Raw genomic sequence first — 126,952 nt, 5'->3', positions numbered from 1 at the left:
ATTGGATTATTAAATATCTTGTGTCTGTTTTGTATTTGGTTGAATATATTTTTAAAGGTACCTAATGGCAAATCGTTGTATTTAGTTTGTATTTACATTTTACACAATGCTCCTAGAATTGAAGTTTATATGATGGACAAGAAACCCAGCACCGAAGGAAAAACAACCAATCAGCGACAGAAGGCATGCATTACGAGGAGTGAATTATTTGTCGCGCATTCGCAGCAAGACCCAGTGGTCCTATACTGACCTAATTTTTTACCATAGAAAACCACCTTAATTGTAATTGGGTGTTACTACAACACTAAATGTTAAAGTTGTATTTTTTTTTGTAGGACTGTTTGGGTCTGCCTGACGCAGGAGTGCCCACGAGTCCATGACAAAGGGGTTGACATATCCTTCGTCATGCCTTCTCTTCCTGACTGGTTGTTAGTCCTCGGGCGCCGTGATTTCTTGTGTATTTAAGTCAGAAGCTCAAGGTGGGAGCAAGAAAGCAATTTTTTTCACTTACACATCCAGACTCATTTGGCATTTTGTAAATACAGATGATTTTGTTTTGTTTTCTTAGCCGCTTATCCTCACAAGGGTCGCGGGAGTGCCGGAGCCTATCCCAACTGTCAACAGGCAGGAGGCAGGGTACACCCTGAGCTGGTTGACAGCCAATTGCAGGGCACATGTAGATATTTATTATGTGCACTCCTTAAACTCTAATGACTGTTTTAACAACTATGACAAAACCCCCTACCAAATATTCAGTCAGATTATTAATATTACTCAGGTAATAAAAGAGAGAACCTATCCACTGTGGAGAGAGTTTTAGTTTGTTGTTGTGCCGGGTTAACAAACTGGGGATTGTATACAATTGTCAGTAAAAAAATAAAAATAAAAAATTGTAGCTAAATTCATTTCAAAGGCTTTGCAGAGCTCATGTTTTTGTACTAATTTAAGCGTTAAACGGATCGCCTAAAATTAGGAATCATCAGACCACAGATGACTTAACTCGAGATCCGCAGTGTGCTTTTTCTGTACTATTTTTGATTTCCTGGGGAAAAAGATGAACTCGGGGCTTTGGATGTGATTGTATAACCCATCATGGGGCTTTTTAAGTGGACAAGCAACACAGAGAGGGTAGTAATTATGAATTTCTAAGGTTGCCTACTTACGAGAAACAGTAGGCATGAAATATTAAAGCATCTTTAAAATGTTATGCATTTCATTGAGTGAAATAATGATCTGATATGCAGGAATAATAGAATTTAAATCGTACTTCATTGGGCCACACCGTGTTCGCACACTACTCAGGACGAATTTTGGTCCACTTCTCATTCTTGAAACTGACACCCTCATTCCACGAGGGAAGACCTTGCATGGAGCTCCAGCCCAAGGACTGGGGATTTTGTGACCCAGAACACAGGTCCATGTTTGTGTGTTCTCCCCGTGCCTGTGTGGGTTTTCTCCGGGCACTCTGATTCCCTCCCACATCCCCAAAACATGCATTCATTGGACACTGTAAATTGCTCATAGGTGTGATTGTGAGTGCAACTCTTGTCTGTCTCCTTGTGCCCTGCGATTGGCTGGCAACCTGTCCAGGGTGGACCCCGTCTCCTGCCCGGATTGGCTCCAGTACTCCCGTAACCCTCATGAGGATAGGCGGCTCAGAAAACAGATGGATGGGTGTGCCCTGCTATTGGTAAGGTGTAACCTGCTTCTTGCCCAAAGTCAAAGTCGCCCCCCTCCCCCCGAAAAAAAAATCTCAAGACTCCCCAAAGGGATTTGGTTTTATGTGGTTAGCCCCAAGTTTTAGTGTCTTGGCCAACCTAGAACCAATCTTAAGTCCCCTAAACGATTTTGTGTTTCCCTCAAAATACTATGTCGCCCCCCCCCCCTCACCCCCAACTTATTTGTCAATTGTTTTCCCTGCGCGTCCACCTCGCCAAAAAATAAAATGCGTTCTTTCAAAGCTAGTAACCCCCCCCCCCCCCGAGGATCAAGTAATTGTTTCACAGTGACACACACCCCCACGCACACACGCGCGCACACACTGTCGACGAGACAGCATCATCAATATAAATAAAGTCGCTTCACAGGTACTTTCATAATGTTTTATTTTTCTTTCGTTTGCTGCCCTCCCAACCTAGACGTCCACTTTTTCCCCCCGGAGCCACATGAGTCAGGGGATGGGAAGAGGAAGAGGAAGAGGAAGAGGAAAAGGAGGAGGGGAGGGCAAAGCAGGATCAACATCACCGCGTCGGAGGAGGGGAAAAACGTTGGGAAAGGCGCAGCGTCGGGTCCAGCCTCTCCACCCAGCAGCGAACCCCGCACAAAGGTAAGGAATAAACCACAAGCGCATGCAAATGAGGCTGCGATGTCAGTCAAGTGATTAAGCGGGGAACAAATAGGAAGGGGAAGGGAGGATGAGTTGTTTTTATTGAGGAAGGGAAAGAGAGCAAGAGGCGAGCGAGCACTGAGATGGGGTGAGTGTTACATAACGCGTGAGACAAGACGCATTCAGATACGTTTTCGTCAGTTCAGAGCGACTATACGCGAAATATTCTTGAATTCTTCAATTTGAATAGCACCACTTTTCATCAAATATGAAGCCCACGGGCGCCATTAGTCGTCGTTTCTCTGCTTTCTATAACCAATTGACCAAATCTCCGGACCCCCTGTTCGAAAAACGGAAGGCCCATCCTGCATCGACTCTATTTGGGTATCCTTACTATTATTTGTTTGTATCAATTGGGTTGATTTTGTGTGTTTTATTTATATATTTATTTTTCGATCCGCGCGTGCTCAGAGCTGAGCTGTCCTTCAGCACCGCGTGAACGCGCATGCACACAAGGGGGAGGGGGTGGTTGACAGCAGCCCCAAGTCAGGATTAAAGAAATTTCCATTCTGGGGTGACATGTAAATTTGTGATCCTAATAGAAGTGGAGTGCAGCACAGTCGCCTGTAGTTACTATAAACAAGAAAGTCTTTTTTTGTTTTTTTGTGGGTGACCCACGAAGGGTGATTTAGGGGTGAGGGAGTTTTATGGGGGTCGTTTGGTCATAGACAATGCAGGTAACAGATAATTGTTGAATTATTATTGGCTGTGACCTTTTATGAATGCCAATTGCCACCCACACAAAGTGTTATTGCCTGATAATTATTATTGAAACTCGTACACAACTGTGCTTGTGTGTGTAGATAGATAGATAGATAGATAGATAGATAGATAGATAGATAGACAGATAGACAGATAGACAGATAGATAGATAGACAGATAGCTAGATAGATAGATAGATAGATAGATAGATAGATAGATAGATAGATAGATAGATAGATAGATAGATAGATAGATAGATAGATAGATAGATAGATAGATAGATAGATAGATAGATAGATAGATAGATAGATAGATAGATAGATAGATAGATAGATAGATAGACATCAGGCAGAATCAAAAACCATCATTTTTGAGGGAATATGAAGAAACTTTGAGACATTAACATTGGTTCGTCAATGAGATTTTCATTCTTATGATTGATCAGTAATTTGTAAAACTAACACACCCTTGGACGGACTGACAGAAAGTCTAGAATAGTGCAAACATGGGAAATTAACCAAATTTGGTCATGATTTTTAATCTAATTGATGATATGTATATTATATTGCATAAAATTTCAAATAAATGCAGGGTAGAGTATGTTCACCTTGGGGATTTTTGGTACTACTGTATCAAGAATGATATGAAAGATGCCTTAAAATGTTGGTAATGGCAGCGATTTCTAACCAGTGTGCAATCATCAGGTGTGCTGATAATATCAGAGTTTACAATTTCATAACTGGTCTAAAAATATTATATTACATAGGAATATATTTATTCATTATGAAACATGCACCTTTGTTCAGGTGTCTATGCTAGTGACATATAGTGATATGCAGAACAATTAATTGCTCTTCCACCAGATGGCAGCATAATTAATTGAGGGGTGGCGTGAGATTTTTGTTTTCCAATGAAATATATGCATCCCGCCTCAATAAAGAATTAGAAACACTGCAATACAGTCTAACGTGAACATTTATTTATTCCGCTCATCTTGTGTCATGACAGTGAGAATCAGTCCAGACCAGGAATGCTTCATCAGGACCAACCTCTGGCCTATAGAGGTCAAGACCCCAATAATCGCACCTCTTCCTCAGTGGCAAGCAGGAAGTATGATCAAGATGGCAACTATAACTTCCTGACAAGCAGTGGAAGAGGAAGAGAAGATGAAAATCAAAACCGACAGCGCCCTTGTAAACTGGGTCCTCTGAGTGCTGACCTGAAAAACCCGTCCTCCCACAGCACCTCCGGGGTCCTGTCACCTCGTTCCCGCCTGCCCTGCTGGAGCACACTGGAGCCCCTTCCTGAAATTGAATACGGCGATGACGGTTATGGCCGAGTGCCTCCAGAAGGAGCTGAGGAAAGGAGGATGGAAGAAGAGGAGGGACAGATGACGGCCAAGCACCAGGACAAGATGGAGGTTCAGAGGATGAAAAGCAGCAACAGGGACAGGGATGATATCGAGGAGATGATGAAGCTCGAAAATGACGATGAGTGGGGAGACAGCGGCTCCGAATCTGACTCTGGCGGGAGCATGTCCTCTGTCCGGTTGGAGAGCGGGGGCAACTGGTTGTCTACGGGAGGCTGGGAACGTATGGCAGCTGGACAACAAAAGATGAGCCAACAAGACTTTGACCCCACCAGAACCAACTGTAGAGAATCGCCAGGAAAACGGAGAAGTTTCAGCCGCAGCTCCATGTCGGGAAGTCACCTAGGAGATCTGATGGAGGAAAGGGCGGAGGAGAAACCCAACCAGTCATCAGATTCCGACGGCGAACTTCCCGAGCTGATGGACACCGTGTGGACGCTGCGGGACCGCGAGAGGTTCAAAGCCCAGGAGATGGAGAAGCACCAGGTGCAGCTGACCATGTACCGGCGTCTGGCTCTGATCCGCTGGCTCCGCACCCTGCAGGGCCGCGTGGAGGAGCAGCAGAACCGCTTGCAGTCCAGTTTTGATGTCATCCTCACGCACAGGAAGGAACTGCTTCGCATGGGGGCCGCGGTGGTCAACGCTTCGCCCCCTACTGCTGTGGGACAGTCGTAGGAACAGTAACAGGAAGAACGGAAGCTGTATTTATTTCTTCTAAGATAAAAACGACATATCTGTTAACATAAAAACATATTTACATAGCTAACCAATAGGAAGTGCTGCTAACTCTAAACCTAACGTCATTTATCCAATCAGAGCAGAGAAGAAAGTCCATCCATTTTCTATTGTGCTTGTCCTCATCGGTTGCAGTGACTTTTGACAAAAGGTGTGAGACTTGTCAGTCAATCACAGGCCACATACAGAGTAACGACAGTTCGCCCTCACACCAGTGGACAATTTCAAGTCTTCAGTTAAACCTGACATTAATGCTCTTCGAATACAGAAGAATGGCGGAGAAAATCCCACTCGCCGCTCCACACGCACCTTTACCGAGATTTAAAACCGGTACCGCTCCACTGTGATCCAGATGTGCAACTCCAGCCTGTGGCCCTAGAAGTAAGTCATTTGCAGAAAAGCCCCCCAAAAATTAGTTATCATGTGGACTAATGTTGGAAAGAACGTTTTTTTTTAATGCCAATTCTGATATTTTTCAGAATCACATTTGTGTAACTGACTAATTGGATTATTAACTCCCTTAATCTTTAAAACAATAAATATATTATTTATAGGCTGAATAATTGACTCTTTGTCGCTTTGACTCTTTACAACAGGGCGGGGGGGGGGTGGATAAAATCAGATTTTTGTGCCAGTTTTTGCTGGCAATGTTTGTGTGAATGTATTTATCTTTGTCTTATGTTTCTAATGTGATAATGTATTTTTTTAAAAAAGATGAAAAGGGCTAATATCGTCAAATTAATTGGTCAGGCCCTATTTAAACAAAGTGTAAAATCGGCTCAGAGAAGTTACTAATTTTGCACGCTGTGATGTCATATCAAGGTGGAAAGCCCCCCAAAATATGTTTTCCCTTTGTCCTTGCACTTTGAAAAGGAAGTTGTAGTTCATATAATCTGTAGGAAAGTATGTTTAAAAAAAATAAAAACCACATTTGTGTGTATACGACATTCAGTTCGCTTCACTGGACCCAGAAATCGAGGCGATATCAATTCTTTCTCTTTCGTGTTTTGTGACAAACTTGTTGTCTCTTTGACTGACTGGAGTCTAGTCTACCCTAATAGTAGTAAAAGAAATGTCAAAAAATGTAAACACCTTATTGTGGGATTCATATTGTCAGTCAATGTGTTATCCTTGATTGTCAAAAATTGTTCAATAATAAGAATGTCTTGACTCGGTCTATAGAGATGATTCTCAAAAATATCAATAAATACAGAATGAAATTAAAATAGTTGCAGTGTTTTTAAGATTCTTTGCAGTATCAATAATGAAGTTGTTTGTTTGTCGTTATATTTCCACTGAATGTCTGTTGTGGAGGGGAGTAAATTTAGCACACAGCCTTCATTTTGTTCCTAATCAGCATGTTTATCGATGTTCTGCTCTATCTGCTATGCACACTGTAATCCACCCCCGGGCCAAATGTCCTTTTCGCTAACAATTGGCTCTTTGTCCCATGAATAAAAGTTGGTTTGTATGGGCCCATCACACGGCTCGGCCAGTGTATGTTCTGCAGAGTGTGATTGCCGTGTGAGGCTGTTGCCCCCCGGCACTGAGATCATCTCACCTCTGTGTGTGTGTGAGAGAGAGTGTGTGTTTTCACATAGATACCAGCATCTTTGCCACCTTTTAATCTTTTGGTGAATTTGTAGGGGCCCAAGCAGAAAGTCCTTAGGGGATCATGTCAGTCTGTACCCTGGGGGGCCTTGCACCCTCAAAGAAGGGTCCCCCCAGGTAAAGGAGAGAGGCCAAAGCCTGGGGCAACCGATGAGAAAATCCCTGGCTATAAGCCCTCTAGCCCTCTCCTATGTCTTCTTCTTCTCTTATCGCCTCTTTGTGGTGCAATCATTGCAGTTAGTGGAGCGAATTTCCATATTGAGCCGCAGTTTGCTGGCTGGGTGTTTGCCAGACATCAAGGCAAGAAGGGATAACGTGTTTACAGCAGTTAAAATGGTTTTTCTACTATCTGCACGCAGCTACCTCAGACACAGGACACCGTGAGAACAAACGTTGCTATTGTTGGGGATTCGTCAAACACGAAACAATTTCAAGGTGGGCACACTGGAGACAAGGAACCGAAGACAAAGGCAACCAATGTCTTTATGATTATATAACACGCAGTGAAGACTGCAATTATATTAGGTGTACATTGAATTCCAGTTTCAGGATGAATAAATTGCATTTGTATTCATAGTTTGTAGCCACATCAATAGGCACGTTGAGAAATGTCCTGCAACTCACAAGTGTGCTTTGTGTATATTGGCCTCATTTTTCCATTGCAGGAAGAAGGCCAGAAGGACGTTCCTTTTTAAAAAAAATTTTTTTTACACAATCAGCATTGAAAATACTCTGATTAAAAAATTTTCTGATGTTTTTTGTTCCATAACTGCTTACTATAACTCATTTCGGCATGAGGTTTTTTTTGTTGTTGTTGTTGTCTTTTGGTGTGGGGGGTGTGGGCACACAAAGCAGTATATATATTGCATTATAAATGACTTGATAGATTAGATACAATAGCTGGAGTGAAGTAAAAAAAAAAAAATTCATTTCATTCTGTCCATCTTTCTGAGAGATCCTGCACCCAGCAAATGTTTTTTTTCCCCCACGTTTGAAGCAACATCATCCACTAGGGGGCGAACCTAGATCACAGTCCTACTGGTATGAGGCTGTCATTGACTGCAGTTAATAAGATTGGACGCTAAGGGGAAGCGTTGTGAATTCAATGCACTGTACGCATAACTCCAAGCAGTAATTACAGATGGCAGTTATTTTGTTAAAAAATTTAGAGGTAACTTTTAATGGGTTTTAAGAAAAAACAAATGAGAGAGAAAAAATATATCCATGTAATACAATAGTTCTATATTTGTGGAGGATTTTGTATAGAAAACACCTCAGAATAAAAACTAATGTCCGACAGTGAGTTCAAGTTTCCTAACTACACCTTTTTCCTCCCACAGCACCTTCTAATTATATTCAAATTTTCTCAACACTAACATGGCATGTTTAGCAGATCTTGGATTATGTCGTCCGGAATATTCAAATTTGGGAGCTCATTATATTTGAATTATCCCAAACCCTTGAACGGTTCTTCTTCCTGCCATTTTATTTTTGCTATTTTGCATTACGGAAGTCCACATTGATATGGGGGGGGGGGGAGGATAAACGTGTTTAAAATGGGATTGGGCTCTTTTCTTTTGGACAATATTCATCATATTACACTCCCGCTGCGGCCAAGTCTTCAATTGGTGTGTATTGGTCTTTTTGAACATAGACATGCATATAGAAGCTATCATAGTCTCCCTTGCCCCTTCTTTCCTCTGCCTGATGTAGTGTGACAGTGTGTTAGCCCGCAGCACTCTGCTGGCTTGGAAACAATCAGCTTTGACAGAAAGGGGGTGGAGGAGGTGGTGCTGGTGGTGGTGGAGGGGGATACGGTGGGGTGGGGGAGCTCGGAGGAGCTCGGAGGGGTGAGCGAGGGTGCAGGGAAGTTGCGGCCGGAGGCCTGGGTATGATGAACTGGATGAAAAGAATTGTCGACTGAGGCAAAGGGCTGGATGGACGGATGCGTGGAAGGATGGATGGACAAAGTGTGTTTGACAGAAAGGAGAATTGCAATACTTTGCTTCACAGTTGGGTACCAGCGAGGAAACATGTTAACCCCACAGGAACGTAAAAATAACTCGGATCACGTTCCTGTCCTGACTGCTCAGTACAACTCAGCTAAAGTGACAACTACAATAAAACGAGAGAAGAACAGAAGGCACATGCCCTACCGCAAACAGAGTTAAGGAAGATTACACAATAATACAGGAAGGCTTTCATCTGAAGTCTTTTTGGATGATATATTTGAGTGCTTGAATATTGCATCAAACAGATTACTTGTATTTCCATTATTTTCGATGGGATGAACTGTTATGCATCAAAATGCACTCAAACTAAATCATACCAGAGCATTTTGGATGGAGGGACGCACTTGACAAAGGGCATGACAACTGATTAAGTTTTCTTTCACTTGAGCCAATTATTCTTGTTTTAGTCTCAATTCAAGCCCCTGGAAAGACATCAAAATTCTAAATCTATTATGAAGATTTCCATCACCCTTCTCATGCGACGGACTCTTCCATTTTCCTATTGCACATTTGCAAACTTGATTCAGGAAGACGGCGGCAAAAGCAAAGTTATAAACTTGTTGGAACGTCGAGAGGAAAATTTTGATGAGATATGGCCTTCGAGAGAACAAGACAACGTGAAAGGAAAAGAAAATCAGTGTTGATCAAAAGCAGTAAATGTTTGGACTTTACTCACAGGGCATAATTACCAACTCCCAAAATGACAACTTCCTCAGAAATAATTATTTTTTCTTGAGTTTCGTGGCTCACGCTTCAATCAAGTTGGTATTGTACCAAATATTACTATCATATGCATACGCTTGCACACTCACATCACAATAGTTCCCTCACCGATGATCAATCCTTAATTAAATATCCAATACCTAATTAAATACGTTGGATAAATCAACAATTCATTAGGTTGTCACTGACTGAAATGGGTGGCACGGTGGATCAGCTGGTAAAGCGATGGCCTCACAGTTCTGAGGACCTGGGTTCAATCCCGGACCTGCCTGTGTGGAGTTTGCATGTTCTCCCTGTGCCTGCGTTGATTTCCTCCAGGCACTCTGGTTTCCTCCCACATTCCAAAAACATGCAACATTAATTGGACACTCTAAATTGCCCCTAGGCGTTATTGTGAGTGCGGCTCTTTGTCTCGATGTGCCCTGCGATTGGCTGGCAACCAGTTCAGGGTGTACCCCGCCTCCTGCCCGTTGACAGCTGGGATAGGCTCCAGCACTCCCCGTGACCCTCGTGAGAATAAGCAGCAAAAGAAAATGGATGGATGGATGATTGAAATGGTATGAGCACAGCACCAGCCAGTTGTGCCCACAAAAATCCGGCAATTACACGATGCCACCAATCGTACTAAATGCATTTAACTTTACAAAAGCAAATGCCTGTGTTACATCTTCCTCCAAAACTTTCTCAAAAATGAGTGAGACAATCAACACAATAACGAGGCAACTAAACCCCTTTATGTGCACATGGATTTGCACTCAATTACCTCATGCTCCTGCCTTCCTTTTGCAACAAAACATTACAGTGATCAATTTTAGCAAAACAAACCTACTCAAAGTTTTCAGAGTTTATTGTCTAAAAAAAAAACATCCAGACGTTTGACATATGTGATAAACATACCATAGAATACGTACCATTTTAATAAGTAAATGTCTTCAATGGCCAGAGTCTACACGCGCATGACTTTGGTGCGGGCAGCGTGGGATCAGTTCACGCTCAGTGATGGTGTCGATATCTGCCGTGCGACTGACTGGCGACCAGTTCAGGGTGTAGTCTCTCTTTCGCACGAAGCAAACTGGGATAGGCTCCAGCTATCCCGTGACCCTTGTGAGGATGCGCGGCTTGGATAATGGATGGATGGATGTCTTCAATGTTCATCATGCAGAGTTTCAACCTAAATGTGGGTGGGACAAAATCTGTCTGAGAATCAAATGTCATCAGAAAACAAGCCTAAAATTACAACTGAGACTATTTTAGGAGGTTTTTTTTTCCTCTGCAGACATAATTTTTAAGTCTAGAACTATGAGACATGTGCAAATGGTCAGGATTATAAAAGTCCTATAAAGCAGTCGAAATAGTTAACGAAATTAAGTTGATTATTGTTCTTATCCATTAAAGTAAAAACATTGAGATGATTCACTTCTTCAATAATATGCATCTAAAATGACTTTAATTACATTATCTACCTCAGGAGAATATGAACATTTTCTCTAAATTACACTTTTTAGTTGATGGCAAACATTAATATTAAAAATCTTTCCAGTACACCGATGAGGAAGGCCCAATACTTAGTTACAATATTTTCTTATTTATGCCATGTTTCAATAGTCCTTTACCCAAATTATATTTGCCAAAATGAGATTAACTTTGATCCCACAAGGAATAAGCATAATAGTTTTGAATCTTGCAAAACAAACAAAACCTGTTGAGCAGAGCAGGACCAACCTTTGTCACCTCGTTGTCACTTAACCACTTGACTCTCTCCATTAATTTAGTTACTAAAGTAACTGAGTCAATTATAAAAGCCCCTCTCAAAGTGCACTCACATGTCACTCTCTGATTCACTATGTGTGTGTGTGTGTGTGTGTGTGTGTGTGTGTGTGTGTGTGTGCGTGTGTGTGCGTGAGTGTGTCGTTAACGGCTCAGCTGCCTCGCCTGCTTTAACCAGCTAATAAATATGAAAACAGCAGGTTAAAGTTTTATGCCTGAAAGGATTATAGCCCTCAATAGAGTCCTATGAAAAATCCCCCAAACCTCATAATGGTCAATGTTGTCCCATAAAACCGTGTTGGACAAAAGAGAGAGAAGGGGAGCTTTTTCACGCATAAGGGGTTTTCTCAAGAGCACATTGAGTGGAGTCGGGCCCTGGACCCGCCCATAGATTGTGTGGCTGACAAGTGAAAGCACGGCTGGGAGCGGCAGGTGCGTGTGCCAGGCACCAGGGGAGGGGGTCACAGGGGTCTGGTGACCACGCAGGGTGGAGGTGTGTGTATGTATGTCTGTGTGTCTACAGAGAATGCGACGCAGCTGCCGGCAGGAATGTTTGCACATTGTCACTTCCATTTAACTTGCTCTTTTTATTTTGTCTCCTCACCCCTCCCGCATCCACGTAGACCCCTGTGGCTGACCGGGGGTCTGCCATGCCTCTTCCTCGGCGCAGAGATGGAGCTAAACGCTGACACTTTGTCCATAAAGACTGCATGGGGAGCAGGTCATGCCCACCTCAGTGCTGTGAAGAAGAGGATTAAACCAACAGATAGCACATTGGGAGGAGAATTTTACACAAGCAAGCAAGCTCAGCTTGAACACGCACTATGACTTGTCACACTTTAATCCCCGTGGGCCTTTTATGCTCCTGAATTCATCTTTTTTTTTGGGAAGCAACCATGTCAACATATGGTGGCCCGTAGATGAAGCCGTTTAATTAAGCATCTCATGAATTTATCTGCCCAACTTTGCCAAAATAAATCAATCAAATAACACACACACTGAAAATCAGGCTCAACACTCAACTCACAAACTAATCTCGTGTCATGTGGCTTTTCATGGACTCTTATCTTTTATTCTCATGCATTTGCAATAAGGTTAGTGCATTGTTATCAGACGCCAGTTAGCACTTGAAGAAGGTCGTTTTCTGTGCTGACCCACACGTGCTGCATCTTGGTCCCCCGAAACGGACCGTTCGCACCATACCTCGGTGTCTAATCTCTGTCGTCCCATTCCAAACTGTGGCCTAAGGCTATGCGTGGGTCCTCGCTTAATCTCTCCCCCCACAACGAAGTCTCCACATATTCCTCTGGGATTTGGCAAAACTGTTACATGTCGCAACGCCGCTTTTTCACACCATCTTCCTGCAAAAAGGGATTAATGGCTTCACTATTATGTGCAGTGAGAATGAATAACAAACAGCCGTCTGTTTATCCTACAGAAGAAAGTGCGTCCTTGTGCTCTTTTATCAAATCGTCTTTGAGGAGGGGTGTCGCAGAGGTGACACGCCAGCAAAAGCATGGTCTGAAATCAGTGTGTTAAGTTAGCATCTGATGCTTTTATTCTCCCCACAGCGGATTACAGTTTGTGTATGCATACTATAAATTGTATATGCAAAGGATGATGAAAGAAGAGTTAATGAACGGGTGTCCACTTTAGTGAGACCAACGCCACGACGATCAGAATCTGAATTTTACATGACCAAATTTCTGTGACTACTGTGAAATTAAAAGTGTTAACCCTTTGTACGGCACTCATTTAAATAGCCTACTATTTTAATCCAAGAAAGTTGTAGTAAGACGTTTTACTGCAACAACTACAACTTGAAATTAACTTATTTAATCGACATGCGCCGTGGCTGCGGTTTGCCATGGTTACTTGCCCCTCAACGTTTTCACAAGCCACAATTTTGGTTTTGACGCATAGGGACGGAAAACCAATCATCTGGTCTTCCTTCATCTGTTCAGGGTTCCTCTTTTTTTGTTTTCTTTCAAAATACACCTGCCCCTGTGGCCAATGGGTGTGGTGGCTGTGTTACCCAAAAATCCTGAAATTCATCTGGCGAGTGGGCGGATGTTAATGTCAAGCCTTGAAAGCAATCTTGCAAAAACGTAACCATAATTGTTAAATAAATTATGGTTATACATTTGATAAATTAATACACCAATATACATTTTTCAATTGTACAATTTTCATTACTGTCATGGCTTTTTTTCATTGTTTTCATGATGTTTCTGACATTTTGTAGTGAGGCGTGTAAGGTTCCATAACTTTAAACTACCAAATATGGTTTCAAAACGATCCAGTCATTATTAGACTTTCACTGAATTACATCATGTCTTTTCTTTCTTTTTTTTAATTTTGCCAATGTTTTTATTTTGAGCAACAGGGCCACTTCACATGGTACACAGTACTTAGACAAAGGGTTTAGGACCTATTAAAGGTCATATTTCAAGATCAGTGGATGATCTCACATTAATAATCCAGTTGACAAAAATTTCCCACCTCTGCGTTATTTCTCCTCATTGCACTATATTTTCCACCCTTTTCCCCCCAGCATAAACGCCATCCCCGCAACTGCCAAGACAGACTATGCGGCTGGCACGGAACATACGAAAATGAAATATGAAATAGTGTGTGTGATAAACTGGTAGATAATCATCTTTTCATTAAAACTTTCATCCCGAGTGACTTAAATATTCAAGGGGCCAATTACGGCGCTTTGTATCTCTTTCTCTCATACTCTGGCTATCCTTAACAAGAGCAGTCAGCGCGCGAGGGAAGGATGTGTGGCTGGAGGGGTTGGGTGAGAGCATCATTATGGAGTGGTCCGGTGGAGGAGGGATGGAGGGAGGGATGGAGCTGTAGAGGGGGTGACCAAACGTTCCCCAACAGGGGGAGGGGGGGAGGAGAGGCGGAGCGGCAGGCCTAATGTGAGGCTGTCCAAAAAGTGGGATAAGGAGAGGAGCAATATGAGGTGTAAAGACATGTAGTGCAGGTGCAATGGGTGGATGGTGGATGGAGGGATGCTGGGGAAAAAAAGAGCAGACAGACGAGTAGAGACGAGTATAGATTTTCCATGCAGATAGCGGAAAGATGTGCGCATCCTGATGAGTGCCACAAATAGGGTGCACAATTCTCTTGGATGCCTTGCGTGGTGTGGGTGTGCGTGCATGTGTGCGAGTGTATTAGCAGTCGGCGCACTGAAGCCCACGGGCGATTCCTGTGTGAGCTTGCGATAAAGGGGGGAAAAGGGAGAGGAAGTACAATGGGGGGGTGCGGAGGAGGACTATGGGGGAGTCAGAGGAGGAAGTTAGTTGGTTGAGTGGGAAGCAGGAGGGGGTGGAGGAAAGTGGAGAGCTTCCTCTGTGCTTTTAAAAGCCTCTGGATCATGTCCCCGTTGGTCCTGCACTTTCCACGCACACACTCACAGAATTCCTCACCCAATTGTGCTCGTCTCCCCCAAACGTCCCACCCTCCCGCTCTCAAAAAGAGTGTCTTGGCAGGGTAATTAAGAATGGCCTCTAAACACGGGCGTAAGGCAGCCACGCTCCAGATGAAAGTAAATGATTAAAATAATTACAGGCTGTGAGATGACGAGCCCGAGTGTGGGGTGGCCGCCGGACATTTGTCAGTAATTAGATAATTAATCTGAATGCAAATGATGAGCCCTAACGAAGCAGTCAAGCTAAACCAGCGACAACTGCCGTGAGTGAAACGGGAAGGAGGGGGAGAGATGAAAAGGCATGGGAAGGAAAGGGGGAAAAACACATCTATATTGAGAGTGTAAAATATCCACCCCGCTCAAAAATCAGCATGAAGACACTCCCGAGCAAAAAGGCAGCATTTTTTGATTTGGTTTCAGCTAGTTGACAGCTTCTGTCTCACTCTGTTTGTAGCTTTCAGTGACAGTGACAAGCACACTTGTTAAAAATATGCAAAAAGGCCTCGCACGGAACTCTCCATGCTCCTCTCCCAGGCAGCTGAAATGTCAAATGAAGGGTACCAACACAATGTGGCACCCGAGGATGCAAACATAGCGCATCCTTAAACGTAAAAGCAAATTGTGGATTTACTCCCTGACAGCAAACACTCATTATTTTTCTGTCTTCCACACCTGCTGTCAACTGGTAGGAACATCTTACGTGATCTTCAGATTTTTTGTTTGAAGTGAAGAGGAGGTGATCCATCACAAATGAGACATGCGTTGTGTTATTGTGGCTACTTAGCATTGATGATAATATTACAGCTACAAGCGTGGAATGTCAGTGACATAATGGTGTTTGTCAATTAGAATTCCTCTCAGTAAGCCTTAGAGAGGGTGATTAAGTGTTCATAAATTGTAAGTAACGCGTGAATGGTAATTTGCTTACCTGTATGTGCACTCTGATTGGCTGGCAACCGGGCCTGGATGGAGCACACCTCTGAGCCAAAGACATTTGAGATTTTGGTTCCATTCAACTTACACTCTGCTGTATATCCTTTTTTGTTGCTGCACACACCAAAAAAGACCACGTCACATATGTACAGTGTAGAAAATAAGTATTTGAACATCCTGCTATATTGCAAGTTCTACCACTTAGAAATTATGGAGGGGTCTGAAATGTTCATCCTAGGTGCATGTCCACTGTGAGAGAGATAATCTCAAAAGAAAAATCCAGAAATCACAATGTATGATTTTTTTAACAATTTATTTGTCTGATACAACTGCAAATAAGTATTTGAACACCTGAGAAAACCAACGTTAATATTTGGTACAGTAGCCTTTGATTGCAATTACAACATTGTCATGTTGAAAAACCCAGTCACGACCCATCTTCAATTCTCTGACTGAGGGAAAGAGGTTGTTCCCCAAAATCTAAAATACCGCAGTCATCCTCTCCTTAATACAGTGCAGTCGTCCTTTCCCATGTGCAGAAAAACACGCCCAAAGCATGATGCTACCACCCCCATGCTTCACAGTAGGGATTGTGTTCTTGGGATGGAACTCATCATTCATCTTCCTCCAAACACGGTGAGTAGAATTATGACCAAAATGTTCCATTTTGTCTCATCTGACCTCAAAACTTTCTCCCATGAATTCTCTGTATCATCCAAATGGTCATTGGCAAACTTAAGACAGGCCTTGACATGTACTGATTTAATCAGGTCATCCTTCCGTGCCATGCATGATTTCAAATTGTGACGTCTTAGTGTATTACCAACCGTCACCTTGGAAACGGTGGTCCCAGCTCTTTTCAGGTCATTGACAAAGTCCTGTAGTGTAGTCCTGGGCTGATTCCTCATCTTTCTAAGGATCATTGAGACCCCACGAGGTGATATCTTGCATGAGGCTCCACTCCAATTGAGATTGACCGTCATGTTTAGCTTCTTCCATTTTCTAATGATTGCTCCAACAGTGGACCTCTTTTCAACAAGCTGATTGGCAATTTCTCCGTAGCCCTTTCCAGCGGTGTGGAGTTGTACAATTTTGTTTCTGATGTCTTTGGACAGCTCTTTGGTCTTGGCCATGTTACAAGTTTGAGTCTTCCTGATTGTATGGGGTGGACAGGTGTCTTTATGCAGCTAACGACCTCACACAGCAGCATCTGATTCAGGATATAACTTGGAGTGGAGGTGGACTTTTAAAGGCGGACTAACAGGTCTTTGAGGGTCACAATTCTAACTGATAGACAGGTGTTCAAATACTTATTTGTAGCTATATCACACAAACAAATTAAAAAAACATACATTGTGATTTCTGGATTTTTCTTTTTAGATTATCTCTCTCACGGTGGACATGCACCTACGATGAAAATTTCGGACCCCTCCATAATTTCAAAGTGCGAGGACTTGCAATATAGCAGGGTGTTCAAATACTTATTTTCTTCACTGTATGAATGCAAGGAGAGATTTCAGACACAATATGCATACATTCACCACCAGTGAGCTAACTGACTGATCAACTGACAATCATCGTGTTGACTGAAAAGCAATGAAGCTTGCTCATAACACATCTCCACATACCAGCTTGGATAAAAAGACATCTGTGACAACGGACCACTCCCCCCGTTCGAGCAAATTAAACAACACGTCCATTTAGCTGTTGAGAGCCTCTAGTGGCAGCGTTTTACCTGCCCACTCGTCGTTAAATGAGGACTGATGGCTCACTCATTCAGCCTGACATAATCACTGGAGAGCACCGCTGCGTGAAGGAATATGGTGTATTTGGCGAACATGTTGCGGCTGTGCACACTGAGCAACAGCGAGACTCTAATTTGTCCACAAGGGACATATATGCGCATCCATTTTATTGAAGTATTGAAAGATGGAACTCCAAAATTGACCACAAGCTGATTTGTGCCGGCGGTAATTCTAATTCCAAAACATGATGAATCGGCTGAAATAATCAGTAATAGTTCCGAAATGTTGCCAGCATAAAATCTTCATTAACTGGACATTCATGCAATGCTTTTAGCAGTGGTTCTGTACTGTTGTTTGGCTGATTCCTCTATTTTCCATGATGTGACCCATCTTTATCTAAATGAAGAGCAAGAACACCACACATCCTATTTCTTGTCTCATTGTAGTGAAACACTTGGTACTTCGCTATATAGATCTTGTGCACATGACGTCACCATTTTCACGGTGCCATATTGCCGGTCAAAAATAGCTGCTCGACAGTGTGGGGGATATTGAACCGGAGCAGAATATTCACAATGCCCGAGACTTGTTGTGCTGTTGGTTGTTACAACAGACAAGACAGATACTCAAAGAGATCATTCTATGGAATACCATCTGTAAAGGTCGATGGATTTCGGCAATTAAACATGATGGATGGTGCCCAACCAAATACACAAGACTGTGGAGCAATCATTTCATTTCAGGTAGGATTTATTCCTCTCAATCTCAAATTACCAAGAAGTATTTAGTATGCGTTTAAAAAAAAAAACACAACAGGGAGTTATCTCCAACGTACACGGAAGCGTGTTGCGGCCACACGTTAAACTTCGGTAAAACTCTCCCCGACAGATGTTTTTTTTTTTTTTTTTTTTTTTTGTTCTCAAATGAGTCCAATGCGTATTTTAAAAAACGAAAATAAACCGTCGGTCACACAGAGGTTTACGTAGGTTAACGTGTGGCCGGAACACGCTTCTATTTTTGGGGGCTGAATCCTATCCCAGCGGTTTATTTTCTTTTTTTAAATACGCATTGGACTCATTTGAGAACAATGCATATTTTAAAAAAAAACATCTGTCACGGAGAGGTTTCCTAAAGTTTAACATGCGGCCGCAACATGCTTTGTGTACGGAGGAGCCGACTCCGTCTTTTTTTTTTTTAATGTGTTGTTCTCAAATGACCCAACTTGGCATGATAAATACTTCTTTGGGAAACGTTACCGAGGAGCCGACTGGCTTGTCCTCTTTTTGTCCCAATCATAGTTAATGAATGAGAGTTTGTGTAAAACCAGGGTCATTTATTTAAATATTGGTATTTGTATTGAATACTAGCTGAAAAGATCGATGGATTTTGGCAAAGGTTAACGTGTAGCCGAACACACTTCCGCATTCACAAGCCGTCTCCCCGTTGAGAACAGATCCAGTAATGAAGTATTTGTATGCATCCAGACTTTTATACGCTTTCGAACGCTTCCATGTATATCTCGACAACTTACTCACCAGATACATGTGTAGATCCAGTTGTCCAAGACAAGCGGAAGCAGGTTAACAGTCCAATTTCTTATCAGCGAAAATATCTACTTCGGCATAAAATACTGGTTCTCTATACCAAGTGTCTCTCTTTTTTCCACGTACCTTCCTTTATTATCACCTTCTAAATGTTTAACGGTATCGGACAAAACTCTGGGCGTTGTGTTATAAAACGTATGTTGGTGTTGTCTCCAACTGACTTAGCATTGAGCAATGCTTTGCTTGCCCGGCAGTATCACGTGACTTTGGTAACGTAGGTGCACGAGCTCTATATACCGGTGGCCAAATTGTGAGTCCGACTTTCGCTATCAAAACACCTTCTGACAAGGTTGGCTTCTACATAAGGGGTAAGAGCCCAGAGAATCTTTTGACGTGGCAGGGCTTCCCCACTTGCAGGGTAGAATATGCATGTTACAAAATACACAAAGCTCACTACATTTAACAACGGCATCATGAATGAAACATTTCTTTTCAGCGCAGCATGTCATGTTTTAGTTGCTATTTTGTGCCAAGACTCTTTTGTGTTTCTCAACGATTTTACACAGTCACAATATTTATAAAATACAGGTATTGTATTCCACTCAGATGTGTTATCGCTTATCAAGTCTGTTAGATGCTATGAAAGAAGCCCAAATAACATGAAACAGAAATATTTATTTAAGAATTGAACATGAATACAACAAATACATTGAGATAATGGCCATATTACATTATGAACAGGTGCTTAAAACCTGTCTAAAGAATTTAACTCTCCAGTAAAACAGTTGACGTGAGTTTCAACAGATATGATTCAACGTGAACACTCTACTGAGCAATATTACACATGGGAACTAAAAGTCAAAAAGACTTTAAAAAAATGAAACTAACCATTTACAGAAAAATAATTCTGGAATAACATATTTAACCCTGAGTCACAAATCATAATATAACAAACCCTTATGACCAGGAACAGAAAAAAGGTAGAAAATTATGAAAAAAAGAGAGTCAGTAGCCTGTCTTTGAACACTACTACCCAAGAGATTTAATCTGTTCAGTGTTTGTCGGTCTGCACATTTATTTTACTCGACGACCAACTCAAACTGTTCAGCCTCCTGGAACTCGGCGTTCATCTTGGCCGAAAGCATCTCCAGCTCCGTGACGTCAATCTGCTGCACCTTCCTGCGGCTCTTCTTCTTCTCCTTCAACAACGACACCCCGGGGATGTTGAGATCTGGAACGCAGTCTTCGGTGTCCAAAATGAATGAGCTGGGGCCAGATGAGATACTTGAAACCTCCAGACTCGCCTTGCCTTGCTCGACTCTTTGTCCCACCTAGCAGCATCAAAATTGGTAAATAAATCAACCACTATTTTGACAACCAATAGGCTGGTATTTAGTATTTTCAGCCTTCACAACTACTGAATAAATGGAAATAAGAATGATAACCCAATAACTGCTATTGGTAATTGTCTACCTCCTAGACAAAAAAACAAACAATAAATCAGTTTAATCTCTGATGAAAAAAAGTAATTACAGTCGTTGTAAAAACAACCTGTAATTGACATGTGCAGAAGCTCTCCCTCATATGTTATATTAGTTAATTATTACATATTTGTTGTTCTTGAATTGACCAAAAGCAAATAAATAGTAATGGGAAAATACAGTCTTTTGCATAATATCATATTGAAAAATGATTTTCCTATTACTCAATGGAGTTATTCAATGGAGTAATCGATAATTGATTCCAAAATATTCTATATTCCAAACCAAAGCCTTGCCTCGGGGGTCTGCAGCATCTCAAAGCCGAAAAGAGTTTCTCGGGATTCGGGGCTATTGAAGGATTTGTCGCCGATTCTGGTGTAGGATCGACGCACTTTCTGCGACCACACCGCGTAGCTCGTGTCCTCGGCTGGCTGCTGGGGACGAGTCTGGACCGGCGTAGATGGTGGGAGGATCGGGGAGGGCACAACGACCTTCTTCTTGGCGCTTAAGGACCGGGGTCTCGTCCGGACAGGCCCTGGAGTGGAAATCTTTTGTCTTTTCTGTTGGTCTTCTGGTCGCCTCGGCGTGTTTTCTTTATTGTGCTCAGAGACAGGAGCTGTTTTCCTGGGCACGATTTTCCTGACGGTAATGGACCGCTTGACTGGAACATTAACGCCATGCGCCATGTTGTTTTCAGTATTTACCAAGGAAGGAGTCAGCCGTGGGGAGCGTCTTCGCTGCGAAGAGTCGTTTAGTTTATTATAATCCGCCATCGTTTTTTGGCTCGGATGTGTTCGTGTCTTCAACAGCTCTCCGAAAAACAGTGATGTACTTTTTAGAGTGGAAAAAGGCCAAAAGCATACAATATTGTGAGACGGCAAAGTCCGCTCGAATTGCCCGCCTTAGTCGCGTGCAAAATAGGTCATAGCGTTTCCGGTGACGCAGTACTGTGCGCCTTCTATTTGCAACTTTTGCTGTGTAATCTGACCAAGCGAGGCTAGAACGCGTCGTTTGTATTATAATACTCGCTATCAATCTATTTTTCGTAATACAGAATGGAATATTTAATAGGTATACAGGGACCGGATTATGTCGTCGTCGCTGCCGATAATGTCGCATCCAACAGCATCGTTCAATTGAAACAAGGTATCTGACAGTGTGTTAGCTTAGCATTGCCACTAGGCTAAACACTCTTTTTGACATGGTAAAAGATTAGGAAAGGTGAATCTATTAAACCAAGCTACATTGTGTCTAGAATTAAATGTACTTCTGAGTGTTTGACGTTAGCTTCTGTGTGCGATAAAAACGCTCTGAAAGCCTAAAATGTCACGTAATTTGAATTACTGTTCTGTTCATTTCTTGAGGGCGCCTTCCATGTGGTTTTAGAATTTGTAGATGTAGGTCCGTGATATAATAATATATCAGCTCTTATCAGAATAGTTTTGGTAGACCCATTTGTGCACATATACTAACGAAAGTGAAAGTATTTCTACCAACAAGGGGTGTCAAACTTAGTCATGGAAAAATCAACATTACACCACGTTCATTTCTTCAATTTCGGGTGCAGTGCCCGGTGCCACTAAAAGATATGTTCCCTGAGGAATTTAATGTGTGACAAAAATGTAGCTGATTCTAGATTTTTTTTTTTAATCTAGTCATTGACATGCTTTAACTTCAAGCATACTTCAACAACTTACTTTTTTTGTCTCCCTCTAGGAGGTGTATGATGTATATTTTTTACATTGAATAAGTAAGTTTCTTTCGGCTTGTCCCTTTCGGGGTCGCCACAGCGTGTCATCTCAGATGAACGCACATATGTTTGGCACAATTTTTACGCCGGATGCCCTTCCTGACGCAACCCTTCTCAGGGAGTGGTTGAATAAAAGATGTATATCGTCTTTGCACAACCTAGTTCTCTTTCCCTCATGTTGCACATAGTCACTTTTGTGTGATGGCATTTCCAATGAAATGTTTGAGGTTCTTCCCAAAGCATGTTGCTAGCCATCATTATTTTGTGATGGATCACTAGTTTACAACATTCAAGTCAATAAGAAATTGTGACTGATAATTATTCAAAGCTTTAATGAGATGCACTTAGTTTATGAGAGTTAATTGCGTCCCTCATGTTTCAGATGATGACAAAATGTTCAAACTAAGCGAGAAGATCTTGCTGTTGTGTGCGGGAGAGGCAGGAGACACCGTGCAGTTTGCAGAGTACATCCAGAAGAATGTTCAGCTCTACAAAATGAGAAACGGTAAACTCTTAAAATTTGATTTTAGATATATTTGAGGAAGGTCTTGGTTGAAGTTTATTTTGAAATGTTTGGTCTTTCAGGCTATGAACTCAGCCCAACAGCCGCAGCAAATTTCACAAGAAAGAACCTCGCAGAGTACCTTCGAAGCAGGGTAAACAAACACAACAATCTGAAGATACAGGATATAGTTTTGTGTAAAAGAAAATCAAGGCTGCCAAGCTTTAGTATTTAGGAGGAATATAACTTATCTCGTCTAATGCAAATTCACTCACGTAGACATATTCGCTCAACATTATCCTCATTATGACGTTATCGTTACCAAACGTTCAAAGTTACTGGCCTATTTACTGTTTTTCATTTGATTCTTTTTTTTTTTTTCTATTCATGTTCCGTACACATTTACTGACTTACTTTACTACTGTGATGCATGTATAGCCTAAGAACAGAACTCCCAAGGTATACCGAGGTCTCCCTATACTTGCTTTTACAGTGCCCTCCATAATTATTGGCACCCCTGGTTAAGATGTGTTTTTTAGCTTCTAATATTTTTTTTTCTAAATAAATATGGGACCTTAATGGAAAAAAGAGAAAAATCAAACCTTCAATACAAGTGCATTTATTCAGTGGGGAATAAATCCCACATAAAGAAATAATGATTTGACATCAAATAATGTGTGTCACAATTATTAGCACCCCTGGTGTTAATACTTTGTACAACCCCCTTTTGCCAACAAAAAGCACCTAATCTTCTATAATGTTTCACAAGATGGGAAAAGACAGAAAGAGGGATCTTCAGCCATTCCTCTATGCAGAATCTCTCTAAATCACCCAGAGACCTGGGTCCTCTTCAGCTCACCCCACAGGTTTTCAATGGGGTTGAGGTCTGGGGACTGAGAGGGCCATGGGAGGAGCTTGATTTTGTGTCTGGTGAACCATTTCTGTGTAGATTTGGCCATATGTTTAGGGTCATTGTCTTGCTGAAAGACCCAGTGACGACCCATCTTCAGCTTTTGGGCAGAGGGCAACAGATTTAGATTTCAAATGTCCTGGTATTTCAAAGCATTCATGATGCCATGCACCTTAACAAGGTTCCCAGGGCCTTTGGAAGCGAATCATCACTGACCCACCCCCATACTTCACAGTGGGTATGAGGTGCTTTTCACCATGGGTGCATCGTGGCACGCCAGACCCTCTTCGAGTGTTTGTTGCCAAAATGCTCAATCTTGGTCTCATCTGACCAAAGCACACGGTCCCAGTTGAAGCACCAATGCTCCTTGGCGAACTCCAGACGTTTGCGTTTATGATTGTGAGTGAGGAAAGGTTTTCTCTGTGCATCTCTCCCAACAGCTTGTTGGCATGTAGACAGCGCCTGATGGTTGAATTGGAGACTTTGTGACCCCAGGATGCTACCATTTGTTGTAATTCTGTAACAGCGAGCTTCGGAGATCTTTTGATTTCTCTTACCATCTTCCTCACTGTGCGTGGTGGCAAAATAAACTTGGGTCCTCATCCAGGCTTGTTTACCACTGTTCCAGTTGTTTTGAACTTCTTAATTATTCCTCTCACAGTGGATATGGGCAGCTGCAGTTGAGTGGCGATCTTCTTGTAGCCTCTGCCTGACCTCTGAAGGTCGACGCACATCTGACTCGCTTGTATGCTGTGTTCCTTTGTCTTTCCCATGTTTAAGAGTGCATAAGTGAAATGGCCTCTGTGTCACGTCATATTTATACCCCAGGGAAACAGGAAGGGATGAATTACTAATTAAATGTTCCTAGATACTCTGGTAAACTTTGTAAACTACTGTAGAAATGACAAATGCTTCAATTATATTTATTTGAAGGGAATTGTTACGGGGGCCAATAATTGTGGAACAGGTGATTTAATAAAAAATATTTTTTTTTTAGTCAGGGATTTTTTTTTCTTACAATTCATTTGAGTTGAAAGTTACATTTTCCTAAAATTTTCAGTGTGGTAGTATTGTTCTGCAATAAACACTGAATTTATTTTAAGTCTTTTAACACATCTTAACCGGGGGTGCCAATAATTATGAAGGGCACTGTATATGATTATGGTGTTTTGTAATCAAGTCAAAGGATATGAGGTGTTTAAATATGCTAACCTGAATTTGCCAGAATTCAAGGTCAATGGGTATACATGTACCTGTAATGTAGAGAACAGAAATTGTCAATTCTATGTAATATACAGTACATAGAGTATTTAATTAGTCATCTTAAAAGCGTACTGTTCTATATACAGTGACTCAAAAGTGTAACTGGAAACAAGTTGAAAGAAAATATCTGTTGTAAAACACATTTGTGGTTTACCAGTCTTGGCTCCAATATAGTGTGACAACTGGAGCCCTCCTACCTTTTTTTGCATCATAGCTTGGCTTTGCCTAAAACGTTATTTTGATTGACCAGCAGGAAAAAATAGATATTACATTATTATTAGTCGTATTACATTCCTCTCTATTACCCAGAATATACAGTCTCCTCCAAAAGCATCGGAACGTCAAGGCCTATTTCTTTGTTTTTGTTCTATTGCGAAGACATTTGGGTTTCATATGAAAAGATGAATACGAGACCAAATTTCAGAGTTCCAGCCTTTATTTTGTGGTATTTACATCCAGGTGCATTCAACAACTCAGGACAGAACGCCTTTTTTTTAAAGGCTCCCATCTTTCAAGTGAGCAAAAGTATTGAAACAGACATTATTAAATGAATTTAAAGTGAATAACATTTAATATTTAGTGGCCTAACTTGCAATCACTGTATCAACATTGACTTCAACAGACTGTTGGATTCTTAATTTTGAAATGGTTTTCCCAGTTCATTATTGGTAGCATTCTTCACTTCTTCTTTCAGTCTCCCCTTCAAGTGATTTGTTGTGTTGGCGGTGTGTTTTGGGTAATTGTCCTGTTTCATGATGAAACTTGTATTTAGATTGGGTGCATTATTCTGTAACCTGCCAGACAAGATAGTTTTGTAGACTTCAGAACTAATTCTGGGGCTACCATCATGAGTTACATCATCACTATAAACTAGTGAGCACATTCCAGAAACATTCGTGCCCAACCCATGACATTCCCTCTACCATGCTTCAGAGATGAGCTTGTGTGTTTTGGATCATGAGCAGATCCTTTCTTTCTCCATCCTTAGAGGTTAGTCTTGGTGTCATCAGGCCATAAAACATTTCTCCAAAATTTGTGTAGCTCATCTCAGTCCTTTGTAAAGTCCAACATAGCCTTCCAATTCTTTTTACTGATCAGTGATTTGGCCCAAATATTTCTTCTTCAAAAAGGGAATTGTGCTACCTTCACTTTTGCCTTGCGGATTTTGGCAGTGATGTCATTAACTGTTGTCATTCGGTGTTTCTTCACAGCTTTCACAATGTTTCTGTCATCAATTGCTGTTGATACCCTTGGCGGACGCGATCGATTTCTGTTGTAGTTTTTCTTTTTCAGGACGTTTCAAATTATTGTATTGACTATCCCAAATGTTTGTGCAAGAGCTCTGATCGATTTTCCCTCTTCTCTCAGCTTCAAAATAGTTAGTTTTTTTTTTTGGTGTTCATGTTTGCTTAATAGCAAATGCAATTTTCACAGATGAAACCCAAAGCGAAAAAACAACCACTAGCTAATGTGTAAACAATAAATGCAAAAAGCAACACCTGAGCAACTAGAAACACTCATCAGTTGCATGTGCTAGTACTTTTGGTCATTTGAAAAGTGGATGGGTTGAAACGAAAGATACTCCGTTCTGAGTTGGTTAAAGCATCTTTTTGTGAATCCCATGAAATAAAAGTTTGAAGTTTTTCACCTCTTGATCTGAAACTGAAATTCTTTCAGTGTCACTGTTCAGTGTGTAGTCATGGATAATATATAGGGATAATAATCTCTTTCTCATTCGAATTCCATATACAGTATGTGATGCTTTTTGGCCATAGGTTAATGGGTGCATAGTATTAAGATAGCACACAAATGCAGAATTTATCTTTATCCTCACTAGTCCATGGCACACCTGTGTTGCAACTGTGCTTTTGATTTAGCATCTTTACATGCATAAACTACTACACACTAATAATGATGATACTAAATGTGTTCAAGCCATGAAAAAGATTAAATTGTGTATTTAACATATATTCTTCATGGTTATGGATGTGCAACCATAATTACCATTTAGTCTAATTCATTGTTTTAGATCAATTTCTCATCGTGCACCAAATTATGCAACATGAGATAAATATTTTTTTTTGCTAATTCTGATGATAAATTTTGACTTGTTTGCAGATGTCTCTCCCTCTGAGACCTTGTGTAACCTAACCTACCTGACACATTTTTGGTTCTGAATTTTAGATAATTGTATATGAATTGAGCACAAGACTATATCCACTGCCTGAGGTTAAGCCAATGTATACCGACTTTTCAAATTGTTAGTTAGCGCTTGTTGTTTGCAACCCATTTTTCTTGCCAAATTTTAATTAAATAGAAATTGAAATAGTACGTATTTCCTTCAAAAAAATGTTGTTTTGTCATTTGCAGATATTGTAACTCTTGTGGTAATTTGTGAGGACTTGTGCAGCTGCTTCCTTTCACAATAGCAGAAGGGTAAAAATAATTACAAAAAACAATTAGCGCAGCCAGGAAGGGAATGTGGGACACATCGAGCCAGGGATTGGGCTGGGGAGGGAGGCTGTTGGTGTCCCAGAGGAGAAAACGGATCCTCGGTAGACCCACACTGTGCAGACTGCACTGTGAGAACCAGTAGGAGTCATTGCACACATACATGACTTAAAATTCTCCAGTACAGCTATAAACCATATTATAAGCTATATTATAAGTCGAGATACTTTATTTCTTGTTGACTTGTAAATTATCCTTTTGTCTTTGTAATGTCGCATTTCATTTCGTTGGGTAACTTTGTCCATTGCAGCAAACCCTGAAACATCAGTGAAGGACAAAACACTTGACTATACCCAGTTAGCCTCACTCCTTGGGACAGTTTTTAAAAAATTTTTAATTGATATTTGCAATGCATCAATCCCAGCATCTCTCGTGATGGGTTGTCGTTTTCGTTACAAGTTAAAGGTGCAAATCAGTTGTTGCCTTGCTTTGTTTTTATTTGGATCATACAGCTGTGGCGTGGAATCAAAAAATAACTTAATGGCAAGTGTGAAAATGTAATTATCAGTTGGGCCACAGTAGAGATGAAAAGGCTAACAGGTAAACTGCTTAAAAATATGTATGAAAATATATCTATATTAAAGTAATAATAATCTCTAAAAATATGTATCAAGTTCAACTCACACACCAACCTTGAAAATTGGAGCCTATAGATAAGTCATTTTCATTCTGGCTCTATACATGCCCAGATGAATTTAATTTTTTAGTACTCCTCGCCATATTTATATTCACAAACCAAACTGAAATCTTCTTATCAATGTCAGTATATTTGCATCCATTTTCATAGTTCAAGAGTTTCACCACAATCCAAAATCGTACCATACCGGCGACACTGTATGTAATATGCCAACTATTTAATCAAATAAAGTAGACACCTCATGGAAGAGTGCAGTTTAATCCATCAGTACTTGTAAACAAGAACCTTTTTTTTTATTATTCCGTTTTGTCCGCATTCAATTATTTCTTCTGTCACCTGGATGAAAGTAGACCATTCCCTCTGACATTGTGCGGCAAGCTCCACCCTCCATAAACTGACCGACGCATATTAAACGCAAACAAGGTATTGAAATGTTATTATGGAAATCTTTACAATCAAATTGAAATTTTGTAAAATGGACACTGTGCAAAAATGCTCAGTGGAAACAACGCTATAGCCACACACAAAAAAAAGATTCTCAAATAGTTTGCACACGCAAAGGCGGCTTCTGGATCATTTGTATTCAGTCAAGGTTGTAAAATGTTGAGGAGAAGAACATTTTTATTCATGTCTTGTCATCTGCTGCAAGGGAATCTTTATTTTTGTGCCTCTCGGTTACGACTTTGGCTTTGTGAGTGCAGGATTTATCAATGCTGCATTCTCAGGAGTGCTGAGAAAACCGAATCCAAAGCATTTTTTTCCCCCCAACCAGCATCCCACACCTTCCTCCAGCTATGTTTCCTCACACATTCAACAACCTCCAGAGTATCCGGACATTTGCAAATTATGTTGGATAAACAGTTTTTTTTTTTTTTTCATTTTTATCCTGCAGTCCGTCTCAAGTATAAGGTGTTTAAGATGCAGAACATCAATATTTCATGATCAGCTTTTGTGTTTATTTTGTAATATTGGAAATGATAACTAATTTTTAAAAAGTAGTTATAAATTGTTACGACACCTCCTTTTTACTCTGGATTTTCCAAAATCTCAATTTTTAAACAGACCCATGAACCCTTGAGTTTAAGATGGTTGCTGCAACAAAACATCATTATCGATTTATTTTAAGCTTTCTTTATTCCTAACCTTTTGTTCAGTTGATGTCTGAGCAACTGTCCCAGATATTTTAGAATTGGTTTTAATTAATTTGATTAAATCACAGCAGATTAATATCAAGACAGAGCAAAAAAAAAAAAGAGGATTTATTAAGATAATAATTTGTTTTGTATCCCAATTGTTTCTCCTTGATCCTGAAGTCATCTTTTGAGTGCCTCCCCCCACCCCAAAAATGTTCACAGCACTGCCAGCATATCCAAACCCCTAGGTTAAAAACTACTGGCTAATAAATTAATCAGTGCTATATTGTTAATTCGTATGGCCTTATTCCCGCAGGATACATTCCAGATGAGTTCTATAGACTGAAAAATGTCATACTCCAGTGGCTGGCGACCACCGGGAGGTGTAGTTAACTCTCGTCAGCGTGGCACGTCTGAGCGGAGGAAGCCAGACTTGGTTCGCATAGACCTGTGCTGGCCAACCTGCCGTCCAGGAAAACAACTGGGCGGTGTTATTAACCTCTGGAGAACTGCATTTCTCCAGCTTCAGGGAGCAGGGAGAGCAAGAGAGGAGCCAAACAAAGGGGGAAAAAATTGGCGATAAACATAATCACCGGAGGCCTCAAAGTCTGCATCAGTAATGAGGCCCAGAACTCGATACAGAGTCAGAGAAGAAGTTCAAAGCGGATGAGGCCTCAATCTCGTTCTCTGTCGCATTTTGGAGCTTTGTCGTGCTGTTGAATAGACAAGTACATATTTGTCGCACACTCAAAGGCACCCACGTCTTTTACTTGGCTGCAATTGCCACCATCTTCTGTGGCTCAATGTCAAATTTTCGGTCTGAATCATCAGTATTTCAATACCCATCCATAAAGGTGTTTAAAATTTTTGTTAGATTCTGCTTGTAACTAGAAAGCTACTCAACAGCGGAAATGTGGCAGTGTTGTAATATGAATCATTTTTGCGTGACCCTACTAACCTTAAAAGAAATTTTCATATAGCGATCGAAGCCATCTTGTTTGCTGCAGTTAGCAGAGTAGATTATTTTGAATTGACAATGATTAACATCAATTGCACCAATTAAACATGATGTTTGCATGCTTAGGGGAGCTTTCGGATTTGAGGTCATCCCCCAACAGTGATCAAATTTTACCCTTTCGTGATTAAATTGCTGCTGTAACGTGTTCTGTAAGGTCACAGCAACAGTTCGCCTCTGCACGGCGACGTTCTGCAGCTGGGCCCATGTGTGTCGGTGATAAATTTCTAACACGGGCACACAATGGGCACAAATAATTACTGGCACCATATTGCATGCAGCTCGTCGGCTCCTGCACAGATGAACAATTAAAGCAGCAGATTGAGGAGAAATGCCAATAAAGAGAACATGCCCGGAGGCAGGGTGCAAAAACGGGGAGAGGGGAGCAGGCGACAGGGAGGGAGAAAGCCAGAGCTGGAACTTGGAAGAAGAGTTTGAACACTGGTGCATTTTTTTTTCATTCCTGTTTTTTCAAAAGATAATTACTTGGGGTTTGGAAGGTGAAAGGTGGGGGCTGTCATAAACAACTGGTGCCAGGAACCAGGTTGGGTAAAGATATCGTTCCTCAGCCTATCTCTTCCAACCTGTTAGGGCGGGGGGGATATGTACCAATGTGGCATAGCATACTGGACTTGTGTGCCATGATACTCGAGTATCAAAAACCAACACAAGACCCAATTGTCATGGTGTGAATATTGCTTCAAAACCTAAATGATCAGCAAAAACCATCCTTTTAACGAAATAATTCATGGCTTTGTTTGGGTATGAGATTGGACTTGGAGTATGGGGAAAAGAATGATCACTGTTGATTGAGTTTTTATTGCTAAGAGTAATTAACACTCAGCCTTTTGTCTTGTTTGTATTTGCATTCATAGATGTGGGGGGTGGGGGGTTGATCAGATGATCCATATTGTTTTGTTAATGTGAATCTAGGTGCGAGTTCAGGTGGCGGGGCTAACAAGGTGTCTTTGAGGTGACATGGGAAGGTTATTTTGATGTCAGGTCCGTATTATTGTTACATTGTAACCAGTGAGGCAGGTGTCAGGTGGGTGGGGGTAATGCCACTAGGGCGTTCACGGGCTCACAGAGGAGTAAAAGCGCACATGCAAACACACATGCATGCACATTATTCAGCCGTACCTGGTGTGTGTGTGTGTGTGTGTGTGTGTGTGTGTGTGGTGTGTGTGTGTGTGTGTGTGTGTGTGTGGTGTGTGTATGCTTTCGAGTGAGTGAATGTGTGTGTGTTTGTGCAGGGGCATCGTTAACACTCTAACTAAAGCCCACTCCGCAGGGGATATAACAATCATCCCCCTCGTGGCAAATATAACACCAACACAAGTCACAGAAATAAGCAGGTCAAAATTGAGCTAAATTGAAATGACAGGGCAGGTGTTTAGGTTGTGTGTGTATGAATCACCGCGTTGCAAGAGAGAATAATATCGTTTTGTTTTTCTATTTGGTGCTTATCAAAAACACTCTTTGTCTGTCAAGCATTTAGGCTTCGAGATGTTTTGAAGCCCCCCCAATTGTGTTTTGGTTTAATTGAGGAAAGAAATTAGTGTACTGGAGGGAGAGAAGAGGCTGGAAGCGTGGAAGATGTAATTTCTAAAGATGGAGTAGGGGATGCAAGAGAAACGACTTTAGAAGTTTTTAATGAGCCCTGGCGTGACTCGGGGGCTCGGGGTGAAGGCAATGAGAGAGGGGAGAGAGCAGGGGGCGAGCGGAGAAATGAAGAAGGAGGGTGGGTGCGATGGAGGAGGCAACAGGGGTGCTGGCTTCCAGCAGATGTCACACTGCAAGTGACTAAACTCTCCCCCCCCCACCCACCCAACCACCCACCCACACACACACACACACACACACAAAAGACGCACTTGCCCAGCCACACTTTTGCCCCGTGTCCCTCTGCCCCCTCCGCCTTCTTTAGGAGGGGCTGACATTTTGAACTGAAACCAGAAACTCATTTTGGCGTATGGGAGCCTGAAAACGGGAATTGGAAATTGTTGAAAATAAAATGTTGTCCCTGAGATTGGATGTAGCTCACATTTCACCCAAAGTCAGCGGGGGATAAGTTCCAGTTGCCACAAATTAAGTCCAAGCTCTGTAGGAAATTAATGAAAATCCTCGTAAGCCATCTGAAACGTTGGTCAATATAGTACAAAACAACATATCTTGAGAAATAATTATCATTCAAATTGGGATTATATTTTGTCATATACTGTTCCACCCCCCAGCCTCTAAATCATGTTTAATATTACTTAAAAGTTTTTTTAAAAAATTCTAATTACGCTGTATTTTTCCACAATGGATTCTGATTATGGATGAACCTCATGTGTTTTGACAGTTATTTAAAGCAGCAGTCGTTTGTAGCAGTTGAGCAGCAACGCTCAAGGCTGCATCGAAATATTTAGAAGTGGGCTCTCCGATTCGGAAGGCGAACATTGACTCGGCTTCGTCCGCTCCTTTCTTCAGACACCGTATCACGTCAACTTGTTGCTGGCGGGCTTCGACGACGCAGACGGCCCAGGTCTCTACTACATGGACTACCTTTCGTCGCTTGCCAAGGCCCCCTTCGCCGCCCATGGCTATGGCGCCTTCCTCACTCTGTCCATCCTTGACCGCTACTACAAACCAGGTGTGTGTCAGTCTTAAACACAGTAGCCAACGTGTTATTTTTCTCAGCTTTTTTCCCCTACAATTCATCTTCAACTGATTGATTTTTCTTTTAGATCTGACCAGAGTTGAAGCAGTGGATATCATGAAGAATTGCATTGAGGAAGTAAGTTGTACATTTCACTCAGCTTTCTACATCCTAACTTTAGGAAATAATAGTATACATATATTTTTTTACCATTTGATTAGGTTTCACATTACATCTTGACCTAGTTTGTTGTGGTCTTACTGAAGTTTGTGCCTCCCCCCTAGCTGAACAAGCGCTTCACCCTGAACCTTCCCTCCTTCACTGTCCGTTTGATTGACAAGGAAGGCATCCACGACCTGGAGAAGCTTTCTCCCACCAAGTGACCGTTCCCTGCTTTAGCTACCAGCAATCACAACCTTTTTTTTTTTCTACCACTGACCTCCTTGTTCTTTCTGTTCAAATAAAAAGTGACGCGCAGTTGAGATCTACACTCTCTGTCCCTGTGGTGCTTTTCTGTATGCGCTCTAGTTTACTCATCTGCAACATGGAAAGAGAACACGCTCCTGGCTGTGTACTTTTGCACTTGAATTCAGTTATTGTGCAATGGACACTTGCTCATGCATGTGCAGATGAAAAAAAACAGACGTGTAAATATAGGGAATAGGGCAAAGTGATGAAAAGCCTTTTAGTAATATGAGCGCATATGCTTTTATGTTGATTTATGCTCGATAGGTGTATCATATGAACCTTAGGAGTTTGAGCCTAAATGTGGCTGTTTGCATTACCGCTATATGATTTGGATGATCTGCTGGAGGCTTTGAGACTGTCCTTCAGTGCTTGAGGTTTCATTTGAAGGAAAGATTTATTCTGAGGGTTAGAAACAATAAATGGATTAAATAACCTTGAGTTGAATTCCCTTCAGTAGAAATTAAACCACTGAGCTTGCACTGTCCTGTATTAAAGGGTTCCCAGTTCATCACCATTTATGCGTCATAAGATGTATGCATAATTAATAATGAAATTACAAAGTTTTAAAGGGTTCAACCTCCAAAACAGGAGCACAGTGCTCCTATTTTGAGGCTAATCCTGAGCACAGCCACATCATCAGTTACGTGTGCAACAACTATCTCAATGTTTTTTGATTACCATCTTTACTATTTTCTTCCCCCAAATGAGTTGCACAGGTTAATAGTCAAATTAATGAAGGCTTTTTTTTCCCCAATCATCTTGGTCTGAATTTTTTAATATCACTTAAACCATGCATTTGAGAAGGAATGCATGGACGATTTAAATGTATAATGATGTCATAACATATCCACAATTGAAGTTGCATTTGATGGTTGTTTAATCATTTTTTTAACATCTGTTTTGTAATCAGAAATCTAGGCAATTAGTGGGAAGCAGGTAATTTAGGACAGTTCAAGTGAAGAAAAGTATCATTTTTTTTTAAGATTCTTTGAACAAATGTAGCGGCGGCACAGTGGGTCAGCTGGTAAAGTGTTGGCCTCACAGTTCTGAGGTACCCGGTTCAATCCTAGAGCCGCCTGTGTGGAGTTTGCATGTTTTCTCCCGGCACCCCGTTTTCCCTCCACATCACAAAAACATGCTACATTAATTGGACACTTCAAATTGCCCCTACGTGTGATTGTGAGTGTGGCTGTTTGTCTCCATGTGCCCTGCGATTGGCTGGCAACCAGTTCAGGGAGTACACCGGCTCTTGCCCGTTGACAGCTGGGATAGGCTCCAGCACTCCCTGCGACCCCTGTGAGGATAAGCGGCGAAGAAGATGGATGAACAAATCTATCTAGCAAGAAAAAAAAAGCAGACACACTACTTGCTTTACTTAGACCCAAAGTGATGTGGCGTGTCTCGATTTGGCCCCTGGGCCCTGCGTTTGACCTCTGTATTTAAAAGGTGCTCTCGAAATATCTTTTACTTAATTCTTAGTGACCGTTTTTCTGTAAATGTAAAACCAGGACAGGGTGGTAACATCACTGAATAGACGTGTGTGTGTATGTGTGTGTGTGTGTCTGTGCGCATGAATGTGTGGCTACTTCGCTGTCTCGCCTCCCAATTCTGCAGAAAGGTGATTAATAAACATTAAACAATCCCTCATCTCTCAAACACACCGGAATCATCTTGACGGGAAGAGCAGCATATGTTTGCCTGTGGGCACACACACACACGGAGATGGAGAGCGATCCTGCAGAGTGTCAGATAGAGAAGGGGGGGGGGAGTGGGTGATGGAGGAGAAGAGCGGAGGTTAGGTTACTGAGAGGGGTAATGAGATAGGAGGGGAGAGAGGGAGATAGGGGTACTGCATGTGCGTCTCCTGGAAAGCTGGAAATGTTACGTGGACCAGGAGAGGGAAAAAGTTGACTCAGAAACAGATGGTTTGAGGGATAAATCTGAGTTGTATGTCTTATTGGACACAGGGGAGGGGGTCACACCTCTGCTCGTGGCCATCTAAGTATTGTGATCAAGGCCACAGATGGAGAGGAGAACCCCTTGAGTCGCTTTTGGGGCCCCTTCAAGTTTTAACACGCTCACGATTTTTGCTCAGCCTTTTGTTCGAAAAGTTAGATCACTGAGGCTAGCGCGGTTTGATGCCGACGGAAACACGTACGTACCTGTCGACGATCCATCCAAAGCTCTTCTCTTAAATGTTGAGCTGTAGGGCACCGCGTTAAGGAGAAGTCATGAAAACATTAGAGTGTGTCCTCTGGAGACGTTGATGGTCTTTGGGAGCAATCTGTCTCCTTAAGTGATGTTTCAAGGTTCAAGGAGATTTAACCTGGAATAGGGGGAGAGGGAGTCACTGAACGCATCATCCTGCTGTTGGTGAGTAGATTATCTGCAAATTGATTGCCATTGGATATCAGTGGGAGACTGAGTTGATTTTTAATCCATTTTTATTTGTTAAATGTACTATATTTTATATTTTTCTATGCTATAAAAATATAAAGTATATAAACGTTATTGCTATAATCCATTATCCAAAATAAATGATTACTTGAATACAAATACTCTATTGAGTTAAAGCATTGTTTGTGACCTTCTTGCCGGCTTTGCCCAGAGGGAACAATAAAAAAATAATAATCATTATTTTTACGGACAGAGACAGATTCTCTCCAAAACAATTAGACTAGTGAGACTAATTCCTTTTTTTTTACGTTTTTTTTGTAGACCAAAGTTGAATATGAGACGAGGTCATAATTTTAGCTTTTACATTCAAGCACAAGACCTTTCTGTTGGAAACCACACATTTTGTTGCATGTCTTCTATTGCTATATTATTCAAACAACTTTTGTGCTGAATAGCTATGCTCAGTTTAAAATGTTGGTCTAGTCTGTGAAGACTATTTCAAGAGCATGTCGTAAAAACAAGAAATTGGAACTCTAACCCTCAGGGAAGATAGGTAATCAATTAGACATGTACAGTATTAGCCAATCACTACTTGGACAACCATTTGGAATGCCTCAAAGAAGAAAAAAAAAACACTGTTGTGTGATGGTCGAACAGATAGTAAAATAGCAGTTTATGAAAAACTGTCTACCCCAAAACAAATTTTTGTGCCATCAGCAACAATCGCCAGAGCGCACAATAAAGGTTTCAGAAATTTGCTTGCAGAGGACTTTATGAATAAAAGTGTAGAAAGCACGTCAGAAGTTGCAAACCACTCACTGGGGAAAAAAGAACATGCAGGCGCATCTGGAATTGCAGAGACAAGCATCAAAACTTTTGGACTGATTTAAGATTGAAAGACTAAAGTCTGGAAAGAAGAATCTTCTCGTGATCGAAAACATACAAGATCAAAAGATTTTTTTCCCCTCCTAATTCAGTGAAAACATTACCGAGCTGCTGATTATTTGGAGGTCCTTCATCATGCTGGGTAACAAATATGTGGGACGTTCTAGACTAGCCAAATCTATCTACAGACTTAAACCCTATTGAGAAGGTTATTGAGAGGAGACTGTAGGGAGTAACACTCCAAAAGGAAAAGCATCACAAGAGGACAATGCCAAAGTTTGCTACTGTCAATTGCCTGTTCTAATACTTTTGCCCGCATAAAAATGTTGTGTTCTTTTGCAAATAATGCTTCCCAGTTGTGTAACATGTCGAGATTTAGATGTATCTGGAAATAAAATCGGAAAAGATGATCTTGTGTTATATTCATCCTTGGATGTCAGATGTTTTCAGTCTACAGCAAAAAAATAAAGGAACTGGCCTCACTGTAGGGCAGTGTGTACATGGAAGTATTCTAAGTATTGCCTTTAAAGCAGTTAAGCCCCCCAAAGTATTTTTTTGCTCCGATTTACCTGATCAAAATATTAAAAACAGTAATAAAACACATCCATTCTTATTTTTTAAATAATATATTACATTTATGTTGTAATACAATAATAACAACAGTAATAACATTAATAATAAACACACACACAAAGTACAAAATGATTTTTGCTCTTAACCTATGTACACGACACAGAGAACTTCCAAATAAAAGCCGACCCTCGCCTTTTCCTGGACTTTCCATCTTCCTCGTCCACTGAAGACAAAACATGCAACTCCATTTCCCACGAGCACCCTGCTAAGAACTACAAATCGAAGCCGAGCATGAAGTCTGTGAGCAAAACAGCAGGTTGTTGCCTCAGATATGGCTTATACACGACACGTCCGGCATGAGTCCCAAATGTTTGAAAAATCCGCTTCCACCAACACGTCATTTAAAAAAATAAAATAAAATAAAATAGAGAAGTGTGAAATAAAACAATACTGCCAAATGTAGGAGTTCATCCTGATGTGGATGCTGCTGAAAAGAGAGGTCCATTTGAAGCGAGGTTTATAGACAAACATTACAGTACATTACAGTACGCCTCCTTATGCCTGGGGGTCCAGGGTGGTCTCTCATTTTGTCCCAAAGGTTGCACCACAGAGGAGTTTTGGCCTGTTTTTTTTTTCTGAATCCCCCCCCCCCCCCTCCCCGCGCCTCTTCCTCATCACCGTTTATTTACGGTGCTTCATCTCTTTGTCGTGGTGGCCCTTCCCTCCTCCGTCTCCTTTGTCCAGCATTTTGACGGCCTCCATCAGGTAGCTCTGGAAGGCGGAGAGCGCGGCGCAGATGGCGGGCGTGCCGAAGCCATGAGTAAGCAGGCTGAAGTGGGTGAGGCTCCCCTGGAGGCTGGGCTCCAGGCAGGGGGTGGGTCTGCTGCCCCCGAGCGGGGAACGATCCTGGGACATGAGGTCCACAAACTCTTTACAGATCTCCCTTTGATAGAGATAAAGGAGGTGAGCGGCACCATTTGAATATTTTCTCTGGAAAACATACATTCTCTTGCCACAAAATTAGGTACACCTGCATGTTCAATGGCGATCCAATCACAATCAAAATAAGTAGTTCCGCCTCAACAATGATAACGCGCGGTAATGCTAGTGTTCATCAGATCCCACTTTTGAAAGGGTTTCTAAATTGCTTAAAATGATCGTGCATATTTTTGAATTTGTAACCATAACCTACTTCTGCACAATACATCAATCTTGTTAAATATATGATCCCGCAGTCACCAAAAAGAAGTAGGAAAACGTAGCATGACTGTGAGGTGACGACACGTTAATATTATATCAATTTGCTCATCGTGAGTAAAGTACAGAATCCCAAGCGAATGTTGGTGTGTATCTAACGTTCACTCGTATCTCAAATTGTAGCTCACAGTGCAAAGAAAAAAAAAGTCGACCAAGCGTCAGCTCATCACTCAGAAAACACCTATTCAGTGGCTGGTCAGTAGAGTGCGCGAGGGTGTTGCCCCACTGCTGCCGGGTCACCTTGACACGGACAAAATAGACTTGTTAAAAGTTTGATGCGCATTAGCTTCACTTTATTGCAAAAGATAAAGCAAAGGAAGGGTATTAATTTCCAGCGGCCATTACCTGTCCATTTATGGAACCATATCAGCTGACGTCACCCTTGGGGAAAACTCCACTGGCCACCACTATTCGTATTCTATTGTTTCATATTAAAAAAAAAAAGCTCCCCAGTGGTATAAATCATAGCTCCTGCATTGAATCTAAACAGATTTGGTACCAAATGAGATATCCGGTGAACGTTTTGGCTTCTCATTGCAAGTGTACCCAATGTCAGATTCCACCCTATGTGCTGGAAGTCCCACTCACTTGGTGGCGAGCAGCATGCTGCGTCGGGTCGGGAGCTGGTCGGGCTCGCTCTGCCTGCACAGATACTCGGCGGCGGCTCTGGCGGGGAATTCGGTCTCGCACACGTACCCGAAATCCCTCGCCAGATGGACGGCCTCACCTAGGAAAGGAGGATGAGTAGGAGGATGGTGAGGACGGAGGCACTGCAAGTTTATTAAAGGATTAAATTTAGCACAGTGAAAACACGGCAGTTATTGTGACATCTGGATGGGCTTTCTTTTTTTCGGGAGCCGTGAAAATGCTTTCAAGTGCTGCACAATCTGCTGCTTTGTCAAGTCAAGTCAGGAGAAACATTGTGCAACCATTTTCTCACTTGCACTACTTACGCAGTTCACTGGTCTTTGGCTTCCACTTTTTGAACGTCACCCTGGACATGTGTGTGTGTATGTGCGCCACCCATGCCCGATTTAATATTCACATCAGCTAATCCAAACATATTTCTCTATGTCTCTGTCTATTAGGATATGCATAGGTCTGTGTGTGTGCGTGCGTGCGTGTGTGTGTGTGTGTGTGTGTGTGTTTGTGTCTGTGCGTCTTACCCTCCACCAGAGATGTTAGCAGAGTGACGTTGGCTGCCTTGCGTCGCCCGGCGGGCAGGTTGAGGCCAATCTTTTCCAGACGCTCTCTCAGACAGCGGCCACCATTCTTGGACTTCGCCCTGAGGGAGATGGAGACAGAGAGCAGTTTTTAGTATATGGTCCGATCTGTTTGTGTGTGCGCGTGTGTGTGTGTTAACCCACTGAAATCCCCTTATGATCGCTGTCAAGACTCCAATGTGTCTTGTATGTTCTATTTCCTGCCCTGTTTTCTCCCCTTTAAGGGCCTGTTGATATGTATTTATGCTCATTTTTTTCAAGTCATGACAGACAGCGACAGAACATCATCAAGTTGTTTCTCTCCACAGAGGACACCAAAAAAAAAAAAAAAAAAAACTTTTTCTTGCCTTTAGATCCTTTAATGAGCCCCATCCATGAGTTTGCGCTCTCGCCCCGAGGCCCGAGTTCATTAAACCGTTGCCTGCTCTTGTGATTTAGTCCCATGACCCATTTTGGGTCCTCAAGCTCTGACCTCACAGTTACTTTGTATAAGTGCTTTTACTCAGAATACATCCTGAAAGAGGTTCAAAGAGACCGAGAAGACCGCTGCGGAAATGTGGGATTTCAAATCCTTCTCGGGATTTTGCAGACGTGCATCAGTTCCATGACTTACCTCGGTCCGCTCATTGTGAATACAGTACAAGAGTTTTAGTGTCTGGACAGTTAATGAGCCATTTTTAGGCCTTAGCAATTTTCAAATACAAACATTTTTTATTTTTTCCTGATTGGCCAATTAATCCGTTATCAGAATTTTATTCTAAATTTTCAGCATTTGCTTGTCTCTGCTTTCCATCATCTTAAGTCCCTTTCGGACAGCTATTGTCACATGTTATGTTGTGACAGTGTGACTTTTTTTTATTTAATGCTGCCGAAATGCACAATACATTACATATTCTGCCAAATATTGCAATCAGCATCGGCCTAAAAACATCCACATCGGTCGGGCCCTTGTCAAGATTAAAATGTGCCTTTGGTGTCCTTGTCGCAGTCCCTCAGTCATCGTGACAACATAGCAGAATAATAAAACTCTGAAGTCTTCTGCACCAAGTAAAGCCACGGATGGGGAATTTATTGCTTCTCTGAATTTGTCATTAAAATGGGAAATATTTTGCCAAACCAGTTTGCTCTAGCGTTTGGGATGGAATATGCCCTCTATGGTACCTTGTTAAATGTGAAAGATGGATTTACATCATCCACACATTCTAGAGTTCCAAATCCTTTTCAGCCAGGAGGCCTGAAAATGTGTCATTTGAATTTCTCTAAGTGTGCTTTCAAGAGTGGAGGTAACCAATCAGATGAAAGGGGGCGGTCTTAGCCAAATATGGACAAAGCAGATACAAAACTGGGTCAAACGGAAGTAGTTGTTTGTTTCTTTTTTTTTGCAAACTCATATGACAAATACAAGGTTGTTTTTTTTTTAAATGTAAGTGACACTTTTATACTGAGTCCATTTTTGGGAGTCATTCTGGAAATCTAGATGGAAAAAATACAGGACCTTTAGATGTCCCTGTTCCGTCAATGTCACTGCTCTCCCTGTAATTTCCACCTCATAAGATCCCAAAATTTAAATCAATCAAGACCCTAACCCTATTTTAATATTTAGATGGTGTTGTCATAACTTACGGCCATGCTACCCTGAGAACGCCCGATCTCGGAAGCTAAGCAGGTTTGTACTTGGATGGGAGACCGCCTGGGAATACCAGATGCTGTAAGGTTCTCTCCTCAGCTAAAATGCAGAGGGGTTGCGTCAGAAAGGGCATCTGGCGTAAAACTGTGCCAAACAAATACGCGTCCATCTGAGATGACACGCTGTGGTGACCCCTAATGGGACAAACCGAAAGGAAAATATGAAGATTATGTTGTCATCCACAGTGATTGGAAAAAGTAAAAAGCCTCTCTTGACAAATTAGACCAAAAATGCTAATTTCTTTCTCCACGACAACAAATCCATAACATGAAACATCACATTTCATTGTAAAAAGAAAACGCCCTCTATTTCTACATATTCTTTTTGTTACAGTCCACTTGCATTGGGGCCCTGTGGGGTTGTGATCTGGAGGTGCAGCAGATGGAGCTGTGATTTAAAGGTAGGCAATATACACAAGGCCCAAAAAGTGGGGATTTTAATGCTAATTTATGATACGATCTCCCCGTTTCTCAATTGCGACTATCCATCGACGAACGAGGGTACGTATTGTAGACCATCTTTGGAAAATTCACTATGCCGGACTCCTGATTTTTCACACTTTTGTTAGTTTGTCATCAAGACATGCTGTCCCCTAACTCCTTTTTAAGGTCCACAAAAGTGATTATGCATCGGTGTCAGATCAGGTTAGTATGGGGGATGGCAAATGAGCTCCCTCACTGGAAGAGGATAAGCTTAAACAAAACGTTTTTTAAAAATAAACTTTCAAACAAGTGTAATAAAGTATAGATGTTGAAAATGTCAAAGTTCTCGACTTTTTGAATGTGTCGTCGAGGCGCTTCCTTTTACCTGCGAAGAACACCGCCCAGCAGAGAGGCATTGAGGCACTCTGGCGGGGAGAGCCGCCGCTGCACCTCCCCAACGGTGACCTTGTACTTGGAGGTGGAACTGAGCAGCGAGAGGCGGCCCGGCACCGAGCAGAAAACCTCGGCCGGGTTAGACACGGCGCCCATCCCGAGGGCGTCCTTACCGAGGGACAAGGCGGACAGGGCCGAACCGTTCAGCTTGGATGGGATGGGAACTGGAAAGAAAAGGAAGAAAGAGGAATTTATGGTTCTCTGGCTCAAATCCTGTTTACCTATTTATGATGTGCTTAGTTCTATGCAAGCGTCTTCTCAATGCTCCTTGCAAATATTTTTATTCTGTACATGTGTGTTTTACTGGTAGTTGTCATTCAATAAATGGCTTAAAATACATTGCCGACCGTCACCCTTCTTACCCCACCCCCACCCCCACCCCAATTATACTAAAGGACTCAAGTAATGAGACACTTGTCATTGCAGGATACGCTGCCGTTGCTGTTGCCCTTGCAGCTATAACAGCTTCCACTCTTGTGAGAAGACGTTCAACGGGATTTTGGAGAGTGTCTTTGGGAATTCTCGGACCTGAGGGAGTAGCTGATTCAAAATAACGGTTAAAGTTTATCCTGAAAAGGAAATTAAAACTCCAGGACACCAAGAGCGTTTCTGTAAATCCCCTCCTGTCTAATCTATTCAGTCTAATGGTGGCCCAGTGGTGGCAGCTCGAATCGTGGAGCCTTGTTTGTTGATTCTTTTGCTTAGGTTGTTTTGCAATTGGTTCAGTTTTATGTAAATGTTCTTAAATAACTTTATCTCACACCTCAGAGACATTCATTTGAAACCATTTCAGACTCACAACTTTTTCATCAGTCCATTTGGAACTGACCTAGTCATTTATCCCTCTCTGAACCAAATAAAATTTTGCAGAGAGAAAAATCTGATACTTTCAGAAAATGATACTCTGTATTTAATGTTTTCGATTATATTAAACCTGTTGCAAATTTGCAAACCCTGCCCGGAAAGGTATAACCTTAACCACAAATCCATATATCCACATACCACACAATATGAAGTGAAGTACCGGGAGTCGGAATTTGAAGGTTTAGACCAGGGGTGTCAAAGTAATTTTTAGCGTGGGCCACATTGTAATAATGGTTTCTGTCAGAGGGCCATTATGAATGTGAAACCATAAAATATTTAATTGACCCATCATTTTTACACAATCAATATATCAACCAATTTTGGAATCAGAAATCAAACAGAATAGATTTTTCAACTATTGTTTATGTTTGGTAACAAAAACATATCTCAACATCATCATTTATATGACAATTTGAAATTTTGATACAGATTAAAAAAAAATCATGGACGTTGACACGCATGATTTGCCTTGCCATAAAATCATGTGGTGGGCCGCATCTGGCCCCCCGGGCCTTGAGTTTGACACCTGTGGTTTAGACTGAATCAGCTTTTAAATGTCCAGTGAAGCCCTGCTCAAACCTGACTGTCAATAATGAAAATCCGCAAGTAATTGACACACTCTCCTTACTTAGGCCTAAATGAAGCTCCTCAACTGACTTCAATTGTGTCTTGTCACCAAGATGATTCCTAAAAAAATGGCAATTTCCAAATACTAAACCAAACGAGCAGCAGTTCACTCTGCTGAAAGATCCAACAACCACCCAGCCATTCATTTTTTAGAGCACGTCCTCATTTCCTTCACCAATGAGTTGGACCCTATCCCAACGGACTTTTGGCGAGCATTGGGGTACACCCCGAACTAGTCACCAACCAATCAGGGGCCACAAATGGCCAGGATTCGAAACCCAAACTTCTGAACTCCAAAGCAGTGAACTCAAAAATGAATGATGCCATGTTTTATTTTGAGTACACTACAGGAGTGAAGTGAGGCCTTTTATTTCGACTAGTTTTGTGGTATCAGCATCATACAATGACAATAAAAGCTTTCTCTTCTGCATTCTACTCAACTTTGCAATTCACCAACAATACACAAGTGTTGAAAGAAAATATTTCATTTTACATTCTTAATATTCCCCTCCCCACTTCTATCATCCCCCCACCCCACCTCCTTCTTCTATCAGACTCGACTGGCTTCTAATCGTACTTGAGTTTTCTAACCATCCAGCTGTGTCTTCTCCTGAAATGTCCACACACACATAAAAAAATGAAAAAGAAAATGACACTCAATATCTGTAATGTTAGCACAACTGTACAGCAAATTTCCCCACAACTCCACTTTTACCATGTCATTTTTCCCCCTCGCCCCATTTCTCTTTCCTGTTCACTTCAATCTCTCTCTCTCTCTCTCTCTCTCTCCTCTCATTCTTTTCTCTTTCTTCTCTCTCTCTCTCTCTCTCTCTCACTCTCTCTCTCATATGACCATGAACAGTTCATTAAGAATTTGTGCCTTTGGGGTGAAAAGTCTGCAGCTGAGTATTAGAGGACTTCTTGACTTCAAATGAAATAGCAAAACAGAATTATTTATAGTGTGTGTGCGTGCGCGCGTGTGTGTGTGTGTGTGTGGTGTGTGTGTGTGTGTGTGTGCGTGTGCGTGTCCATGTGTATTTCAGCAAGGCTGGCTGGTGTTGCAGCGCCATTACTAAACACAAAAACCCCTTCAGCATGTATAGCACAATTATATAGGTGCACACTTTGGACACAAGCGCACTCTTCATTCACACACACACACACACACACACACACACACACACACACACACACACACACCACACACACACACACATTGGAAGCTTACCTTTTTTAATGACAGAGTGGTCCAGGATGCCCAAGGCTGATCCTTCCTCCATTCCCTGTGTCAGACAGACAGTCACTATCATTTATCCACTGGCCTTATAGCCTACACACACACACACACACACACACACACAGCTTTTGTCTTTAAAAGTCACATAACGTACACTCTACAAGCTAAAGGTGCTGCAGAGGTTTTATATAGCATACCTGGTACCATTTAGCACCACTGGAATTCATAAGAAAGGTGATAGTTCCATAGCACCCATGATTTCATATAGCACCATGGAGGTCTTTATATAATATATTGGGATTAATATTCAAGAACCATTTGGTTATCATTTGGTGCTTTAGAACTGTGATGAATGGTTCTATGTCAAATAACTAGAAATGGGTGTGACACTATACATACAAGCCAAAGAATAGTAAAGTATTTGAGTGCTACATATAGAACGTATATGTCTTTTATTTTGTTTTATTTTACTTTAGGAGTGCATTTCATTCTTTGTGTGTTGTAAAACTGAAAGCACATCACTTCAATCAATAATCGAATTAAGTTGCATGAAGCTGAAATGCAAGTTGCTTTTGTGCAAAATCAAATGTATGCAGGGATATGAACGTAACTGATATTTGTCTTAGTTATCGCATCTTGTGATTGTGTTGGGAGAATGTCATTTAAATACTTTTGTTCTGCACAGTGAGTTCTAGCTAAACATTCACAAGTCTACGTTGTAAAAAAAAAACGCACTCGCTCAGCAATATTTTTTTTTCAGTTCTATACGAGCGTGTTGTACAAACAAAAGTTAAAATTGGCTCTGAACTAGACTAACAAAATGCAACTGAGTTGCCATAAAAAATATGAGGCCGCTTGGTATCAGTTTGACTTAATTAAATCCGTTTCATGCTTTTTCTGCACTCATTCAAGCGGCAAAAAGGGGACAAGGCGAGCTCCTTTGTGCTAAATTCATAGTCGGCTTTAAAGGTGCAGGATATCGTCCATTAATCAAAGAAAGACGCTTGTCGAGCAGGCCTCCGTTTAGCAGCGACACGTCGGTCTTGACTCGGTTCTTGTGGCTCGCCCCCCTCCCCAACCCCCCACCACCCCCCCACGATGTCGCTTTTCTTAATAATGAGCGTGCACATCAATTGGTCGCGGTGTGTTTGTGTGCGCACGCAACGCAACAAACGGCGTCTGCAGCTGCACCTGCTGCCGAGAAGCTGACTGCTCAATAAACCTTACAAACTATTCTTATGGGCTGGCAAAAAGGGGGAAAAAAGATGCAGGGGGCAAAAAAAAAAAAGGAGGGGGTCACTTTGTTTCATGCGCCACGCGTAAAAAAAATACGCGGTCGGATCCATTGAGATGTCCATTTGTACATGCATGCTGGATACGTAACAAAACATAATTTAATGTTATTATGCGTTTTAATCAACTTTACAATTAGGGAACATCTAAACAAATGTTTAACAGGAAAACGTGGCACGTCAAAATAAACAGACCATTGTCAATTTTGTGGTAGAAATGCGTTTAGAAATGTGCTATTAATACTATTTTGATTTCCCATTTTCCCCAGTAATGAAGTGCAATCGAAAATTACTTTAAATGACATATTTTGTATTAACACGATGCCTAAATATAATTTTAATGGTGCATTTAAATATTTTTTTAACTTTTACTATTATAACATTTGTTTTTCCCCTCATTATTTTTACACTGTCCTCATAACGGTAGACTATAAATCTTATTGTAATTTGCCAACTGTGAATATCATTTTAAAGCTGTATTTTGGGGGCATAATATCGAAGTAATAATGTTTAGGCTTATCTTATAATACGTCATGTTTCATTATTTTGGGGGGAAAGCTTTAAAAACGGTATAGCAATTTAGAAATGTTAATTAGAGTTACATTTTTCGCTTCACATCGACATATGTATACGAGTGCACTGAAAAACAAATACCTCATTTGATCAGGTTGATTAAAAATGTGGCAACGTGACGTGATTCCCCCATCTGCTCCTCCAGAATAAAACAATAAAAGACGTTTAATACATATTAATCACGTGTAACCATGTTTAAATTAATGAAATTCAGAAGACCCTTTTCAATTTCAAATCACTAAAATAATTACTTAGTATTGATCACGTCCATGGGTTGCACATGATAAAAAAAAAAAAAATCTCGGAAACTTATTTCCACCGCTCTTCCTCCAAAAACAAGACAATAACAAATTTTAATTTAACATTCTTATTTCGGGCAACCGACGTATTCGAATGGATTCAACGGATTTTTGCCTTTTATTTTCAGTGTAAACTTGAACTTTACGCGTGCCGACGAGATGGGGGAGGGGGGGAAAGGGGGCTTACCTGAAGCTCATCCAGGCCGTGATGTCCTATGTGCATCCCGAGGGGTCCATCTCCGAGAGCCGCGGCCCCTTCCCCGAGTCCGTGGAGCAGGCGCGGGACGGCCGCGTACTCCCTACGGGGGTCGAGCCCGAGAGCCCGATGCGTTTGCGACAAGAGCCCCCCGTCGTCGGAGCGTGACCTCTGGGAGTGCCACGCGGCTTGCTGATGCTGATGGATGGAGTTAATGGAGGTGTAAGGGTCCGACAGGTGGGAGTAGGCCGAGTCCTGGCTCTGGGAGTAGGACAGGGAGGACTGCGGGTACGGGGGAGGGAAGTACGGGGGCTGGAAGTCGGAGGCCGGAGTGTGGCAGAGGGGGGGCGCCGAGGAGTAAGCGGCCTGGTTGAGGGACGACAACTGGGAGAGGCGCCCGCTCGGTGAGGAGCTACTCAGTCCGTCTGCGCGCTCCTGGACGAAATCAAAACGCACATTCCGAAACTTTTATTATCCAAGTCTTTACAAAACAAAAGAAGAAAACACAAAAAGCAATTAAATATCAGTTGGTCGCATCCACCAACACGCAAAGAATATGCAATGCACATCGGATGACTTCCAAATGATGCATTTTGAGGTGATACGCAACACAAACGCTGTAAGTTGATCAGTCAAAATCACGCAAATATTCTTGCAGGAATTGTCAGTCAAAAAGTTGCTCATCCATTCACGCTTAAATTCACGCTCACACACATCCTGACAAAATTGGATTTTTTTTTTTCTTTCCAAGAGCTGGGTCAGCCGGATCAATGTGCCTCCATTATTTGTCACAGACATGCCCTCCCTCCTCCTGTACGCCACTTTATATCATGTGACACTTAAAAACGGACAAAACAATTTTTAATGTATGCTCTATCGTTAAAAGATGACAAATAATCCACTTTTTAAAGTCATTTCATTTGGCCTACAAACACTTGCAGAGATGTGAATTGCGTTAGAGCGTTAAATTGCCTCCTCCCCAAAAAATAAAATAAAATAAAATAAAATGCGTGAAAAGCACCACACTCACCATAGCCGAATAGGTGTGGATTAACATCTGGACCCCGGTGAAGACCCTCAATGTCCAATAATAATAATAACGAGCAAATCAACAGGATGCTAAGCCCTCCAAGTGATCGCCCAAATTCTCCAAAATGTAATCCAGCTTCTTTTCACGGATCCATTGAAGCAACTTTCTTGTGTGCTCGATGTCTTTACACGCAAGAAAAAAATGCACGGACACACGCGCGCGCGCACACACACGCACACACACGCACTCCTATGCACGCGTGCACGCGCGCACACACACTTTCACACGCGCGCACACATTGACGGAGGCGTGGATGTGCTCCATGAAGCCACTACTTATAGGTTTGCTTCAGCTGGGAGAATGAGGGGAGGGGTCAACGAGCTCCACTTTTCTTAAAGAGATATATTCAGTCCATTTGTACATGACCGCACACTTTTAAAAGACCATAAACGCACCATTTCCAACTTTGAATGGAGCTGCATGTTCTCTTTGAACTACTTTTTTTTTCTTACTCGCAGATATCCACGTTCTTCTTGTGAATTGTGGATAAATATATCTGATACACCCCCCCCTCCCCCGCAACCACCCACAGTTTCAAGACGCAGTGAACTCACCCAAATTTTACTTTTTTTTAACTAAATAAATGGAATATACTGTACCTGCATGACATCAGTCTTGCTCCGGGCTTTCCACAACATGCCTTCGCCTGTCCAGCCCGTCCTGAAGAATGCAGATGAAAGGGTTATAAAATAATAATTAATTAAAAAAAATACATAAAATATTTCTTTAAAAGGGGGGGGGGAAATAATGCGTGATGTTAGGTGGAGAGGTGAGAGAAGTGTCACACCATGCAGTGAGTGAGGAGACGAGAGGACAGATAGAGTAAGAGGGCACATTTGAAAAGAAAGAGGGCGGGAGGTGTGAAGTATAGTAAGGGGACACCCCCCCCCCCTCACCCCATCTCTTTACTAGATAGAAACTTTTTTCTGTCACGTTTGGGCAAGGATACCCTACTCAAAAGTGTGCAATGGGTAGAAGTAGTGAACGCTGGCTCCCTCTTGTGGTTCACAGAAGAATCACTGCTGAATTACTGTTCAGTTATATTTAACTTTGACGTGAAATACATCTGAAGTGGAACATTGTCTAAGAGTAATTTTTCATTGTCCTATATTCAAGTGAAGTGTTAGTGTTCATTGAATACATTTCAAAAACCCACCCATCCGTTTTCTAAGCCACTTATCCTCACAAGGGTCGCGGGACTGCTGGTGCCTATCCCAGCCAACTTCAGGCAAAATGCAGACTACACCCTGAAGTTGTCACCAGTCAGTTTTAGAGCACACATCGATACCATCACTGAGTGGGAATTGAACCCACGTTGCCTGTGCCAAAGTTAGGCAAGTGTAGCACTACACTATCAATGACTACATTGAAAATATTAAATAGGCCTTCATATTTTCAGCACTTCATCTTAATGTTGGTTATGATCGTGGTACTTGGAGTGTGATTTTTTTTGGGGGGGGGGTGGTACTTGGTGTAAAAACTTCAAGAAATGCTTTTAGAGTATGCAGTGCTTTAATTGAATTATCACCTTAGCCTTGGTACAGCAAAATCACATGAATTCAAATAAAATGTTTTTTAAATTATCATGCTCAATTTTGAATTTTAACAATGCATCCTCGTGTATTTCTTATTTTATTTTTAGATGTTATTAAGCTGCTGCGTATCACACTGAGAGCGGCTTAAAATATATTATCCTTCTTTTGTAACTCACTTAAGATGACCAAAATGTAAAACCAATGCCTACCAGTTTTGATACAGTACACTTTAACACTAATTTTGGATACTTTTCAGTTGCATCCTGTTCCCAGTAGGGACAATCATTCAAATTTAATTAATACACTGTTTTGAATGTACCCATTTCTGATGTCTCAACATGAAATCAAATTAATTACATCCAGAACAGAAAAAAATAGGAGGTGCCGAATGTGATGACACCACCTTGTGGCGAAAGAGGTAATGTCATTAAGTGCAACGGAAAAAAAATACAGTTGCGTTCTGTAAGAAAATATTTCTTTATTAAATCTTCGAACATTTTGACGTGTATTTTCAGCTGTGAAAATATAGCAATTTAATCAAAGCTCATTTTTCATGACTTGAAAGATACACACCTTAGATTCAGTAATGATTTTTTTTTCCTTTTATTTGACTCCTATGGCTTTCTTCAGGTTGCTCATGCGGCTCAAAACTCCTTTTTCGTCCCTGTTCATCGCATCTCCAATGTCGTGTTTGGAGAGAGGGCACTGGTCAGCCAAGGCGCACAGAGCCTCCTCAAGCGCCTTCTGCGTGTGCTGGTCGGGTAGCGCACTACAGCGACCCAGCATGCCCAGCGTGTTCCTCAGCCATCCTTCCTCTCTGATCAGTGCAGTGATCCACGGTTGAGAGCAGACACAGCCCCCCAGAGCCTGCAGGGACAACCTCCAGAGCTCAGCGACCTCGTCCCAGCTGTCCTGCCAGCCGGGGCTCAGCTTGACCGGACCCGGGCTGAGCTCAGAGTTCAGAGCGCTGTGGAGAAAACGGAGAGCCGTGGAAAAGAAGCGCCTCTGACTGCCTTCAGCTGAACCTGGAGAGGAGGAGAAGGAGAATTTAGGAGGATTTTGTGTAAGAATGTCATCATGCTGCAAAAGGTAAGCTCAATTACTGCCGTTTTTCCATACAAATTTTTACAATAACTGTAAACTTTACTACTGCATTAGCATAGCTTAGTGTTTAACTATTGCACATTCCAACTTGCGCAAATAAACGTTATGTTGCCAATGTAGGAACGAAACTCCGCCAATTAAATGTATAATATAATGGTTGCCATTTTAAATGCCGTTTTCCCCGCTGGGTATTATATGCTGGATGATTAAATCAAATTGGTATTTTTTCATTGGCCATCTGGGTGCCCTCGGCGTCAATGAAATAATTCAGCAACGACAATGGCAATAGCACACACTGTATTTGTATTAAGGCTGTGTGATAAATCCATTTTATTGATCAATACAACTTTGTCCGGGCAATTTTAGTTTTATTTTTTTCCCCAACAGATGCTATTTACGCCTCTAGAGTGGCCAACTAGGGTGGTGCACCCTCTTTTTAAAGACGGGGGACCGGACGGTGTGTACCAACTACTGGCCTCCCTGGTAAGGTCTAGTCAGGGGTGCCGGAGAGGAGGGTCAATCAAAAAAATTGAATCTCAGATTGAGGAGGAGCAATGAGGTTTTCGTCCTGGCCGTGGATCTTTTTGGTCATAATTCCACTAACCGTGTTTGGAGGAAGACGAATGATGATTTCCATCCTAAGAACACCATCCCTACTGTGACACATGGGGGTGGTAGCATCAAGGTTTCGGGGTGTTTTTCTGCACATGGGACAGGACGACTGCACTGTATTAAGGAGAGGATAACCGCGGCCATGTACTGTGAGATTTTGGGGAACAACCTCTTTCCCCTCAGTCAGAGCATTGAAGATGGGTCGTGGCTGGGTCTTTCAACATGACAATGACCCGAAGCACACAGCCAGGAAAACCAAGGAGTGGCTCCGTAAGAAGCATATAAAAGGTACTGGTGTGGCCTAGCCCGTCTCCAGATCCAAACCCAATAGAAAATCTTTGGAGGGAGCTGAAACTCCCTTTTTCTCAGCAACAGCCCAGAAAGCTGTCTGATCTAGAGAAGATCTGTGTGGAGGAGTGGGTCAAAATCCCTCCTGCAGTGTGTGCAAACCTGGTGAACAACTACAGGAAACGTTTGACCTCTGTAATTGCAAACAAATATTAACATTGGTTTTCTCAGGTGTTCAAATAATTATTTGCAGCTGTATCACACAAATCATTAAAAATCATACGCTGTGATTTCTGGATTTTTCTTTTTATATTATCTCTTTCACAGTGGACATGCACCTACGATGAAAATTTCAGACCCTTCCATGATTTCTAAGTGGGAGAACTTGCAATATAGCAGGGTGTTCAAATACTTCTGTTCTCGTCAGTCCTCTCAATGTGTCCCACATCTTCTTTGCTAACCGCTTCCCTTGTATGATTGTGTACTCTGAGGCTCCACAACCAAATCTCCTCCACTTTCCTACCAGAAGACACAAGTACTCTCTGGCCATCTCTGTGAGCACCTTAGCTGGTGTAGTCATAAAATAAATAAAAATGGTACCTTGATGAAGTTTAAAGACATGCTTATCAAAGATTAACGTTAAATACAACTGAACTGTACTTCAGTTTCTATTCTTTGATGTAGCACATTTATTCACATACCACGTGTCCTTAAACAAACCTCTAGAGGGAGCCCACATACCACAAACCAGAAATACCCACGACTTTTTTTTACCTTAAGATCTACTTGTCAAGCCTTCAGTCTCTCACGATCTTTACAGCTGCAGAGATTTTATTGAAGATAATATTTCCGCCTTATTTTTAAAAGATCAGAACAACGAGTCAGCTATGCCTCTTTTACCATCTCTCTGTCTTGGAAGGAGTTCTTATTATTAACGATGATGTGACGAACGCGGAAACGATGCGTCGGTGGTGGCTTTCGCTGTTGAACTCTGTGAAAAGTGACTGCTGTGCGGCCAATTGAGATTTTAGTTTGTTAACTTTTCTCATTCTCAGCTTGCTTTTCGACAGAATGTCAGAGTCGTATTTTCCATAAACAGTTAAAAAAATGCTGCTCCACATTTCACTACACTGGCAGATGAGTCAAACGCACTTCGAAAATGACATCGTTAAAAAGTTGGCCGCCTCCCATTCCGTATGAAAGTGATACATTTTTGTCTTCTTTACTGCAGCATCCATACTCATGTTTGTTAAGATTTCTTAAGCGAGAGCTTAAAATAGGGGGGAACTCACTGCCAGCGTGCTTTCCTGTACTGTCGTTGTTTGCACATGCGCGGTGAGCTAAAGTTAAAAAAAAATACGGCTGATATCTTTTTTTTTTTTCTCAGCACCCCATCGCGATCGACCGAAACTGCCTCGCGATTGACGCATTGAGCACCACTGGCACAAGTGGTACTGGTACCACAATTTTGAGAATCAATGTTAAAAGCAAAGAGGGTAAAAAAAAAAAAAAAGACAGTAAATAAATATTTACTAGGACAACATTACCTGTTGGAGCTTCCTTCAGTCTTCCAATCATCAGACCCAAAGTGCAGTAATTAGCTGCAAGGACAAGGAGGCTCGATTTGTTCACCAAAACAGGAAGTGCTTCACTCAGGTGCTTCTCCAATGTTTTGAAACACTGATCCTTCCTGGAAAACATAACGTCGCACTACAAATGGTGTGGTAGAACAACCTTTCCCATCATTTTTTGAGCCAAAATCCATATTTTACATTTGAAAAACTCGCAGCACACCGCTGAACAAAAAAAAGCATTAATTATGTATCTTCTGCCATCTAGTGGAAAATAATGTAATTGTTTCTGTAGATTGGGATCAATGTGCTCAAGGAGTAAATAAAACTATTTGACACGAGGGTATGGAATGACAACGGCTGCTACCTGACTCTTTCAGGTTCTGTGACAGAGAAGTTGAGGAGGGCCGAGCAGGCAGTCTCCATGCTGGGGTACCTCACTGAAGACGCTCCACTTTTACCCTTTAAGCAAGTAAAGCTGTTTGACAGGTAGGACACAAGCAAGGCGGGCGTGTCAAGGGTGAGCAGCACCTTCCTGGGCCCTTCCTCAGCAGAGAGGTGACACAGCGCTGGCAGGAGATATCTGAAAAAGGTAGTAAAGTCTCAAAATACTCATGTAATACTAAACCAATTCACAAATACATCAAAAGTCTTGTTACTGTACCGAAGCGCCTCTTCGCCCGTCCAGGTCCCGCTCTCATCTGCGACAGCCATCTTACCCAACCAGGCAGAGAGTCCGTGCTGGGAGCTCTCGGCCACCAGGTGGCTCCGCGAGTAGCCGATGAGGATTGGCAGCAGCGCGGTCACTTCCTCCTTCAGGCAGGAAGTCTCCTCGGCCAGCCAAGTGCACAGGCACCGGAATGTAGCGAAAAGAAAAGGCTCGCCATAGCGACTCTGGTCCACCTTGGAAAACAGGAAAAGAACATTAACTCATGATCCCACTCCAACGCACACACTTGCATTTTTTTCTCCTCGCCAATATAAAAGCGGAAGCTTTTCAAACTCATCCTCTCACCTGTTGCAGGTAGTACATCAGAGCCGAGAAGGCCTCCTCCATTACACCGAGGACCTGCCTGCTCTGCTGCAGACTTAGGGAGAAGACGGAGCTCTGAACGGGCGAGGCAGGAGAAATAATTGCCGGGCTGCAGGCCTGCTCGATGGCCGCTTCCATGATCCGGTAGCAACCTGGACGATGACGAGAAGGAACTTCACACTGTTTGAACACGTGCTAAGTTTCATGGTGCCGCCCTGTTTATGACCCCATTTTAGTGTTATCATTATTTATTTCAGGCCATAAAGTGTATTTATCAATGCTCTGTAGTATATTTATCAGGCAATTTAAGTCTGCCACGTGTTTTATACTGCTTTTTGCTCCTATTGGAAACTTATCATAGAAACAGGTGATACGTTGTTCAACACAAGCCAAAGTATGGTACTAACAGTATATTAAAAAAACATGAAAATATTTAAGAAGATTGTATTTACAAAGTGCAGCTACCTGTGAGCGTGTTCTGCAGCTCTTGGCTCAGATAAGTTCCTGGCGGTTCTTCCAATCCCATCCGGACCTCTACACAAGCTCGATTCACCAGTAAGCAGCAGAACTTTGGTGGTCCAGCCAGTTCCCAACCATACAAATCAAGCAGACATGCGCTGAGGACCAAAACTGGCCCGATCTGTTGCTGCGTCAATTTAGCCTGCACCATGGGTCGCAGTGCCCCCCAAACTCGGCTCACTACATCCTTCAGCACCTCCCTGTCAACTGTGATGCTTCCTGGGGGGAGAATGTGGACCAAGAGGGAGCACATATCCAGGCTGGTCTGGTCAGTGGATTTGCAAAAGTCTTTGGACATCTTCACCAACAAGGTCAGCAACTCAGGTGAGTGTCTGCGCCACGCTTTGTCTTTGCTTTTACCCGAGAGGAGGCATATAAGCAGGGGAAGCCCCATCTTTTGGCTCAAGGTCTGGTTCTGTTGTAAAGCCTGGCACAGAGCAGGAACAGCACCACGGTTAAGCAGATGGTCAGGACCCCTGGGTTGGGTACACACGGCAGTCAGAATCTGGAAGCAGTCTGCAGCCATGGCTTCATCGAGCTTTACAAGCGGTGATTTTGGGTGAGTCTCTCCATTATCCTCATCCTCGGGCTCGGCCTTTTGCTCACTGGTCTCAGGTTCTCGGTCTAATTTAGCCTCGTCGCTCATGCTTTCTGGAATTTGCTCAGTCTCTCCATTTTGGGCCCCTGTCTGCTTTTGGTTTGTTGGATTGCATGCTAAAATTTCAAGCAATAAGGGAATGGTGGCGAGGAGCTGAGGCTGAGAGGCCATGTCTGGATCGGTGCTGAGGGCAGACAACAGAGCTGTACCCAACGAAAGAAGCTCATGAAGGGGCAGGCTCGGGTCCCCGGTCCCCTTCATTGCGGTCACCAAGAGCCGGGCTGGAAAGTGGAGACCCACGGCCTCAAAGATGCACCTCAAGGTGGGTTTGTCCAGTTGGCAAGCAGGGCACAAACGTGTGATCTGAGAATGAAAAGAAGAAAATTCAATTCAATCACTTTTCAAGACTCTTTCAGGCATGTTTGAAAGGAGATAAATGGAAATTAATAAATTCTGCTGTACATAAGTGATAAACGTCATCACAAAACCTCCAAATGACATGAAGTTGAATTCATATCCATACATATACAATAATAAACACATTGAGTGAGTGCAAATAAAGGCCCTCTTTTATGAAGATTTGTACGATGCTTTTTGGCTTAGCATTTCCTAATAATAATTCTGTGAGCATGTGCATCGTCTTTAGAAATATTCTCTAAGGGTCCAAACCTGACCCCCCCAATTACATTGTAGCACTCAATTCTGCTCCTTCCAGCTGTCTCCTGGTCATCTCCAAATTACACAACATGGGTGGTCTCACTTCCCTCCTTCCAGACATGACAGCCTCTGTCCTCTCCGTCCTGCCTGTACTCTCTTCTTCACCTGTCTTCCACTTCTCCATTGCTATGAATACTTGTCCATCACGTTAATGTCAGTTGTGACTGCTGACAATGAACACTAAACATTATGGTCCTTGGAAATGAATGATTTTGATCACACACACACTACAGAAGTGCATTGAAAAAGTGTCAAAAGTTACACACTAAGTTTCACATGAGCAACTGTTTACATTTGAATGTAACGTATTGTTGCTCTGGTGGCAGGATGGTGCACCTGGTTAGAACATTGACCTCATGGTTCTGAGGACTGGGGTTCAAATCACAGCCCCACCCGTGTGGAGTTTGCATGTTCTCCCCATGCCTGCGTGGGTTTTCTTTGGGTGCTGTGGTTTCCTCCCACATCCCCAAAACATGCATTAATTGGAGACTCTAAATTGCCCCTAGATGTGATTGTGATTGTCTCCATGTGCCCTGGGACTGACTGGCAACCAGTTCAGCGTGTTCCCCGCCTCCTGCCCGATGACAGCTGAAATTGGCTCCAGCACCCCCGCGATCCTCGTGAGGATCAGCGGTTCAGAAAATGCTCATATTAAACCACAAGTTTAAAATGTATCCTGTGTCTTATTAAATACGGAGTGAGGATGGAACGTACCAGAAGTAGTGCAGCCAAAGTATGGCTATCGTTGTTAGCATGTTTGAGAGCGTGGAGGCATCTCTCCAACACTTCTCTCTTGGCATCCGTCAAACCACCTCCCGCATCCTTCTCCGGTTCTCCTCCACCACCTTCTTCTCTTGCTGGTTGCTCCTCTCCTCCGGAGAACTTTCCGCTCGCGTCAATTGTTGTAGGACTGTCAGCCATCGTGAGCTCACTACGTGTCAACAACGTGTCAAACACAAAGTCATTTAAAATGGTTGGCATTTAATCATTAGCGGTTAGCAATGCACTGCTATCGGGAATTAAGCATAATCCACTCACGGGTGTTTTAGATGCTGGTCTGGGTTAGTCTAACGAGGCATGAGGAAAGATGAATGGTTTATTTAAAACATTTTACTTGTCCCGAAAACACAAGTCCGTTTCCAGTGAGCTATCGCCGGATAGGGGCTGTCAAAATAAAATCTATCGCCAATTAAAACGCTCAAACAAGATCAATTGACCAATCGCAGTGACGGTTGTAGGAAGGTGCTGTCGCCATTTTGGTCCATATTGCAACGTTGGTGAAGCCAAAGCCGGACGCCGTTATCGTAAAATTTCACCCCATGACTTGTGTTGTCTTCATCGAAACTGCTGCTACAATTCAGCGATGCGCACAAAATAAAAATAAAAAGGTTAGTGTTACTGTTTCGCATCTTGATTTCAATCGAGGTTAGCAGGTGCCGCCTGCCGGAAACAGTAGGATTACTAATTTGTCCTTTATTAACCAGTGACGCTTCAACGGATTTACTGATACAGCTATATGCATTCTGTAGCAATGAATCTTGGTTGCTAACTCCATTACCTCTTTTTTTTCTCAGAATGAATTGTATCATTGTCTTTATCCCACTAAACGCGGTGAGTTGTTGCTTATCAGATGCCGCATTTTGAAATCGCCACCGGATATGCTTGTATATAGTAGAAGTGTCTTGATGGTGACTGGTCTCGGGGCACATCAGCTAAGCGAGAGCGGTAGTGACCCAATTTACTGCAATGTGGGGGACGGCGAGGATTTAACACGGGACGGCGGTCGCACGAATTAGAGGACGAATGAGTACGACTCCAATTTACTTTTGATACGGTGTGGTGGGAGGAGCATTTTTAAAAAAAATCATGCGCTGAACCCGTGGCCACAGCATGTAAATAAGTCATCGATGCCAGCAGCTGTTAGGTTGAAGGTGCCTTAAAGGAGCCCGGATTAAACAGGTACACTACTCCCCGTGTCAATAACAATACATACAAGTGATCCACTGGATTCCGCATAATCCCGATCCAGTCGTTTGTAATGCCTTGTTAACGCAATGAATCAATCGCTGAAGATCGGCCTCCTGTGACTACAGTATGATTGAATCCAAATCTGTTCTGATACCTGTTATTATCATCTTGCTAAAATACACGGACTGCACGCTCACGATTTAGAATGCATGCTGTATTTTAATGTGCAATGTAGCAATGCATTTGTTTGCATTCATCCCCCCTCCTGTTGGTGGTCAGTTCCATTTTCATCATGGTTTTATTAGTGAGTTTGTCCATTGTCAAAATTCGACCATACCAAAGATAAACACACTTTAATTGACACTTGGAGAGTAGTAGAGATTTCACACCTATTCACAAAGTAATCACAATTATTAGTGTGTGCGTGCGTGTGTGTGCGTGCGTGCGTGTTTTAAATGACCGTCTCTGGGATTGTCAGGGAAAGCCAAGTTTTATGATTATCATTGCATCAGCTGTTTTTGTATGTCGTTACATTGTGCAAGTGTAGAAGTCCATGCAACGAGAAAAGTATGTACATTTACATTAATGAACCAAACGTACCTAATAATGAGGTTGTGATTCAGGAGATCCAAGCTGTTGTAATTAGCAGCTCAACAGTACCTGCAAGGTAATGAGTGACACCAGTAATAAAATAAAGTACAACATTTAATTGTAAGCATGCTCCTGAGCCACTGCAAATGAAGGGAAAGTGCAGAAAAAGACTATTCCTAAATGGTACGTCATCCATCCATCCATCCATTATCTGAGCTGCTTATCCTCATAACGGTTGTGGGAGTACTGGAGCCTATCCCAGCTATCTTCGGGGAGGAGGCGAGGTACACCCTCAACTGGTTACCAGTCAATCACAGGGCACATTGCAACAAACAACCATTCGCACTCACATTCACCCTAATAGCGAATTTAGAGTCTTCAATTAACCTATCATGCATGTTTTGGGGATGTGGGAGGAAACCGGAGAAAACCCAGACAGACAAGGGGAGAAAAATACAAACTTCACACAGGTGGGGCCGGGATTTGAACCCTGGTCCCCAAAACTGTGAGGCAGACGCTCTAACCAATCGTCCACTCTATATAAAACTGAAAGTCTCCATCGTGATTTATTTATTTTCCAAAAAGATCAGGAGTAATATTGTGCTCATTCAAGTGGAAGTTCATTTAAAATACATTTTTTCTTTTCACAGCCTGAAGAAATTGTGTGTGGGTTTATGTGTTCAGGAGAGGCCCCACCTGCCTGGAAGCAAACAGGGCTGACAAGTGTGTGTCTCTTCAACGAGTAGAGGGAAACAAAGCTGAGACCTGTGCCTCTTGGTCACAAAGATCATTGTTCTGACGGAGATTCTTGGGGGAAAAAAAAAGAGCCTTTTTGGACAGACGGTCTCACCCAGCCTTGAGGCGATAAAGAAGAAATCTGTAACACCGTGAAACAAATGCGACTGAATCACTATTTTCCAAACATATTTTGCTCTGGATTATTTTGAACTGGAATACTTTTTTTTTTTTTTTTTTGCCTGAAATGCTCGGAGGGTGCCGGAGGGGGATAGAGGCAGACCGTGTAATCAGGTTTGTGTCAGCTTGTTGGTTTGACAAGCCAAAAGCCTTTCAGAGTGCTGCTGTAACTGGTAAACATGATTTGCTGATATGGAATTGCACAAACCTTCTGCACAGCAGATGCACGTGAACACTGCTTGATTTATTTTCTGATTAGTTTAAAATTGTCTATCAATGGTGCGCCTTGACAACTCAACACACAAACTACAAATATTTATCTGTATCATTTATCTTGCTTTCTCACTTCCTGGAAAAAACATCCAATCTTTGAGTGGTTTGCGTATGGAAAGTATTTTACCAAGACTGCTTACATGAGGAGTACTAATTGTTAATTTAGTAGACTCAAGGCTTACATGTCGAATATTTCAAACCTCAATTAATAGATAATTCTTTTTTTTTTAATCAAACGATAATAGGCGGCTAATTCTTGCACAGTTTGGATCATCTTGGTAATGTGACAAACTTATTAAATTCATAAAGGCTGTTTAGAATATATTTGCCTGAAGAATTAAAAACACCCCTGTTTGTTGTAAATAATGGGTCAGGAAGAAAAATCACATTGTAAATATGAGCTTTAGCATAATATTCAACACATTGTTTGATTCTCTCTCTCTCTCTCTTCTCTCTCTCTCTCTCTCTCTCTCTCTCTCTCCTCTCTCTCTCTCTCTCTCATCTCTCTCTCTCTCTCTCTCTCTCTCTCTCTCTCTCTCTCTCTCTCTCTCTACTGTAGCATTTCCAGGTTTGGGTTTTAGGGTCTTATCCCATGGGGGCTGCCTCATTGACGGCGGCCATGCTGGATGTCCTCCGCATGTTGTTGTTGTCGTCCCTCCTTTGGCAATCATCTGAGAGCAGCCTGCTGCCAACCTAATCCACGCGGCCCCCTGACTTCCCTCAGCTCCACCCTGCACTTTCTGGACGGCCGATATAAGGTAAACGGAGGTCCCTTCGGCAGGCGTCAGTTGTTAAACAGGAGTAACATTTCTGTTGGCAGTTCTTTGACATAAATATATGCCCAACCCTTGCAGCACTCGCCGGCTTCTTGGGTGCGTCTCGACGCATGGGGTAATTAAAATTATTTTGTCACGAGTTGTATTCTGCTTTCCGGTGAATGGAAAGTGCTTCTCATTAACATACAGTGCCTTCCTCTCCCTTTTAAGGTGTTTCAAAATGTCTTCTACATACCAGCATCTGCTCACGTGGAGTTTACCACAATTCCTGCTGCTTTCGTTGACTCACCTCTGGCTTTTGGCCCCTCCCACAGGTAAAAAACAAAACAAAACCCAATTTAAATATTTATTGTCTAAGGACTGATAACCAATTGATATTTGTAGCTGTTAAACAATTTGTGATCTGTAACACAGTCACGGTGGTTACTCAAGGTGTGTCCTCATCGTCTTTGGAATTCTGTGCTGCTTTTTGGTTGGTTGTTGTCTTTAGCCTTGATCTGATCCAATCAGAGCCATCAGAATAGTACGCTAATTGTGTGTGTCTTCGGTGTCTTCTGTGCTTGTTTGTTGGAGGGGGAGGAGAGATACTAGGTTTACAATGTGAAACAGCACAATAAGTGCTCTGTGTGTGTGTGTGTGTGTGTGTGTGTGTGTGTGTGTGTGTGTGTGTGTGGTGTGTGTGTGTGTGTGTGTGTGTGTGTGTGTGTGTGTGTGTGTTGAGGGTGGTTGACAAAAGAGGTGGAGTAACTACTCAGAGGGCATTTTTTTTAAATCAAGTAATCGTTTGTTTTGTGGGAGGAAGTCATGTGCTTTCTTTCCAGAATCTTGTAAAGTTTAATCAGATCTTGCATCTATTTTGCTGCAGGTGGTGCGCTTGTTGCTTTCTCTTTGAATTGATTCTAAAAATCTTTTATTACACGATGTCAGCGTACAGACCGCAATGTTATCTCCCTAAATTTACACCCATTTATGATTTGTCCTTTTCTTAAACACCAGCTTTTATGAATCGAAGGCGCCGGTATTCAATGTCAGAATCCTCTGTTCTGTTTCTGCTCTTTGGTTGCGCATTCAGGACCAAAGTAATCATGCTGGTATGCACTACTCAGTCAAACCAGATTTTTGCCATGCTTGTAAAATAAAAACTAAATGATCAGTCTTGTTCCATTTACCGCATGCTGTATCTCGGGCTGTTAACGCATTTGTAAAGTGCTGTCATGCCATCATCGTGGGAACAGACTGGAGCAGCTCACTGCACTGACAGATGACTTCTAGTGCTTGTCGGCTCAGACTATGTTGGAGTTTTGTGTAAATTGCGTAATGCGCTTTGGGCTCTAATCAGCCAGCGTTTTGGTTTGTCAGGGTAAAACGCTATTTCCTCTCTCTGCAGTGCTGTTGACAGAACAGATTGCTCGATGTGTGGTTGTATGCTTGCTTTTGCTGAGAAATGTTCGGTGAAAGCGTTCCCCATGGTCGTGGGACGACAATTTGGCGGGGCTCACATTTGACCACCCATCTTCAATAATACTTTGGGCCTCCAGCAATATCTTGATTTGGGTTAAATCCCAAGAAGGCCAGACAATCAAGTGACAGTTGAGCCGATGCCAGATTCTCAGAACATTTTGGCCAAACTAAAGATAGTTAACTGCACTGTTCCTTGGATTTATTTTTTCAATTTGGAAAAACTTTTTTTTTTTTTTTTAACAATGATTGTTAGATTGTGTCTCAACCAGCCTGAGTGGCATTCTTGTAATCATCTTTTAACACATGACTTCCTCTCTGGACATGTTGAAAGGTGCTTGAGCAGGATGAGCTGGTTGAAACATCACATGGTTTATCTAGTGGGAGTTATTTTCTGTGCCATGTCATTACCTATACAGTGCTACCTTGACTTAACACGTGACTTTTAAGAGATACGGGTAGTTACGGGTACTCAGCGGTGGTTTTTTTTTTTGTTTGTTTTTTTAGTCCCTGTTCTCACCGAGCCAAATTGAGTTCCCCACCACCACCCTGACACACACAACTAAACAGCAATTTAGAAGCTAATAACCCTCCACTTACTCCCTGTAGGTGTATCAGCAGATGTTTGCCGTGTTACTGGCGGGGTGCTTGGGCTCCACTGGACGAGCGTCATCAGCTTGGGTTGGTACCCTCTCACAGACGGCAGAGGTGGGCCAACATGCTGGGAGACCTGCTGCCTGAGGCCAAGTTGCAATGCAGTGTGGAGCCTCGGCGGGCGGTGTGTGCTTCTCAGTTGCTCTCTGAAGGGGGGCTGCCCCATCTTGTTTCTGCCCCAACCTGATCAAGACTCTCTCGGGCTCCTTCAGATTCTAACCAAGGTATGACTGATGGTTAATTGTAATTAGTTAAAGTGACGCTAAGGATCAGTTGATATTCTACACTTAAATGAATGTTTATGTATTAAATACGTCTTTAAAGCCCAAGTAATCCCAATAAACATTCTAAGATAGATATTGAAATTAAAAATAGATATGACATTATTCATTTCAATGGCAATACGAAAAAATATGAGCAGAGAGCGCGTCATCCAAGCGCAAAGTTGTGGAACTGTCATTTGATTCGACATCTAAGTGGTAGCCATATTGGCTGCATCTACTGCCAGTGACGTCACCCCGGACATTCGTCATTGAAAACACGCTGTGGCCCCTACTATGGGACACGCCCCATCAGACACGGAAGCTCTTTTCGAAGAAGAGAACATCTCACAATCGAGTGAAGTGGCCCGAGCAATATTACCTTATTGTTTCGAGCCATATTTAGATGATATGCGGATCACTTCTAACTAACATTACCTTATTGTTTCGAGCCATATTTAGATGATATGTGGATCACTTCTAACTAACAACAGACTCTCAGACAGTATGTATGAGCCAGCCCGGCCGAAGCCATGCCTTGCAGACGAGAGGCACGGCTTCAGTGGCGGCTAGTCTACCCACCTACTATGAGACACGGAAGCTCGGTCCAAGCCGTGATCAGCGGACACGGCGTTGACGGGCACCTCGACACATTTAGCACCTCTGACTTGTAGACGCAGATCTTTTGTTACATTCTGAAAGGATTATAAAACTATTGTTTTTAGTAGTTGTATACACACTTACCTGTAATTTGAAACCCACGAAGCTCTCGTCCTTTGCACCGGCGCAATCCATTTTTCACGACAAACCGGGTCTCTTGGAACCTTATGAAGGGTAACTCCATCCTCCCAAGTGTTCGAGCAATATCCAGCAATGCAATGAGCCGGCGTTTTGGTTAACATGAAGGAACAAAGAGCTACCTCCCCGCAGGTAAAACTAATAAAAACAAACGAGTCTGCTTGAGTGCGCTACTGCACTTAACATCACTTCCTCCTCCTTGTCGAAAACAAATTCCTCGGGAGGATTTTCATGGCGGGGGTTACAAAAAGCCATATATGTCAAAATCATATTTTGTGGTGAAAAAACAGATGGGTCCATACCGGCTGCCGTTTTTTCATTAATAACACTAAAAAACATCTATTTCATGACAGTGGCACTTTAAAGTTGTGGGTGGAGGAGTCATTTTGTGTTGAATGTGCTTTGATATTATTTTTAAAACTTTGTGGTCTTTTGTCAAGAGTTCTACCCCAAAAAGAGGGAGGAGCCTCCGTGATGCAGAACATGAAGAGCAAACCGAACAACAGCCTAGCACGGTAAATACAGGTTAATTTTTTAAATATATACTGATCTGTACTTTAAGATTGTTGCACAGTTTTACCATACATTTCTTTTCTTACCTTTTCAGCTCATTCAGTGCACTGTTTTGTCATTTTCGCTATAACCAGGACATTGCTCAGGACATTTATTTTTCTTTGCATAAGAGAATTTAATGTGCTGCTACACATCTATTATTCTAATAATCTGAAGTCATCAGTCTAAGAATCAAATCATGCACAATTTAGACTTCTTTGTAAAAAATATGTAACATGTTAGCTTGTCACAGCTTTACCTATTGTAACCCTTTCTTTTTCAGGAAACTGCCAAACTGGATCTAGTGCACCCCACAGTGTTGGTGTCCAACTCCAGTGTGGTTTCACAAGCGGACCAAAAGAACATTAGCTCTATAACCAACAGAAGTAGTGAACACGCCCCACAGCAGAACTCCTCCATTGTACTCAACACTGCTGCGTCTTCCAATACCAGTGATGTCAGCCCGCCCACAGCAACTGTCATCAGTACAGGGCCAACACTTGCTGGTAAGATATGCATGATTATGCAATTATTTTATAGTATCGCTTGCTTCATCCTGTTTATCAGTCGCCCTGTTAAAAAAAAAAAAAAAAAGACTAAGTCATGATTTAAGAAAAAAAGACTAATATTTAGTGTCTAAACTGCATTTGGTCATGTATGTATGTGGCTTTCCCAAGAAACATGGATTTGTAGCAGATAGCAACTGTTGTGTCCACCTTGTCAAAGGAGATATTGTCTAAAGGTCATCTCTAGTTTGAAATAAGCTTAAGTGATTGACACTCTATGCAGACTCTCCGCCATCTGTAGCTGTCAGCAAGTGTTACCACTAGCTTACGACGATGGTTTGGTTGTCAACCTTTATCCCAGATGCAGTCAACATTTATTGGAAAAAGTTCTGAATGTTCAGTGTTTCTTTGTGGCTTTTTTCATTTGTCTGTGTGATCTCAGAAATGTGATTTGCTTGATTGGTGGTAGAAATTTTCCTTCCGGTGACGAAGGGGCGTTTCCAAGTAATGTAACTGTGATTTCTGACTTCTTTCACACAAGTTTAGTTTCATTGTTCAGCCGCTGTAGGATACTACTTCCTGTTAATCCACTTACAAGTTCATTGTGCTCCACCTGGTCTGAGCAGTATCACACTGACTGATTTGTCGTCTTTGTAATCAAAAGTAGATTTTCCTTGACAGACAACTTTAGACAACAGAAATATGAAGAATATAGTGTTCTCCTGCCCCTTAGATATAAATACTGCAGAATACTAAAATTAGTATAACCTTAATCCAGTCATATAAACATTTTTTTTGTGGTTTGACTTTCAGCCTCTTATCAAATTCAAGCAAACATTTCGTAAATATCTTATTTGTTCCAATAAAATCATGCATGAGGACATTAACCCTGAGGAGTGCCAACCTTATTGTTGACATGCTTTTCCTGTTGGCAACTTTCCTTGTGTGTTCCATGCCAGTGAGGGAGCTGGTGGTGTCAGCGGGGGAAAGTGTTGAGGTCACACTACCACGGAACTCTGTCGAGCTTAATGCCTTTGTGGTGCCGCCACTTCCCCCAGGTAAGACGAAAAACTGGAATAAACAAGTTCAACAACTGCCTAACATTATACAGGGAACAAATCATTGTTTTTCTTTACCCCATTTACCTTTGTTGACGTGCTTGAAAGACACAAAACGAAAAGCAATCATTTAAAAATGACTTTGTTGTCTGAATTAATTCAACACAATAAACAGTTTGGTTTTATATTTGTGGCACCGCTTGCAAACAGATGCAACCTATGCGTTTGACTGGCGTCTGATAACGCATCCCAAAGATTACAGTGGGGAGATGGAAGGGAAGCACAGCAAAACCCTGAAACTCAGCAAGGTACAGCCTCCATATACATGTTCAAAGTGTATCAATCTTATTTATAGTACAAGAAAACTGAACTATTGCATTAAATAAATTGAAACCATATGTTTAAAATCAGGGGTAACATGTTAATCTGAAAACTCAATTTTTTTAAAAATTGGATTTACATGCCCAGACTATTGGACCGAAAACCAAATAAGGTGGATGTAAACTGGGATTTTCATGGAGAATTGTGGAAAAATAGAAAAAAAAAAACTGTTTAAGAAACTTTTGTTTTGTACATGTCAGCATGCAGTCACCTCGTCTTTCACATTGTTTGACTCGTATTTGTTTTCTCAGCTAACAGTTGGTCTGTATGAGTTTGAGGTTACCGTGGATGGGGGAGGAGCCCATGGAGAAGGTTACGTCAATGTCACTGTCAAACCAGGTAAGCGAAAAAAAATACTAGCCATAGTCCGATATATGTAAACAGTAAATATTTTATAAATATTACTGTATACTGTATGTATGATCTAAGGTTGATAGTTGTACTGTGTAATAAGTACCAATTGTCTTCTACACAGCATGCTAGTGGTAATATAGGTGCTCACATTCACTAATGCAAGTCAGTCTGCTTCTACATATTATAACACATTTTTATCAAGTTTTATTTCGTTTGATTCATATGCAAATATTAGTTTTGTGTCTCCGCCACAAACAAGCACTTTACATGTCACTAAGCATGTTACCTTCTTATTTTCCACCTGACAGAGCCACGGGTAAACAAGCCTCCTGTTGCTGTAGTTTCCCCAAAGTTCCAAGAGATCTCCTTGCCAACAAGCTCCACAGTCATAGACGGCAGCCGTGAGTTTTGGAATCAACACACACATGCAAACATCGTTAGGCTACATATAATAAAACTGTCCTCTGAAGCGGCCCTTTCTTTTAAAGTATCTTCCTGTTTTTTCAGAGAGCACAGATGATGACAAAGTGGTGGCGTGGCACTGGGAAGAGGTCAAAGGTCCCCTCAGGGAAGAGAAGGTTTCGGCCAACACGCCCGTCCTCACCCTCACCAATTTGGTTCCAGGGAACTACACATTCAAGTACACGTTTCAAACCTGTCAACATTGCATCTCTCTGAATAATTTGATAAAACTATGTATTTGTATTTGTTTGGCAGTTTAACTGTCACTGACTCAGATGGCGCCCAAGACTCGACACAGGCCACCCTGTCTGTCAACAAAGCCAAGGATTACAAGCCTGTGGCCAACGCTGGCCCAAACCAGGTCAACATTTTTACACGTTACTAATTTATTTGTATTACTTTATTAGCAGGTTATCTCGTTTGCTGTATTTGTTATGTTAGTAGCAAAAATTTCTTATCTGACATCCAAAGAAGTTTGTAGAAAGGTGTGACATGGCTCAAGGAAGTAACCATTAAGTTAAGGATCACTGAAATGGGAATTTTATAATTTTTCTCCCAATAGTTGAGGGACAACATTTGGATTGAATCCTTTTGGTTATTTTTTTGTAATGCAGGTCATCACTTTGCCACGTAACTCCATCACGCTGTATGGAAACCAGAGCACAGATGACCATGACACCCTTGCTTACGAATGGTCCCTCAGTCCTGAGAGCAAAGACAAGGTGGTGGAGATGCAGGTGAGGTTTATCGGGATCTTTTGCTGATTGAGGCACATTTTTATATTAGTTTTTGGGTGATAAGACCTACACAAATAGTCAGTGCCCAAAATGGGGTGTTTGTATTATTGTTCAGGGCGTACGGACACACATCTTGCAGCTGTCGGCCATGCAGGAGGGAGATTACACCTTCCAATTAACTGTGACCGACTCTGCCGGACAGCAGGACACAGCCCACGTCACAGTTATTGTGCAGCCAGGTAAACGGCTTCTGGTCACACTACACACATGCTGAATTGTCGTGTCAGGTGGATTCTGATAAGCGTCCTTCATATCCACTTATTCACTGCCTCGTCTTTCTCTGTGTCCTCATCCTCTAGAAAACAATAAACCACCACAGGCAGATGCTGGACCGGAAAAAGAACTGACACTACCGGTTGATCGAACCACGCTGGATGGCAGTAAGAGCACAGATGACCAAAAGATAGTCACCTACCACTGGAAACAGACCAAGTGAGTAACATTTACTAACGGTTGGTGCAGAATTGCAGAGTTATCAGTTAAGAGTCCTAGTATTTGTTTCTACATGTTCAACAACATAAAAAGAATTGTCAAGAAAAAACTGAAATTGAAATTTGCACGTCTTTGTTCAGTTATTGAGTTACTGATTATTGAGATACTTTCTTCCTGCCTTACATTTTCTGTCATACTACCCCTTCCCCACTCATCTGTTTTTCTGCCAGAGGTCCTGATGGCGTGAAGATTGAGAATGGGGACAGTGCTGTTGCCACGGTGACCGGTCTGGAAGTTGGCACTTACGAGTTCACCTTGACAGTGACCGACGAGAGGAAGTTGCAGAGCAGCGACACAGTCACGGTCGTCGTCAGAGAAGGTAGGGGTCTTCTCCCTTTTTAACAAAAAAATAGCTTGTGATCATTATCTTGTCTGTTTGAAGAGTGCACTAGGGTTTGTTACCCAGTGATGAGCTTTTACTACTCAACAGTTCAGTAAAAACAATTCGATAAAGTCATGTTTAGTCCTCTAAACTTTTAACAAATTTGAAATCAGAATTGGATCAGCCACCTGTGGCCCGTGTGGTTTCCAGTCCACCCGTGTCTCTACCTGTGCGAACGGCCACCCTGGACGGATCACACTCCACTGATGATAAAGGTGGCATCAGCTACCTGTGGACCAGAGATGACAGCAGCCCTGCCGCTGGGGTGAGAAAACATTCGCACTTAGTTGCCAATTCAACAGTTAAAAATGTTCAGTTCAAAGAGGGGTATGGTAATCATTTTTTGTTTTATTAAAGGGCCACTGTCATGAAATGCATGATTTTTAGTACGTTATTAATGAAAAAACAGCAGCATGCAGCAGCCGGTGAAAGACAGCCTCTGCAGGCCTTGTGGATCACCACCGCCCTTTTCGGCTGGGGTGGCTCGATGCGGCACCGGCTGCGGTGGCTGATCTCCACCACGGAAGTGGATCGGACGGGGAGGCGGTTTGGCCGCGGCGTCGTCATCGTTCGCGGGCGGAGTTTATCACCGCCGCGCAGAGGTGGATCGGGTGGGGGGTGGTTTGGCCGTGATCTGCATATCATCTAAATATGGCTCAAAACAACAGGGTAATATTGCACCAGTAACTTCACTCGGTTGTGAGATGGGTTTTTTTTCTTCGAAAAGAGCTTTCATGTCAGGAGGTTTTCGTCTCCCAAAGTAGGGGCCACAGCGTGTTTTCAATGGCTGATGTCCGAGGTGACGTCACAGGCAGAAGATGCAGCCAATATGGCGACCACTTGGATGTCGACACTTCCACAACTTTGCGTACGGATGATGCGCTCTCATTTTTTCGTAGAGTGAATGTTATATGTATTTTTCATTACAATATCTATTTAGAATGTTTATAGGGATTACATTAGAGGAGGCCCCGTAGCTCAGTGGTTAGAGCACGGGTTTTGTAAACCAGGGGTTGTGGGTTCGTATCCCACTGCGGCCTTCACTCCCTGAGAAGGCTTGTGACAGGAAGGGCATCTGGTGTAAAAATTGTGCCAAACATATATGTATATATTGCATATATGTGCGTTCATCTGAGATGACACGCTGTGGCGACCCCGAAAGGGACAAGCCGAAAGAAACCATCCATAGGGATGACATTAGACCTTTTAAAGTAGACAACTTCAGTTTCCTTGTCTTGATATCGGCGTACTATTTTGTAAGGCTTTTCTTCTGGTTGTTTATATATGACAGATAACTTTTCTAACTGAAGCGCTGTTGTCTCTTTCCAGTCAAATAACCTTCCTTTTTCTGAGACTTACCGGTAATACTGTATCTACTCGTGATCATTCATCCGCAAAGTTTCGCTTTCAGAGGACATGGCTTTAGCTTTAATCTATCAAGAGAAACGGGGCGATTTAAAGGCATCTTACCAGATGGGAAATTGAGGTTCAAAATGGTGTTGTTACTTCACTGTACAACCAAAAAGGAGCTAAACCCAAACTTGTATTTGTCACTTGTTTCACAGGATGTGATGAACAACTCTGACCGCCAAGCTATCTTGTTTCTGGGAAACCTGGTGCAGGGCAAGTATAGTTTCACCCTGTCTGTCACTGACAGCAAAGGTCAAAGCAGCACGGACAGTGGCACATTGGAAGTCAGACCAGGTACACAAAAAGTGTTCAAATCTATAAACGCTTTATGTTCTGCTCACACTTGTAGAACCACCGGAGTGTTTTGTAGACTAATGATTGCTTTCTTGCCCTATAAATACTGTGGGAATAAGCTATTTAATTAAACATGTCGGCGCCTCTGCTCAAAACCGATAGTATTAAGTTTCCTTTACGTGTAAGCAAATGGGGCCGCTCAGCACTCTTTGACCTTGGTTTTCCCTCGCTCTCTTGGTCAGACCCATGGGAGAGTGACCAGGTAGAGATGGTCTTAGAGGTTCCCATAACACAGATTTCCCACCGCCAACGCGACATGTTGCTGCGCCAGGTCGGAGTGTTGCTCGGCGTCCTCGATAGTGACATCATTGTTCGAGAGATTGGTGCATTTAACGAGCACAGGTGACTACTTGTTATTGTGTCATTCATTACTGTTGTACCTTGCTTTACGAGTACCTCAAATTACAAGTTTTTCAAGTTTTGAGCCAGGGTGACAGCTTGACGGTATTTTAATTCAGTTTCGATGGGGAAAAATTTACATGGTCACAAAACTGAATAAACTTGCCGACAAACTACTGTCATATTTAGTATTATGTTTATTCAAAGTGCAACTTTTCTTTTACCCCTTGTTCTGGTTTTAGCACCCGATTGGTCTTCCTGGTGTCAGGCGGTCCAGGGCGCCCTCCGCTGTCCGGTCATAGTGTTGCACTCACTCTACGCAACAAACTGCGCAAACAAAAGAACGACTTTCTCATTTTCAAGCCCCGGCGGGTGGACACAGTCAGTGAGTACTGTGCTGCACTTTTTACACACTTCAATATAATTTTGGAAGGATTATTGGCTTCATTGGGCAAAAACTCCACGTTGTTCCCACAAGATATGTAAAGTTCTCCTGAACCAAATAATTTCAGCAGTAATTCACAATAAAATGGTGGCGGTGTCCTCTAATATCTGCTGTCCCCCCCTCAGTCTGCCAGCTGAACTGCTCCAGTCATGGCGAGTGTGACTCATTCTCACGTCGATGTGTCTGTCACCCTTTCTGGATGGAGAACTTCATCAGAGCCCAGCTCGGCGATGCAGAGAGCAACTGTGGTAAGATGAGACGGATCCGCCGCCAATGACTTAGCCGCCAGTAAAGCGGCAAAAAGCAGTTCAAATGTCCCCACTGACATCTACAAATTGGAATTTGACTTTTAAAATAAATCCTGGCATTTTGCATCTTATGATGAATTTATTTGCTTTCAGAGTGGAGCGTGCTCTATGTGACCATAGCGTCCTTTATGATTGTCGTTGCTTTGGCGACAGTTGTTTGGGGGTGTGTGTGTTGCTGTGACAGGTGAGCTCAATCTCCTGATACAGTAGTACCTTGATTTACGAGTGACTCGGCTTAGGAGTTTTGCGAGATATGACCCATAGCACAGCCAAGTTTTCAGTTTGACTTGCGAGCTGAAATTTGATAGACGAGCAGTCCAGGGTGGCAGATCACTCAACTCTCCTCACTTCATCGCAAGCAGCAAGTTTGGTAGTGAAAAATTCTTCAAAAAAGAGAAAAAGCCTGAGGAAATTGCGTTATCTTAATGCTAATATAAAATGCCATACATAGGCTAACAAATTACATCAGTGGTACAGTATTATAACCCATTAAGAAATTTATACTTTAATGCAAACGGTGACGTAATCCATGTAGAGGGACAATATAACAGTACTGACAGGCATACATTTTTTTATCCTGTGGAAAAACTCCACATTCCTCCATCTTACTGGGCAATTTACCGGCTCCTGTACAGATATGTATATCCCTGTATTATACTGCCCCTGGCGGTCAAAGCGCACACACTGCGGAGAGCCACCCAATGACTAAATTGTGATGCACAAGCAAAAGATTACTTTCCAGTTAATTGTTATAATCGTGTTTTGACAAAGTACAGTACTGTAGAGTCCTATTTTACTTGTTAAAAAAAGGTTACACATTTTTAAGGCAAGAACAGACAGGGAGGTCATTTCCATCCATTTCAATGGGGAAAGTTGATTTCAGTATTTTCAGTTTGTAGTCAACAAAATGAATTAAACTCTTCAATCTAGAACCCACTTCTTTATTGTAGCCTAATGTTTATGAATATATGTTTAAAAATTATGGTTGCGAGTCATGTGAGGAGTCCTAGTGGTAACTTGTCCTCAGTGAAATTACCATAATTAGTGTAAATTAATTCAGTGATCATACATGCATTTTGTTATCATATAGCATGTCAGTTTACCAACTGATTAACGCTGTTGTTCATGTTAATTCTCCGTTTCACTGCAAGACGTAAGAGCAAACCACGCAGAACTAAAAGTCGTTATAAAATGCTGGAAGCTGACGAGCAAGACGCTCTGGAGCTGCAACCACCCAGAGCTGGTAAGAATTACACATGGTGAACATCCAAACTGTTCTTTATAATTCTGGGTGTGTCAGTAATGTGCAGTGTGACTCACACTGCTCCGGTGCCACCTGTTCAGGCCGCATCAAGCCAGTACCCGCCCCTACCTCCTCTGCCCTCATGCACTCCGACTCTGACCTGGACAGTGATGACGGGCAGGTCGGATTTTCATGGACGGAGCAGGAGCGCGGTCATCTTCTTCGACCGCAGAACGGTGCTTTGAAAAACGGCCAGGGTCCTATGAGAGGAAAGAAGCACAGAGAAGAGCTGCTATAACAAAACGAGGTGAAGTCACCTCTTCCTGAAACACACACGCACGGATCCGTCCATTTTGCTTAATTTCACCCCCCCCCCCCTCCCCCTCCCCTGGACACGTGAAACTTGAAAGCATACCACACTGTTACACTGAAAAACTGAGCCATGGCAGAGGAAAAAGCCTACCATTTTGGTTGTGACACCAGAGAGAATTCTAGTAAGGACTTATTTAAACTGAGACATTACCGCAGGAGAGATAAGACTTACCAAGGTGACTCAGAAATTAAAACCAGCAAGCCCACTTCATACATCCCCCAACCTTGCTTCTCGTCGACCTGCATGAATGCACACGAATGGTTTTATACACTGTTACAGGTTAGCCTGACGCTCCCAAACACTGCCCAGAAATCCAGACGTCAACACAGCTGATATAGGTCACTTAACGGAAGGAAAAACTGCACTGGATCACAAGCAGACAAAAAAAAAAACCTGCATGGCTGCTTACACTTCCAGCCCAGTTCCATTCTGGAATCACCACCTGCATGTTCGTATTTCTGGACGTATGACAGTATGTGTGTGCCTGACAACATTTTTTTTTCCCTGGTTGATGTGCCAAAACGTCTTTCTTCAGAGTGTTGTGTGTGGGTGTTCGTTGTTCCACTTGGATCATGACGCTTGATTACTCAATTTTCAGACAATTGCGTAGGGCCAAAATGCTGCTTTTATCTTGAAGGTTTCGCTCTACACAAATTAAGTCACTGGGATATACAATATGAATGAAGACTACTTTTTAACTATGTCTGCTGTGATCCAATTTTTGATGCACTTTTATTTCATGTTGGAGTCTTACTTTTATTTGCTTGGTTCAGTAACTTTCTTGAGGATCAGTTTAGTCATTTTAATTAGCATTTTATGGGTTCGACAACCACTGACGAGCAAGTCGACGGCATGTTAATCCTTGATTGTGTTTTTTTTTTTATACACAAATAGATATATCTCACCGGCCATGAAAATAATAGTTTTCAGTTGCTCTGTGTGAAAGTTGAGTGAAAACCAAATGATTCATTTTCATTTTTTTTTTTTTTTTTAATAATACCTTGTCATGGCTACCCTTCTGACCACACACAGTGAGAACTCAAAACAAAGACTCAATTTATATTTGTGTGTGGGTATTTTTCAAGTGTCTTTGTAGAGGCACTTTAACCAGATGTCTTTCCACTTTGTGATCACTTTGCATGCAGAATGTGAAACACATCAGCTTGAAAGTGGAGTTCCAACACTTTCGCTCTTATGGCGTTGAATGTTGAAAGGGGTGACATCACTGTCAAATCTCAATCTGTAATGTGAAGAAATCATTTAAATGTGTAATGTCAAATCATCTCATGCTGAGGTCAACTCTGCCGCACTGCTTTTTACTCTCCAGTGCACGGGACTGTTTTTGTCGTTTTTTTTTTCATTTGAGCTGGAGACGGAGTAAAATGAAGCACACCCAAGTGCCCAGTAACTCAAAATATCTTTTCAAATAGTAAAAAATGTTATCCTCCCATCTTTCTTTGGAAGTGTCCACATCTGGAATAGTCTATAAACCAATTCAGTGGGAGGCGGGGATTATGTTGAATTGACCGTGGCACTGCTGGCGTCCGATAAAGAACACGGACCTGTGATGGAGAGTAATTTAAAACTGTTTTAAATGAGGTTCAAATGGAAGGATGATGCTTATGTTCTGTGTGACCTGATACAACTGGATAATCTGGGAATTAGAATAAAGCCTTCATTTTGTTCTTGCTTTTATGAAGGAAGCTTGCTTATGTGTTCCTTACTGCAAATACTTTGTTTGAACATTTTGGGCCATAAGTGTGTTTGTTGATCTTCTGGCACAAAGATATTGACATGAAATTTCACATTATGAAAGCTATCAATTCAACCAGCTATCCATTTTCTTTGCCGCTTGTCCTCACATGGGTCGCAGGGAGTGCTGGAGCCGATCCCGACAGGCAGGAGGCGGGGTACACCCTGAACTGGTCGCCAGCTAATCGCAGGGCACATAGACACAGTCGCACACACAATCACACCTACGGTCAATTTAGAGTGTCCAATTAATGTTGCATGTTTTGGGGATGTGGGAGGAACCCGTAGTGCTCGGAGAAAACCCACGCAGGCACGGGGAGAACATGCAACCTCCACACAGGCAGGGCCGGGATTGAACATGGGTCCACAGAACTGTGAGGCCAATGCTTTACCAGTTGTTCCACCTTTCCGCCCTATCAATTCATAGTTTCATAATTCCAAATTACTGTAACCATTAGCAGACAAAAGTTCTATGCACGTTAGGAAGAATGAGTGCATGTTCTTTACAGGAAAGCTTTATGTGTGAGGATGTAACTGGACAATTAATAAAAATGAACGATTTATCAATGGTTACACTATGCAATAGCAAAATATCATTCCTTGTCATTATTGTAAACCCAACTCTAATAGATCGTGTGTCTTTGTTGACTTTTATTAACCTATTAGCTTCTATGGTTGTTTGTCCTTTGCCAATCCTTGACTATTAAACAGAGAATGGAGCCATAACAATTTATTATAGCCCTCGCATTTATTATCGTACATCCTGGGAAAATTATTTTCTCATCAAATAAAGGCTGATCCCAATACCTTATTTTTGATCTTTCCAAACAATCAAAATTTCAACATAAAAGCAGCTTTTGTGCCCTGTGCACCTTGCAGATTTTACTCATCAGGTTACTTCCTGTATTTTTTTTTAATCTTCTGGAACAACCCTGCGAAATTGAGAGATTTACAAATAGATTAAAAATAAGTCTAAAAGAAGAAATAACAAGCACAAAACAAATACATCAAATGAATTAGATCTCAGGACATTCCAGTATCATGAACATGACAGGTACACGTGTTTGTGGAAAGAATGAACAGATTGATGGCACAATTTTTTAAAAAATATTGCATTTTGGAATGTAAGGGCCGAGTCGTTTCAAAGTGTGGTACAATCAAGTACAACTACTGACATGCGCACTCCTACGAATTGCACGCAAAAGAATCAGTGAATTAAAGGTTCAAACTGTATAGTGTTAAAGAGGTTAAAGCCTTTTTTTAATCCGTTACGTTCAGTTGTATTTAACTTTTAAGTCCAATATCTTTTGTTAAACTATTTATTTTCTAACAACCCATCCAAATTGTGCTTAAAGGTTAACTGACACGTAAAGCATAATTTTTAGTATGTCTTTTAAAAAAATAAATAGACCCATCCGTTTTTTCACCACACGTCAGGATGTTGTCATATATGGATTTTTGCATCTCCCACCATTAAAATCGAGGCATTTGTGTTAAAGAAACCGGAAGTGACGTGTTTTTTTTTCCTCAGTAGTGGGGTCAAGTGTTTATATTGGTATATATCTATTGTACCGGTGAAAAATGTTTTTTTTTCATCATGTTACCCAAAATGCCAGCTCGTTGTATTGCTAGGTTTTACCTGAGCACTCGGGAGGGTTGATTCACTCTTCACACTTTTCCAAAACACCGGGTTCATCGTGAAAAATGGATTGCACAAGTGCAAAGGGCGAGAGCTTTGTGGATTCGAAATGACAGGTAGGCGTGTGTATAGAGCTATTTAAAAAAATTGTTGTGGGGGACTAATTTGTCTCACAGTTTATAACATATGTTACGTGTGAATTTAGAATAAATCCCCTTAGTCAAACTGGCTAAATATAACAAAGCACTTGTATTGCATTTAAGACAATTTAATAAAACATACAACACAAAATAATAAAATAGAAGTACAGACAGTTGAGTAGCATGTAACACGAGCTAACTAAACGTATAGTCACCAAACTGGAACAACTTCAACAATAATAAAAAACTTTGTCCGCATCCGACGACGTAATCCTTCTCTCAGAACCTAACAAAAGATCCGCGCCATATCGGTTGTGTCCGTGTACTTGTCCGATAGCAGCAGGATGAATAAAAAGATCCGTCCGCGTCCGACGACGTTACCCTTCTCTCAGAACATAAAAGATCCGCGTACAAAAGTCAGGGGTGCTAAATGTCTTGATGTGCGCCAGGGCCAGCGTTAGCTCTGAAACGGAGGTGGATCAGGTGGGGGTGTGGTTTGCCCGACTGCGGGAGGAGAAAGGAGCTCTTCCGCCCACCGTTGTCTGGGCACCTCTGAAGAAGTTAATTCGCCTGGTATGGGTCCTCCTGAGTATGCTACTTACTGTCATACATACTGTCGGGGAGTCTCTTTGTTAAAAGTGATATCATCTAAATATGGCTCGAAACAATAGGGCAATAGTCCCCCGGTCACGTCACTCAATTCTGAGATGTTCTCTCGTTAGAAATGAGCTTCAGTCTCAGGAGGGACATCAGAAAAATGGAAAAATCTCTCTTGTTCATCTCCCATTGCAGGTGGCATAGCGTCTTCTCAATGACGACTGTCCCAGTGTGACATCTACGAATGACGTTGCAGACAATAAGGCCGCCACTGGGATGTTGAGGGAGACTTCCGGAACGTTTCGCATTAATGACACGCTCTCTGCTCTTTTTTTTTTTTTTTGTATATACATTGAAGTGAATAATATTATATGTAGTTTTCATAACAATATCTGCAACAGTGGACCAGCTCTACACCCTCGACAGAATCCTCGAGGGTGCATGGGAGTTCGCCCAACCAGTCTACATGTGTTTTGTGGAGGAGAAGGCATTCGACCGTGTCCCTCGGCGAGTACTGTGGGGGGGTTCACCAGGAGTATGGGGTACTGAACCCCCTGATATGAGCTGTTCAGTCCCTGTACGACCGCTGTCAGAGTTTGGTCCATATTGTCGGCAATGTGTCAGACTCGTATCCGGTGAGAGTTGGACTCCGCCAAGGCTGCCCTTTATCCCCGATTTTGTTCAGAACTTTTATGGACAGAATTTTGGAGGCGTAGAGAGTGTCCGGTTTGAGTGGCCTCTGCATCGCATCTCTGCTCTTTTGAGATGATGTGGTTCTCGAGGCTTCATCGAGCCATGATCTCCAGCTCTCACTGGAACAGTTCACAGCTGAGTGTGAAGTGGCTGGGATGAGAATCAGCACCTCCAAATCGGAGACTATGGTCCTCAATCGGAAAAGTGTGGCGTGCCCTCTCCAGGTCAGAGATGAGATCCTTCCCCAAGTGGAGGAGTTCAAGTATCTTGGGGTCTTGTTCACAAGTGAGGGAAGAATGGAGCGGGAGATCGACAGACGGATCGGTACAGTAATGCGGATTTTGTATCGGTCTGTTGTGGTAAAGAGGGAGCTAAGTCGAAAGGTGAAGCTCTCAAATTACCAGTCAATCTATGTTCCTGCCCTCACCTATGGGCATGAGCTGTGGGTCATGACCGAAAGAACAAAATCCCAGATACAAGCGGCCGAAATTAGTTTCCTCCGCAGGGTGTCCAGGCTCTCCCTTAGAGATAGGATGAGAAGCTCGGTCATCTGGGAGGAGCTCAGTGTCGAGCCACTGTTCCTCCGCATTGAGAGGAGCCAGATGAGGTGGCTGGGGCATCTGATTCGGATGCCTCCCTGGTGAGGTGTTCCGGGTATGTCCCACCGGAAAGAGACCCCGAGGACGACCCAGGACATGCTGGACAGACTATGTCCCTCGGCTGGCTTGGGAACGCCTCAGGATCCCTCCAGAAGTACTGGAAGAAGTGGCTGGGGAAAGGGAAGTCTGGGTATGGGAATTCCTGCTGAAGCTAAACCCCCCGCGACCTGACCCCGAAAAGCGGTATATGATTGATGGATGGATAAGAGTACCTACTTTAAAATGTATATATGGCTGTCAGTTGACCTTTAACTTTACATTGGCTTACAATGCCACTAGAAAGACCTTTTCGGAATAAAATCTCTGTCTAGTTTAAACACTTGGGCCTTCTACGATACAGTCTTGTAACGTTGGTCATTGTGGTGGTACTTCATAAGTATTTTTAACTATCACTATACTAGCCTTTCCAGGACGAGTCAAAGGTCCACTTTGGGCCTCCCGACAAACCATTTGAAAATTGCCTCAGAACACAAATTATTGTAATTATTAAGGTTTTTTTTTTTTGTTTGTTTGTTTGTTTGTTTTTTGCATTGTCTGTCTTGGAACAGAAGTCACAGGCATCAGATATGAAAAGTGGGTTATTTTCCGCAATCGTCCTTATTTTTCTTTCCGTGTGGCTTACGCGCCTTATATGGCCAAGGAACGGCTAGCGCGGACAAGGGCGGAAACGCGGCGCAGTGACAGCTGGGTAACCTCATCCAGGAAGAAAAAAAAGGAAGGCAAAAAAAAAAAAAAAAAAAGACCCAAGCTTGGTCTGCTTCGTTCAGGCTACACGTCCCGGCGTCCAAATCAACGACTGAGTCACCGCTTTACCTGTTTTAATAGGTAAGTTCACACTTATTGCACTCGTTGCGTCCTTTCGGTTGTGTTTTGAAAGCATTTTGCATCTACCGTGAAACACAACGGGGCGCTGCCTCATCATTCAGAAATCATTGCAATCAGTGGGACGCTAACACACCCGGGTTAGCTCACGTTGCTAACGTAACCACAGCACTCTTTCCCGACAAATATTTAAGTTTTACTCAACTCGTTGCGTATTTTAGTGGCGCAAACAGAATGAAGTTGTTTATTATTGGTTTTTGTTTTAAACTGTGTACATCAGAAACAAAAGACACATTGGCAGAATCGTACTAGCAGGGAGGGCGTGTTAGCGACGAGAACCAGGAAATGCCGAAACCGGGCGAAAGCTATAAAGACGGAACGAGTAACCAGGCGGACGCGTTTTACGTTACCGAATTTGCAAATGTGTCTGGACCTGTTTTTTTTTTTTAAATGCAGGCTACGAAAAAAAAAAAACATAATGGCTACGCGTTTGGGAAAAAGGACCTTTCCATATCGAGAGCCAGTTAGATTTGGTCGGGTCTTTTACAGTTCAATGTTCAGTGAGTCATTGTACTTTACGAAGAGGTTATCGAGGCTTGGAGAGGTAACTTTGAGCGGCGTGCCTGAACTTGCCAACCACGCAGAGTCGCCATAGCCACTGCCAGCCAGCCGACATTTGGTAGCTGTGCCCCACCGTCATGTCAATCTTGAATTGTGATGTCCGGTCGTCCACCATCATTTCACGCAAAGTGCTTAGTTTAGTGGCTGAGTTTCCAAGAAGTGGGTCTGTGCTGCAACGTTCTGTATGCCTCGACGTTGTTGCTTTCAACAAATACAGACGTTGCTGTCAAATGAATCAGAAATAAATAATTAAACTGACGTGCTGTTAACGTCGTGCACATACTTGAAAGAGTTTTGCACGAGTTAGTTGTTCGTAAAGCAGACAAAGAACTCCGGACCTATTTGTAGCTGACAAATCTTGGTACGTTTCCTTAGGAACATGTTCCTGGTATCGTGAATAGCAGTTGGTGGTTTTATCGAACAATTGTTGTTGAAAACATTACAGCAAGATATTTCCATAAGAAGTCAGGTGGTACGGTATAATTTGACATTTCTCCCCAAAAATGCTGAAATTTTATTTTAATAAAGCTTCCATGTTCGTGCGAAGCTTAACCCTATTCAAAGGTAAGTTTAGATTTTTCTAACATGGAATTTCCGACGTTTGGCTGGTAACTCGAATGCACCACCTAACCTGAACGTCTCGCTGCCGCTGAACACCTCACAGGCTTTCTTCCTGCTGCGTGGTGGTGCTCTTTGACGACAAACTTCTCCCACAGATGTACGTAGGTCTCCAATGTCCTGGAAGACTATCGAGGAGTCAATGTTTTATAGATTTGTGACAGGATACTGATTTCCTTGTACTCAATCAGACTATTGGACACTTTATTAAATCCGGGTTCATTTAGTAGCACCTTCATATTGCTTTATGTTGGCAAAACTCTGGCAAGTTTGTGTGTGAATCATTGCAAAACACTAACATGACATTTTAGTGTTTGATCTACAAGCCGTAGTTCAGATTGATTTTCTTTAAATTCATTTTTTGTTTTGAGTTGCACAAAAATACAACATGTAGCAGTGAGCTCAAATTACTTAACAAGCAGTAATTTACTCATGATGGGAAAACAGTTCTTTGAGGGGGAAAAAAAAAAAAGCTTAAAGCAGTTCTTTGCCTTCCCAGTTGAAGCTTGCTGTCAAATTGAACGTAACAGAATTACACATTGTGTATTTAAATCCTGCATAACTTTGCCTTGAGTTAGCAAAGTCTGTTTAGCTTAATGCTAACAGTATAAAACACAATAAATGGGCTGATTAATCGCCCCAGTGGTGCTGCATTATAACCGTTTAAGCAGTGGCTATTGAAGACAAACCCCAAAGCAAGATACCTAGAATATAACAATGCTCATATGCATATGTTCTTTACCTGGTCAAAGTAGTATTACTGCATGTTAGTGAGGTGTGATTCTCCATATGTATCAATGGCAATTATTCTGCGCGTAGGTAGCCAAGGCAAGCATACCAAAAGGAGCATCGCAACAGCTATTGAATTGAAGCAAAAATGTGGATTTGTTTTGGATTTCTTACATTCCATTGAATTATGTCATAAAGTACAGTGCAAGTTTATTGTGCTTTTTTTTTTTTTTTTTTTTTTTTAAATGGGCAGGCTGGAACAGATTGATGGCATTTTATTTCATTTATATGGGGAAAGGGGTGATTTTGAGTGATGAGCATGCTCACAGAATAAATTAAACTTGTATCTCAAACGATCACTCTTTCTTCCCTTTTAGTGAATGCTGCTTGTACCATAAAATGTAAAAGTTGAAAACTCCCTTCAGGTGCCAATGCTTTTATTGGCACTACAAAGCAATTAGGTCACGGGTATTAGTGGTGAGTGCCCTTCCTTAATCTAATTATATTTTCAAGCCTGGCTCAGAAATGAATTTGCTGTTCCTTCTCAATAAGTGGTGCTGTAAAAGGGGTGGAGGTGAGGTATTGTAAAATGATTCCAGGCCTTTTTTTTTCCTTCCTAATTTTCCGCATGCACTTAGCAGCCATAGTTATAAATTGTCTTCACCCATAGCCCCAAAAAGATGTTATTTTTTAAATGGGGAGGTGTTGCAGGACATTTCAATTGTTTGACATTTTAACTCAGGTGGAGGAACACCAGTCTTGTGTAATGTTGGTCATTCAATGGCTGTCAGTACACAACAAACTGGTTGATCATGCTTTCATTATTAAATCCAACAAGAATAAATAACAATCCATGTTTGTGTTTGTTGTGGAAACCAAGAGTCTGGGAGCTACCTAACTTTTTAACAAGTCTTGACCTGATTTCTATTTCTTGCATTCTTTAGTTATCTTACCGAAGCTTCCAAATGTTGAAGCATTTCAGATACAACTCGTCTTGCAGGTCTCCTTTTACTAAGAATATATTCATATGGATTACAAGGTTTAGTGAGTTGAAGTCATAAATGTTGACAGGACATAAAGGCAAGATAACATGAGCACTTATTCTAATGGTGTCTTGTTTATTAGCAGCTGCAGTAGTTGGCTTCTCTTTTTTTTTTTTTTTTTTTTTTTAAGCAATTACAGGGCACATAAACAACCTTTTACGTTCATACCTATGTGGAATTTAGTCTTCAATGAACCTACCATTCTTGTTTTTGTGAGGGGGAAAACTGGAGTAGCCAGAGAGAACCCATGCAGGCATGGGGTGAACGTGTAAACTCTACAGAGGCAATGCCAGGATTTGAGCTCATATCCTTAGTACTGTGAAGCAGCTGTACTAACTAGGCATTCATCTTTACACCAACTCTGTTTCCACTCAAAATAGTGAAGTATAACTATTAGTAACGATTAGGTAATTGAGACGCTACTGAAACAAAAATCTTTACAGAATCCCATACAGTGTAAAACCTACCTGTGTTATCTTATGTTATTGTTTACTCATCTAGAAGTTTATTCATAATCTCTGGACTGATGACTTCACTATTTTAGTTCTCCCCCCCCACCAGTGGGGGGTTGAAAAGATCCAGACTTTGTTATAAGAATAACATCATAACTCCATATTGGTTAAACCTCATCCTGATTTAGGTGACGTTCCTAAGCACTTCTAATCCCACAGGTATGGCCGAGTTGGCAAATCTGGTGACGCGGCTGGAGTTGGCCGTCGGGCGTCTGGAGGCAATGTCTGGTCCCGGTGGCAGCAACGAAGGATCTGCTGGTGGCGGTAATATTAAGAAACTTAAAACCCGTATTGAGTTAAACGGCACAATAGAATACGTGAATGCTATGGTACTGCTTTGCTAAATGAACTGAAGTAGTGTGGTTGCTTTTTTTAAATTATTTTTATTTTATTACTTGTTTTACAATAAATCATTAAGTTTCCATGAAGGGAAGTAGAGCAGAGAACAGTTATTTATTTTTTCAAAAATCTTGTCAAATTTTGAAATGTTCTGAGAGGATTTTTTTTTTCCCATTTTGTTACAGCTGTGTCTGCATTCGTGGAGGCCTTTGATGAGATAATATCCGGTCCTGTGACTCAATATTACACCCTTAGCCAGCACATTGGGGGTGATGTCCTGAAACATGTATGTAACTGTTCCTACATAAAAGTTAGGGAAATCCCAATGTTCCATATACCTAACCACACACATTCCATCATTCACAGTAATGTTAATCGCAGTTTACTTGAGAAATGTTACCGTGAGTGCCTTAAAATGCCTGCCTGATAAAATGTTGGAATTACTTCTGCCTTGAAATCAACGCTCTCAACCATTCTTGTCCTCCTCACAGGCAGAAATGATGAAGCAGGCATTCGCCAGTCAGAGACAAGTCCTTGTAAAAGCCTCCACTGCCCAGAAGCCCTCTGATGTATGCCACTCATGTTTTAAAATGTTTTAATTGGCCACAAGTTTATTCACTGTCACAATTGAAAAGGTGTCATCTGTGCCTTATCCATCACATTAAAATATTTGTCTATTTGGGAGCCATACATATAAAGTCACCTGATTGTTTTTTTTTGTTTTTTTTTTTTCCAGGCCATTTGTAGTGTTTCATGCTATTTTTCTGTTTGTCCAGACTGTTTTAAACACCCTCCTGCAACCGATGTCGCAAGTCATCCAGCAGGTGCAAGCGTTCCGCGAGCAGAACCGCACGTCCACACATTTCAATCACCTCTCCGCCATAAGCGAGAGCGTACCTGCCCTTGGATGGGTCGCCGTGGTGAGCATTTTTTGGTGGTGTTTTTGTGTTGGTGCGCTTGTCTTAAAATACATGTGTGGTTAATAAAAGGTTATTTCTGTCCTAGGCCCCAAAGCCAGGCCCATATGTTAAAGAGATGCAGGACGCTGCCATGTTCTACACCAACCGTGTGCTCAAGGAGTACAAGGAAAAGTAAGAAAAACAAAGTCTTTGCTTTTGTTTTCCTAACCACTGACGAATTTTACTAAGGTGAGTTTCAAGCTACCAAATAATGTTTCATAAATGTTAGGTAAAAGGACTCAGAATTGTATTGCCTTTCCTTTCCTTCCTCTGGCCTCTTTTTAAGGCAAGAGTTACTGAATCAGCGTAAAGTCAAACGAGTTGGACTTCCCGTTTGAAACCTTTACACTAAAATGTCCATTGCCATACTGATCAGGATTTGAAGATAGACTGCAATAACCCCACTGCATCTTTTAATATCAAAATGCTTCCTGAGTGATCATATCATAAGTGAATATATGTTTTTATCACTCCACTGAGTTCACACCATTCAATTTATGTCTTTCTTATCTGCATTAAAAATGTAAAAAGTCAAATGCAGCATTTCTTATTTCCTGTCTTGTTCAAAGGGACAAAACACATGTGGACTGGGTGCGGTCCTATTTGGTAATCTGGGCCGAGCTGCAGAATTACATCAAGCAATACCATACAACTGGTCTGTCCTGGAGCAAGACTGTAAGTAGCTAACATCTCAGACCAAACAGTCTAAGAACCCCTAAGGTTTTGTTTCGAGTGAAAGAGTTGATAAAAGCAGAGTATTCCTTCAATGGGCTGGTACCAAAACAACAATTTACTCTCCAGGGCCCAGTAGCTTCAGCTTCTGCAGCCTCCCCAAGCGCACCTGGCGGATCCGCTCCTCCACCCCCTCCCGGTCCACCTCCGCCTCCTGTGAACCTGAGCGGCTCCTCTGAGCATGGCGACAGCGATGCCCTCAATCGGAATGCCTTGTTTGAGTCCATTAACAAGGGGGCTGACATCACTAAAGGTAAGTCGGCAAAGTGACCAGTGCACATGACAATAGCTCATCCGTCAGGACTTGGACCTTGAAACTGTAGAATCGCATTTTAAGTTCCAGTACCGTAAGCATTCTGACTCATGCTGGGGGGTACTTAAGTGAGGGAGGTGATTGCATCACAATATCTGTTGGCAAGGATCACAAGAACATTAGGAGCATTTCTACATCTGCTCAATTGGTTTTAGTTAATGGTGAAGTTTAGTTTTGAGTGGAAATACTCATGATCCTTCAAGCTGTACGTTAAATTTTATACTGTGCTGTACACTACAAAATTTTGGGGGGATATTCAGCTTCTCACTGAAATTTCAGAATGAAACCAAAATGTGCTCCAACTTTTACAGGTAAACTTAATTTGGCCTTCTCTAAACCTGTGAAAGGACAAGTTCAACTGGTTGCAGTTTCAGTACTTTCAAAACTTGGAGTGCTCTAAGAAGAAGCTTGATGGCAAAATTCACAACAGTAATTTAAACCATGAACGGAACAATAAATTGACAAATTCACCTGATATTAGGCAAAATCCAAACCAGGGGTGTAATCCATGAATCTACCCATAAACGTAACAAATTAATTCACTTGGAATTTGAGCAGTTTGAAAGTCAATCATGAACTGATTTTGTTCTATGTTTGTGGTTTCCAAAATATAAATATTGTCAAAATCTGTTTCCCTTTCCAGGCCTCAAGCATGTTAAGGATGATGATAAGACCCACAAGAATCCCAGCCTCCGAGGTCAAAGCGCTCCTATGCGCTCTGGACCAAAACCCTTTGCTTCCCCTTCCACCCGAGCAACTGCATCTTCCACCCCGACACGCGCTGCTCCTCCTGTTTTGGAGCTGGAAGGCAAGAAGTGGAAAGTGGTACGTTACCCAGCCCTCCTCATAGTTGGGTGCAAGACTCACAAAGCTTCAAGCCATTTGAGTTTGTGGGGTCCGGTCCTGATTCTTGCTGCCAACTCTGCAGGAGAACCAAGAAGGTGCACAGGACCTGGTGATCAGTGACACTGAGCTCAAACAAGTGGTTTATGCTTACAAGTGTAACAGCAGCACTCTGCAAATCAAAGGCAAACTCAACTCCATCACTCTTGGTAAGAACCAATTTCCCCCCCCCCACGCTCCTGTGAAATGAACTGCAGGAAATTTCTGGATTGCAGTGGTACTTTGACTTACAAGTGGTCCATTATGTCTTTTTTAATTTGTATTTATTTTTTTTGCTATGTGTTGTAAGACAACTTGAGTTACGAGTGCATGTGCTTTATGAAACAAGTTAGTTTCTTCAGCGCTGCCAAGTCTTACCGAACAACTATTTTCTCCTAGATGTTTTTGACTCATTGCGGTTGTAACACTGAATGTTTCAGGCTATATTTGAGGGTGTCTTAGATTACTGCCGTGTCCACCTTAAATATCTTCTAGGTCCAAACTATTTTACTACCCACACCCCCGGGTGCTGAGCTGTGTAGGTGAATGTTCTCTTTGCCTCCGGTGTCAACGTGTTGTCACTGATGATTGGCTTCATGGTAGTGAAGAAATTTTACTTCTTACCATGCGTAAGCAATGATAAGCGGTTCCAAAACAGAAGGTAATTTGGTGAAACAATACACTTGTCACATAGTTCTGGGTCGACGCCGTGTTTTCATGGGCGGCAACCAGTTTTAAACAAAATTACCCCCGATGCTGATTCTGGACCAGGAATGAATTAGTCACTTCAGATCAAAGATACATTAAAATTATTAGTGGTAGTAGCTCAGTCACAGAATGAATTAAACTTAAGTCATGGAAAAACTATATTTGGCTATTAATAAGCGGGACCCATGTGTTGCTTTGATTTCCTTAATAGATAACTGTAAGAAAATGGGCCTGGTGTTTGATGATGTCGTTGGCATTGTTGACATCATAAACTGCAGGGATGTCAAAGTCCAGGTGAGTACAACATGCAATCTTAAAAGTACGTCATTAAGGAATTCAAAATGAGAAACTGGGGTGTCAAATGCAGGTTATAGGTCGGGTTCCTACCATCTCCATCAACAAGACCGATGGCTGCCAAGTGTTCCTGAGTAAAGACTCTCTGAACTGCGAGATCATCAGCGCCAAGAGCTCAGAGATGAATATCCTGGTGCCCCGCAAGGATTGCGAATTTGTGAGTTGATTTAGTGGCACGTGCACAGCAATTCTTGGATCGCAGCCGTTTGAAGATATGCACTGACTTGTTTACCTTCCACAGTCGGAGTTCCCGGTTCCTGAGCAGTTCAAGACGGTCTGGGACGGCGAGAAACTCGTTACCACAACAACCGAGATTGCGGGATAGAGATGCGGCATGCAATGCGGCCCCCTTTTTCTCCACATCTCACATGCCCCTTCCTCCATTTCGCCAAACCCACCTGACTGATGACCCACACTCACCAGCTAACCCACACGCTGTAGAGTTGAGTTGAATGTCATGCATTTTCTCACACCCCCTTTTCCTTGGCCAATCATAGCTTTAGCTGTTCTTTCCCACAGCCAATGAGGACTGCTCAATTTAAACTGAAGCATTCCTCCAGCCAATCAGCAGGGAGTACTTTGCCAATAGCATCTGTATATTATTGATCCAGATAATGTATATTATTGATCCAGATAATGTACTAAATTAGCCATCATAGTTAAGTGGATATTGTCTCTGCAGCCACAATTATCTAGATGCTTAATGCGCTAGTTCTTATGGCTCAGAGCCCCCTACCCAAGTTATGGTGTCAGTTCTGTTAATATGCAATTCAGTGAAGCACTTGTTAACATCTTCTCCATGGCCTTCACATCGCACATTGAAATTATTAACAGTTGTTGAGTATATTAAAAATAAAACATTCACAAGATTAAGAGTAAAATCGGATTACATATGTGCTGAGATCAAATTTTTTTTTTTATGTTTTCATCTCAGTGATCTGTGTTGGATCATTTCAATACAACTAGATCACAATCACGAGTCCTCGTGTAAACATTCCCAAGTATTAGACATTCCATGGAAAGAAAAGTTGAGGTCAAGAGCAAATGTGTAGTTGAACCTGACTGGTTGTTGTGGGCTCCTGCTGTTGAAATGGAAAGGTGGCTCCTAAAAGTAATGACCTGTGACCTCTAAAATATGTACACCTGTGTAGATATTTAGGCTTACAATGGCTCAACCAACAACTTGACTTGGTCCAAGAACATGTTAGCACTATTTGGTTCATCAGTGCTTTGAAGGTGTGGATTTTCTTTTATATTGTCTTTCTTTGATCTCATTTGTGGGGAGGGAGTTGGGTCCACAATCAGATTTCTGCTCATTAGTAATGGAAACATTAAAATGTTGCAATAATGCCCTTTTGTTTTTATTTAGACGTTTGCATGTAAATTAACTTTGATAGCAACTGATTAAAAACAGTTCAAAAAAAGTTATCAACTATCTTCTACAAAGAAGTCATAAAAACCGATCAAGTAAGAATACGAACAATAGACATACATTAATTAGCTTTACCATTAACCTCAACTCTTCAGCATGCTATAGATTTAGTGCAAGGGTGGTGGGGGGAGAGAGATTTGATGCTTTGCTTTCTGCCATGTCGAAGTAGTTAGGATGACGCTCACCCACAGTTTGTTTTCCTAGCGCAAGTAAGGCAGGAGATTAGCATTAAACCATTCTTGGGTAAACTGAAGGTGGTCTCCTTCTGTGGCAAGAAAAACCAGTTTTCCTGCCTTGTCCATGGCTGCCAGGCCCAAGCGATCCTATATTAGGACAAAGGGAAAAAAAACAATTGTCATTTTATCTCAAACTGTTCAGTTTCACACACGACAAATTGCACACCTCTTTGTAGAGAACACTCTCCTGCAGAGTTTCAGTCTCTTTTGCTTGACCGCTTTTTAGGAAGCCAAACCACTAAGAGGAAGAAATAGATCAGGATAGAACAAAACAAAATCACGTCACCTGCACATCAAAAGAGAATTGGTTGATACTTTACCTCTGTATCAACAGGATCCACCACAGTATCATGTAGAAACTTAACCATGATAAATTTATCCAGCATCTGAAGATTTTTCTTATAAGTCTCGTTTACGACCTTTGGAACAGGGACGAGTCAAAACGCATAAATCATCTTTGTTCCATTTACTGTATTTCACAGCATATGTGCAATATGTACTGACCCTCTCCTGGTTGATATCAGCCAGGAAGAGACTGTACTTCTTGTACAAGCCATCATTTAAAGGGTCGTGCCAATACTGGGCCTGGACCAGGCTGAAAAGGAAAAAGACAGGTCAAGCTGCTGACCGTGTGTTATGTGAGCAAGTCAAAATGGAGAACTACGACGTCTTACTGCTTTTGAATGTTTTCATTGTAGGCTTCAATATTGAGGGCCTTTCGGATCATGTCGCAAAAGTGCGATGGCTCTCCGGCACACTTTGGCAGCCCGTACACTCCTAACATTTGTGTGTTATGTTGTGAATTGAACATGATTCAATCGAGCTGTTTTGGACCTGAACGTGCAAACTCAAGCTGTGGTGGATTTTCAAACCTTGCTGCTGGCCGCCGACAGAGATGAGCGTCTTCATTGGTGGAGAAGGGCACCGCTGTGCAACTGCTCTCCTGCGAAGAGATGAAGTGGTTTGTAATGTCAAATGTAAACTTTGTGGACAAAAAGTGACAAAATAGTTACAGGAATTGCGCCCCCTGGGAGAATCCTATGGCATTGTATCCTCCTTTTAAATTGGGATCCTGAGCCAGCTGCCTGCACACCATGGCCACCTGCTCATTCACATCCATGAAGAATCCATTTTCTGTATCCTGTCCACGGAAAGGTGTGGAAATAATGAGAGGAATATTAGACATTCACAGGATCTTATGAGCAAATCAATACTGAAACTTCATTTTAAAGCTGAAATATACAAACAGGAATGATATATAGTTTGCATAAAATTGAACTCTGAAGAGAAGTGCCTGTCTATCCAACAAGTGTGAACTTAACCACATACATTTTTAGTTAGCTTCTAATTTCTGACGGTGTCTATGACAAACTGTCCTGGATTATCCAAATTAAGTCATCATAATTATTTATTTTGGCACATGTTGGTTGGTGTCATGATTTCATCCAGCACCGCCACCATTTTTGGCATATAGTAAGTACTCTTTGGTAAGGATTGGATTTTGAAAATGGTTACCTCCACAACATTCTTGCCAATCATCAATGAAACAACATAAATGCCAGGAATATCCTGCTGGATGATTTTCTTCCTCGCCCCCAAGCTGAACGGGTTGCAGCAATTGTCGCCTGGTTACATCAGGAGTTACTTTACAATGACTCACAGAACTGCAGATGATAACATTTCAATCTTCACTGGATTATGACATTATTGAGATACAGTGTAAATGGGACAACTCTTTCGAGCCTATTATACAGAATAATTTTTACTATGTTACTTGAGAGGTATGTAAGTGTCAGAGTAATGACAGTAAACCAAAAAATTAATATTAACTCACCGTTTTGAAGTAACTTCCAATGAATTTTTATTGAATGCACACTATGTATATTTTTGTTGACATCAATTTAGCTGTAAATCCAACCCAAGAAACGACATGAATGCAAAATTCAAGTACTGTTACTGTACTCACCCATCCCATGCCACATAACCAAAGGTATTGTCTTGTTGGACTTTTGAGCCGGCCAGCTTATAACCAGCGCCACCGGAACAGCCAGGAGGAACCACTGGGCAAGCGACATCTTGTAACCTTCAATCGTAAGTATATGTATTGTGAATAAGTGTGTGACAAAACAGTTTGAGGACAATATTAGTCAATGTACAATTGTAAGGATTTTAGCCTTTCTCCCATTAAAAATGTGTCGCGCAGTTTTTTGGTCACGTGTTGCACCCATAAAATTCAGTTATTAATTATTTGCTAAAAAAAAACAATAAATTAACAGTGTGAACATTAAATGTCTTTGTATTTTATTAAATTAAATACAAGTTGAATGATATGCAAATCATTGTATTATTTTATTATTTAACACAACGTCCCAACTTCATTCGAATTAATTTTATACTTGCTTGTCGCAACTTATATTACACAAGCTGCCAAACTGATTAAGAAGCGCACCCATCAAATATTTTCCACTTGCGCCACCATTAATCACACAATTGTCAACCTTTGTGATCAACTGAGCACACTATTGTATATATATGTATATATATATATATTTTTTTTTTTAGGTATTTTTTGCGCTTCAGTTAATCTGTGGTTTAAAAAGTAGACATTGTGGTCGTTAACAGTTTGGGGTTTTCCATGTTGTCACAAGCCCTTGTACTTATCTGTCGGCCGCACATATTACATAGGCTTGCAAACTGAAGAGGAAGCCCAGGTTTATTCATTTTACTCCCCACATGTACAGTAACAGGTGTATAATGATAAAGCCAAGAGTTAGATTATGAGTGCAACGCAATAGAAGCCACATTAAGACAGACGCTAAAAACCACGTTAGTAATCGTTACTTACCGTTGCTGAAGTCTTCCGGTATCTAAACGCATCACGTGACCACGACAAGCAGACCTGCCAATCAGAAGGAAGCGGAGGGACCATAGGAAAAATGCAACTGGTTTTCTACACCCGTACTTTAGCCCATATTCATGTTTTTTTTAATATATATATATAATGAGACTTTAATGCATCGGTACAATTTTGTACTTGCACAGCAAGACGATATAATTGTGTTTAATGTGACGTTTACGCGTTTTCCCCCGGACATCGCGTTCCTGCTACGTTAGCTTGCCATGCTAGCTCGAGTAGAAGGGAATCAACAACATTTCTCGTCGGATCATTCAGCCACTTGAACAACAAACAGCTTCGACTCGAAAGCGGAGCTTTGAGCCCATTCGGCACCGTCCGCCATGTCTATACAGTTCGAGGAGCCGGGGCTGACAGCGGGTTACGATATGGTAGGCTCGTTTCCCAAAAGTTTTGGCTACGGGCTGGAAGAAGGCGACATGGTGGAGAGCGGTGTGTCAGCTGACAAGCCCAGGATCCTGCTGATGGGACGCAGGCGCAGCGGAAAGTCCTCCATTCAGAAGGTTCACGCAATTTGCACATTTTAATTTGACTTTCTGAAAAAATATATATTAAAACGGCCTATTATTGGAGATAATTTTACAGCTTGATTTTGTCGTGTAAGAGGGACATGTTGTACTCAGGTTTGGGAAATAATATTAACCACGGCTATGTGTTTCAAATTAATTCAACATATTTCCCCCCATTATTGTTTAAACATTTTATAAACCGTAAAGAAAATGAGTGGATAGGATGTATTTCTTATCATCACACATGCAAAGTGTGTTTCAAAGTGTATTTGTGACACAGTTAATTATTATTCATTTAAATGTTTTTGTTTAGAGGTCTTATTCAACTTCAAATTGTCCAAATCCGTAGAATTTTTCCATTCCCCCATGAAAGCACAAGCAAAAAAAAAAAAAAAAAAAACCACACATTTGCAAACATCTGTTTTTACTTCGGAACGCAATGATCAACGTTTGCCTATTTTCTGAGGTCGTAGACCAAAGTAGTAACAGACTGATAATGATGTCTTATATTTTGAATAAATCAATGGAATTAAGAAAAAAAATCAGATTGACTGTACATTGTACACTTTGTATTATGTTTTGTTATATACATGCGTATGTTTGAAAATGTATTAGTATATAGCAATGCTAAGCACATTTTCAGGTAACCTTTGGCTGAAGTGACCAATCAATAAAGTTTGCCTTTTTTTGTTTTTGCTCAGGTTGTTTTTCACAAAATGTCACCCAACGAGACTTTGTTTTTGGAGAGCACCAACAAAATCTACAAGGATGACATCTCCAGCAGCTCCTTCATCAACTTCCAGATCTGGGACTTTCCAGGCCAGGTGGACTTCTGCGACCCGACATTCGACAGCGAGATGATCTTCAACGGAACAGGCGCTTTAATCTTCGTCATTGACGCCCAGGTGGGATGAGATTAAATCTTGAGTGATGAGGCTTGAATAAACATCTTTCCCTTTGTGTCCTGTTCCCAGGATGATTACATGGAGGCGCTTGAAAAATTGCAAGTGACTGTGTCACGGGCGTACAAAGTAAATCCCGATATCAACTTTGAGGTTTTCATCCATAAAGTTGATGGTCTCTCTGATGACCACAAAATCGAAACACAAAGAGACATTCATCAGAGGGCCAACGACAATCTAGCAGACGCTAGCCTGGAGAAAGTTCACCTCAGGTGTGTGACCGATGATGAGACGTCAAAGTAATCCTGGATAGCAATTATTGATTGCTTACTTGCTTGTCTAAAATAACATCAAACCCTTGTGAAGTAAGAGCGAGCCTGACAAATTAAAAATAAATACGGACGGTTACCTATACGTGCTTGGGAAGTGAGCGTCTCACATTATGAATGAAGATAAATATGATTCACCACTACCTTTCTATGGTACAATGTCTTGCAAATTTTACCATTACCAGGCTGTGGTTGTCATTTGGGGTACTCATGAAACCAAGACCCTTGAGAGATCCTTATTACATCGCTAAAATTCATATAGAGGCAGCCTTGTATGGTGTCTTAAATGTCATCTTTTTCCCTCCTTAGCTTCTATTTGACCAGCATTTACGACCACTCCATATTTGAGGCCTTCAGCAAAGTAGTCCAGAAGCTGATCCCCCAGTTGCCGACTCTGGAGAACCTCCTGAACATCTTCATATCCGTATGCTGCTTTATTTTCCATTCCGCTGGTCTTGTGGTCTGTGGAACCGACGATTCTTGTGCCGGCAGCATTCTGGCATCGAGAAGGCCTTCCTGTTCGACGTGGTCAGCAAGATTTACGTGGCCACCGATAGCTCTCCCGTGGACATGCAGTCCTACGAGCTCTGCTGCGACATGATCGATGTTGTCATTGATGTCTCCTGCATTTACGGGTAATATGTTATTAAAAACCTTAGTGTCGCGGCGCATTACACGTTTATCCTCCCTCGGCAGTCTGTTCGACGATGGCAGCGGCTGTGCCTATGACAAGGAGTCCTTGGCCATTATCAAGCTGAACAACACCACTGTGCTTTATTTGAAAGAGGTCACCAAGTTTTTGGCTCTTGTTTGCATCCTCAGAGAGGAGAGTTTTGAGAGGAAAGGTAAGTTTTTTTTTTTTGTTGTTTTAAGGTCAAGTGTCATGAAATGGATGATTTTTAGAACATTATTAATGAAAAAACGGCAGCCGGTATGGATCCATAATGTTTTTTTCACCACAAAACATGATTTTGACAAATATGGCTTTTTATCACTCCCGCCATGAAAATCCTCTCGAGGGATTTGTTTTCGACAAGAAGCAGGAAGTGACATCGGAGGCAGTAGCGAGCTCAAGCGGACACGTTTGTTTCTATTAGTTTTGCCTGTGGTAAAAGAGCTCGTTGTTCCTCGCTGTTCCTCCGTGTTAGCCAAAATGCCGGCTCGTTGCATTGCTGGATATTGCTCGAACGCTCAGGAGGACGGATTTACCCTTCATAAGTTTCCAAGAGACCCGGTTCGTCGTGAAAAATGGATTGCACAGGTGCCAAGGACGAGAGCTTCGTGGGTTCCAAATGACAGGTAGGTGTGTATACAGCTACTAAAAAAACAGTAGTTGGGGGAGGCGCGTAATCCGTAAATCAGGGGTGCTAAATGTGTTGATGTGCGCATTGGAAGACTTCCGTGCAGCAGCTGCTGAAGGACGGCCTCCGCAGGCCATGTGAGTCGCTACCGGCCACCGGCCTTGTTGGCCGGGGTGGCTCGTCGCGGCACCGGGCCGCGGTGGCTCATATCCGCCGCAGAAGTAGATTGGACGGGGAGGCGTTTTGGCCGCAGCGTCTTCGTCGCTCACGGGGGGGGGGCGTTGTTGTTATTACCGCCGCGCGGAGGTGGATCAGGCGGGGAGGTGGTTTGGCTGTGATCCGCATATCATCTAAACATGGGTCGAAACAATAGGGTAGTATTGCCCTGGACACTTCACTCAATTGTGTGATGTTCTCTTCTTCGAAAAAGCGTGTCCCATAGTAGGGGCCACAGTGTGTTTTTAATGGCGAATGTCCGGGGGGACGTCACGGACAGTAGATGCAGCCAACATATGGTGGCCACATGGATGTCGAATGACACTTCCGCAACTTTGTGCATGGATGACGTGCTCTCCGCTCACGTTTATTTTTTCGTATAGAAATTGAAGTGAATAATGTTATATGTATTTTTCATGTCAATATCTATTTAAGAATGTTTATAGGGATGACACTTGACCATTAAGCTCAAGTTTCACACTGAAGCCTTTAACAACTGTGAAAGCAGATTGTGTGTAATGCTAAGATTGGTGGAGGTGCTGCATTACAAGGGTAGTAAGGATCATTTGTTATTTGATTATCAGCTCTTGATTAATATAATGAAAGGGGTTGGCACGGTGGATCAGCTGAAAGTGTTGGTCTAAAAGTTCTGAGGTTCGATACCGGACCCGCCTGTGTGGAGTTTGCATGTTCTCCCCGTGCCTGCGTGGGTTTTCTCCAGGCACTCCAGTTTCCTCCCACATCCCAAAAACATGAAACATTAATTGGACACTCTAAATTGCCTCTAGGTGTGATTGTGAGTGCGGCTGTTTGTCTCCTTGTGCCCTGTGATTGGCTGGCAACCAGTCCAGGATGTACCCCGCCTCCTGCCCGTTGACAGCTGGGATAAGCTCCAGCACTCCCGCGACCCTCGTGAGGATAAGCGGATCAGAAAATGGATGATAATGAAAAGGTGTTTCTAAAGTGTTAAGTGAGCATTATCCTCTTTGTATGTAAAATCACACTTTGATGCAAATCCTGTTGTTGCTCAGTAGCTTGTAAAAGTGTACCTAATATTTTGAATTGATAGTGTAATTTATGTCAGAAGATTTCCTTACATGTATTTGTGTGTCGTGTGAATTGATGTCAGACCTTTTCACAGAAATTGTAAACTCTTTTTCCGCAGGCCTAATAGAGTACAATTTTCACTGTTTCCGAAAAGCCATCTATGAGGTGTTTGAAGTCGCCGCCTCCAACCAAAGCGCCGTCCTGAAGAGTTCAGACTCGTCGAGCGGCAGCCTAAAATACGCTGCACTAAACGGGAACAACGTCTAAAATGTAATGGTGAAATGCTATAATAACCTCCACCCCACCCACTCCACCAACTTCCACTCGTCACCATGTTTTCAAAATTCCATGGGATACGTCCATGGCGTATTTAGTCTCGCAAGTTCTGTATTATCCTTGCTATGAAGATGCTGTCAGCTTCGTGTACCTACTCAGCCAGTTTGGTGAGCAGCACAACATTTTTGTGGCACGGCTGAGGTCCTTCCTATCACTCATTCCTGTTTTCTACTCGTCTCTCTCTGAAAATCTTTAACCTGGACGGGCCTCGCGCACTCTTGTTTCTTTCTCTTTGCTGTTCCCTAATATTATACGGGCTGCATATTTAGGCTTTATAAGGCCGGAAATGAGTTTCCAAAGGTTATGATGATTTATTATTTACTGTACATATTTTCTTTTAATAAAATGGTTCTATTTTGATGATAGAAGCTCATCTGCTGAATTCGCTCCCAATTTGATTTTGTCTTTACTATTAGTAAGTAGGATGATGTCACAGTAGCACTCATTGCAAAATCGTTTTAAAGCAAAATTAGTATAGTGTCAAAAGCCTAATTTAGGTAGTTTATTTCAAGAAGTCATAGAGATGCGCTATCAGTCTAGCTTTAATATTTGGTTCATAGCTATATGCAACGGTACTTTGGGCCAGCTGGTAAAGCGTTGGCCTCACAGTTCTGAGGAAGCGGGTTTGATCCCAGCCCCGCCTGCGTGGATTTTGCATGTTCTCCCCGTGCCTGCGTGGGTTTTCTCCAGGCACTCCAGTTTCCTCCCACATCCCAAAAACATGCAATATTAATTGGACACTCTAAATTGCCCCCTAGGTGTGATTCTCTCTATATGCCCTCCAATTACTGGCAACCAGTTCAGGGTGTATCCCGCCTCCTGCCTTTTTACAGCTGGGAAAGGCTCCAGCACTCCCCGCGACCCTCGCGAGGATAAGCGGCAAATAGAATGGATGGATGGATAGATATATGCATAGCAATGCATTTAGTGATGTGTGCAATACACAGGTACATCTCAATAAATTAGAATAGTGCCAAAAGCCTAACTTAGTTTGGTAGTTTTATTCACATAGTGAAACTCTTTGAGATGCACAAAATATGCAGTGAAATCTTTCCAAATTTTGTACAATTTTGATGGTTATCGCTTACAAGAAGCAAAAAAAAAAAAAACCCCAGTTTATCCAATTATGTGTATATATATCATCTGAAGAATGTTTTGCCAGGTTTTTGATTAAGAAGTATGATGTATGAGTCCTAATATTGACTTTTGTTACACATTCTCATTTACTGAGGCCCCGTAGCTCAGTGGTTAGAGCACTGGTTTAGTAAACCAGGGGTTGTTGGTTCGTATCCCACTCGGGCCTCCACTCCCCTGAGAAGGGTTGCGTCAGGAAGGGCATTCGGTGTAAAAATTGTGCCAAACATATATGCGTTCATCTGAGATGACACGCTGTGGCGACCCCGGAAGAAACACACATTTACTGAGACGAAATATGGAAGTTATCTGTAACTGCTGAGATCATGTCAAGTAATTTGCAGGTTTGGACAGAAGGTGGAAGCAAAGTTCAACCCGTGCACCTGAACGGTTTCCCTTCCAAAAAAAAAAAAATATTTTGTTTGCAGCAGTCCACCTGTCTTCTTTACAAATCAACCACAAGCTCATTTCATGAAAGGAAGAAGGATCTAGCCTCAGACTTCTAAAATCCAGAAACTAAACCCATCTAATAAAAACAATTAATAAATGGGCTTCAATCGATAGGACTGTAAGCAAGAGGGGGTTAAGCTTTGGTAATTATTATGGTATGCCACCACAACTCCCATTTGGAATGATTATAGTAAACACTTAAATAGGACTTGGGTGGGAGCCAGTTGCTTTTCTCAAGCCTTAACTCTCTGTACATCTAATTATCTAAATACGCACTCGTTGCCTCAAATAGTTTGCCTTCTCGGAGTGGGAACTTCCGTCAAAGTGCCCCCGCCCCGGCCCCTTACAATAAAAAAAAAATAATAATAAATAAAAGTGCAAGAAGTCGTGGGGGCGGGTTTTGAAAGAACGCTGTGGATTTTTACGCACCACATGCGCGCGTTTCAAGTCAGTGTGTGAAAAACCTGCGCAAGCGAGCCCACGTACACGCACGATTGGCGTCATCCGGCGTTTTGGGCCAGCAGCAACGCGCAGACAAAGCGGAAAAGATCCTGCCCAGAGACGCTCTCTGCAGTCTTCTGATGTGCAAAGAAAGGTAAGTCCAACACAGTGACTGATTGATTGATTTATTGATCATACTTAGGCACGTGCTGGTACTTTTGAAACATTTATGTGGCCACATGCATGCTGAGATGTATTCATAGCTTGTACGAATTCTTAAAACGTGATGCACAATCACGCCGGTCCGCTGCACACGCATCGTTTTGTTTCCTTTTCTTTTTAAGGTCAATGAGGCGAAATAAAGGTTACCTGAAAAATAAAAATGGAATCACAGGTCACGGCATAAAATTAATGGATGTATTTCAATTCTAATACACGAAATGTTCACTTATCCTAAAACTGGTACAGACGTGTTGAATACCTAGATACATAAATTATAGTATGTGTCTGGGTGTCAGATGGAGGGCATTTTAAACACCAGTAGACCTAATTGTGTTTTTGAATGATCTTTGTTCTCTTTCCAAAATCTCGATTATCCACTTTCAGTAAATATATAAAAGCGGTGTGTTTTGGTGATGTGAAGTCACATATATAACTCTTCCTATCCAGGATGTACTCTTTCTTTAGAATACGGAAATGGTTCTGAGGGGGTTGGTGGGCTAAATGAGTAAAAACGTACTCCAACTAAGTATTTTCTTTTGTTTTGTTTTTTAAATTAAAGAGAATATCATGAATTGGACCCTCTAAATTTCCCCTAGGTGTGATTGTGAGTGTGGCTGATTGTCTCGATGTGCCCTGCAATTGGCTGGGAACCAGTTCAGGGTGTACTCCGCCTCCTGCCCGTTGACAGCAGGGATAGGCTCCAGCACTCCCTGTGACCCTTGTGAGGATAAGCAGCAAAGAAAATGGATGCATGGATTAAAGCGAATCTTGATGGGTAGACTTGAGAGGAAATGACCTCACGCTTTATCGTGATCACGTTGACAAGATCAATGTCAATGATTGGTTTTTAAATTTGCCTACTCTGTGTTTAGCGCTCATTCATTTTTGTGGGTTCAAGTGATGTCACGTCCCTTACACTAGATGCCCCCCACCTCCCCTCCCCTTAACGAAAAGCCTCCATCAAGCTCATAGTTTCCATCCGCAGCACATCAGCACCTTTTTTTCTGTGCCATTTGAAGGAAGCCCCTGCAGATGTTCCAATTCTCTCTACGAAGAGGTATTTTTTTGGGGGGGTGCACAGGGTATTGTTCTATTGTTATTTGTTCCACACAGTTACTCTATACATGAAACAGAGGATGGAAGAAAAAGGTTCTTTCCCTCTGCTTTCTCCGAAGCGCACAATTTTGCCACATTTTGACCACAGTCGCATTCCTCTGAAATTCTTACACTGGGCGAAAGTTGAGGCCGTGCACATGAATATTCAGTGGAAACGAGCCATCGCTAACCCCATCCAGGTCATAGGAGCAGTTTGAGTGCTAATAGAGTTTTTGGTTTCTTGCTGACGGTGAAAGGATATGTCAGCAACAGATTAGTGTAACAACTAGAAACAAGCATGAAAATGCAGACTGGCATCATTTGCTTAATGTACAATCTTATTTACTTGGCAGTCGCTTTATTATATTTCACAAAGTAAAGCATGAATCGGTTTCAGTTTCTGAGTCAAACTAATCTTTCTGTGAGTCCATCCGTCCTCATTTGTTCCTCCCTTCTAAAGATTTCTGTTGTCATTGTAAGCCAAAAAGAACAATAAAAAGCGAATCACACGTACTCAATCCTGAGCTAGTGCGATAATTTACGTAACGGAAGATTCAATTTTGTAAAATTTTGGAGGCGGAGTTGTCATGAAAATTACAAATGGGACTTTGAGGAAATTGCGAGGGTCTGCTGTGGGGAATTGTTGGCCGTTAGCAAAGCTATTTTTTATTGCACCGGAGTTTGCCAGATATAGATTTGCAGGAATTAGAGAGGTGACCTCATAGCTCAGATTCTGGTGATTCCATCTGTCCATTTTCTTTGCTGCTTATCCTCACGAGGGTCGCAGGAGTGCTGGAGCCTATCCCACCTGTCATTGGGCAGGAGGTGGGGTACACCCTGAACTGGTTGCCAGCCACTCGCAGGACACATGGAGACAAACAGCCGCACTCACAATCACACCAAGGTCCAATTTAGAGTGTTCAATTAATGTTGCATGTTTTTGGGGTGTGGGAGGCAACCGGAGTCCCCGGAGAAAACTCCCGCAGGCACGGGGAGACCATGCAAACTCCACACAGGCGCGATTGAACCCGGGACCTCAGAATTGTGAGGCCAACGCTTTACCAGCTGATCCAGCGTGCCGCCAGGTTCTGGTGATTGAAAGTATAAATTCTCTCCTTCAACTCTCTGGAGCATAATTCTACTCCCCAAATTCGTAATGCATCTTACATAAGTAACCTCCCTCTTTTGCAAGTTTTGCTGTAACCATTTATAGATAAAACACCTCTGACTCTGAACGTTCCGGAACACAAAACCGAGATCCACACGTGAGATGAAAGAATCAAGCAGCAAACTGTTAACACTGGGCGACGTCACCCTGACAACAAACACTTGTTGTGACTAACAGCCGAGACCTAAAATGCACACCGTAATGTCAGGGGACAATAGATTGGGAAAAGGAATTTTTTTTATTGTTGTTGTTGTTAAAACAGAGTTGCATTTCTTTCTTCTTGCATGGCTGGAAAAAACACAACATTGAACGTCTTTGTAGTGCGGATGAAAGGTCGCACAGTCATCTGATAGCTGCTTTGTTTCTCTATTTTTGCTATTAACACTTTGCAAACCCGAGGGTCTCACTTTTCCTCTGCGGGTCGCCGCCATTGTGTGCGCTCCTTCATCAATATTCTCTTTCACCCCCCCCCCCCCCCCCCCAAAGTCAAGGGTGTGGAAGTCAGCAGCCTAAACAATACTCGGACTGTGCTGAGCAGGAGAAAGCCGTTAACCTCTCCGCCCTCCCCCCGCCAAAATCTATTCCAGTGGGAATAAACAGTTTAAAGTGAGGAGGCCATTATAAACCCACTTTGTCACTGACTGTACCGCTGTGGGTCATTTGGCGGGTGTTACATTAAAAAAAAAAAGAAAGAAAGAAAGCGCTGATTGTTACTTTAGGAAAGAAAACAGCTCAGTGTTTCTGTCCAGGTTTTGTTCTCGCACCGTTTTTTTCCCCAAACATATCATAAGAATGTGCAGCCAAGTTGGAAAATGTTCTGAGATGTGCTGCTGATATTTTTTCCACGAAAAGAACTGTACACCAATAATGTGGTCATAAATCGTCACCGTGCAGACGCAAATAATTACACCTTAATATAAAATGCGCCGTTTACACGCAAATTGGTCCAACTTGGGAGGTACTAATTTTCAGTTTTGGAGGAACATTTAGGGTTAAGGATCTTTCTGGCACTCACTGGTGGTGTCGTGGTTCATTCGCTTGACAGAAAGCGACGATACAAAAGCCATTGCATCTATTATCTGAGCCACTTATTCTCACAAGGGTCGCGGGAGCGCCGGAGCCTATCCCAGGGATCTTCAGGCAGAAGGCAAGGCACACCCTGAACTGGTCGCCAGCCAATCACAGGGCACAAAGAAACAAACAACCATTTTCTGTACTGTAATCCCGTCTCAAAGGAGCAAAGCGTTGAAGGAATTGAGTGACTTTTGTGTACTGCAGCCAAGCCTCAGTCTGAACCCGCTTGATGATGCCTGATTTTAGGAAGATACGCAAAGAGCCAGAGACTTTTTCCAAACCAACTGTGAGCCAATTCAGGGTTCTCCCTCAGGAGAGGAACGTGAAGCTCACCCTCAAATCCCTGAGATTGACGAACAACTAATAAATTGATATGACTGATTCTACACAAAAGACTGTACATACAATACTCGCTGCACTGCTCTTTATTACGTGAGACAGCAGTTTTCATCATGGAATAATCGTCTGAATTCCTCCACTGGGAAAATAAACAGCCGCCATGCGGGACTGGTGGAGCTCCTGGCTGGGGTCGTAACAAACCTGTCACTGCGCTGTCGAGTAAAACGACAGCGGCGAGCCGTGGACGGATGTTAGACAGGATTCTCAGTGGCTGCTCCTGGGAGATTGTTGGCATTTGGCTCCTGCTACAAAGCACTCGGAGCCAAACAGACTCTTAATATTAAATCTCACAACGGGACAAACGCTGTTGAATGCGGCGTGTCCACTCATCAAGGTGAAGCGGAAGGCTTAAATAGTCAGAGCAGGCATCAGAGGGTGAGATGACTTTGTTAAGGTGATGAGTAGTTCTCCGGCAGACCTAACACATCTTTGCTTTTCAAAAGAAGACGTCACATATACTGTATATACAGAACGGGTGTGACAATGGACCTTTCCGACTGGCGATCTTCAGCTCCGCCCCCCCCCCTTCCTTACCTACAGTTGCCATTCGCCACAATCTTCCTAAATGGCAACTGAACATAACAGGTTTGAACTGGATTCTCTATCGCGTGTTCCAGATAATATTGGGGTATGTTTTTTGCCAAATGCATCAGACTTGTCCAAGAGGGTTCTACAGAGAGGTCTCAACTATTTCACGTAAGGATATGTACACAGAATTAAGATTTTGGACGGAGCAGGACACAATGTCAGAGTTACAGCGAAACGTTGGCGATCAATGCAAAAAAAGTTTGACGCCTCACAAACTTCCGACTGAAATCCAACAGGATAAAATAGTGGAATGGTACTGCGCATGTAAAGCAGGGTGAGTACTTTTTACTTGGAAAGCTCACGAGTAATATCATTGTAGTCTTTATAAGTGAGTGGTATGTATTCATTTGACTTGGCTCGTAATGGAACCCAGTGCCCTGTCTTAAAAGTCTGATGTGATACAAATGGGCAAATAGACATTTTTCTTGCATGAAATCGCGCATTTACGTATCACTAACCTGACTCTTCGGCATCAAACTTTACACACGTCATTCAGCAGGTCAGTGATACGCTAACAAAGTGAAAGTTGTTCTCCTGCAATGTATAAAGCACTGACAATATTTCAATCAAACTCAGAGAAGATACTTCTCCCTCACTTACCTTCGAACATACAGCCTTGTGTTTGTTGATATTGTTCACATTTAGTTGTACGTGCGGTCTTCTGCAAGCGTTACTCCATCGTAGACACTTCGTCAACTGTGTTTTAGGCTTTGTAAAAATGAACCAACCGGGCCCCTTGTAACCTAGCCGGATATCTTTCATCAGAAATGCACGTTCTCCAAGCGCATCTGAGGACCATTTTCTTTGTAACATTAACTTTTCCTAGCGCACGCGACCGATAAGCAGCATTGCTTGTGGGAAATGACCACAAGAGGTCAAGCCAGGGGTTAAGACAATGTGGCTATCTGATTGGCTATTATTGTACGAATGATTGAGAGGTCATAAAGGTCCGTTCCAGTCATGTTTGTGTCAGTCATGCAACAAACCTCTTGGAAAGTGAATCATCAATCTGACATTAATCAGAAGAACAGACACATTTAGAACCAAAAAAGACCAGTAGGCCACATTCAGTCTACGAGCAACATGCTAATACCACATCAACAGGGGGGCAATGGAACCCCTAACCCAAATGCAATTTTAGCCCAACAGGATCCCCATCAAAGCCATTTTCTGAATAAGTGCAATGACAATGTGGGAGGTCGAGGACAAAGGAAAACTTATGCGCCAGCTGATCATGAAGTTGAACTGTCAAAACAAGAATTGACTCACAAAAGGAGATAAGGGGTTTGTATCTCAACAAAAGGACCAAACCAACATGAAAAATAGACATCATTAGCATCAATCTCAGGATCAGGGATACACAATGGGAAAATATGAAAAACAACAGCTGTAACCCACACAATATGTTTGCGAAACATAAAGTTTGGGGAAAAAAATTCTGTCGGGAAGGAAAGCCATTGTTATGTTGTGGCATCGATCCCAGCCGAGTGTCAACGTCAATACAAAATGGCCATTTTTAGACATTTTTAGAGCAAAGTCAGACTGGCTTCCTCACCCACAAAGCTGCGTGACACAAAGCAGACAGAGGATGGGATGTTTTGACTTGACTAGTTGGGTTTTCCTAAGAATGTTTTTGGACCCAGCAAGAGGAAGAAGCATTGTTGTTATTAGCTGGGAGGGACGTCTCAACTCCTAGCACGAACACGGCGAAGGGTGCAAGAAGGGTCTCCTCAAGTGATCCAGCCTGGTTCCAGCATCTTCCAAAGACAGGCCCAAGATGAATCTGTGTTTATCTTTGTGCATGTGTGTGTTTATCCCAAATAGTGGCATCATTGCTTACTGGATTTGATGGCTGTGCAGACACGCGGAATGTAAACTAGATGCAAACCATCAGTGCTTTACACACCAGATACATACTTAAAGTATCTGTAAAGGTCAGCGATCTGGAGCAGGAAACAGTTTCACGGATGATCATTACTTCTGACTGCGCTCATAACAAACCACAAAATGTATTTATAGGAAAATGCAAGAGGCCTTTGGTAGATTCTGTGCTCTGGGTCATGTCATTGTTTCGACTAAGTCCTGCGCTGAGGCAAAAAGGGGTGTCTCGGTTCATTCCTTGTTCCCTGAGGGACATTGGGAGCCTTTTGATTTTTCAGCTGCTCTTTGTTGAGGCCACCTCCTCTTTTATGTTGTTATAAAAAGAAGACTAAGCCCAAATTAGGGTAAAAATATCGACGTCGAATCGCCGTTGTATTTGTAGCTGTAGTGTTCCGAAGGTCAGAATATTTTTTTTTGAAAACTGAAAGAAGACAAAACAACTGCCGGCAGGTGTCTGAATACAGTAACTGGATGTAACACTGTCGATTACACAAACATCTGAAGTAATTTAAAATGACACTATAAACATTTGGTTGATAAAAGGACAATTAAAGCCCAAACTGTTAAAAAGTTGTGAAGAGACCAGAAACCAAACTCGTGTTCACGGACGTCAACAGTCAGCCGGCACATGTCAATTAACCCGATTAATCATAACGTTTGATTCAGCCCTCGCCCTCTTTATAAGTAACTAGTGGATTCGATGACAATTCGCCAGAATAGCCAGTTACTTACCCAAAAAATTCACCTTCCCTGAACTGTTTTGTGTTATTTGGGCTACGGTCTCCGTGGTGACCAAGGTGCGGCTCAAGCAGCGAGCCAACGGCCAGGCGGACGGCTCCGCTAGTCTAGCACGTATTAGTCGCGAGCTGGCGACGCAGCGGCGTTGGCTCGTCCGATACACGACAACCTTGCCCCAACTCGGCCATGTTTTTGTTCCTACACACACAAAAGAAAAAAAATGCATTAATGCTATTAACATTGCAGTATTACTCTTCAAATATAGCCAAACAAATAAAAATATCCTATAGATTTGGAAAGAGTGTTTCATTTCAGCTTGTGATAAATAATATAGCTCGGTTGCTGTCTGTCAATGCCAAGACACCCCAGGAGGTTTTCACAAGAATGAGAGGAAGGGAGGCGGGCACACTAGTTATAGGTTAGGTAATGGACCAAAGTACTGATTCACAGGGAATCAGCGTATTCTGGATTCCTTTATGGCTTACCACACATGCTTTGTGGGTTGGGACTGATACTTAACAATATTTAACCATAAACACATCCTGTGTTTAACTGGGAAATGTTGCCTCTACATCTACTGTACAGCATTTCTAGATAAATTCACATGCACATATCTGACAAGTTCAGCCGTTTCCCTTCCCTTCCTTTGCGTTCCTCCTATCTCTCAGTATTTGACAAACTCCCTCGTCCTCCTCCCTTTTGGCTTTTGTGGCAGGCGGTGTTTGCTAAAGTGCGAATTCTTTGTTTCGCAGAAGGTCAGCTTGACATCATGAGCGATCGGTTCGACTGCAAGAACTGCTGCGAGTCCCTGTACGGACGCAAGTACATCCAAGTGGACGACGACCCCCACTGCATCCCGTGCTACGACCGCTTGTATGCCAACACCTGCCAGGAATGTAAAGAAATCATCACTCACAATGCTAAAGTAAGTAAGTAGATCCATGCACCGGTCTCTGTTAATTACACCGCAGAACCAGTAAACAAGTGGGCAACGGGAGAAGGCTACGCTTCACAAGTTCCAACCGATTCTGCTTGCCAGCGTCCCTTCTTGGTTCCATGTAAAAAGAAACCTCTAGTCTTCAAGAAAACACCCCCAGATGTCACGGAGGCCACGAGTATCCTGTGAATCATGAGCTCCTTGTGAGAGGAGCAACAGTAAATTACACTTCTGCTTACTTTGGCCCTCTGGCCTGCTCACAAGACGTAGCAGCGACCATCCCTCATCCCTCTCTCTCCCCCTCGCCTCTAGTTGTTTTTTGTGAACGCGCACGCCTGCAAAATGCGGGTTTTTTTTTTTGCCCACTGTTCAATGGGCTCATTTATCACCAGGGCCAAAATGAACTGCTGTTGAACTGGAGCACGAGCAGCTGTTCAAGAACAAAACAAGCGAAAGATCCATTTTCTTAGCCGCTTGTCCACATTTGGATTGTGGCCTTGTGGGTAATTGGAGCCCATCCCGGCGGACTTGATACACCCTGGACTGGTCACCAGTTTATCACGAGGCACGTGCATGGGAGCAGCCATTCACTCTTACAGTTGAAGCCAGAAGTTTACATAAACGGTGCAAAAACACAGATTTCATTTTTCGTCTCACTGTCTGAAGTCAAATCAGATGAAACCGCTCCTCTTTCAGGCCAGTCAGGATCACCACAATTATTTAATTTAATTGAATATCCACAATAATCAGAGAGAAAGTTTTCTATTATTTGCTTTAACGTCAAAAGTTTATGTCCATTTCCTTAGTATGGAGTAGAATTTCCTTTGAACTGCATGACTTGAGTCAAACGTTTCGGGTAACCTTCCACAAGCTTCTGACAGAACTCTGCTGGAATACTGGCCCATTCCTCCTGACAGAGTTGGTGTAACTGAGTCAGGTTTGTCGGTTGCTTGGGCGCACGCACATTTTCAGATCTGCCCTCAAATTTCCGATCAGATCTCGGATCAGGGCTTTGTGACGGCCACGCTGCTTTTTAATCATTTTGGGAGTATGCTCAGGGTCATTGTCAATTTGTAAGACCTATTTGCACCAAGGTTTTAGCTTCCTGGCTGAGGTCTGGAGATGTTGCCTTACTAGCTCCATGTAATGTTCTTTCTTCATGATGTCTCTTTTATGAAGTGCTCCATATCGAACCAAAACACGTGCATTTCTGGGACACATCACCCATCTCCCTCTTGAACAGTGTGATGTCCAGACATTCCCATGATGTTTATACTTATGTATGATTGTTTGAACAGATAAACAAGGCACCTGCAAGGATCTGGAAATTGAACCCAAGGATGAGCCAAACTTGTGGATCTCCACGGTTCTTTCTCTGATTTCCTGGCAGATTTCTTTTGATTTTCCCACAAGGAACCAGAGTGTTTGGGGTGTGGTCTTAAATACCGCCCCAAGTGTTCCGTGATTTAACTCACATGTTGCCAGTTAGCCTACCAGGGGCTTCCAGAGCCATGACCACATCATCTGGGCTTCCTCATGTTCTTTAAAGACACAGTACTTTTTGTTTACGTAAACATTTGACCTAGAAGAAAATAATATTAAATTCTCCAAGAAATTCTGTCTCTCATTATTGTGGCATTTAACAAAATTAAACAATTTAGGCGATCCTGAAACAGGAGAGGTTTAGTCTGATTTGACTTCAGACAGTGAGAGAAAAACTGAAACGTGTTTTTTTTCACAGTGTAATGAAAAGGTCTGGCTTCAACTGTACATTCACACCAATGGGCAATTTAGAGTCATGCCATTTTATGGATATCATGGATATAACTGTAATTAATAAAACCTTTTTATATTTAACTAATAACTACCCTTCATGATATAATTCATTTACAATTATAAAAAAGCTCAAATGGACAAAGACAGCATACAAAAAGGTTGATCCACAAGAATTACATTATTTTCATATGCATTTATCATATGCAGCGGGCTATTTTGGTAAATTTCCATTACGGCATATCAATGCTGTGGTTTTAAATATGTATCAATAGATGGTTGTGAATGTTTTACAACACGAGATTGGTCAGCCTGTCCCTTCATTCTTTCCTCTTGGTGTTCCTCCTCCAGGAGCTCTTCTATAACAACAGATACTACCACGATCACTGCTTCCGCTGCATGCGCTGCGACCGCTCTCTGGCCGACGAGCCCTTCACCAGTCAGGAAGACGCTCTGGTGTGCAGCGAGTGTTACAGCAACGAATTCTCCTCCAAGTGTGTAGTGTGCGACAAGAAAGTTATGCCTGGTGAGATAGATGCATTTCTTTCCCCCTACTATTTGTTTTTTCACTGAGCTCACACACCACCCTTGGAACTGAGCCTCCAAGTTGCTGTCATTTGGCAGAAGGCGGGGTACACCCTGAACTGGTTGCCAGCCAATCGCAAGGCACATAGAAACAAACAACCATTCACACTCACAATCACACCTAGGGGAAATTTAGAGTCTCCAATGAATGCATGTTTTTGGGGATGTGGGATGAAACCGTGCCTGGAGAAAACCCACGCAGGCACGGGGAGACGATGCAAACTCCACATCGGTGCGGCCGGGATTTGAACTCCGGTCCTCAGAACTGTGAGGCCAACGCTCTACAGCTGCCCCACCGTGGAACCAGACTCAAAAGATACGGGGGCAAGATTTTCATTCAAGGGTTGGCAGGTTAGATGTGACAAAATGATTGCAGTGGTGGTTTCGTGTTGTGGCTCTTGCGGTGGTGTCGGATGACTGTAAATTTTTCCCATCTTGTGGTACGTCTGAAGAATCTTCTAACTGCGTAACTTAAATAAGGGGTTTCTATTCGGCCTGGAATGTCCTTAAAAGCTGCTGACCTTTTAGATGTTTTCAGGTCAGGTCCCACAAATTGCTAAACAAAATGATCCATAAGGGAAGTGGAGCAAAGATATCAGCAAGCTTTATTGAGCCAAGGCACATATGAAGGACTATTTAATTTAACCAAGTAATAACTGATTTTGCTCAGAATGTTTCACAATTTGCAGTTTAATTACTGGTTTGAAGGTTCATTTAAAAAAAAAGTTTAATATTCTTCCTGACATTATCAAAATGACATCATTATTGGATAGAAGTACAACGCTTATAGCTTTTTGACTACCCCTCGCATTTTAAAATCTATCCATCCATCCATTTTCTGAACCGCTTATCCTCACGAGGGTTGCGGGAGTGCTGGAGCCTATCCCAGCTGTCAACGGGCAAGAGGCGGGGTACACCTTGAACTGGTTGCTAGCCAATCGCAGGGCACATGGAGACAAAAAAGCCGCACTTACAATCACACCTAGGGGCAATTTAGAGTGTCCAATTAATGTCGCGTGTTTTTTGGGAGGTGGGAGGAAACCAGAGCGCCTGGAGAAAATCCACACAGGCACTGGGAGAACATGCAAACTGCACATAGGCAGGGCTGGGATCGAACCTGGGTCCTCAGAACTGTGAGGCCAACTTTTTACTAGCTGCATTCAGCCACATTTTAAAATGAAAAAAAAAAAAAAAAAAAATCACAGCACAGCACCGAACAACAAATGCTATAAAAATATGAAATATATCATATATAATATATAAGATATATAATATATCATAAAATATATCATATATCAATTTCCTCGCAAACTTATTTAACCTGTTCAGTTGAACTCAGTTGATATATTAAGCCTTGACTTAATCCAGTGTATAAATAGCAACAGGCCAATTATACCTTCTGCTGTTTAAGTAGAAGAGCATTTAATTATTCTGCCTGTCAAAATGTCACTGGAATAGAATACATTATTTGTATGAAATGAATAATAATGTTCAGAACAGTTAAGTAAAATTGGCTAATTTCCTATGGCAGACCGACAGCTGGTTGGCAATCACTGCTCGAACAGTCTATTGTTAAGTGCATAACAGGAAGTGTAAAATTGTTGTCAGACTATCTTGGTACATCTGCAGAACAGGTCGAACCATCACATTGAACAATCACATATTTCCACACCTCGCATGAGCTGCAGGTGATAACAATTATTAGTAACAATCACAAAAACATTTCCAACCATCATCTCGTCTCCGCTTCCACCCTTTTTGAAATTGTTGTTTCTCTTTGCCAGGATCAAAGATATTAGAGTACGACGGCTCCACGTGGCACGAGGACTGTTTTGTGTGCCACGGTTGCGAAAAGCCCATCGGCGGCGAGGCCTTCATCCCGGACAAAAACAATTATTACTGTGTGCCGTGCTATGAGGGCAGGCTTGCTCCTCGCTGCAGCCACTGCAACAAGGTGAACATGGCCTCACGTGCAAGACGTGATGATGTTACACTTTATCCTCTAGCCGAAAAGTCACATCATTTGCGGACTCATCAATACGCTACAGTATTTTAGCCCATCAAAGCTGACTTTGTGTGAAAGGCATGATATACCCCAGACTGGCCACCAGTCAATCACTTATTCACACCAACACAGGGAGAATATGTAAACTCCACTAAGATTTGAACACAGATCCCCTGACTGTGAGGCAGACTGCTAAACGCGCGAATCCTGCGCATTCAATGTAGCCTTGCTCTGCAAAATCTGATTTTACCCGAAGGATTACAAAATGATCAGACTTATTGTGTCATTTTCATTGTCAAAATTTCAATTTCCATTTTCACAAAACTTTACTAAATGACAAGCTAGATAGATAGATAGATAGATAGATAGATAGATAGATAGATAGATAGATAGATAGATAGATAGATAGATAGATAGATAGATAGATAGATAGATAGATAGATAGATAGATAGATAGATAGATAGATACATAGATACATAGATAGATACATATATAGAGTGGGATTTTAAAAAAAGGACAAACACAAAGCAATAACTTGAACTGGGTAAACTCCAGAAATTCATCGAGTGAGTTAATGTATTGAAGTGGTGGTTTTTGTTGTTGTTCTTGGGCCTGCAGCCTCTGACAAAAGGAGGAGTGACCTACAGGGACGAGGTGTGGCACAAAGACTGCTTCCTCTGCACGGGCTGCAAAACACCTCTGGCCGGTCAACCTTTTACCTCGGAGGGGGAAAAACCTTACTGCGTCAAGTGCTTCAGCAGCCTCTATGCCAAAAAATGCGCTGGTTGCAACACGGCCATCACGGGTCAGTGAAGGTCTTGCCGATACTCACGCGGGTTACTAGTGTTTGTCCTTGTCGACGACTGTGCCGTATCCTTTTCTCTGTTCCAGGGTTCGGAGATGGGAAATACATTTCTTTCGAGGAGCGACAGTGGCACCAGCCCTGCTTCAAGTGCTCACGATGCTCCGTGTCGTTGGTTGGCTCCGGCTTCTTTCCGGACCGGGACCAGATTCTGTGTACGGACTGCAACAATGACGACTGACTGAAGCGCAAAACTTTCCAAACCTCAGCGGTGATACTGCAAATGCGCCCACCAGTTCACTCCGAGCTTATCCAACTCATGTAGCCACGGTGGGGGTCATTGTTTTGTATGAAATCATCAAAAATAATCCTGTTGGTCTATGTTATTTTTTGTTAATTCTAATAAATTTTCGCACCATGTTACATGAATAAAATATACATTGGGCATACGTATACATTTAAACTACATTGTTTTGTCATCTTAAATAATATCTACTAGTGTGTACACGTAATTCACTGCAAATGAAAGGTTTTTGGGGTGGGATGAAAAAACTTTAATGCGACATCTGTCATAATTGTAATTTTATTTGCTTTCCTTGTTCTTTGTGTCTCTCACATGAAGCTGGAAGAGGTCTAAATATATCACGTGTTTTTATAAAAATGTCAGGCTAACATCCCACGAGAGCAGACAGACAAATTTCATTATACTGCAATGCTTTCATGCCTCATTAACAAATGTATTTTATTATTGGCAGCTTTGGAATACAACAACAGGATCATAGAGGATTTTGTTTTAAAAAGATTCGTGACACTAACCGCACAGAGGGACATCTGCCTCTTTATTTGTTTGCGATGTAACTTTGGATGGTTTAATACTGGGTTTTTAGATGCAAAAGTCCCATTTGTTTGTCGAGAGCCACAAATAATTCACCCTCTTGTGATTAAAATAATGTATTCGGAAAAGCTGTTAGTTTCAAACTGTCAGTCTGGTGACGTTCACGAATTGAAATATAGTTTAACTTGCATAATTGTCATACAGTTGTCCAAAGATTCATACAAGACTGAGCTCCCCCCACCATCCCACCCCCTGCTTTGCTTCCCAAAAATAACGCTCCCATGCGAACTGACTCTTACAATTACCTCAGTAAACCGTATAAATATTTACAGTTCAGCACCCCTGTTCCAATTGTGTTTATATAATCATGATGTCATGATATAGACGTACCGAGAGTCAGCGGTTCATCTTTAAAAGATCATTTCAAACGATAAAAGCCATCCAAATGATTGACAAAAACATTTCAAGCGGTGTAAACGTGGTCACATGACCTCCACTTTGGTCTGTATTATTTCTTCGTTATCTCCAATGTGTGCTTGTCATGTGGTGACATGAACATCCTGCCACTTCCTGCTTTTGATCACCATTTATGACCCTCGCTGCAACAACCTCCCCCCCCTCAGCCTAATACTTTGCGCTTGACTCCTCATCAACTCCAGATGAAAAATAAATAATAAAAAGGAGCATAAACCACTGCCTTTTGTCGGACCGGTTTCCCAGGCCTCATCCTGAAATATATGTGACCTTGTTTGAGGCAGTGAAGGAGAACAAGACTTGTTCGCTCCCAAGAGGGCGGAGGGGGGAGTTGGTGGAAGCCCCACAGCAAATATTCACAGTGACATGTCATCTTGCTCGGCCTCTGTGGACTCCCAACTCGTGGTGGTGGGTGTTTTAAGTCATGTGACAACGCTGACTGAAATCAACACTTTGCTCACTGCCTTTTTACACTGAAACTCAACCAAGTAATGATGCTTTCAATAATTGCGACGGGATCTTGGTGGCATTAAGAAGTTGATTAAATTGTGTATTTCCCTGCGACAAACCCATTCCTCAGCTATCGCTATTTTCAGCCTCATAATGCACTTTGTTTCTGCTTGTACAGTGAAGAAAATAAGTATTTCAACACCCTGCTATATTGCAAGTTCTCCCACTTAGAAATCATGGACTGGTCTGAAATTTTCATCGTAGGTGCATGTCCACTGTGACAGAGATAATCTAAAAATAAAAATACAGAAATCACAATGTATGATTTTTTTTAACAATTTATTTGTGTGATAAAGCTCCAAATAAGTATTTGAACACCTGTCTATCAGGTAGAATTCTGACCCTCAAAGACCCGTTAGTCCGCCTTTAAAAGTCCACCTCCACTCCATCCTGAATCAGATGCGCCTCCGTGAAGTCGTTAGCTGCATAAAGACACCTGTCCACGCCATACAATCAGTAAGGTTCAAACTCGTAACATGGCCAAGACCAAAGAGCTGTCCAAAGACACCAGAGACAAAATTGTATAACTCCACATGGCTGGAAAGGGCTACGGAGAAATTGCCAAGCAGCTTGGTGAAAAAAGGTCCACTGTTGGAGCAATCATTAGTAAATGGAAGAAGCTAAACATAACGGTCAATCTCAATTGGAGTGGAGCCCCATGCAAGAGATCAACTCGTTCGGTCTCAATGATCCATAGAAAGGTGAGGAATCAGCCCAGGACTACACGACAGGACTTGGTCAATGACCTGAAAAGAGCTGGGACCACCGTTTCCAAGGTGACTGTTGGTAATACACTAAGACGTCATGGTTTGAAATCATGAATGGCATGGAAGATTCCCTTGCTTATATCAGCACTTGTTAAGGTCGGTTGTAACTTTGCCAATGACCATTGGGACGATACAGAGGAGTCATGGGAGGGAAGGTTTTGTGGTCAGATGAGACCAAAATGGAATTTTGGTCATAATTCCACTAAACCTTTTGTTCAGAATTCCACTAACCATGTTTGGAGGAAGACGAATGATGAGTTCCATCCCAAGAACACCATCCCGACTGTGAAGCATGTGTGGGGTGTTTTTTTGCACATGGGACAGGACGACTGCACTGTATTAAGGAGAGGATGACTGCGGCCAAGTATTGTGAGATTTTGGGGTCCAACCTCTTTTCCTCAGTCAGAGCATTGAAGATGGGTCGTGCCTGGGTCTTTCAACATGACAATGACCCGAAGCACACAACCAGGAAAACCAAGGAGTAAGAAGCATATCGAGGCTCTGGTGTGGCCTAGCCAGTCTCCAGACCGAAACCCAATAGGAAATCTTTGGAGGGCGCTGAAACTTTGTGTTTCTCAGCGACAGCTCGGAAACCTGTTTGATCTAGTGAAGATCTGTGTGGAGGATTGGGCCAAAATCCCTCCTGCAGTGTGTGCAAACCTGGTGAACAACTAAAGGAAATATTTGACCTCTGTAATTGAAAACAAAGGCTACTGTAACAAATATTAACAACAGTTTTCTCTGGTGTTCAAAAACTTATTTGCAACTATATCACACAAATCATAAAAAAAAAAAAAAAAGACTTTTTTTCTGGATCTTTCTTTTTAGATTTTCACTCTCACGGTGGACATGCACCTACGATGAACATTTCAGACCCCTCGGTTATTTCTAAGTGGGAGAACTTGCAATATAGCAGGGCGTTCAAATACTTATTTTCTTCACTGTATGTTTTCAAAAGTACCAACGTGTCATGCAGATTCCACGAGCAGCTTGTTAAAATATCGAAAACATAGCAGGTCATTTTACAAGTCAAAACCAACAATTTTCTATGCCACCAAACACAAACACTTTCAGGCCAGAGAATACCATTTCCTCTCTACACTCAAGAGGAAAACAAAAATAAAAGTTCCCTCAAGTGACTCTCTTGATAATTACTATATAGTTGCGGTCCAAACACAACGCTTGCCTGATCTAGTTCCTTCTTAGGAATCCTGCTCAGCTCCCCGAGTTGCAATTAAAAACCTTGTTGAATTTCCTGACGTGACAGGAAACGCCGCTAACGCTTACAGTCGGCATTTGCCTCGCTAGTCATGCACAACAGCCAGCGCGACAAGTGGAATGTGGCGTAATGGGATCGTAAGCGTTTCCAGACAAGTCTTGGGACGTAGACCGTGTTGCATTGTACTGTACACTCTGTACCGGTACTGAGTCATGAAACCTGCTCCCATGTTATCTACGCAACTGCGAGTTTAAGGGGAAAGGCGATAATGACACACATGAATGTGAAAATCACAAAAATATAGACTCACCACATCATATAATTACAAATACTGTACACAATTGTCCCTCCATTTTATTGTTATACTACTGTATTTCCCCACTGAAATGAATGGAAGTTGTATTAATTCATTCCAGCCTTCCCCCCACTAAACACATTTTGTAGTGTACAATCAGTACCATAACATTGTACATTATACAAACATTTAATAATAATACAATTAAATGGAATGTAAATGAAAACTTTTTTGCATCATGACTAATTTATTGGGAATCCTGGTGTGCCTGAGTAATATGTAGACAGAAAGATATTTCACAATTACTCTTAGTGACTCAGTAAGCTGCAGTAATGGTCGTTTTATGCAGAGGATAAAGAATATATACCTGAGAGTATCGTTACGCATTGACGCAGGAAACAAAAAACAAAAATATCCATCTATCTACTTTCTTTGCCGCTTATCATCACAAGGGTCGCAGGGAGTGCTGGAGCCTATCCCAGCTGTCAACGGGCAGGAGGTGGGGTACACCCTGAAGTGGTTGCAAACAAATTGCAGGGCACATAGAGACAGACACGCATCATACTCACAATCACACCGAGGGCCAATTTAGAGTGTCCAATTAATATTGCATGTTTTTGGGATGTGGGAGGAAACAGGAGTGCCCGGAGAAAACCCATGCAGGCACGGGAAGAACATGCAAACTCCACACAGGATTGAACCTGGATCCTCAGAATTGTGAGGCCAACGCTTTACCAGCTGAATCACCGTGCCGCCAAACAAAAACGAAACAAGTCAATTTAGTGAGAAACATGAAGTAGGACTTGAGCCTGACACCTGAACTGAACCCACTCTGCCTCCACCAAAGTCAGTTAAGTGTACCACTACACCATCAATAAGTCTGGTACAGAAAAAAAAATAAACTTCACCCAAGCTCCAAAAAGTATGAAATTGCACATTATTGGAGCCCAATTATCCTGGAGCTTTATCATAGATTTACTTTGGATATTCAGAACTCACTGCCTCTCTCCTAATATTCAGTGGTAACTATCAGGTGACCAACCAAAACAAGCATCATGTATATTAGTAACAGTAGGCCAGAAAACATTTGTCACAATAAAATCTTCACTCTTCAAGTTACTGTTTTGATCATTTGATTGAATAAAACCCAAGAAAGTGTAAATACTGGTCTTAGCATCGAATGATCTGATTAAGAGTGTCCCAACCAGACACGTTGAAGGGCTCAGACCGTTGGAGCAAAAAAATGTCCTTCTTTCCACTGTCTTTGTTTGGATCGAGCCCATTTCTGAAATTACCCTCATTTTATTTTTTTTAACCTCAACTATGACTGGGTGTTGCACAACAATCTATGTATAACTGTTACAGAATCTGCACACAGACAAGCCATAATCACAGTGTGCAAGAAGTGGCTCCAGTACATTTGGGAATGATCCTTGCACAACAGTGAAGATTTTCAGACTGTCACTGCGCCAAATGCCAGCTAATCGTCTCAATAATTTAACCGTTAGTATAAAGTTTCGAGCCCTAAAATTAAGTTTCTGAAGGCCTTGTTGCTCCTGTGTCGGAAAACCACTTATGAGACCCGTGAGCCAAATGAAACGTGACTCTGTAATGGAAAGGCGGGGGAATGTATTTTGGAGACGTTGCAGTTTATCCATCTGCATGTCTGCCAGCGTCGTATTAAGGTCTCGGTCAGTTTCCAACTTCTTTGTCGTGTCGTAACTTTTTTCTCGCGTGAAAAATTAGGAGGCACATTTGGAATATTAATACTACCGTAAAGCAGGGTACACACCATTAGCAAGTCCTGTCTGCCAACCTAGTTGTGGTGCCCTGTACTTACAACTAATATTCAAACAGCTCAACAATGAAAGTTAATCTACTTTACACAGAGCTTTCATTACCAGTGCTGCTGGCCAATGTAGATTAAACTATATTAATACTTGGACAGTTTCTTTAAACTGTCGGACTTCGAATTCAGCTCCTCTAGCTGGCAAATAACGTACGCTTAGCATTTTCCATAACTGCATAAAATAGTAGGGATTTACGATTATCTGTGGTGAGTAAAATATTTTTTATTCGGTAAATAATGATACTATGTTGTATGGTTGTGTCCTTTCATGATGCATGTTCATCAGTGTTTGGAAAATTTACACTTTCAACCTGCGGTGTAGCTAGTATGCTAGCAGCTTTTTTCTTGACTACCAGACGTGCTTCTTCTCTTCTGGATGTCATGTGGCACTATACTGCCTCTCACAGTTTACTTTTGGTACTACAACAGACTTCAGGTCTTGGAATTTATATACAAAAAAAATTAAACAAAAAAATTAGACTTAAAATTAGGGGTTCATTCCTATAAATTAAACTTTCTTCTCGTGAACCTGCAGGTTTAGTGTATTAACACTAAGTTATTTCTGTAAAATTAGTGTTTCAATTGAATAGCAAAACTTTGTCAAAAATTTAATTGTATTCAAGCAAGGATACAACTGCTCTTAAACTCCAATTAAAAAAAACCCCAACTCATTAAGTTGTTTCATTAAAAAAAAGCCTGCAAGTATACTTTTTAGTTTCGTTAATAAAAGACATTTTAATCTGTAAAAATACCCACATATGGTATTTTATTTTCTTGAAAAACACCACCAAATAAAAATACAGATGATTGACTGGGGATTCACAACATCACAGAGTTCACAAAAAAATGAGAATGTTGCTTTGCCTACAAAATAAATACTTTCTTTTTTAAACATTTCAAAATGTTACCGAATGGTGTGGAGTAACATGCAGGACGCTGGGGAATGTTTTGAGCAGAACACGCATCACAGCTGCAATATGACAACTGGAGGGGGGTGGGGGAATTGCCATACGACGTTCATAAAGTCTCTCATTGCTCTTGTGGGTCCACATCTTGCCTTTTTCAGGTGGAGTATTCCTGCACATGGAAAAAAAAATAAAGAGCACTTAAAAAAAAAAAAAAAAAAAAGGAAGGAAGGAAAGAAGCAATCGGTGAAGATTTTTGTGAGATTACAGTGATAACGCAGACTTACAGCTCTGGGTTTTTTGTTCACTTTCATGTCGAACCTGCAGGGGGCAAATCAGGAGAAGCTGGCGTTAAATATGAGGAGTGGCAAACATCTCAGAGTGATGACAAAAAAGCGGTGCCACTACTGTACCATGAGGGAGCGTCAAAACCAAACGACAGCAAAAACACTCAACTTTAAGATCTTGCCTCCCCCCCCTTTCTGCAGACAAACTTGAAGCCAGCCCGTCATCTTACAAGAACAGCACTGCTTTTGATAAGAGCACACTGCATATGAGTTATCGGAAAAGACGTGACGCCGGCCCAGTAGCAAGCAATGAGGGGTGATGGATGCCAAGAAGCAGTCAAAGACATGCAGCAAGACTCAAAAAACTAGCAGGCGTCAACTCGACAGAGAGGAGACGAGTACGGGATGCGGTTATATGAGCAGACAAGATATGCAGACCACAGGAGCAGGAAGTAAAATTCAGAACTTACTCAAAGTCATAATCAAACATGGCAGAAGGGCTGGGGGGTGGAGGGGGAAGGGGGGAGTCAACATTACAACAAGGGAAGGAAATGTTCAGCAGCTGTTAGTGAATCCACCAACCAAAACCCCAACAGTAGTCCGGGGTGTGAAACACACGCGTCGCCTCAGTGTGTTAGCAGGAGAGCCTGCCGGGTTAATATGTAGTGAGTGAAAGAGTGCCCGGAAATCAGGAAAATAAAAAAAAATAACATAAAAATATACATCCTGTATAACTGTGCTGAACTTTTATAGTTACATGTAGCTTGGGTAAAACATCCAGTAACTCCACAGAGCCAATTTTATTTATTTTCATACATATAATGCATATGACATACAGTGAACTACAAATATTGTGGGGGGTACATTCCACAATAAAGTCCAATTTCTTTCCCTTTTTGATTTTTAGACTTTGAATCACTTTTTTTTTTTCCGTGTATGTGAATTTGCTAGTAACCAACACTGAATAGGCGGGGAACATTGGTTACCAGAAAAGCTAACAGTTAGTCTAACTACTTCTATTCCTACTTTTTTTTTTTGTATTGTCTGGCAACATTGATGCCTCTGTCGCAATGTGTTGCCTCTCTCACATCAGTCTTGCTCCTTCATCATCTGGTTTGTGGAAGAAGACTCAGGTAGCTACAGGGATGAGAATATGATAATGACCAACTTGGAAAAACACTGAAAATGTCTGCCTTTGGACGGGGGGAGCGGGGGGTGAGGTTTATAAGACACACGGTTAAATGGTGACCTCTGTTTACTTCTAACAGTGTAAATACAGGGCAATTATAATATTCTGAAAACTTAAAATAAGAGTCCAAACAACCAAAATAATTTTGCCAAACTTCAGACACAAAAATATAGACTGCGTGAAATTTACGTTATGTTTAAGTTATGTCAGAAATAAGTACACAAGTAATTTATTTTATATTTGTGTGTGTATATATATATATATATATATATATATATATATATATATGAGCGCGTGCAAGAGAGAGAACATGAAATAGAAAAGTGAGCGATAAAACGTGTGATCTACAGGGCCAGTGCCAAATCACGTTAACAGTTGTCAATTATATCATATTTGAGAAATTTACGTTTCCTGGTTTGGAAACGCTCCTGGATATTTTTTGCTCCTCGGCTTCCATAATTGATCATATCGGAACATAGACTGCACAACACTTTGCCCGGAACGTCCACTTTATGTGTGTTTTCGGTTAGACGTATTGCGACAGTTTTTGTTCCCATCAGCACAGTTACACTTTTTTCAAGCCATGCCCATCTGAAACAGTTTTTTACCCCGTGGTTTTTATACAGATGAAAGTGGACTTTCGTGAAAATTCCTGAAAATAGAAATGCGAGCACGAGGGGGGTCCGGTGGCATGCCCCCCCGGGAAATTAAAAAAAAAAAGGCTGTGGTGCATTCTGGCGATATCTGTGAACAAAATTCAGACAAAAATTGAAAGTAAAATTTCTAAGTCCCGACCAAAAAAAAAAAAAAAAATTGGGCAGAAGTTCCCCAAGCCCAGATTTTTTTGCCCCCCATGTCCCTATCACTGCATAGCACAAAATCACATTTGTCATTAAAATATGTTGAAAATATGCCATTTTAGCTCAAGACAAATGAATTAAGTGAACTATTCAGTAAAAAGACATCTAAAATTGTCCTTTTCCCCACATTATACATATTATAGTATAGATAGAAAATATATCCTAGAATTTCTACACAGTACAACAAAACATGTTAAAGAAGTTGATCTGTAGTAATTACAATTAACGTTTAAGTCTCAAACCTGTGACGTCGAGTTGTAATGATACACTCGACCACATTGCTCACTATCTTAGATATAGATCTAATAATACTAATAGTATAATCAGCTGCCTTTAATATTTAGAGATATATATATATATATATATATATATATATGCACGCACACAAACACACACACACACACACACACACACTCACTCACATTTGAAAAATGTACGGGTGTGGTCAGTCATGCTTACAGGTAAAGTTGCGGGTGTGATTAGGGATGGCCTTAAAATAACTTACTGGATTAATATAACCTAACTGTAAATTAAAAGCAAAATAAACAAATATATAACAAAAATAGAAAACTAAAATATAAACTAGGAAATTATCATTTCCAACCAATTTCAATTGATATTAATCGAACATGATATAAAACTGTATCAAAATTTTTTCATCAATAAAAATTCTTGATCTGACAAACTATCTGAAGAAAAGTTAAATGCACTGGCCTGTCAAGGAATAAACACGAACGGTCTATACCCGCAATGTTTGGAAAATGCTGAAAGTTTAGTTCAACATAATCGGCGTTCGTGGGAACAAGGTCGCGATACATTGGAACAAACATTCCTGTCCGCAATCGTGACGTAGTGTTGAGGGGGGCATCCACCACGTGACTGCCGTAAATAGGAGGCCGGCTTGCTAGAACGCGCCTTTGTGTACATGCGCTCAACGTATTGGCCACACCTGAATAAAGCGACGAGGTGGATGATAGTCTAATGTTTTTGGTTTGTCACACTGCCTCGCGATGGACGCAATGAGCACCCCTGAATTTCCTTTGACATGCCTCATGATGTTGATGACTTTCGACTTAAATGCGCTAGGCATTAGTGCCTCAACATGGCTACGCTCGTGAAAGCAAAACAACGAACTCAAACGCACGTTCGTTCAATGTTGTCAACTAATATCCGGATTAATTTTAGGCAATTTTTCCTCAATTTTCCAGAGCAATATTCATGAAAATTAAAAAATCCGGAATTCCAGGAAAATCCAGAGGACTTTCATCACTGTTTTTATCAATTTCCCTGGCATGATCTTCATCTTTTCGCTCCAAGACTTTCACCACACTGGAACATGCAGACGGCTCGATAATATCTATGCCGTAGTAAATACAATGTTCCTCTAAAAAATGTTAGCATCAGAGTGAAACTACCGATGAAATACCGCCATAATGCTGCTGGAAATCGCAACGTTGTCGTTATTCTAAACACTAAATTTAATACAAACAGATGGGAATGCTGTAAACAGATATTAATGCCGTTTCCCGCTATCACAGCTGTGACTAATGCCACGACGAGCATTGCCGATTAAATGGTGGCAGCCGGTCTTGATCACAGCCTCGCCCAGCGTCAAGCCGTAAAAAACATTTCTAAACGAATCTACACGTTTCACAACAACAACATTTTCAGATGAAAAAACTCTGAATTCCACGAATCCGTGAAAAATTCTCATCCCTGGAGCTAGGTAGGCGGAGATGTTTGTCTGGTGTCAGGAGGTGATGCATGATTCAGCCCATTTCTAAAAGTGCTTTTGTTGTGTCTTATATTTTATCATTTCAAAAGGTGCTAAAAACTCCCAAAACTAAAATGAATGAACGCCAAACTGGTATTTTGATATTTCTGGTAGTGTTGAAAGCAGGCAAAAGAAAGAAAGTTGGAGTAGCTAACACTAACTAGAAAAAGAGGAGTCCTGCTTTTTCATTCATACCTGGAATAGTGTTTATGCCTTATGATTTTTACTATCATACAGAAAAAGGTGGACAGGGCATAAACACTGGCAACAATCTGTAAGAAAACAAATGATTTGTGTCTACCTGTGCCTATTTTTGTTCTTCCTCTTCTTATGGCTTCCGTGATGGCTGCCAGATGAAGAAGAGGAGGCAGCTTTTTGGGGTTTCAAGTCCTGCAAGGTGGAGTCGACATCCTCTGTGTCCTCCTGGCTGGGTTCGTTCTCTTGGTTCTGGAGGTCCGGGGACGCGTCACTTTCTGTGCCGCTGCCCGCCTCACCTGACAAGAGGACGAGGGGATAAGCAAGTGCAAGATATCACAGTTTTGGGGCACACGCCACTTCACTTACGTTTCTCGTTCATGTGATCTGGTATCCCGCCAAGTGCAGACACAGCCTGTTGATCATAAGACAGAAATAGTCTGAGGCAAGTTCTTTTACAAAGTACAGCAAGAGGTCAAACAAAGGAACAGGGACTTACCGCTACTGATGTGACTGATGACTTGCTGAACAGACGCTCTGCCTCTTTGAATTTTCGATTTCTTCGATCAGTTTTACTATTAGAGTTTCTGTGAAAATCATAATCCAGATTACTAACGTCATACTAACTAAAGAAAATAAGAGGAACAAAAAAAACATATATGGCACAACATATGTATTTGCATTTACAACTTACTTTTGGTTGGTTAGGTATCTGTCCCATCCTCTGATGATGTTACCATACATTTGAGTGTCTTCGAGGTAACTGCCTTCGAAGGCATATATTTGTCGTTCCAAATTCACGAGCGTCTCCTGCAACAACAATGAAAAAATGAGCATACAATAGTACAGATCATTTCATTCAGTTAATATATATTCAGTGTATAGAAAAGTGAAGGTGTATAATTGCGACATTATCCGCTGCAGTATTTGTTTTTACTTAAGCCTTCATTCTTACTTTCTTGTATTAATAATAGGTCTTTGAATACTCTATTTAATTTCGTTAAAGTATTTGTGCACATCTTATTTGTTACTGTTTCTGATCAAAACGTTTTTATAACAGCTTGAGTGGTTGTAGTTTTTGTCACGGGTTGATGACGCCACTCAGTTGAACTCACGCGAGAAGTCGATGCTAACGTGGACCTAAGTATCCATGTAGCTGGTATCTCGCTCCAGATAAAACTAAGCTGGTGTAGACAAATAAAACGTATTCAAGAGTCTTGCAATATAGTTGGTTTAAAACTACAATGTGAAACATAAAATGCACAACAAGTTTAATTGTCAATACATGCACTATTGGCCCAATAAACGGCACGTAGCCCTTATTATCCTAGCATAAACGAAGGCCTAAGCTAACAAGGGATACTGTACCCTGACTCAATTTTATGTTTAACATTTGAGTTCAGTGTTTAGCGGGTCTCCATGCATTAACACCATTAAATCCGTTTTTGCGTCGTAGCATAAACATACTGCAAGCTCTTGTTTCCTCTTCACCAGCTCGGCAAGCTCCCGGCGGGTGTCCGGGATCTGCGGCGGAGTAGCCTTAGCGTGCATCGCCATGATGGATCGTGGAAAACCAACAAAGGTGGCGGGACTGCTGCATGCGGCGACGCCTAAATTCGTCACTGTGGCCGGTAGGTGGGGCTAAAACCCCACAGGAACAAGTTGTGAGCTCCTCCATTTGCCACCGTGCCACCTTCAGCAACAAGATGTAGTGGCAGTTATTGCGGGGAAGTGATTCAAACTTTCCACAAGTCAGTATTTTCAAAAGATACAAGCTTGTGGTTACACAGCGAAAGTAAACATTACAATGATTCATGAAACATTGTGTGCGCTTTTGTAAAACAAATTATTTGACATGAACAACATCCCATACCAGTCCCTGAATAAAATAACCTCAAGATTGCCAATGGTCTCCATTAGCATGACACAATGTTGCTGCATTTGCATCTAAAAGGAAGAGGATGCAAAACTCAAAGACATTCCCGTCAAACAGGCATTGATAATGCAATGTTAATGAAAATGCCTAGAACGAAGATGCTTTAATGTGGCACAATAGTATATATATATATATATATATATTTTTTTTTCCCCACAGCCTTTTCCCGGTGTTTAACAGAGACTACAATATAAACTATATTGAAATAAAAAGCACAAGGGTTTAAATGTGTATCAATATAAATATTATTTAATAACATTGCAAAAAAAAAACCATCAAAATTATTTTTATTCACATTTAACAGTTACTTTAAGTTGAGGTTCAAGTTGAGCAACTGGCTGCCCATAATTTCCATAAACATTAATATCAATTAATAGGCCACTTAAATTAGTTTAATTAATCCTTATGGTTATAAAGTAGGTAAGTAAGTTTCTTTTGGCTTGTCCCTTTCAGGGTCGCCACACCATGTCATCTCAGATGAATGCACATATATGTTTGGCACAATTTTTACGCCGGGTGCCCTTCCTGACGCAACCCTTCTCAGGGAGTGGAGGCCCCAGTGGGATACGAACCCACAACCCCTGGTTTACCAAACCAGTGCTCTAACGTCTGAGCTACGGGGCAAATGGATGGTTTATGGTTATAAAGTAGGTGATTAAAGAAAAAAGCTCGTTACATGGAAGAAACCTGTTTGTACAATATTCATTTTCAGCAGGAGAGCGATAAGAAGTTACACAAAGTAAACAGAATTGCATGACATCCAATTCAGCTACAATGGCATCCCAATACTTTTATCGTATTGTAACTATTTATTACACTTGAGAAGATTATTACTTAAATCATTGTCTGCATACTTTTCTGGAAAAAATGTTTCATCTTGGGATTCTTTGTCTACCTACTATATCCACATGATCTATTTAATAAGTTACTAAGGAGAAAATATGTACTAGAACTCTGGTACATGGTCACCTGCCTTTTGTGCAGCCAACATCAGATCGTGCTACAATACTGGCTACTACCGCCTTTTGCCCAAAGTTAGCTGGGATGGGATGCTGCAGAATTCCTATGACCTTTGTGAGGATAAGTGGCTTGGAAAATGGATGGATTAAAAAATAGGTGGGTCAAGAAGGACATCTGACATAAAAACTGTGCATTTCGTGTGATTGACTTGCTGCAGCAACCCAAAGTCACCACAGAAACAGGAAAATGTTTTTTTCCATTCTGAGATATTTTGGAACTCCAGTTGAGAGTTTCCATTCTACCATGCGCCACAGACATCACTATAATGATACCAAGCTAGATACTTTCAACCTCGCCCTAATATTGTCAATGCTCTTGTGCGGTTCTGATATGCAGATGAAAGTTACTGCTATGCCAGCTGCTGTGGGTCCAGTCAGCAGTCCGCCACTGGAACAGCTGAGAGCTTGTGATGACACCGGGGTGCCAACTGCTCGAGGGCAGCCAGGCACAGAGTGTGACTCTCTATGTGTGCAATGTGACTGAGTGGGCATGAGGCCGGGAGGGATGGCGCTCCACCCCGGGGACAAATGGACGCATCGGCCGCTCCCTTTATCAGCGCACAGAGAGAAATAAGGTGATGGTTGGGGGCTATTTTCGTGTCACTCGGCCTCTAAGCGACACCAACTACCACCTAAAAAGAATACTTTGCTCTCCAAGTACCACCATCATGGCCGACATGGCAATACAGTAGCCCAGTAGGCCTAGATGTTCATCAAACATAAAAGTGTA

General features: G+C 42.0%; 11 protein-coding genes, 1 long non-coding RNA gene and 2 other non-coding genes across 26 annotated transcripts; 8 read left to right on the top strand and 6 right to left on the bottom strand.

Moving 5' to 3' along the window:
• Window positions 1-2,253: 2,253 nt before the first annotated feature.
• Window positions 2,254-5,754, top strand: LOC133503404 (UPF0500 protein C1orf216 homolog). The gene is made up of 2 exons (XM_061825013.1): window positions 2,254-2,326; window positions 4,097-5,754. The coding sequence occupies exon 2, from the start codon at window positions 4,119-4,121 to the stop codon at window positions 5,130-5,132; it is 1,014 nt and encodes a 337-aa protein (XP_061680997.1). The 5' UTR covers window positions 2,254-2,326; window positions 4,097-4,118; the 3' UTR covers window positions 5,133-5,754.
• A 13,870-nt stretch (window positions 5,755-19,624) lies between these two features.
• On the bottom strand, window positions 19,625-21,232 carry cdca5 (cell division cycle associated 5). Its single transcript, XM_061807711.1, has 2 exons — window positions 20,747-21,232; window positions 19,625-20,300 (listed from the first exon to the last, which is right to left on the bottom strand). The coding sequence occupies exons 1-2, from the start codon at window positions 21,221-21,223 to the stop codon at window positions 20,049-20,051; spliced, it is 729 nt and encodes a 242-aa protein (XP_061663695.1). The 5' UTR covers window positions 21,224-21,232; the 3' UTR covers window positions 19,625-20,048.
• Window positions 20,963-33,302, top strand: psmb2 (proteasome 20S subunit beta 2). 2 transcript variants are annotated; one of them, XM_061809368.1, is made up of 6 exons: window positions 20,963-21,095; window positions 22,583-22,705; window positions 22,786-22,856; window positions 32,644-32,806; window positions 32,901-32,950; window positions 33,097-33,302. In XM_061809368.1, exons 2-6 carry the CDS (start codon window positions 22,594-22,596, stop codon window positions 33,193-33,195), a joined length of 495 nt encoding a protein of 164 aa, XP_061665352.1. In that variant the 5' UTR covers window positions 20,963-21,095; window positions 22,583-22,593; the 3' UTR covers window positions 33,196-33,302. The 2 variants fall into 2 exon arrangements, with proteins under 2 accessions (XP_061665352.1, XP_061664625.1); XM_061808641.1 differs by lacking the exon at window positions 20,963-21,095 and adding an exon at window positions 21,457-21,596.
• Window positions 33,303-37,816: 4,514 nt separating this feature from the next.
• Window positions 37,817-50,536, bottom strand: tfap2e (transcription factor AP-2 epsilon). Of its 2 annotated transcripts, XM_061802454.1 has the most exons (8): window positions 50,464-50,536; window positions 48,955-49,015; window positions 47,257-47,700; window positions 44,897-44,951; window positions 42,110-42,341; window positions 39,559-39,677; window positions 38,981-39,119; window positions 37,817-38,078 (listed from the first exon to the last, which is right to left on the bottom strand). In XM_061802454.1, the coding sequence occupies exons 2-8, from the start codon at window positions 48,991-48,993 to the stop codon at window positions 37,817-37,819; spliced, it is 1,290 nt and encodes a 429-aa protein (XP_061658438.1). In that variant the 5' UTR covers window positions 48,994-49,015; window positions 50,464-50,536. The 2 variants fall into 2 exon arrangements, with proteins under 2 accessions (XP_061658438.1, XP_061659313.1); XM_061803329.1 differs by lacking the exons at window positions 48,955-49,015; window positions 50,464-50,536 and adding an exon at window positions 48,296-48,430.
• Window positions 50,349-58,030, bottom strand: ncdn (neurochondrin). 4 transcript variants are annotated; one of them, XM_061844964.1, is made up of 9 exons: window positions 57,891-58,030; window positions 57,371-57,399; window positions 57,047-57,263; window positions 54,964-55,978; window positions 54,481-54,650; window positions 54,130-54,368; window positions 53,833-54,048; window positions 53,442-53,584; window positions 50,349-50,915 (listed from the first exon to the last, which is right to left on the bottom strand). In XM_061844964.1, exons 3-9 carry the CDS (start codon window positions 57,251-57,253, stop codon window positions 50,494-50,496), a joined length of 2,412 nt encoding a protein of 803 aa, XP_061700948.1. In that variant the 5' UTR covers window positions 57,254-57,263; window positions 57,371-57,399; window positions 57,891-58,030; the 3' UTR covers window positions 50,349-50,493. The 4 variants fall into 4 exon arrangements, with proteins under 4 accessions (XP_061700948.1, XP_061702541.1, XP_061701750.1 ...); XM_061846557.1 differs by lacking the exon at window positions 57,891-58,030 and having other exon boundaries at window positions 53,833-53,927; window positions 53,997-54,048; window positions 57,371-57,675; XM_061845766.1 differs by lacking the exon at window positions 57,371-57,399.
• On the top strand, window positions 57,828-74,353 carry kiaa0319l (KIAA0319-like ortholog). Of its 6 annotated transcripts, none has more exons than XM_061842111.1 (26): window positions 57,839-57,943; window positions 59,576-59,920; window positions 60,639-60,837; window positions 60,934-60,970; window positions 61,066-61,169; window positions 62,923-63,191; window positions 64,466-64,540; window positions 64,861-65,083; window positions 66,043-66,141; window positions 66,352-66,449; window positions 66,774-66,861; window positions 67,185-67,277; window positions 67,384-67,516; window positions 67,594-67,699; window positions 67,953-68,075; window positions 68,191-68,314; window positions 68,435-68,567; window positions 68,798-68,946; window positions 69,123-69,274; window positions 70,575-70,713; window positions 70,956-71,115; window positions 71,355-71,497; window positions 71,683-71,805; window positions 71,959-72,049; window positions 73,017-73,108; window positions 73,210-74,353. In XM_061842111.1, exons 4-26 carry the CDS (start codon window positions 60,966-60,968, stop codon window positions 73,404-73,406), a joined length of 2,919 nt encoding a protein of 972 aa, XP_061698095.1. In that variant the 5' UTR covers window positions 57,839-57,943; window positions 59,576-59,920; window positions 60,639-60,837; window positions 60,934-60,965; the 3' UTR covers window positions 73,407-74,353. The 6 variants fall into 6 exon arrangements, with proteins under 6 accessions (XP_061698865.1, XP_061698095.1, XP_061694948.1 ...); XM_061839779.1 differs by lacking the exon at window positions 57,839-57,943 and adding an exon at window positions 58,166-58,291; XM_061840524.1 differs by lacking the exon at window positions 57,839-57,943 and adding an exon at window positions 58,166-58,291 and having other exon boundaries at window positions 59,576-59,979.
• LOC133493296 (uncharacterized) lies at window positions 63,610-67,295 on the bottom strand. The gene is made up of 3 exons (XR_009793009.1): window positions 67,163-67,295; window positions 65,988-66,154; window positions 63,610-63,922 (listed from the first exon to the last, which is right to left on the bottom strand). It is a non-coding gene; the product is annotated as an uncharacterized LOC133493296 (long non-coding RNA).
• On the top strand, window positions 69,977-70,049 carry trnat-ugu (transfer RNA threonine (anticodon UGU)). The gene has a single exon. It is a non-coding gene; the product is annotated as a tRNA-Thr (tRNA).
• Window positions 74,354-79,619: 5,266 nt separating the features above from the next.
• On the top strand, window positions 79,620-88,943 carry LOC133515106 (adenylyl cyclase-associated protein 1-like). Of its 2 annotated transcripts, XM_061800389.1 has the most exons (14): window positions 80,813-80,968; window positions 81,069-81,122; window positions 83,466-83,570; window positions 83,831-83,931; window positions 84,137-84,214; window positions 84,422-84,565; window positions 84,651-84,736; window positions 85,174-85,279; window positions 85,406-85,589; window positions 86,293-86,474; window positions 86,578-86,701; window positions 87,451-87,533; window positions 87,607-87,750; window positions 87,835-88,943. In XM_061800389.1, the coding sequence occupies exons 1-14, from the start codon at window positions 80,908-80,910 to the stop codon at window positions 87,916-87,918; spliced, it is 1,536 nt and encodes a 511-aa protein (XP_061656373.1). In that variant the 5' UTR covers window positions 80,813-80,907; the 3' UTR covers window positions 87,919-88,943. The 2 variants fall into 2 exon arrangements, with proteins under 2 accessions (XP_061657233.1, XP_061656373.1); XM_061801249.1 differs by lacking the exons at window positions 80,813-80,968; window positions 81,069-81,122 and adding an exon at window positions 79,620-79,786.
• ppt1 (palmitoyl-protein thioesterase 1 (ceroid-lipofuscinosis, neuronal 1, infantile)) lies at window positions 88,931-92,241 on the bottom strand. Its single transcript, XM_061805753.1, has 10 exons — window positions 92,107-92,241; window positions 91,228-91,344; window positions 90,777-90,886; window positions 90,275-90,402; window positions 90,134-90,204; window positions 89,936-90,038; window positions 89,766-89,856; window positions 89,582-89,680; window positions 89,428-89,499; window positions 88,931-89,348 (listed from the first exon to the last, which is right to left on the bottom strand). The coding sequence occupies exons 2-10, from the start codon at window positions 91,334-91,336 to the stop codon at window positions 89,226-89,228; spliced, it is 906 nt and encodes a 301-aa protein (XP_061661737.1). The 5' UTR covers window positions 91,337-91,344; window positions 92,107-92,241; the 3' UTR covers window positions 88,931-89,225.
• A 242-nt stretch (window positions 92,242-92,483) lies between these two features.
• Window positions 92,484-97,197, top strand: LOC133492157 (ras-related GTP-binding protein C-like). The gene is made up of 7 exons (XM_061804498.1): window positions 92,484-92,678; window positions 93,386-93,589; window positions 93,659-93,858; window positions 94,225-94,339; window positions 94,408-94,550; window positions 94,612-94,760; window positions 96,598-97,197. The coding sequence occupies exons 1-7, from the start codon at window positions 92,499-92,501 to the stop codon at window positions 96,744-96,746; spliced, it is 1,140 nt and encodes a 379-aa protein (XP_061660482.1). The 5' UTR covers window positions 92,484-92,498; the 3' UTR covers window positions 96,747-97,197.
• An 848-nt stretch (window positions 97,198-98,045) lies between these two features.
• Window positions 98,046-98,118, top strand: trnat-agu (transfer RNA threonine (anticodon AGU)). Its single transcript has one exon. It is a non-coding gene; the product is annotated as a tRNA-Thr (tRNA).
• A 717-nt stretch (window positions 98,119-98,835) lies between these two features.
• Window positions 98,836-112,557, top strand: LOC133509504 (four and a half LIM domains protein 3-like). Of its 2 annotated transcripts, XM_061836986.1 has the most exons (6): window positions 98,836-98,994; window positions 106,758-106,930; window positions 109,067-109,241; window positions 111,085-111,254; window positions 111,925-112,111; window positions 112,198-112,557. In XM_061836986.1, the coding sequence occupies exons 2-6, from the start codon at window positions 106,775-106,777 to the stop codon at window positions 112,347-112,349; spliced, it is 840 nt and encodes a 279-aa protein (XP_061692970.1). In that variant the 5' UTR covers window positions 98,836-98,994; window positions 106,758-106,774; the 3' UTR covers window positions 112,350-112,557. The 2 variants fall into 2 exon arrangements, with proteins under 2 accessions (XP_061692970.1, XP_061693771.1); XM_061837787.1 differs by lacking the exon at window positions 98,836-98,994 and having other exon boundaries at window positions 106,797-106,934.
• A 6,347-nt stretch (window positions 112,558-118,904) lies between these two features.
• On the bottom strand, window positions 118,905-124,915 carry meaf6 (MYST/Esa1-associated factor 6). Its single transcript, XM_061835797.1, has 7 exons — window positions 124,735-124,915; window positions 123,962-124,077; window positions 123,767-123,854; window positions 123,637-123,682; window positions 123,374-123,566; window positions 119,250-119,283; window positions 118,905-119,134 (listed from the first exon to the last, which is right to left on the bottom strand). The coding sequence occupies exons 1-7, from the start codon at window positions 124,822-124,824 to the stop codon at window positions 119,120-119,122; spliced, it is 582 nt and encodes a 193-aa protein (XP_061691781.1). The 5' UTR covers window positions 124,825-124,915; the 3' UTR covers window positions 118,905-119,119.
• Window positions 124,916-126,952: the final 2,037 nt, after the last annotated feature.

The sequence above is a fragment of the Syngnathoides biaculeatus genome, chromosome 1, assembly GCF_019802595.1.
Source record: "Syngnathoides biaculeatus isolate LvHL_M chromosome 1, ASM1980259v1, whole genome shotgun sequence".
NCBI lineage: Eukaryota > Metazoa > Chordata > Actinopteri > Syngnathiformes > Syngnathidae > Syngnathoides > Syngnathoides biaculeatus.
This window is presented reverse-complemented; position numbering and strand designations above follow the sequence as displayed.

Excerpts from the sequence above, each read along its gene's own strand:
- LOC133492157 (XM_061804498.1), top strand. The coding sequence starts at position 92,499 with ATGTCTATACAGTTCGAGGAGCCGGGGCTGACAGCGGGTTACGATATG. Across the intron at positions 93,590-93,658 it reads TCTTCGTCATTGACGCCCAG|GATGATTACATGGAGGCGCT; the intron begins GTGGGATGAGAT and ends TCCTGTTCCCAG. Across the intron at positions 94,761-96,597 it reads GGAGAGTTTTGAGAGGAAAG|GCCTAATAGAGTACAATTTT; the intron begins GTAAGTTTTTTT and ends CTTTTTCCGCAG.
- kiaa0319l (XM_061842881.1), top strand. Across the intron at positions 64,541-64,860 it reads CCGAACAACAGCCTAGCACG|GAAACTGCCAAACTGGATCT; the intron begins GTAAATACAGGT and ends TTTCTTTTTCAG. Across the intron at positions 67,700-67,952 it reads CCAACGCTGGCCCAAACCAG|GTCATCACTTTGCCACGTAA; the intron begins GTCAACATTTTT and ends TTTGTAATGCAG.
- tfap2e (XM_061802454.1), bottom strand. The coding sequence starts at position 48,993 with ATGTTGTGGAAAGCCCGGAGCAAGACTGATGTCATGCAG. Across the intron at positions 47,701-48,954 it reads GCAAGACTGATGTCATGCAG|GAGCGCGCAGACGGACTGAG; the intron begins GTACAGTATATT and ends GATTTCGTCCAG. Across the intron at positions 39,120-39,558 it reads GCTAACATCTCTGGTGGAGG|GTGAGGCCGTCCATCTGGCG; the intron begins GTAAGACGCACA and ends CTCCTTTCCTAG.
- LOC133503404 (XM_061825013.1), top strand. The coding sequence starts at position 4,119 with ATGCTTCATCAGGACCAACCTCTGGCCTATAGAGGTCAAGACCCCAAT.
- meaf6 (XM_061835797.1), bottom strand. The coding sequence starts at position 124,824 with ATGGCGATGCACGCTAAGGCTACTCCGCCGCAGATCCCGGACACCCGC. Across the intron at positions 123,855-123,961 it reads AGATACCTAACCAACCAAAA|AAACTCTAATAGTAAAACTG; the intron begins GTAAGTTGTAAA and ends TGATTTTCACAG. Across the intron at positions 119,284-123,373 it reads AAGAACAAAAATAGGCACAG|GTTCGACATGAAAGTGAACA; the intron begins GTAGACACAAAT and ends TGCCCCCTGCAG.
- LOC133509504 (XM_061836986.1), top strand. The coding sequence starts at position 106,775 with ATGAGCGATCGGTTCGACTGCAAGAACTGCTGCGAGTCCCTGTACGGA. Across the intron at positions 106,931-109,066 it reads TCATCACTCACAATGCTAAA|GAGCTCTTCTATAACAACAG; the intron begins GTAAGTAAGTAG and ends TTCCTCCTCCAG. Across the intron at positions 112,112-112,197 it reads TTGCAACACGGCCATCACGG|GGTTCGGAGATGGGAAATAC; the intron begins GTCAGTGAAGGT and ends TCTCTGTTCCAG.
- psmb2 (XM_061808641.1), top strand. The coding sequence starts at position 21,506 with ATGGAATATTTAATAGGTATACAGGGACCGGATTATGTCGTCGTCGCT. Across the intron at positions 21,597-22,582 it reads CATCGTTCAATTGAAACAAG|ATGATGACAAAATGTTCAAA; the intron begins GTATCTGACAGT and ends CTCATGTTTCAG. Across the intron at positions 32,807-32,900 it reads TGACCGCTACTACAAACCAG|ATCTGACCAGAGTTGAAGCA; the intron begins GTGTGTGTCAGT and ends TTTTTCTTTTAG.
- ncdn (XM_061844964.1), bottom strand. The coding sequence starts at position 57,253 with ATGGCTGACAGTCCTACAACAATTGACGCGAGCGGAAAGTTCTCCGGA. Across the intron at positions 54,369-54,480 it reads TGATGTACTACCTGCAACAG|GTGGACCAGAGTCGCTATGG; the intron begins GTGAGAGGATGA and ends CTGTTTTCCAAG. Across the intron at positions 54,049-54,129 it reads ACGGGCGAAGAGGCGCTTCG|ATATCTCCTGCCAGCGCTGT; the intron begins GTACAGTAACAA and ends TACCTTTTTCAG.
- cdca5 (XM_061807711.1), bottom strand. The coding sequence starts at position 21,223 with ATGGCGGATTATAATAAACTAAACGACTCTTCGCAGCGAAGACGCTCC. Across the intron at positions 20,301-20,746 it reads AGATGCTGCAGACCCCCGAG|GTGGGACAAAGAGTCGAGCA; the intron begins GCAAGGCTTTGG and ends TGATGCTGCTAG.
- LOC133515106 (XM_061800389.1), top strand. The coding sequence starts at position 80,908 with ATGCTGAAATTTTATTTTAATAAAGCTTCCATGTTCGTGCGAAGCTTA. Across the intron at positions 83,932-84,136 it reads GGGGTGATGTCCTGAAACAT|GCAGAAATGATGAAGCAGGC; the intron begins GTATGTAACTGT and ends TCCTCCTCACAG. Across the intron at positions 87,751-87,834 it reads CCCGCAAGGATTGCGAATTT|TCGGAGTTCCCGGTTCCTGA; the intron begins GTGAGTTGATTT and ends TACCTTCCACAG.
- ppt1 (XM_061805753.1), bottom strand. The coding sequence starts at position 91,336 with ATGTCGCTTGCCCAGTGGTTCCTCCTGGCTGTTCCGGTGGCGCTGGTT. Across the intron at positions 90,039-90,133 it reads TGTCGGCGGCCAGCAGCAAG|GAGTGTACGGGCTGCCAAAG; the intron begins GTTTGAAAATCC and ends CACAAATGTTAG. Across the intron at positions 89,349-89,427 it reads AGAGTGTTCTCTACAAAGAG|GATCGCTTGGGCCTGGCAGC; the intron begins GTGTGCAATTTG and ends GTCCTAATATAG.